Below are 138,357 nucleotides of genomic sequence, written 5' to 3' on the forward strand. Positions count from 1 at the left end.
TATGTGCTTCTTTGGGAGGAATACTTTTTTAGAGGAGGTCAGTGAAAGATAGCGCCTAGCTTTGAAGCCTGGGAGAGTAGCTACCCCCTTCCCTCAAGATTGTAATCATCTAATCTACTGGCATGGGAAAAAAGTCAATGTTCATTGATTCCTTAACAAATTTAAAATCTGATTCAGCTACGAATCGCATCAACTAAATTAGTAACAGTAGGATCAAAATTTGGAATCCATGTAAATGATTCTACAAAAATCACTTACACCTCAAATCTTAACTATTAAAAAATACCTTTAAGCAGACATGGGAAATCTCTTAATCCACTCTATTTCAGTTTAATGCTCTGAACAACTGAAAACATCTAGGGGCATCTTAGAGTTGCCTACTGGGTACAAACATAAAAGTTTGCCTAGAGATGAATGAACTGTCAGCTTAAAAATCAGCAGTATCACTTTTTTAAATAAACCTGAAAATTTTTTCCTCTCATTATCAGGGCTGCAAAAAATTAATTTAATGTGCACTCTAACAATCACGGGATTGCAGCAATGCCTGTAAAAAAGAGCCCAAGAAGCGTATTCCACTTGCCTTTTAAAAATTTGATTGTTCTGCGCCACCTTGTGGCCATAAGGCAACTACCACAAGTGTAAAAGGGCTTTCCGTGTGCTGGTCATGCCTTCAAATAGCCGCATTGCGGGAACCGGCCTCAACCCAAACGTGCCTGAGGTGGTGTCTTTCCTAGTAACCAGATGAGACCCAGACTTGCCCGCTTTCCTACTTACTCCCCTATTTCCTTTATTTCTTAATTCCACATTCTCAGGCCCGACCTCCCACTGTCCTCTGAGAGTTGCTTCTCTGTTTGATCTCCTTTGTCTTCCCCCACCATCTGGTCACGCCCCTTTCACCACCCGCAGACCCCCCCCCCCTCCACGAGTCTCAGCCCTGGTCCCCCTCCTCCTCCTGCAATCCCTGCAGCGAGGACCCGCCCCCTCCTGCTAGCAGCCAATGGAGGCTCGATCCCGCCTCACCCAGCCCCTCCCACCACCTCCACGGTGGGAGGGGGGTCTGGGCCTGCAGTGGCGCTTGGACCCCTGCTTCCTCAGCGGGGCTGCAGTGAGCGCTCTCCCCAGAGGCCAGGCCTGTGGCCCAGTTTCCGGAAAATCATGGACTCGCAGGGATTGAAGGTGAGCGGGCGGAACCTGGACGTGGGTTGCTTTGGGGTTGGTCCGGAGCAAGGGGGCACGGGCGAGTGTGGGCCGACTGCGCGAGGTTGTTCTTGTCCTGCTGAACCTGGCGCCCCAGCCGGGCTGGGCAGCCTAACCTCCATCACCTGGTTGGCCTCTCGTACTCTGGGTGCTGCTTTGGAACCCTGAGGTCGGTTAACCTACCCGGCGTGTTGCTTTCGAATTGCCGTTAGTGTACTTGTCCCGCCGCCCTGCTAGTTGCGTGTAACTTTTACTCTTGTGTCCTGCCTGCTCGAAAAGCTTGGTCAATATATGACACCTACTGTGCCCGCCTGCGTGCGATTTCTAGTAACTTAAGGCCAACAAGCGTCAGCTCCCCCGCTCCCCTGTTGAACAGTAAAAGGAGTGTACAGGAAATTCAAGAGATAGGTTGGAAAATGGAGTAGGAATCTGTATTTTAGGGTGATGTGTTCTTTATCACTGATAATCCATTCAGCAAATATTTAATGACAGTCCACTTAAATGATGATCTAACAGACTGTCAAATAAGTTTCCTTTTAGGATGATGGTCCTTTCCATTTGTTTACTTATTCATTCGTCCAGCAGATAGTGGTGGAGGGCTCACAGTGTGACCACTAGACGCTGGAGATGGTTGTGAGCAAACTGAGCAGGCCCTGCCTTCACACGTCTTACAGGCTAGTGCTGGAGAAAACCTTAATTAAGTTAATGCATTGAATGTTGAATGCCTCTTATGTGACTGGCATTGTTCTAAGCCCTGAAAATAATAAGCCCTGCAATAATAAAATTAAATACACCTCCCCTGCCCCAGTCTTGGAGCTTATGTTTGACTAAGAGTCACCAGATAGTAAGCAAGTAAATAAAATATGTGCCATATTAGTGGTGAAAAGTGGGTGGAGGACATTTTGGCAGTGATAGGGAATGCTGGAATGTCTTTTGATGTTTTGTCTGAATTTTTACATTATCTTCCTGTGAAGCCTTCCACCATCCCCTTAAACTTTGATCATCACCTGAAATTTATCTTGTGTAGTACCATCCAAATGAACCCCTTAATAAAAAACACTTTCATGCTGATAACTGCTATGTGGCTCCTTATCACTTAGCCTGGAGGATCAACTTAATACAAGACACTTCTTGACCCTGCCTGCCTCTCCAGCTTTGTGATCCAGTAACCCCAGTCTTACTGAACGCTGCAGAACAGGGAATGACAAACTGTTTCTAAAAAGGACTGTGACTTTATTTTAAAAAAACCCTTATTTATGGATGCTGAAATTTGAATTTCACATAATTTTCACATGCTATGAAATATTTTTCTTTTTCCTTTCTTCTTTTCAATGGTTTGAAAATGTACAAACCATTCTTAGTTGGCTGGCCAAAGAAAAACAGGCATAGGATAGAAATGGGCATGGGCCATAGTTTGCCAATTCCTGCTATAAAATATAGAATAACTTTTAGTCCTCCACATTCTACCACATCCCTACTACATTCCATTGCCAACTTTTATCTCCGTCCCTCTGCCTGGCTAACTCCTGTACCTTCTTCAAGAATCCTGAAAGGGAAAATAGAGTTGTGTGTGTGTGTGGAGGGGAGTAGGAGCTTGCAAATCAAGAATCAGTCCTGAAGTCCTGCCAAGAATTTGACTTTCTTTTTGCAAAAAGTCAAGAATATTTCTCTTAACTTTATTCTTCACTCTTTCCCACATCCAACACTCATTCTCCTATATTCTCAAAGCAACTTGTAAGCTTTTTTTCTTGCATTTACTACATTGAATGTTCAGTTTTTCTTAGATTCTAGTCTCACGTGAAAAACTTAAGCATTCCTGCACAGGAGCCACCAGGTCTTTTTCATCGTTCTGTTTAGGGGACCTAGTCCGGTGAGAGACACAAGTAAGTGGTCAGTAAATGTTGGGCGGAGCAACCTTACCTGAACCAAGATAGTGGTAGGTGGTATGGAGAGTGGGAAGTAGATTAGAGAAACAGAAGAACCTATTACTGACAACTTACTGTATTTAAGACACACACCCCAATTTGGGAGGAAAGAGGGGTGCATCTTATAGTCTGAATGTAGCTTACCTGGCTTGCTGTGGCAGGGGGACAGGGGTGTGTGGCATACGTTACTTATGTTATTAAATGTTTTACCATGCTTTTTTGCTTCAGTTTTTTTCCTATTTTCCTCTAAAACCCAGGTACATCTTAAGAGTCTGAAAAATTCAGTACTTAGGGGATGGGGCAAACAGGAGGGGAGGATTCTGCAACTCTGTGTCTGGTGTGGGTGGCGGGGCAAATGGAGGGATGAATCTGGAACCCAGATGAGAGGTCATGGCTGGACACGTGGTTTTTTATTTCATCAGCATGTAGGGTTAGAAGGAACGTTTTTTCAGACTAGGAGTTTTATAGTACGATATCCTAATTTATCCTCACAATGACCTGTAAACGACTAACATTTAACAAAGGAGCAAACTCAGGAGCTATAAAATGAACCACAAATTTGGAACCAGGTCTTTTTGCCTGTAAGCCATGTCCTTTTTACAATACCATACCACTGCCTTTCCAGAGAGTAAAAGATTCTTAGTGATCCTAAATGCTGGACAGAAGACAAGTAGAATCATGTTAGAACCGTCCTTCGTGTTGGGAAACTAAGAGGTCATTTGAGACTTTAGGGAGGGGACACTGGAGGGGAACTGCATTTTATTGAGATGTGCTGTGGGGGGTGTTGGAGGTGGAGTAAGGATCGCATTCAAGAAACGGACCTGAAAGGGGGACTAAAGAGCAGGAGGAAAGCAAAGTAAAAGTGAAAAATTGCTTAACAATTTAGGAGAAAAGATTGAAATTATTAGAAAACATAAATGTTTAATTTTGTTCTATATTCTATTTGTTCTATTAGTGCTATGCTCTAACAACTTTTAGATTATTCAAGATTTTAGATAAATATCTACTTAGATATTTCAGCACCAGAATCTCCTTGTAACATTTAATTCTTATTTCCTTTTAGGCTTTGATTAATTACTATTGTCAAGAGAGATATTTCCATCATGTGTTACTTGTTGCCAGTGAAGGAATTAAGAGGTATGGTAATGACCCAGTCTTCAGGTTTTATCATGCCTATGGTACATTAATGGAAGGTATGTGCAAATTATTAACCATGCTGCATAAGTTTTAAATTCTTGCTTTGCACTAAGAATAATTTTTCACCTAATTTTGATTTTCAGGTAACACTCAAGAAGCTCTCCGAGAATTTGAGGCTATTAAAAATAAACCAGATGTATCACTTTGTTCTCTACTGGCACTGATATACACCCATAAAATGAGTCCTAATCCAGGTATAGTATTTAAGTACAATGCCTAGGACAATTTTTCCTGTTCAATTTAATTTTGATTTTTCTTAACTACCGTAGCATTCAGTCTGAGCATAGTATATTACATATTGTCTATAGGCACTTTTGATATTATATATGTTTTATCTTCCTGACTAGGTTGTAAGTTCATCAAGCACAAAGAAATGTGTACGTTATATTACTTTCATATTCCTTATAGCCAATGTCAGGATTTGCATTTGTATATAGAAATTGTCTGGGTTAATGTAGAGGTGAATGTATATTAGCAGTTGTTAAACAACCAAACAAAAAAGAATACACACATAGCCAAAAACAGGTGGTACATAAATTGCTCCACAGCAGCCAACTTTATAACTCATTGCATCCAAATATATACCTACATGCAGTTTCTTTCTTCTACTATATCTTGAGCTTTTCAAAGGGCCTGTACATCCCTCAAGAGGGCTAAGTCGTGGAAGATATTTAGTAAATTTCTGTGAAGTAGTAGTTTGGAAAATACGACTACATTACAGAAAGAGCTTTTTGCAAAACGAGCAATTAAAATTGTGTGAACTGTTCATATATGGTGTGTCTTCATTGCTGTGGCAGGAGAATGTCAGTTATAGGTAGAAGGAAAAACTAGCATTGCATTACATATATATCCAATAACAGTTAATACAGCTATTAATATAGTTCTTATGTCAGTTAATTAGAGAACAACCAATGTCTTAGAATAACTTTTTAAGTATCAGAAAACACATTTTTAAGCAAAGTGTCACATACTGCCTTCACCCCCCCACACACTTGCTCAAATCAGTAGAAAGTTATTTAAGATATTAATATGTTTAGCAATCAGACGCTTACATTCTACAAGGGACCCTGCTAATATAGTTGGAAGATAGAGAAGAATTATAAGAGTAATCCATAACATCGAGCTTGTGATCTAGTTGAAAAAAGAAAATGTAAAAGCCACAGAGATTAAATTCTACTGTTACCATTAAGTAAAATGATAAGAACATCTGAATCTGCCATTAGTTGAAAGTAGCATATACTGTTCATTCATAGGAGTATCCTGGGAAATCTCTGTGAGAGGAACTTAATCTGATCTTTGAAAGACAGGCAGGATCGCGATGTAAAGCTTTTTGTCAGACAGGAGAAATCCCCAGGCAAACACAGGGAAGCGGTTCAGGATTAGGCTCTTCCGGGGCTCCCCTTTCTCTCTCCCCAGTAGGAGTACATTAAGCTGGAGCAGAGAATTTTCAGAGGATAGCGAGAGTCAATAAGCCTTTTAAAAAATAGTATAAAATATGTTTCTAAAGTCAAGTTTTCATTTAATTGGCTATTCTCAACAGTATTGGTTCTGTTGGGGAATGTGATTTCTCAGACACAAAGATGAAGGCACATACATTACCTAGAAACATTTGAGTATTGACTGTATTCCACCACATAGGACACAGAGTAGGCTTGAGCCGAGGTTGAGCCCAGGCGTTTGTCAGTATTGCCTGGAAAAGGCTTAGATTGTCACGCACATTCTTCCTGAATTCTGCATGGGCGCCCTGACTAGGAAAGGGCCCTGATGCCCTGAGAGCTTGAGCTGAGATCTGGCAAGAGCTAACTGTGACACCAGATGGTGTCACAGCTAACTGGTGCCTCCTCAGGGACCTGACAGAAATCTGGGCAGAAAACTGCAGTTCTTGCTCCTGCTCTAATGAGGTTTTTTCTGTCTCTGTATTGTGGTTCCTTAATGAACGTTTCTGAAGGTGTTCAGGTGGGTGTGGGCATTGAGGGACTGGGACCGGGACCGAAGGAGTCTTCTGAAATCCAGGCTGGTTGCAGCCCACCAGAAACAACTTCGTTTCCTAAAGTCAGGAAGTGATGCGTTGGCAATTCCACATTTAAATTTAAGTTTGTATTGTTGCAGTTCAAAGGAAGGGTCACTTATCTCTGCTTGGGCGCCGTTTTCAGAAAGGTAGTCGATTAGTCACCACCCTTGAGCTTGACATGGCTTCTTTCTTTCTTTCTTGACATGGCTTCTTTCTTATTGCAGAATTGATCCATATTCTCATTTGATCCAGGACTTCGATCTAATTGACCTTTGTGACCTAAGCACATATTCATATATAGTGGATTTTATAGTAATGATTAGTTATTAGAAGTAGGCCATCTGTTAAAGGGGGTAGTCAGTATTAAGCTCTGTAAGTAACAGTAATTATACTGCCTTTCACTGGCCTGTGATGGTAGCCTGGCAGGTTGATATATTTTAGAAATGGATTAAGGAGTTGGGTAATTTAAGTACTAGTCCTTGTTTGCCTCTACTAATATCATTTTAGAGCCAGTGCTAATTTTTTCAAATCTTAATTATTTTTAAAAATTCCATATGTAGCCTTTATATCTTGGGAGTGATATACTATAGCACGTTAACCACATGTGGCTATTGAGCATTTAGGTTTAGCTTGAAGAACCAATTTTTAATTGAATTCTAATTAATTTTCAATTTAAAACTGGTATACTTGATTCAGCTCTTAGAAAAGTTACATTTGGAACAGTGAGTAAATGAGTCTTCTTTTTCATACCTTTTAGGAAATCTAAGCACAAATTAAGTATTTCCGAAGAAAATTTAACAACTTAATGAGATGTGGTGTGTATAAATACATACCATGCTTTAAAGATTGAGTTAGAAAAAAAGGCAAAGTATCTCAATGGTTTTCTTATCAAACATTTTGAAATGATAATTTAGATATATTGGACTAAATAAAATATATTATTACAATTAATTTTACGTGTTTTTTTTACCTCTTTAATGTGCCTACTAGAAAATTTTAGTTACATATGTGGCTTGCGTTTTATTTCTATGAAACAGTTCTGCTCTAGAAGAACTGAATTTCCTGCCCTGTTAACCATTAACCTATTATAAATACTTGACCTAGAGTGTAATTTTTATACATCTTCTTTCTCCCCCAGATAGAGAAGCTATGCTGGAGTCGGATACCAAAGTAAAGGAGCTGCGTAAAGCAGCAGAACCGAAAGCTTTGTACCACGCGGGCTTGTTTCTGTGGCACATCGGTCGCCATGATAAGGGCAGAGAATATATTGACAGAATGATCAAAATGACAAATGGTAGTAGAGAGGTAGCTGCTTTTCTTATTTTGAAATGGTAACCTTCAAGGGAAGGTGTTATCTATGTATTCAGTAATATCTGCCGCTTAATTTTTGTCCTATCCCACTGTCTTCTCACTTTATAAATTAATGGCTACATTTTAATATTTTATTATTTTGTCAAATTGTGGTTCTAAAGGGTTGTTTATTTTTATGCTATTTGTTAACACTTGAAAAGATCTGTTCCTGCCTCCCTTTTTCCCCCTTCCTTCTTTCCTTCCCTTTCCTCCCACTCTCCTTATTGAACTGCTCTACACACAAGGCACCATAATTTGCACTGTTAGTAGTAAACAGATAGGAATGCATAAACTTTATTTTGATGAATGGATCACCTAGTAGTGTCATGGAGCGTGTACCCAGCTAAATATTATGGGGAGATGTGATTAAAAGTGCACAGGAAAATCATAGATGACATTTATTGCTTGCTTGCTTTGTGCTACACACTCTTTTAGATACTTAAGGAGAGATCACATCTGTGTTTGGAGGATAAATAATTTCTTGAAGGAAGTAGCATTTGAACTAACACCTGAAAGGTGGATAGTTTCTACAGGCAGAGGTCGTGGAAAAGGGAAATAGGTACTCTCAAGGTGGGAAGTAATAGATGGAAATGGGAAAAACAAGGAGACATTTGGTTGGGGAAGAGTAAGGCTCTTGTTTTGATAGGATATGGGGTGCATAGGTTGAAGAAAGACTTGGAGAGGTGGGTCGGGGCAAACTGAAGAATCTTGACAGTTCGATACAGTATTTGTACCTAATTTGTTAGTCACTGAAAGACCATTGGAGGTTTTTAGTCGTTGCAGTGATGTTACTTGAGTACACATTCAGAAGACTAATTTAACAATGGTTTATGGGATGAACTGACCTGGGGAGAAACTACTGTAGAATGCAGCCAAAAAAAAAAAAAGGTACTGCTTTCTGACAGAATGTTTTAAGGGCCTACACTAAAATATTGTATAGTGGATATAAATTTGAGAATTATTAGATACCCACAAGACTTGTCAACTGATTGTAAGTAATGGGGGAAACGTATTGAGTATGTCTCTCAGAGACCAATTAACATGAATGGAAACTCTTTTGAAGTGAAAAAGCAGTCATAAAGGAGGTGATGTATTCAACGGAAGACGTGTTCTATTTCAGGCTCTGGAGAACAGTGAGATAGAGATAGTAGATGAGCTGTTGGAAAAAGGAGAGAAAAGTCTAGAAGAGGTACTGGACTACAAAAAAAGTTGGGGAATCATCCACACAGAGGTAGCAGTTGAAACAATTTGAATAAGGACGCAGACCGAGGAGCACTGTTTTAGTAGTATAAGCTGTCTTTTCAGGTGAAAGAGGGGGAGGTAAATATAATCTCAGTTAAAGATTTATAAGTTTATGAGTTAACCTATCAATTTTTTGATACAAGAGCAGATTTCATCATTTTTATTTGACATTAAAAAGAAAAATATTCAACCTGTGTCGATTTTGCTAACTCTATAAACCTTGCAACCCATTGGCTCACTAAAGTCTCTGAAGGTAATCGGCTGTGACTTCTTCAGTGTTTAACTTGTTAGACCACTTATTCTTCCATCTGAAACTCACGGGACTAATCATAGAAATTAAGGAGATTGTTTTCCAAATTATCTTAATTTTTAATATAAGTGAAGTAAGGCACTTGTTTTTCCATTTTAATTCACTTAGTCTGTTTGCCCAAAGAGAGGTCACAGATTCTTTTTTTATGTATCAAATTACGTGTTTAAAAATTATTAATAATAATTTATGAGCAAAGTCCCAATAAGAATATTGGTTATTTAGAATTTATGGAATATTGGCCAAGCTTCTTCTTATTAATATTGAAAAGAGCAGTAAGGCTAAAATTCATAATACTTTTCCACACTCTAGGCTGGCAAGAGTTGCAAAGTGATTTTACTGCACGGTTTTGTTCATAATATTATTTGATAGAGTGATTTTTGTTACTAATTACCAAAAAATGACATTAGGCTTACCTTTTGTATCCACTTTCTCCCCAAAGAAGTGGAAGCATGATTAGAATTTTTTGTTTTACAGGGACAGATTCTGAGAGCATGGTTTGACATTGCAAAAGGAAAAGAACCTTATACAAAAAAAGCACTAAGATCATTTGAAGAGGTATTGCAAAATGGAAATGATATTTTTGCTCTGCTGGGGAAGGTGAGTTGGAGTTAAGGTAAATAAATCAAGGTAAATAAATCATGTTTTAAAATTCATTGATAAGAGTTGAAACCCAGCAAAACTAAGTAGCTCAAAAAGATAATTTTTCATGTTACGTGGACCATTTCTCAATTGCAGGAGGGACTTAGATTTGTATGGGACGGTGAACAGAGAACTAGAGAAGTGCATTCCCAACCAAATTCCTCAATCCTGTATCAGTTTTAATTGTTTTTGTTTTTGTTGGCGGTGGTGATGGTTCCTGTGATATTTATTGACCAAACATGAATAGCGTGTCTTATATGTGTGAGGCATCACTCCAGATACTGGGATACCCTGAGCAAAATAAAACCTCTTGCTTTTTAAAAAATATTTTATTAATTTATCTTTAGAGGGGAAGGGAAGGAGAGAGGGAGAGAAATATCAGTGTATGGTTGCCTCCTGTGCATCCCCTGCTGGGAACTAGCCTGCAACCCAGGCATGTGCCCTGACTGGGAATCGAACCCCGATCCTTTGTTTCGTAGGCCCACGCTCAATCCACTGAGCTACAACAGCCAGAGCAAAACCTCTTGCTTTTATGCAGCTTATAATCTCCTGGTGGAGATGAAACAAATGAAATGAGGAAGTAAATGATAGAGTATTTCAAAAGATGATCAGTGCAATGGAAACATAAATAAATCAGGAAAAGGGGGAAAGGTAGAGATGTAGTATGAGCTTGCAATTTTAAATGACGTGGTTAGACACAGTGACATTCGAGCACAGCCTTGTAGGCGGAGAGGGTGAAAACTCTGTGGGCACCTGGGGGAAACATTACAAATAGGGGCGATAATAAGTTCAAATACCTTAAGGCATGTTAATAGGTTTAGTAGGAGGCAGGGAGACTAAAGGGAATGAATGAGGACGAGAGTAGCAGTGAAGGCTACAGGAAAAAAAGATGGGTGTCAGGCCAGGTGGGTATGGGGGAGATGATGAGAGGCCGAGCTGATTCTATAAAGCTCTTGTCATTTACTTTGAACCAGATACACAGCCAGTAAAAAGAGCAGTAATGTCATCTGTGGGGGCAGAGTCATTAGAAGTCATTGGTGGGTAGAAATGTTTAATTTGGACTCATTCTTCAATTCTTTTGTTACTTTCTGAACATCTTAAACATCTTTTTTAGTTTTTGATTCTGTAAAAATTAAGTTCATATATTAGGAAAACAGTTTTTTAGATAAGCAGTAATAATTTAGAGGGATAAAAAGGAGAAAGAGAGGAGGTGATTAGGGTCTTGGCTATTGGTAAAGTCCCCACATCACTCTTTTGGATGGTGTGCTTGTTCAGATAATGGCCGCCAGCACAACTAGCACTCAGGCTAGAGGAAGTGGGGACTCAGCAAATTTTTAAAAAATTTTTTCTTGATTATTTCTCTCTCTATTCTTTAAAAGTTAGTTGATAATCTTCTGGGACAAGGCTGTTATTTTGGTGTTAATTTATAAGCAGTTTAGGAGGGATTGACTTTTTTTTTAAAGATTGTATTTATTTATTTTTAGAGGGGAAGGGAGGGAGAAAGAGGGAAAGAAACATCAATGTGTGGTTGCCTCTCACATAGCCCCTGCTGGGGACCTGGCCCGCAACCCAGGCATGTGCCCTGGCTGGGAATTGAACTGGTGACCCTTAGTTTCGCAGCCCACGCTCAATCCACTGAGTTACACCAGCCAGGGCAGGATTTACTTTTTACCTTCAATAATTATGATTAGTGTAATTATTTTTTCTGATATAACCTATTTCAATTTACTTATTTTGTTGTTGTATGAGTGCAGCAGGAAGGTTGCATTAGTCTGATTCCAGCGAGTAGTAATATTAACCAAATACACAGCAAATTCGGTTTCAATGAATATGGTGCCCTGCATTCATACGGGAGGTGACAGTCTACGGAAGTATTGGATGTCATCTCGCATGATTTTGCAATTTACATTACCAGCTATTTAAGCAAATTCCGAGGGCATATGTAATTTGTAAAAATTATTTACATTAATATTTTTGCTATTATTATCAACTATTGAGAAATTTAAGTAATTTATTTTGACATAATCGGCAGCAGTTTTAGATGGTTTCCATATTTTCCTTTAATTACATGGGAATGTAATCTCAAACTGATTTCAGGGATATATTACATTTGTACTGTATTTCTATGGAGACTGGATACTCATTTTGAACTGAAATACTCCAGGACTGAATTTATTCCTAATGGAGATCTAGGAGCAAATTTTTAAGTCTGTCATGTGATAAATACACCTTGTTATCTGTTCTTAAAGTACTAACTACAGTTGTAGCTTTATTTTTTCTGACTATGAAATCAATTCAGGAGCATTGTAAAAAAATGTTTCAGAATACTGTAATACCTGATAAAAAAATAAATATCACCATTGTAGACAATCAGTTAAACTTTATAAAGGATATCTCCTCATATCAGTAAATACAGATGTACAAATCTACATCATGATTTTTAATTGTCACCTAAAATTTTATTAAGTAGATATACCATAATTTTTTTAAATAATTACTTTTTTTAAAAGATTTTATTTATTTATTTATCTTTAGAGGGGAAGGAGAGAGGGAGAGAAACATCAATGTATGGTTGCCTTTTGTGCGTCCCCTGCTGGTAGTTAGCCTGCAAGGAACCGGCCTGCAACCCAGGCATGTGCCCTGACTGGGAATCGAACCGCAATTGTGTGGTTTGCAGGCCTGCGCTCAATCCACTGAGCTACGCCAGCCAGGGCAGATATACCATAATTAAATCCTTATGAATATTTTGGGCAATTTTTACTTTTTCTATTAGAAATAATTATACCATAATATAATGTATATGCTTCTTTGTGGTCTTATCCAATGATTTCTTTAAGGTAATCCCTAGTAGTGAAAGTGATGAAGTAGAGCGAGTGGTTTGAACTTTATTTTGCTTATTCATTTTTTTAATTTTCATTTTTCAATTAAAGTTACATTCAATGTTATTTTTGTATTAGTTTCTTATATCAGCATAGTGGTTAGACAAACACACACAGTCATGGCTTGGTGCATGCCAGCCTCAGAGCTCATCCAACCCTATACTCTGTTGCATTTTGATGAGAAAAAAATGTTGCAGCACTTGGCTCTTCCTGGGGACCAAGTCACACTTTCCAGAACTTGTATGAATCATGATGCTGCCCCACCAGCTTCATCACTAGTTGCTTCTTTGGTACTCATAGGCTTTGGCACTCGTCATGAGTTCTGGAATGAATTAATGCTAGGTACTGAGGTTCCACTGTACTTTACAAAGTGACCCCCCCAGTAATATTTCAAGTACCCACATGGCAGCATACATAGTTACTATAATACCATTGACTATATTCCCTATTGCTATATTTTGCATCCACAATGACTGTTTTGTAACTGCCAATTTGTACCTCTTAATCCCTTTACCCTTTTGGCCCAGTCCCCTGATCTAGCTCCCCTCTAGCAACCACCAATCTGTTCTCTGTATCTGAGTCTGTTTCAATTTTTGTTTGTTCTTTAGATTCCACATATTAGTGAAATCATAATGGTATCTGTCTTTCTCTGACTGGTTTATTTCACTGACCTATTTCACTTAGCATAATACACTTTAAGGCCATCCATGCCCTTGTAAATAGTAAGATTTTGTTCTTTTTTTATGACTGAGTAATATTCCATTGCGTGTCTATGCCACAACTTTTTTATTGTCTGTTGATGGGCACTTGGGTTGCTTCCATATCTTGACTATGAAAAAATAACACTACACTGAACATGGGGGTGCATGTATTCTTTTGAATTGGTGTTTTGGATTTATTCGGATATATACTCTGAAGTGAAATTATCGGCTTATAAGGCAGTTCCATTTTAATTTTTTGAGGGACTTTCATACAGTTTTCCACAGTGGTTGTACAAGTTTGCATTCCCACCAACAGTGCACAGGGGTTTCCTTTCTCCACATCCTCCCCAACACTCATTTTCTGATTTATTGATGATAACTCTTCTGACAGGTATGAGGTCAGAGTGAGGTGGTATCTCATGGTTTTAATTTGCATTTCTCGGATGATTAGTGGTGTGGCACATCTTTTCATGTCTCTTGGCCATCTGTACTCATCTTTGGAAAAGTGTCTATTCAGATCCTCTGCCCATTTTTGAATAGCATTTTTGTTGGTTTTGAGTGTTACAGATTCTTTATAAATTTTGGATCTTAACCCCTCATGGGATGTTCCATTGGCAAATATGTTTTCCCATCCGATAGATTGTCTTTTCATTTTGTTGATGATTTTCCTTTGTGGGCATTTACTTATTCTTTAGCCTGAGAAGATTAAAAAAATCTCTTAGTTGCTGCTTGTAAATAAATAAGCAATATTTTAGTTTAAAAGAAAACATTATTTCATGGTGTTTTATGAAAGTATTTTGAACAATTTTGTATTGTAATTATATTTCTCAGTTATTTATTTTTTTGCATTTTTTATTGTTGTTCAAGAACAGTTGTCTCCATTTTCCTCCCACCCCAGCCATCCCCATCTCTGACTCTCCATCCTCCCCTGCTTTGGTTTGGTCCATGTGTCCTTTATACATGTTTCTGAAACAAAATCACTTATATAAAATACTATTATCGTTCTGTAATGTTTTAAAATTTTGTTTTGATAAGAGCATTTTTTTCATTATAAAGGTTGTAACTGTTCCTTATGGAAAATTTAGAGAAAACAAAAGAAAAAAATAGAAGAAAAAATGGGTCCTGGCTGATTGAGGCCTGACTCAATCAGTGCATTGAGAGCAGGCCTGAGAACCAGAGGGTTGCCTGTTCAATTCCCAGTCAGGGCACATGCCTGGGTTTTGGGCTAGGTACCCAGTAGGGGGGCATTCAAGAGGCAACCACATACTGATGCTTCTCTCCCTCTCTTTTTCCCTCTCTTCCTCTGTCTAAAAATAAATAAAAAATATTTTTTTAAAAAACATGGAAAATGTTAAACTCTAGTTTACCTACTTCAGGATAACTGATGTGAGAACCTTGGTGTATCCGATCACAGTGTTGATGTCATTTTTTTTCTCCCATTAGGCACAGTGCCTTGAGATGCGCCAGAATTATGTAGTCGCTCTGGAGACTGTGAACCAGATAATTGTGAACTTCCCAAGTTTCCCTCCTGCTTTGGTACAGAAAATGAAGCTACAACTAGCCTTGCAGGACTGGGACCAGATGACTGAGATCGCACAGAGGTGAAGTAAAAACGGGGCGCAAGTGCCTTTGGGTCTGGCCATATATAACATTAAGCAGAAAGAAAATTGGTGATTTTCTTATCCTAAGATTTTTTTAAATTGACTTTTCTAAAAATATAGAATTGAAGAAAAATTTAACATTGCATTGCTTAAAACTGATTTTATGGGTTAATATCAAGATCTGACTAGCTGTTCCAAGACAGGCTTTCTTTTTTATACAGTGTTTAACTTATTTTTTTAGCTTAGTATTTTAAGACTATCCTTTTATACCCATTCATACAATGATACTTAATTATTTACTAAAAATGAATAGCATTTGATGAAATGAACATACAAATAGTTTATTTTTTCTGTTGGTAGGCATATAGGCTGTGTACCTATATGTACAATCTTTATACAGATACAGGATATTTCTGAAGGATGGGTCCTTAAATGAGGGATTACTGAAGGTGTATTGAATTTGTTAAGGTAGGATAAGCTCCCATTAAAAATTGATGAAAACATATAATGGTTTAATACAGTGGAATCTTTGTTGTTGTTAGGTGTAACTTTTGGGTGGGTGTCGCTGTTGGTCAGGCAGCCTTCCTCCACACTGTCAGTCATAGACCTGGGTAGGCACTTTCCATCTTGCAACTCCGCCATTTTCTGAAACCTCATTGCATTGGTATCCAGTTGGTAGACTGGGAGAATGTGGAGGGATTTTTCCACTTCTTGAAAATCCTAGGCCCACAAAGGGCATATATTGCTTCATCAGACATTGGCCACATCTGACTGCCGAGATGGCTGGGAAATGTTGGTTAGCCATATGGCCAAATAAATAAGGGAAGAATAGCTTTGAGGAGAGAGATTGAAGTCTCTGCCTCAGGTATAGACACTTAAACTTTGATAGACACTGCTAAATTGTTCTCCTAAGAAGGTGTACTAATTTATACTCGCATGAATAGTCTATTGAATGCACCCTTCCCCTCTCCTCACCAATTCTGGTATCAGTGCGGTCAGTTGGTTTCTATTTAAACAACCTGGTAGAATAAGAATGGTATCTTTTAAAAAGTTTTTATTTTCTTAATCATGTTGAGATTGAGTATTATTTTATCAAAAAATAGTTAAAAACTATTTTCTCTACATATATACTGGTCTTTCTTTTTAACTGGGTCTATTTTTTCCTAAATTTCCAATGGCTTTTGATATTTTTAGGGTAAGTTCTCCATCATGTTGTTTTCTTTTTGATAGTTTTTTTTTTTTGGCTCTTCTTTTGCAGGTGACTTTCAGAATTAACAAGTTAAAGATAAACTTTTTTAAGATTTTAACTTTAATTGCATTAAGTCTACAGATTATCTGGGGAGAATTTTTTCATCTGCAAATGAGTATTATGAGGCAACTGTCCCTACATAGCAAACAACAACAAGTCTCAGGACATGTGATAATAAGCACTCATTTCTCACTTTTGTGTGGGTCAGCTAGGGTTGGCTGATCTAGACCAGGCTTGGCTGGGGCTCTGCTTCAAAGTTCAGGCCCAGCTGGGTGGCTGTGACACCTCTTTGCACTTTGGGCTCTGGTCAGCTATGAGCATGTTCTCCCATGGCCTCCAGTCATAGACCAGCAGTTACCAGAGGGCGCTGTTCTCATGCTGATAGCAGAGATGCCAGAGGACAAGCAGAAATATGTGATGCTCCTGAAACTTAGGCATGGTGCACTGCCACTCTTGCCCATATCCCATGGCCAATACAAGAAAAATGTGCCAGTCTATAGTAAGGAGCAGTAGAGTGCACTCCCGCTTTTGTAGGAGGGACTGCACGGTTACGTGGCAGAAGGTGCGCAGTCAGGGGGGCGGAGAAACCGGAGCAGGTAATGTAGTGTACTGCACCGTCCGAGATAGGAAACCTCGTGTGTTACCTCAGGGCATCTAGTTCCTTTCTAAATGCCCTAAACTAAAGTTTATATGGATTTTTATAGGTTTTGTAGGCTTTTTATATCTTTTTTATTGAAGGGAGTTGTTCCTATTATTAATAGAATATTTGTCCACTTTATTTTCTAAATATTTTATCACATACAAATCTGTTTTAATGATGTGAATTGCATTGACAGTTTCTTCTTAAAATGTTTAACTCATCCTTGCATTCCTGGAATTCTTGTAATAAATTTGCCTGATCAGGATGAGTTATTCTTTTAATGTACTGTTGTATATAGTTGGCTAATACTTTATTTGGGCTTGCCAAAGGGACTCCATGATATTTCTACATTCTATTCATATCTTTTTTAAACTTATTAAAATTAAGATTCAGATTTTTTTAGTTTAAATAGTGAGGTTGATGATTTTCATACTAGAGATCCCACTTTACTAAGTAAATTTACTTGTTTAAAATGACAGTGGCATAGCCAGACCAGCAAACTAAGTTTGTAAGCCCTCAAATAAAAGAAAGTACACAAGTTTATTTGAACAAAATATTTTTCTGCAGGTTAATGCTTCAAGATAAACAAAACGTGGAAGCACTGAGACTGCTGGCTCTTCACTGTCTGTGTAGGGAAGGGGATACGGAGAAGGCAAGTTGTGTTCTACTTACATTTCCTATGTTAGAAATGCAGGAAGTGATCTTTTAGAATGTACGTCACGGTCGTTTGTTGCTGATTCTTGAAAATACATTTTAAGGAAGAGGTGAGCTTCTTAAATCAACTAGTGAAGTAAAACAGTATGTAGTCAACATTACCCCTAAAAATTCCTTTGATCATTATTACAGTATATGTGGTTTTCTTTATAAAACCCCCATGCAGTGATATTTTTTGATAAATGTAACTAGTGATACTGCCTGTGGAAAAGTATATGTACAAAATATAAGTCCACACTGTGTATTCTTAAAATGTAAGTGAGTTTGCATAAGTTAAGTGGGCTTAGAATGAAATCGCATTGGATCTTACAGTAAGGTACGTGTTTCTCTAGCAGTGAGCACGTTGACTATATACTGGGTCACGGAACACCAAAATCTGCTCTGAAGCGATCAGTATTAGAATATGTAGTAGATTTGTTAAATTAGATAATGTGACAGTACCTAGTGGGTACTTTAGTAAATACTAAAAGAATTTTAGTAGGGACAACTCTTCAGTAAATTTTCCAGGCATTAAAATTACTTATACTAAGTATCTTAATGATTTTTATATTCCATATAATACTTGAAATATAAACCAGATACATAGGTAATCTAAAGGGTGATCTCACATAATATTAATGTTTATAAATATGTTATTATTCAGACCTCATTTGTGTCATGGATTAATTATTGTAGATGGAGCTTGGCATGTACAGTTAATTGAATATCACAGGTATGTTTACCCATCTAAAGTTTTCCATTCAATAATAGATATTAAAAGAACATATTCTACAACTCATTCTTTATTGATAATTATTTAACTTTTGTAAAGAAGTTTTAATACATACAAGACTTCATTGAAAGACAAGGAATTAGTAAAAGCAAATATCTTTTAAAATAATATTTACTCTCTGTATGTCATATATTATGTTCTTTATTTCATAGTTTATTTTAAAATTGCATTGGGCATTTTTGTTTTAGGCTGCAACCATGCTGGAAAACCTAGGAAATGCTTTGGATGCCACGGAACCACAGAATGCTCAACTTTTTTATAAGATCACAATAGCCTTCAGCAGAACTGTAAGAGTGCCCACTGTGTACCAGAGCTCAGCTCTCTACAGCTGAGAATAGAAAATATGTCACAGAGGTTGAGGCTCCAAAGAGCATGTGGCCTGGAGTGAAAACATGATACGTATATAAATTTGTGATACACTTCTGAGAAAGGCAGTCCCGAGATGATATGGTTTCCACCTAGGAGAAGCTATCATGGAGGCTTCATGGAGGAAGTGGCACTTGTTCAATGTTTTAAGGAGAGGGAAGTTCCTTCCAGGCTAAGGGAGTAGAAACTGGTTTATTTTAATAACAGCATAGGGTTTATAAATAGGGTTATTTTTTGTTTTGTTTCTAAAAACTCTTTGAAAAAAGTTCCAATGTGGAGAATAGATTATTTTGGTGGGGGGAGTTGTTGGTATCTTACTTTTTTATAATATTAAAGATTTGCATTACACGTGCCCAATAAAAAGAAGACAATCAGGAATGAAATAGGGAAAAAAACAAGAATGTAGAAATCAATATCTTAAATGAGTGGATTGAAGAGTTATTTGATTAAACTAAGAAAAAGGGTATATGTAAGTAAGTATAATTAGTGAATATAAAGTTGGAAGAAAAATCAAAGATGATGATTGTTAAATGACATGAATAAACTGAATTTTCATATTTAAAAACAAAGATTGTCAGATTGTGTGAAGTTCAGAGAAAAACAAGTTCTGCTATTAGGAAAGTTTGAGTTAAGGAAGGGTTTTATTTACCTGTTGCCAGACACTTGATTAATTTACAAAAAGTCAAACATTTTAGCATTTTACTCTTAAAAGCTGTTGTCTTCAAAAGTTGCATACTTACTCTAGGAGCAATGCCATTTCTTGAAATATTTTTGAAACTTTATAAAAGAAGTTTCTAAGGTATAATTTTTAAAAATACTCTCAATGATAGGACCTGTGTTTTCATATACATATATAACCTTAAAGCAATAACTTTCTTCTTCTTTTTAATCCTAACCCAAGGACATGCTTATTGATTTTAGAGGGAGGGGAAGGAAGGGAGAAAGAGAGGGAGAGAAACACCCACTAGCCGCCTTTGTTACCATGCCCTCACAGGGGCCTGGGAGTCAAACCTGCAACCTTTTGGTTTGCGGAACAACACTCGACCAATTGAGCCACGTCAGCCAGGGCTTGAAGTGATAACTTTCTTGTCTATTTTGTAAAACATTCATAAGACAGTTTGTAAACTGTCTATTTTGTAAAACATTTGTAAGACAGTTCGAAAAGAGTTCTAACAATTGTACTTGTAAAGCGTTGTCATTAGGGGCACATTTGTCAAGATAGGTATTCTTTAAAAGCACTACTCAGGATATGTAAGTTCTGATAACATATAAACTCTTTTTTGCTGAACTGTCTAGATAGTAAGTAGAGAAGTTTTATTTACTACTCATTATTAACTAATTTCATTTTTGCTTGCATGAAGTACAAATAAGTGTCTATTTAGAAAAACAATCCTTTTGACAGAATGGAAGTGTTCTATTCTAACTTACTCTTTTTCTTTTTAGTGTGGACGTAATCAACTCATTCTTCAAAAAATGCAAACATTAGTAGAAAGAGCTTTCAGTTTAAACTCTCAGCAATCAGAATATGCTACAGAACTTGGATACCAAATGCTTCTACAAGAAAAAATTAAGGAAGCATCGAAGTGGTACAAGGTTGCTATAAATCTTGAAGAAACTAATATTGCTGCACTGATTGGTATGACTGCTGTATCTATTAGTATTTGTCATATAGATGCAAGTTGTAATTGCTTGCCATGCTTGTCGTTGAAAGAACTGTATTTTGTGGTTTTCTCAAATTAAACTATTCTCCACTACCCATAATAGAAAAAAAATCGCATCTTTAAAAATAGAATCTTTACCTTAGAAATATTATCTTGAGAGGATGTTTTTATGAGACAGTTCCTATATATTACGAGTTTTACCATAACAGATTTTATATGGGTACAAGCTACCCATTTTCTTTTATTTTCACCCTTTTTTTTTTTTTTAAATCTAAAATTTTCATGTATTATTTAGGGAGGTATCCTGTTTCATCAATGTTATTCGTGTTAGGTTAAAGTTTGCATGCCTAAAAACAAATATGTGGGCATTGACTGTTTTTGTTTTGTTTGATTTTAGGATTTATCCGATGTCAGTTAATAGAAGGACATTTACAGGATGCAGATCAGCAGCTGGAATTCCTTAGTGAAATTCAGCAGTCTTTTGGGAAAAATGCGGTATAGTATTTTATTTTAATAGAGAGTAGATCCCAGCTACTGTTTAGAAAATGTAAAATTTTAAATTGTCTTATTACTTAGTAATAAATTTAGAAGACTGGTGTACACTAATTTTAATATATAATTTCATTTATTAATTTATCTCTATGCAAAATTGGACTTTAAATATTCTTCCATAAGATTCTAGTAGACCATCCAGGCTAATACTTAATTTTGAACAAATATTTTACATAAATAGTACTTTATATACATTTAAAATCTAAGTAGAAATAAAGTGCTTTATAACTGAGTAGAATAATTTATAAAAACAACTAATTTTTCAGGAATTAACCTATTTACATGCAATTCTTGCCATGAAGAAAAATAAACGACAAGAAGAAATTATTAACTTACTGAATGATGTCCTGGACACCCATTTTTCACAGTTACAAGATTTACCTCTTAGCGTACAGTATTTTGAGAAGTTAAATCCTGATTTTTTGCTAGAAATTATTACAGATTATCTGAATTTCTGCCCAATGCAGGTAAGTAATTCTGGGACATTGCAGGGGGAAATTATTGAATTTATTGAGGTTATATTGCTTAATAAAATTATGTGGGTTTCAAGAATACATTTCTAAAATATCATCTGCATATGGTATTTGTGTTCATTACCCAAAGTGAAATCTCCTTCTGTCACTAATTATCCCCCTTTGATTCTCTTCTACCTGGCTAAATTTACCTTGGTTAAATTTATACCTAGGTACCTAATTTCTTTGTTGTTGCCATTATAAATGGGAATGCTTTCTTTGTTTCTCTTTCTGATCATTCATTATTGATGTGTAAAAATGCCACCAATTTTCAAATATTAATCTTATAGCTGATCCCTTTACTGAATTTATTTATCAGATCTAGTAGTTTTTCGGTAGAGTCTTTAGGGATTTCTATATACAATATCATGATATCTGCAAATAATGACAGTTTCTATTCTTCCTTTCCTATTTGGATGCTTTTTATTTCTTCTTTGATTGCTGTGGCTACAACTTTCCATACTTTATTGAACACAAGTAGAGAGAGCAGACATCCCTCTTTGTCTTAAGGGAAATGCTTTTAGATTTTGCCTGTCGAGTATGATGTTGGTTGTAAGTTTGTCATATATGGCCTTTATTACATTTAGAGATGTTCCCTTTGCTGAGAGTTTTCATTATAAATGAGTGCTGGATTGTATCACATGCCTTTTCTCCATGTATTGATATAATCATGTGGTTTTATCCTTCATTTTGTTTATGTGGTATATCACATTTATTTTATTTTATTTATTTATCTTTAGAGAGGAAGGGAAGGAGAGGAGAGAAATATCAATGTATGGTTTCCTCTCGTGCATCCCTGCTGGGAACTGGCCTGCAACCCAGGCATGTGCTCTGACTGGGAATCAAACCGCGATTGTCTGGTTCGCAGGCCTGTGCTCAATCCACTGAGCTACACCAGCCAGGGTGTATATCACATTTATTAACTTGCAGATATCATACCAATGTTGTATCCCCTGAATAATCCACTTGATATGGTGTATGATCTTTCTAATGTGTTGCTTGATTCAGTTTGCTAATATTTTGTTGAGGATTTTAGCATCTATGTTCATCAGGGGTATTGGCCTATAATTTTCTTTGTAAAGTCTCTGATTTTGGAATTTGGGTAACGCTGGCCTCGTAAAATGACTTGGAAGTCTTCCTTCCTCTTGAATTTTTTGGAACAGTTTAAGAAGGATAGATGTTACTTCTTCACTGAATGTTTGGTAAAACTTACCTGTGAAGATATCTGGTCCAGGGCTTTTGTCTGTTGGAAGTTTTTTGATTACTGCTTCAATTTTACTAGGTGTAATCTGTCCATTCAGATTCTCTGATTCTTCCTGATTTCGTTTTGGAAGATTGTATGTTTCTAGGGATTTATCTATTTCTTCTAGATTGTCCAGTTTGTTGACACATAGTCGATTATAATATTTTCTTACGATCTGTTGTATTTCTTTGATGTTGGATGTTATCTCTCCCTTTCATTCCTTTTTTTTTAAAGATTTTATTTATTTATTTATCTTTAGAGGGAAAGGAGAGAGGGAGAGAAACATAAATGTATGGTTGCCTTTCGTGCGTCCCCTGCTGGGAGTTGGCCTTCAGGGAACTGGACTACAACCCAGGCATGTGCCCTGACTGGGAATCGAACCGCGATCCTCTGGTTCGCAGGCCCGCGCTCAATCCACTGAGCTACACCAGCCAGGGCTCTCCCTTTCATTTCTGATTTTGCTTATTCAGGTCTTCTCTATTTTCTTCTTGATGAGTCTGGTTAAAGGTTTGTCAAACTTATTTATCTTTTCTAAGAACTAGCTCTTTAGTTCATTGATTTTTTTTGTATTTTTTAAACTCTATTTTATTTATTTCTGCTCTGCTCTTTACTGTTTCCTTTGGGAAAATTTACATGCAAAAAAAATGGAACTAGACCCCCTCTTATACCACACATAGAATAAACTCAAAATGGATTAAAGAAGTTAATGTTAGATTCAAAACTATAAAAATTATAGAAGAAAAATACAGGCAGTAAAATCCAGGGGTGGAGGGATTGAGCAAAAAAAAAAAAAGAAAGAAAGAGAACTCAGGGAAATGGACAACAGTGTGGTAACTGCGGGGAAGGAGTGTAGATAGAGTTCAAAGAGGGTATATTGGGGATAAATGGTAATGGAAAAGTATAAAATAAAAAGAAATTGAAGTATAAAATAAAAAAATTCTGTGCATCAGTGGTCACCTTTTGAGATTTTTCAGAATCTCAAAAGATTGTGAAAATCTTTTTGAGCACACGTATTTTTGTGTTTTAACATAGTGAGCAGATGTGACACTTTTTTGTCAGTAACAGTGGCTTTGATGGTCAGTAAAGAGGCCATGCTCTAGTTAAGAATATGTATGTGTGCAGTGTAAGGGGGGTGGGGGGTATCGTCCTTCAGGTAAAGGGAACAGCAGTAATAGGGTGTAGGAGGGAGAACGATTGTTCAATATTTAAGTTCTGAGATCACACTCCTAAGTTATGAGTGGATAATTCCTGAGTAAAGATTGGTTTAAAAAAAGAGTAAACAAATGGTCTAGTTCTTTAGTTATATATATATATATATATATATATATATATATATATACACATACATACAATATTCATTATTAATGAAAAGAGAAAAAATGAGGTCCTGTAACGTGCCAAGCAGAAAAGTGGGCATATGAAAATGTGATTCAGTTGGTGCAGTATACATGAGTATGTTCTGCCTTTAGATTCTACTAGGAAAGCAGAGTCTGAATTGTCTAAAACCGACCGTGCATTACCCTGGGGGTAGCGCAGATCATTTGCACGGAGTGAATCCCCAGGCAGGTTTAAAATGAGAACGTCCATTGCCTTGACTCTCAATTTCAACAAGAAACTACCTCTTAGTTATCTTTCCTGTGATCGAATGTCCCTTTCATATCTGATTGAGTAATCATAATAATTTTATAATTACTTTTCAAACAAAGCCGTTATTTATATAGTCTCTTCATAGGTCTCAGAGAAATAAATTAATATTAGTCAAGCAAAGATACTTGACAATAAATAGAATAAGAAAAAATTTTTTAAAATGTGTGGTTTTGGTATTCACATTACAATTAATTGGTGTTTATTTTTACCCAAATGTCATTTTAAGTTTATTTAAATGACCTGCTAAAATAAATAAATAAATAAATAAATGACCTGCTGATTTGTTTTGTGTAGCCTGCAAATCCTGGGCAGCCCCTTTCTCCACTTCTCAGACGTTGCACGTCAGTCCTGGAGACGGTAGTAAGAGCTGTACCAGGTCTTCTGCAAGCTGTCTTCCTGATAGCAAAAGTGAAATATTTGTCGGGTAAGGCATATCTTAAAAGCTTTAAAGAACCTTTATATTATGATATTGATAAAGACAATATAAAGAAACTAAGAATTTCACATATATGGATAATAGTCACATAAAATTCACATTTTACATTTGCACAGATATCTAACTTTTATCTAAAATAAAATTGCATAACTTGCTTAACTACTTAATTCTTTAAAATTTACTATAAACTTTTGTGGTTCAAGTGAATAGTTGGGAACATACAATTCTACCACTTTTTTAAAAGTCCATCACATAGTACCAGGGTCTGCCAGTGATAATTCAGTCGTTAATCTGTAGTTCTTAACTCATCAGCATAACAAAATGTCTCATGTTTACCAGGTTTCAGGTCCTGATGGAATTTCTTAGTTGCTATTTAGTTTCTGTGACTGGTTACATACAGCCATAAATAAAATAGATAAAAGATAGATAGATAGATAGATAGATAGATAGATAGATAGATAACCTCATATTTTTAGGTCACAAACATATGTGTGATATATTCATAAAACAGACTATCATCTGGTACTTACATATGTACCTTTGCTTGCTGAATGTTGTGCTAAATAAATAAGTTTATAAAGTCCTAAGAGACAGGAACCAACTCGAAGGTATTCTCATAAACAGTTCTATCCTATACATAATGGAAAGAGTTAAGAGGTTGACTTCACTAGTTTTTTGGATGGCAGTTTTAACTATCTAAAAAAAAGACCTACATAATCTCAAAAGCTTGTTTCACCTCCAAAGTACTCTGGTGAAGAGAAGTGACTCCATAATACTTTCTGCTAATTAAGTTCTACTATTGAACCACATGATATTTCTATTTTCTTCCCAATTGGAATGAGTAACACCTACTAGTTAATGAAACTAGGACTTTGAATTCAGATTAATTTATTCAACATTTATTATTTACTTTGAAATTTGATATAAATAAGTCTCATTATAGTAATATTTGATTGCCAAATTCTCTAGGGATGAAAGTCTCATGTATTAACCCTTTTTTTTTTCAAAAAGAGAAGCCTGAAATAATTTGAAACTGTGCTGGTGTTGCTGAAATTGTCTAAATTCATCTAGGTTTGTGTATCTTATGTGCAGATCAGCCAAACACTAAGAAGCTGGTGCTTGGAGGTAGAGAAGGGTTTACTGATTTGGCCAAAGCAAGAGGACAGCAGAGTCAAAGTTCTTTATCTTCCCAAAGAAGCAAAAGTAGGGACTTTTGTGCAGCAGGGGAGTAGAGAGGAGGAGTTTTGGGGGAACTGAGAAGCCTGTGTTTCTTCAATCTTAGCACCTATGTAACCAAGTCTTTTGGGCATTAACAGGTGGTCACAACTTTCTTAAGGGCATCCATTCCTTCTTCAAAATAGATTCATGCACTCTCTTTTTGAAGCTAGATTTATCTCCTCCTGCTTGACAAAGAAACAGTGCATCAGCAACTTACTGTTATGTTGTGAGAACAAGGGGTACCAGGCAGGCAGAGCAGGTGGAGTCTGACTACACTGGCGTGCATCTCGGTAGCAGTATTCTTGCTAATTTGCCAACTGCACTAACTACCTGGATCTGGACCAAACTTCACGAGTTAAGGCCGCAATCGTGCATCAGAATGCCCTCACTGTAGACACCAGCACAGTTCAGAGCCACCTGCACTTCTGGCCAGCTGGCTACAAATTTCAGGCTTCCTACAGGGTTTGAGAATTTATAGAATGACTATACTTTCAGTTACAGTTTTATTGTAACAAAGGATATTAATCTGAACCAGCAAAAAGAAGAGATGCACAGGATTAGGTCTGTGTGGGTCCCAAATGTGAAGTTTCCATTGTCCTCTCCCTGTGGGGTCAGGACAGATCAACTTGCCAACACAGCACTGGATGACAATACCTGCAGAACACTAACAGTCACGGAAGCTCACTCAAGGAACGGATTGAATCATGGGCCACTGAGTCAACTCAGTCTCCAGTTTCCCTCCTCCCAGGTCAGGTTGATAGCACTTGGCTCAAAGTGAGGTGGCTGGCCTGAATCCAGAGTTGTCATTATAAACTCAAGGCCCACCTCAAATAACAAAGACATTCCTGTTTGTGAAACTCCGAGATGTAGAGACTCCCTCTTGGGGTCCTTGGAAAAGGGGCAGCTGTGTTCTTCATTGTACGGGACCCTTACAAAAACAGGTCGTCAGAAAGCTATGGCTTTTGTTTTCCTCCAAGAGGAGTTGGACTGCTCTTAGGTAAGAATGTGAGGGTGATGTGGTCCTTGTTTATATGGTGATTTTTCCCAACAGTGATGATCCATTTCCCTATTTTTTATACTTAGTGGCCTTCTAAAGCTAACTCCACATTTTCTGTCCCTTTCTTTAAAAGAAATAAGATTCTGATCTTAATTATTGATACATTCCTCATTTTCTTCTATTTTTCGCAAACCTGGTTCCAATCTGTGTACTTTCCCCCCTGGGTAATAACCTCTTTATTCAGGTTACCCCCTCAACCCTCCTCTCTCCTAAAAGAATATGGGAGTGATAATTCACGTGCAAATTTATTGGCTTAACCTTCCCGTTTCTTTTGTCTGCACAGCTCTGAGTGCTGGATTGCGTCACAATGAAGAATCCAGTATTTGTTATGCTTAATGATTAATGGACAAATTGTGACACTGTATTTCATAATTTCTGTACTACCTCAACCACATTTTTGTCCATTAATCCTGTCTCTAAGGAAAAATGTTTTCTGTTTAAATGCATTTGTACTATAAATAGCTGAGTCTCTGGGAACAGGATGCCCTGACCGTAGCCTTATTTTGTCTGTTGAGGTGGCAGGTAAGTTTAAGGAGAGTAATTGAACAGAAAATTTAGGATCTCTTCTTCCCCAATTCTCCTGGTAAAGTTGAATGTGAAGGTGGCCTGGCTGTTACGTCCCTAAGGCCAACTCATGAGATGGCCAATGCAGGCCCCGTTGTTCAGAGGAAGGGCCTTTCGCACCCTGTCTACCAGCCCAAGGCAGATTCCACACTTCCAGTCACGTTCATCTTGGTCACTTGCTTTTATTTTAAGACTCCCAGATGTATAGTAGGTGTGTTTCCAAAACCTTCACTATTTCAGTTGGTATTTAAAGGCATTTTAAATGTAAAACTCATATTTCTAAATCCCTGGAATATATGCTTATGCTGTTTTGTAATTTTATGGACAGCAATAGCACTTCTAGCCAAGAATGATAACTAAACTAAATTTTCTTTATCTGTTTAAATTTCTGTTTTACAGAACTGACTTTAATGAAATTACAAATAAAAAATTTTGATGAGGAAAATAAATGTACATTTACAGGTCTCTCGTAACAGTGGTGACTGATTCTAATCTCTTACACACTTTCTCTGTTTTGCTCTTCATGACCAAGGTACAGTGACAAGTACACTCTTTTATGCGGACTGAAAAGAAACTAAACCATGGCTTTATGAGCAGAGGACGTTAAGTTCAAACACTGGAACTATCCGTAGACTAACTACTTTCCTTCCTCTTACCTCTCAGATCTCCAGCTCTTAATCACCTCATTTACAATAGTGCCTCGTTTCCCTCATTAGGTGACATTGAAGCAGCTTATAATAACCTGCAGCATTGCCTGGAACACAATTCTTCTTATGCAGATGCTTATCTCCTGATGGCTCAGGTTTATTTGTCTCAGGAAAAATTTAAGTTGTGTTCTCAGTCTCTTGAACTTTGTCTGAGCTATAATTTTAAGGTAAGTATTCCAGACTCAAATGGGTAAGACATATCACCCTCCTCGAATCTTTAGCACATGTTTACAATTATTTTTATTTTAGCCTTTAATATTTTGCTACTTGGAGAGCAAATGGAAGCAACTGTGGTATAGTTTAAAAAAAAACTGTATGGCCCTGGCTGGTGTAGCTCAATGGATTGAGCACGGGCCTGCGAACCACACGATCGCGGTTCGATTCCCAGTCAGGGCACATGCCTGGGTTGCAGGCCAGTTCCCAGCAGGGGACTCATGAGAGGCAACCATACATTGATATTTCTCTCCTTCTCTCCTTCACTTCCTCTCTAAAGATAAATAAATAAAATCTTAAAAAAAAAACTATACCAACTCGGCAGCGAAGACCACCTGTCTCTCTAAACCTCAGTTTTATAAACAACTCATAATACCCTGCAATTATAGTGAGCATTAAGTGCATAGTAAAAGAATGTAAAAATAATTATAAACTATAAAAATGCCAAATATTTTTATGTATAACTTTTCTATTTTATTACCTGTTTTCCTTCTTGGACCTTGGTTTTCAATAACTTTTTTCTAGATTTATCATCAAAGAATGCTTAGGCATTTTGAAACTTAGTATGTGGTCTGAGGATGTAAACACACTACCTTACTATCCAAGATATTTCCTGATGCTTCCCCTATCCCTCAACATTAGGGAAAACCCTGACCTACCTGTAGCCGTGGGGGACTACCTCAAATTTTCACTTGGGTTCACAGGGTCTTGAGCCCTACTGTATGAGAATCAGTCAGTGGATCGGAGAATTCAAGGTCCAAGCAAGTTTTGTACACAATAATACTTGCTTCTTAGGACAGAGGTTCCCAAGACTGGTGGCACAGTTGGACCCCAGGGTAGGTGCTTCACCCTAATCAATCAGAATCTCCAAGAGAAGAGATAAGCAGGAGCAGTTACACAAAGCTCATGGGACTCTAAGGCATAGAACCACTGAGGAGGATTGTAGCTGTTCCAGATGGCGCGTGGCTGCTACTTCGCCTCGTTCTGGATTATCTCCTCTTTGACTCCTTCCTTGCTCATTCTGTTTCTGTGTGCCGTGTCGCTAGCCAGAATAACGACAGAGAAGCTTTGTTCCATGTTACTGAATAGTACCAAAGGGTAAAACCACTGTTTGATGAAAGTATCCTCAAATTTTTAATTTTAAAGTTAAAAAAAGTAAAGGAGGGAACTTTGTTTCTAGAAGTCGAATAACTTTTTATCAGTACCCGAAGTTCCAGATAAAGAAACTCCTTTCCTGAAAACTCAAGTAATTTCTCAGACTGCATTTGCTGGCCTCACAAGTTTTACTTTCGTTTTCTCTTCTGTAGAGGCAGTTAATTAACTGGTTTGTCATCTGGGGAAGCTGGGTAGTGGCAGGTTTCCTGAATTCGGTTTACTGCAATAAAAGATCAGAAAGTTGATAAAAGGACAGAAGTAGACCTTATGTTATGATCACAGGACGTCCTCAAAGATACTGTTGTTGTATTGTTTGATGGGTTCTAGATTATGTGTTGACGTGTAAGCGCTCTATAGAAGTATTTCTGAATATTATTTTTTCAGGTGAGAGAATATCCTTTATATCATTTGATAAAAGCGCAGTCACAAAAGAAAATGGGAGAAATAGCAGAAGCAATTAAAACTCTGCATATGGCAATGAGTTTACCAGGAATGAGGAAAATGGGAGCTTCTTCGAAATCGAAATGCAAAAACACGGAAGTTAATGCAGGCCATCGTTTATCAATCTTCCTTGAGTTGGTAGAGGTTCACCGCTTAAATGGGGAACAGGTAGGTCATGTTGAATTCAATGGCTCAAATCTGAACTTTTTTGTTCAAATTTATACTTATGTTAGTAGGAAATTAAAAAGCTAAATGTATACCCTTAACCAAAGGGTAAAATTTTAAAAATTTAATTCTCATTACTTTTTATAAAATTATGTGCCTTCCACAAATCATGTACGTTTTCCAAACCCCTGAAGTTAAACGTAATTTGCCCTTGGAAGGCATTAAGTATCAGTGTGCATAGGTTGACCACTGTGAAAAGCTATAACATAACATAGCATAACATAACGTAATGTGTAAATAACAATATAATTTAATATGATATCTTAATGAAATGTATTAGTATATACATTATAATATATTTATATAACACTATAATATATGATTACCTTGGCCACCATGAAAGGTAATAATATAATATAGTTATAATTCTGTGAATTCCTAAAAGGATTCACACACACATACACACAAGTATTACCGAAATAAAATGAAAGTACCAACCTGAAATTCTAATAGTTGAGAAAATAAACATTGAATGAATAACAGCTTTGATAAACTCATAGGACAGTCATAAAATCAAATACTTTAAAAAATAATATGAATGGATGGATGGGCAGATGGATAAGCTGATGGATAGACAGTATGTGATTTCAAGAGAATTCAAGAAAATAAATTTAATGTCATTGATACCTGATTTTTTATTAATTTTCATATTTCAGTAGAAGGTTAGAAGGCTCTATATAGATACTTGTCAAATCTCAATTTCTATTTCACTAGTAAGTTAACATAAAATACATTTAAATAAGAACCAGTTCTACCATAAATAGTTGACTTGAAAGTACACTATTTTTTTCACATTTCTGAAATTTGAATGTTTTATAATCTCTAGGGTTGAGATGAATCTTAAATGGCGTTTTAGATTCACTGAGGTATAATTTTGGAACTAAGGTAATATACTCACCTGAGGTATAACAGAAATGATGTCCTAGCAGAGAGGACAAAGTAGTTGGCTGCTGAATGAAGAGCGACTGGGCGCCGTGGGTGACCGGCCCAGGTCCCATCAACGAGGCAGTAGTGGACATGGCTAAGAATTTAGACTTTGGAGGGAGGCTGCCTGAGTTTGAACTCGGGTTCTATAATTTGTTAACTTCTTAACTCTCTAAACCTCAATTTTCTTACTGCAAGATAGGGGTTATAAAAGTAAATACCTTACTGGATGTGGTTTTTTTTTTTTTTTTTTTTGAGAATTAAATAGGTGCAAAATAAATGTTTATCAAATTATCGTAGTGCTGACTCTTGTGTAGCGACTGGTATGTCTCATTTATGAAAACACTTTTCAGCTAACAAATGTTTATATGTCATCTGAATTTGGTTTCTGAGTTTAATTTTAAATTTCTGTGCTTTTCAAATCAGTATTGCATGAATATCATAACCATCCTCCCATTTATTGTTCATTTTTTAGTAGAAAATCCTCATTTCTGGTGTAATTTGTTGAATATTTTGAATGTTATTCTAATTGCATTCTTATAGCATGAGGCCGCAAAAGTGTTACAAGATGCCATCCACGAATTTGCTGGGACGTCTGAAGAATTGCGTGTTACTATTGCTAATACTGACCTAGCTCTGGCCCACGGAGATGTTGAGCGGGCTTTAGGCATGCTTCGGAACATCACAGCCGAACAGACTTATTTCATAGAAGCCAAAGAAAAGATGGCAGATATTTACCTGAAGCATAGAAAAGAGAAAATGTTATATATCACTTGTTATAGGTAAATGACTACTTTAGCCCATTATATTTTGATACATTTACCTTCTACATTAATTCTCAAATTTACGTTTTACTTATAACTACTTTATGGGTACTTGATAGATCCTTGCCTTCAGGTTCTCGCTTCCATGCCCTACGACCAACCACAATCACTCCAACCAAGTTGTTCACTGTCCCAAAGCATAAAACTCAGTCATTGTGATCACTTCAACCTGTGGCTGACTCTGATTTCTGAGCTCTCCTCCTCACTGGATGTTATTTTTAGACACTGAGTCTTCCTGTTCAGAGAGAGAAAAAGCAACAGTTACATATATTTTAATAACTTAAGAAAATTATGTAATATAACAACTGTTTAGGGGCCAGATGGTCATGTTTAATTATTAATGTAATAGTTACAGCAAAAGGAAATTACGGCTTAGTACACACCACACTAAGGTGTGGGTTACAAATTTTCCTTGGTGAAAGGACAGGGGTTTTAAAAGTTACATTCCGAGCCCTTAGGAGTTACTGGGACACACCCCCCCCACACACACAAACAAACATACACACTCAGGTTGCTCTTACTCTTCTCCCTAAACAACAAGATAAACATACAAGCACACGCTGCACATAAGAGAAAAATTAAAGTTTTTATCTCTTGAGAACATAGTAAAAGGCTGATGACGGAAGTCATCAATCCAAGCCAAACGGGTTCATCTATGTTATGTAAATATCAAAGCTCAGAAATCTCACATTCTCTGCAGGTGCTGAGTGATTCAACGAAATTGAGCAGCAGCCCTGTATAGATGGGTGAACTGGAATTCCTCCGTTGTATTTTCTAGGATGTTTCCCAAAAATCAGCATTGTGATCTCCAGTGATGAAAGTATTTTCAAGTAGGGTTGCTTTGTTTGAATGCAGGTTAATGCAGCAGTTAAAAGCATAAGTTTTTTGGGACAGATCTGACATATTAGTTGTAGACCTAAACTCAGCATGATCTATAAATTCAGAATAATAATTACCTTTCTTATAGAATTTTTGACAATGAAATGAGGTATTGTATGTGATTTAGCATCACATTATTACTGTATTAACTTTGGTATTTTGACCTTTGGTAGTTCAATTTTACGGGTAAAAAATAAACAGCAAGTATTGAAGTAGAAGATAGCATATATCTTTTAAGGTAACTCATTTCAGCACCTGATTAAGCCACAAATATCAGTGTTCAAGACACATAAGACAGTAAGTGGTCCCCCGCTGCCAGCCTATCATTGTTTGGTACCTTTATTCCACATCATTTCAAAATTAAACATTGTAGGAAATATATGAGATTTGTCTAAAAAGTATCTCGCTGTGTAATATGGAAAATAGAGACATTTACTGAAGAACATACAAGATTCAAGAAACATTGTAAATAGGACAATGATGCCTAGGTCCCCTTCAAGGTAGAGGTAAGCACCTTAGGACCTCACACAGGTCTCCCAATCTCCATTGGCTGCCCTGTCATATTTTCCTGAATCTCGTCAATGGTCTGAAATCTCTTTCCTTTCAAAGGTGATTTTAGTTTTGAGAAAAGCCAGAAGTCCCAGGTCACCAAATCTGGGTTGTAGCAGGGCTGAGTCACCTGGGTGATTTGACGTTTTACAAAAAGTCTCTGCACAAGATGACATATCAGTCTTTGACATGATGCATAAGTGGGCACATTGTTGTGATGAAGCTGCCCATCACCAGTTGCCCATGGCTGTGGCCTTCTGAATTATCCGAATAGTTTGTGTGGAGGAATATGTCAAGCCTAATGCAAAATTTCATGTACAGTCATTGCTCTGCTCAGTCATTCTGCATGCGGTGACCACACAGTACGCATGCTCACTCAACATCATCTACTGCCCCCACTGACTAGTACAGTGAAGTCATCATTGTTCACACATGCGCATTCCAGTCCACTCTCCTTGGCTGCCAGGTTACATTGATGTCTCACAAACCATTCTCATTATATTAACAATGGTTGGAATTTTTCCTGACAGTGTATTTCTGGATAGAATGTATCCACTTTTGTGTACTGTTTTCTGCATTTCAGAAAATGCAAAGATTTAATGAAAAAAACGAGTGATTTAGCATGAACAGTCTGGGTGTGGGTATGGTTGGGTTTTTCCCCCAATATTACAATGTTGACTATGTTGAAGGCACTCTGAAGGGGGTTGGGTTAATTGAATAAGCAAGTTTACCCCTTATTGTTTAGAGGATATTTGTATTCAATATACTAAATAGAGTTGGTCTGGTTTCCAGAGAAATTGCTGAGAGAATGCCCAGCCCTCGTTCTTTTCTTCTCCTTGGAGACGCGTACATGAATATTCAAGAGGTAAAGTTTCTGATGCTACTGAACTTAGGCCTTAAAAAATTTCTTTGTGGTTAGTATAACATCCTATTAAAAGGAATTTGGTTTTTTTATGAATACTTAATGAAAGGAGACAACCATTACAATAAAAAGTGTTTTTCTTTTCAAATTCAGATCCAATAATTCAACACTGTTGTTATTTAAAATATAGATAATATCAGAAGCAAGCTAAGAGTCTTCTCTAAACAGGAGGGTGAAGAAAACTGTTGACTCTGATGGTGTTTTCTTTAAAGGAAAGCAGTCTTCTGACTACCTGGCTTTTATGAAGGCAGCCAGAAATGAAGAGTCGAGAAGCCGTCTCTTAGTTCTCGCATTATTATTTATGAAGACAGGGAGCAATTAATGGGAGGGAGAGGAAGGGTTGTCCTGATTACTTATATCTGTTCTAGTAACTGTCATTTCTCTGAAATTATTAAGGTTTCTGCACTTAAACATGTGCTTTATTAGTCTAAGTATTCTAAATGAAAACATTACGTAAATGAATGTCACTGTCAGTGGGACCCAGCCAGGCTGGTTGCTCACTGCCTGCTTTTCCATCTGTCAACATCAGCCTGAAGAAGCCATAGTAGCATATGAGCAAGCACTGAATCAAAACCCAAAAGATGGAACACTGGCAAGCAAAATTGGGAAAGCACTTGTGAAAACTCATAACTATTCAAAGGTAAGTACTTTGTACGTTAAAATCTATCTATTGGATCAAGTTTTTCAAACTTTGCTCCGTGAGAGGCCCCTTAGCAAGTGAGGTTTGTATCTTGATGGTAGAAAGTCTCCAAATCATGTCACAGACTATAATTTGTGCTAAGGGCTTTCCATTATGTCACATTCCTGCTCACTGCATTTTGGAAAGACTGTTTGAACCAAAGTTTACTTCAGGATTCATCTCACACGTAAATTCTTATCACTAAATCAGTTACGATAAACCTGCTATTGTTAACATCTCTTGTGTTATATGGAAAAGCATAATAGGTATCCTTCCTGCTGAATGAATTTTGTAAGCCAGGTACTTTGAGGGCTGGGTTTGCTTTTCCCATAGTAGAGATATTTTTGCTCTAGTCCTGTTAACTATTGAAAATATACACAACAGCTAAAAAAATATTTGCATTTGATAAAGTTTATTAGCTTCTGGGCTAAAACCAGAAAAAAAAAATATTGCCAAGCACTGTTTTTCAGCTACTCATTCAACAAATGCTGGTTGTCTTGTATGATGTTTGATCCTCTAAGAAAATGGTATACTTAACTGATAGTGCAGATACATGCCTAGGTGCCTCCTTGGTTATTTTCAATTACATATATATTTTAAATCTGTGTATTAAGAACCTAAGCTTAAATGTCATTCGCTTTGCCCTTTTTTCCTAACTAAAATGGGATTTTGTTTAGGCAATCACTTACTATGAAGCTGCACTGAAAAATGGACAACAGAATTATCTTTGCTATGACCTGGCCGAACTGTTATTAAAATTGAAATGGTATGACAAAGCAGAGAAAGTTCTTCAGCATGCACTAGCTCATGAACCGGGTATGGTAGTCTTCCTGATTTGAAAGAAATCTATAACTGATATATCTGATCATTTTTTAAAATATTATATAAGTGTATTTTTGTGTTCCCAGTATTTTCTAGATGACATTGGTTATATCATTGACCAGAATGTCCCTCTACCAAAATAAGACACTTGAAAAATCTATAACAGATTTATGAAATAGTTAAGTGTGTTATAGAAAGATACTTTACTTTCCAAAATAATGGAAAGGAATGTTCTTTTAACTGCAACTGTGACTGCTGATAAACAAGTAAACACTTTCATAAGGTTTTTTAAAAAGTTCACTATGAAAGAATATAATGTGTAAGGCTCTGGTTTCTCCTGTGAATTCTAACTTGTCCTGTTCTCAAACTGTCTCCCTGGAAGTAACCATTTTTGTGTTTTAATGTATATTTCATCTTTATGTAAATATATAAGTGTAATATACATAATTTTCTTTTTTCAAAATCTGTCATTCTTCTGGTTCTGTAATGTTTTCACATGCAGTATGTCACAGAGATAGTCTGATGTTAGGACATTCACATCACTCTATCTACTGGCAGCATACTATGATATAACCCCATAAATTACTTAATTTTCCCCCGGTTATTGCACATTAAATTTGTTCTCAAATCTTTTGGTAGTATAAACCATGGTACAATGAACGTTCTTGTATCTCATTTGTTGATATACACTTATATTTCTTAAGAGCAAGATGTTAAGTGAAAGGGTATGTACATTTAAAATTTAATTGGATACTATCAAATTACCTTATTACAAGCTTGTACAAACTTACTTTTTCAAGATCTTTATTTTGACTAAAATCTGGTACTTGGTCATTGTCAAAATTTAGAGATTAGAGAAGTGAGTGAAAGTTGTGTCCTCTCCTGCTCTCCAGAGAAAACCACGTGTAACAACTTGGTATCGTCCCCACCCGCCTCCCTGCCCCCATCTCTCCTTATCTCTTTCTCACACACAATTACCTACTACTCATGTGCTACTGAAATGGGATCATAGTACACTGGTAGGTTTGCAGTATACATTTTTCATTTAATAACTTGTATCCTTTTTGGCAAATATAGCTCTTCTTTATTTTTTTAGCGTAGGTATTCTATCATACATTGACATCATAATTTATTTAGTGAATCCACTATTGATAGATATTTAAACTAAAAAAAAATTGGCCCTGGCCGGTGTGGCTCAGTTGGTTGGGCTCCTCCTGCAAACTGAAAGGTCGCAAGTTTGATTCTCAGGGCACATGCCTAGGTTGTGAGTTCTGTCCTCGGTCAGGGCATGTGTGAAAGGCAGCCCATCAATGTTTCTCTCTCTCTCTCTCTTTCCTTCCCTCCCCCTCTTTGTAAAGTCAATAAGCATGTCCTCAAGTGAGGATAAAAAAATAAAAAATAAATAAATTGAAGAAAAGTTGGAAACAATACTGAGACAGAATTCTTGTTTATATACCACTGTGCACTTCCTGGAATTGAATCTCACCACATTGTTTTTTCTTAAGGACGTAATTGTCACAACATAATGTAAAATTAATTATAGAAAAAAACTTCTAATTTGCATTTTTCTTGGCTAAGTTTAGGCATTATTTTATATCAATAGATCATATTTTATTCTAGGAATTGTATGTTCTTTGTCTAGAATTATCTATCCTTTGTCTTTAATTCTTTACCTATCATTTATTGATCTTTTACCTAGTACTCATGTTGCTGATGTTTTCTTCCATGCTGTCCTTTCTTTATCACACTTATCATTTCCTTTGTCAAATAGAACATATAATTTTTATATATAATACCTCCCACTCTTTTCCTTTTCTGACTTCTGAATTTCTTGTCATGGTCAGAAAAGCTTTTCTGATCCCAATGTTATAAAAAAAATCTACTAATATTTTTTGGAATTTTTTGCACATATTTTTAATTTTTATAATGAACTTGAATCCACGTAACAATTCTTACAAGCTATATAGTTTTTCAAATGGATAGCCAGCTACTTCAGTTCAGTTATTGAAATACCATCTTTATCATATAATAAAGTTTTTTTATATATGACTCTGATTCTTGGAACTTTTCTTTGTTGTACTGAGTTATTTTCTTTCTTTTGCCAATACCATGTTCATTGTAGCTTTAAAATTCATTTGGATACATGATAAAGTAATCCTTCTCTAAATGTTCTAACATTTCAAAATTGAAGTTTTAATTTAACTTGGATGAAGTTGGTGCTTAAATTCTACTAATTTTGAATGCATTTACTATATGAAGTGTTATTGATTCCATAAAAGTATTTGCAAGGGTCTGTCAGGCTTTGCTTAAAACACTAAAGATGCCCTTAAATGTGGATTTTTGAAAAGGTTTTGGAGAAGGGGAGATTCAAGTAGCATGTTTTGCCTATACTGGGTGTAAGTGTATTATACTAATGTAATATAATAAATACTTTCAATTTAACAAGTCTTTGCTGAACACGCCCTATGCTGTATTTAAATACCATTGTGTGTGTTTCATTATATATTATTTCATGAATACTCTTACTACTTTTTGAGGCAAATGTAATTTTCCCCATTTTTAAATTAGCAATCAAAACTGAGTATTGTGGATGTGCCCAGGTTCACCTAGCTGATAGATAGCCCTTGGGTTTTAATAAACATCTTAAAGTTAGCATGTCTAAAATCACATTCCTAATCTGCTTCCCCAAATCTGTTGTACATGGAGCCTTGTTCATCTCAATAAGTTCATCCTTCATTGCAGTTGATAAGAGCCAGAATCCTTGCCTTCACCCTGTCCTTGAAATCTTCTTGACTCTACCTTCCAAATATGTTCTGATTCTTACCACGTGTCACTGTTTCTACTGCTTTCACCCTTGTCCAAGCCACCACCGTCCCTTACGGGGGTTAGGACAGTAGCCTCCCAGCTGGTCTCCCTGTTTCACCCACACACCCCACACCCCCTGCCACGGCCTTTCTCAACCAACCAGTGTCATGGAGCCTCTTAAACCGTGTACATCCGATTATGTCTGTTCAAGCCCCCCTGTGTCCCATTTCCCTCAGAGTTAAGCCAAAGACTGCGAAGTGGGTTATGTGGCCCTTCACACATGCTCCGTTGCTCCTCGGACCTCTCCTTCGCCCCTGCTCTCTCCAGGGTTGTTGCCTCCTTCTTCCTTGAGCCACCTGGGGGCTTTCCTTACCTATCAATGAGCAATAGCCAAACCTGCCTCGGGTTGGCATTTCAAAGGAATAATTTATATAAGACCACTTCCAACAGATTGAGGCACAGACCATGTGCTTGATAAATCATGAAACAAACATTTCTGTTAACTATCTAAAGTTTTCTTTACTGCACTTAGATCACAGAGTTATGATATTTAAGTTGTGCTTACCACATACCAGACTCTTCATTGCTTTTCATGTTAATTTATTTCTTACTTAATATATTTAAAGATCTTACAACAACCCTGTGAGATAGCTACTATCATCTTCCCTCTTCTCAGGTGGAAAGGAGACACAGAAACATTAAGTGCCTTGTTTAGCTTAAATAGCTAGGAAATGAAATAGTGAAATTTGAAACCAGACTGGTTGGCATCACATTAGTGTTCTTCGTGACTGACTATGCTTTATTGCTTGTCAAATATTTATTATTTTAAAAACAGCAGTTTCTTCTTCATTGCATGAAGCAACCATATCGTTTTAATGACTTCAGTAAAAGATATTTTTATAAAACTTCAGAATAAAAATTGAAATTATTTTCTGAGTTATTACATTGTTATTTCTAAATATATATCTAAGAAAACCCCCCAGTTGTTATCCAGTTCTCTAGTGTTTCTTCCAGCTGCTTTTTAATCCCATTGTTTTGTAATTTGGCCATTCTTCACTTTTTAGCTGACTGAAAATTTTTAACTTTATTCACTATTTTTCAAAATCCACTAAATACCACTTTTTAAAACTGGTAGAAAATGCAAATGTTTCTTTAAAATTAATATTTTCCCCAATGTTTTCAATTCTTTCATAGTAAGTGAACTGTCAGCTCTCATGGAAGATGGACGTTCTCAAGTTCTTCTAGCAAAAGTTTATAGTAAAATGGAACGACCTGGTGATGCAATCGCTTCATTGCAACAGGTAAATGCATTTGTCGGTGAGTGTGGGTGTGGGGTGGGGGGTAGGTGCAGAAGGAAATGTGCCACATCTGAGAGTAAAGCCATCCATTGACCCATCAGTCACAGGAAATAAGTCAAATCGGAAATAAGGTTTGAATACCTTTGGATTGTACTCTTTAAGTATATCATTGCTAATTATTATAATAAATAGGGAAGTTGGTATTTTTTCCTATTTTACACCTGAGGAAGCTTGTTTTAAAAGCTCACAGGATTGGTGTCATAGGCAGGATTGGAGGTTGGTTTTATTTTTCTTGTATCCTCTTTAATTTCTTTCAATATTTTGTGGTTTTCATGGTAGGGATTTTACACACTTCTAATTTGAGGTATTCCCTAAGTAGCTGATGTTTTTAGATGATTTTTCAACTTCTAGTTTGCTAACGGTCTTTTTAGAAATTAAATTTTATCTTAATTCACTTTCCTCATCCATCAGGATGGTCATGTGACTCCTCCCTTTTTTTTCTGTTAATATGGTGTACTAAATTGACTGATTTTTTAAATGTGAGGTCACCCCTATATTTGTGAAATATATGGGACTTTTTTGTAATTTTTAAGCAATATTGCTTGAATTTAAAGACATTAGCTAATATGTTGTTCAAGATTTATACAACTGTGTTCATGAGGAAAATTGGTCTATAAACTGATGCTATTTTAAAATCTTTGGGAACTCAATGCATCTCTGAAGGAAGATTTTTCTTATGGATCTAACATCCGTAGTAGATCTCAGACTGATCATTTTAAAATTTCTTCTTATGTTAGTTTAGGTAGCTATATTTTTAAAGTAGTTTTTCACTTCACTAAATTGTCAAATTCATTGATGTATTTGTTCATTTTATTTTATCTTTTGAATGTCTGGAAATGCTGTAGAAATGTCCTCTTTGGGGTCCTAATACTGGTAATTTTATTTTCCTTCTATTTTTAATCATTTATGCCAGGGGTTTATTATCATACTGTTTTCAAAGGACCAACTTTTGCCTTTTCTAGCTTCATTAAATGTTTGCTTTTTGCCTCATTTATTATTTTTTTCTACTTTCTTTTGATTTGGTTTGCTGATCTTTTTCTAGAATATCCATGTTATTTAGGTAGTAAATGGGCTGGGTTAGCTTTTATTCTTTTCTTATTCATTAAAGGTGTTAAATTTCTCTCCAAGCACTGCTTTTGCTACATCCCACAAATTTATTACTACCCAGTTTATGATATTTTCTCATTTCTACTTTGATTACTTCTTTGACCCATGGGTTATTTCAAAGTTTAGTGTTTAATTTCCAGGCAATTCCAATCTTCTTGTTACCTTTTGATACTGATTTGTACTTTAATTCCACTGTGGTCAAAGGCATGCTTTGAATGACTTAGTTCTTTGAAATTGTTAAAACTTGCTTTATGCTCTACATTTGAATCAGTTTTGGTAAAGGTTCTGCGTGGGTTTGAATAATGTGTTTCTGGCATTACTGAGTTCAACACATGTCTTGTAGGTCAAGTTTGTTCATTGAATTCCCCCACATCTTTTTTGAGCTTGAAGTAGAACATAGAGCATCTCATTGTTTTTGCTTTCCAGAATACCACACTACTTGCCATCTTTTGACCTCATTTTCATGAACCCAGAAGAGTTTTGTATCCTTCAACTAATTTATTGAGTGTTTTGGTTTTGAACTTTAGCTAACAGAAGTTCCTATATGTATAGTGACCTGTGTTTCCATGGCAATGTTCAATCACATTTTTATTCTAGTTGTTAATGATTCGAACTTGAACCATTTTATTTCTGCGATACCCATTTAGGCTTAAAATTTTATTGAAGTATGTAATCTTCAACAGCGCTAATATCTTAACCTTGATTGTTAGTATGTTTTATTCCTATAATTTAATTACATGAGAGAGAATTGCACCTAACCCTTGATTAGCTCCCATTAGCTACAAGGGAAGGATGATTTTGGTAAATTTACACTTTTAAAACATTTTAGAAGTAAATTTGGCTTATTTTATCCCTTTATAAATAATAGTCCCAGCTGCCCTATTTCCACGAGCCTCTGTGTCATAGCAGCGGACACATCCAGCAGCACGAAGAAAAGAACAAACGGTGTACCGTGGCCAGACCACGCCAACAAAGCAGGTCTACACAGTTAGAAGCTTCTATGTTATGATATGAGGATTGTTCATCTTTAATAAAAGTTGAAGAGCCATCCAATTTTCCCAGCTATAACATTCTGTGTATTCTGAGCTCCAGAAAGACATATCTTGAAATATAATTCTAACAGAAACTTACAAGTATAATCAAAGTTTTGACACTTTAAATTCACTTACTGAACACCTATTTATTGTGCTTAATTTTCCACATTAGCGAATTTAGGAATTCCATCATAGTGTGTTTTTGTACGGCTGCTAAACTTTTCCGCAGTGACAGAATACAGTAAATTTAGGGAAATCCCAGTCTTACTCATTTCGCTTCCACAAAATGTCAGTCTTCTGCAATAACTCCATGTTTCTCCATCCCGCTCTGCCATCTTTCCCACCTTATCTGTCCCTCATGCTTGTGTAGGTTCCTCAGGAGCCTCCTACCGGATCCCCATCCTCTTTTTTTAAAATACTTGTTTTATTTTTTTTAAGATTTTATTTATTTTTCTTTAGAGTGGAAGGGAAGGAGAGAGGGAGGGAAATATCAATGTGTGGTTGCCTGTCGTGCGTCCCCTGCCGGGAACTGGCCTGCAACCCAGGCATGTGCCCTGACTGGGAATCGAACCACGATCCTGTGGTTCGCAGGCCCGCGCTCCATCCACTGAGCTACACCAGCCAGGGCCCCATCCTCTTTCAATGCTGTTTTATTCCAGGCAGTTCTCCACAACNTCTCCATCCCGCTCTGCCATCTTTCCCACCTTATCTGTCCCTCATGCTTGTGTAGGTTCCTCAGGAGCCTCCTACCGGATCCCCATCCTCTTTTTTTTTTTTAATGCTTGTTTTATTTTTTTAAATATTTTATTTATTTATCTTTTAGAGGGGAAGGGAAGGAGAGAGGGAGAGAAATTATCAATGTATGGTTGCCTCTGGTGTGTCCCCTGCTGGGAACTGGCCTGCAACCCAGGCATGTGCCCTGACTGGGAATCGAACCGTGATCATATGGTTCGCAGGCCCGCGCTCCACCCACTGAGCTACACCAGCCAGGGCCCCATCCTCTTTCAATGCTGTTTTATTCCAGGCAGTTCTCCACAACACCACGGCGATCCTTCTGAATGGCAGACTGGATGGCAGACTGTCACTCTTTTGCTCATAAACACATAGTAGTAGCTTCCTGATGCATCTAGGAGAAAACATAAATTATTTAACAGGCTTATTTGTTGTAATCTCTATCTTCCCAGCTATTTTTCCTTCTACTTCTTTGATCAACAACAGTAACCCTTATAACTCCTAATGCCTGTACTGCATCCCGTCTTTCTTTCTCCCAGATTCACTAGAAAGTAAACCAGTCATTCTTCAAATCTCACCTGTCCTCTAAGAATATGTTTTGCTTCCAACCATGGCAACCAGTATTTTTAAGTTATAAAATTCCTCATCATCTGTGATAAATTATTTTATGTCTTTCTACTAAAATTCAAATTTTCAATGAGTGTAGGCAAAGTCCCAGTAAATGCTTGCCTCAAAGTAGTTCCTATTCGTTTTCTATGCTATGTAACAGATTGCCACAAATTTAGTTGATGAGAATAATACACATTTATTTTCTCAGTTTCTGTGCGCCAGGGATCTGGGCATGATTTAGCTAGGTCCTGTACAGATACCAAGATGGTCAGGGTATGGTCTAGACTGGGTTCTCAGCTGGAGACTTTCAAGCCCTCATGGGTTGTTCATAGAGTTCATTTCCTCAAGGTTCTAAGATTTAGGGCTCCGGCTTCCCATTTGCTTCTTGTGGGCTGAAAGCCACCCTTATCTCTGAGAGGTTCCTCAGCTCTTTGCCTGCTGGGCCGGCCAATCTGGCCACTTCTTCAAAGTCCTCAAGGGAGAAAGTCTCTAGAGCGAGTCTGCTGGGAAGGCAGTCTTATATATCGTAATCGTGGGAGTAACGCTCCTTCAGATTTGTCATGTTCTCCTGGTCACAAGCAAGTTACAGGCTCCACCTCACACAAAGAGAAGTGGTTATACAGGGAGGGAACACCAAGAGGGATCCATATGAAAATCGGTCTCCCACATAGGTGCTCGAAATTTTTGTTGAATGACAAGTGAAATAATAGATTATTGTAATATTTTAACTGTAGGAAAAATTACTTTTTAGAAAATTGTCTTTTCTGTGAAAAAAATCTAAATAAATTAGAAATAAAGAGCATATACATCATAAAATATTTAACAATTTTATGACTTTGTAAAGTCTTAATTGATAAGTACAGACTATATTTGTTTTTACTTCTTTCACTTAATATTCCCTTGTGTAGATTTTTCTGGCATGGCTAGGTAGCTCCAGCTTCATCATATAAAAAGTAATGTCCCATTTTGGTTTTAATGGTATATTTTATTTTGATGTGGTCTTCAGTAAGATGTGTATATAATAAGGCTATTCAAATGCAAAGGAAAAATTAAGAAGTCTATCAAACTGTGTATATATAAACTTCATTCTACCCAAGGGCTTTAGGTAATTTATAAGAATATATGTTATAAAATAAGGAGGGGGTAAGTAAATGCATTGGCAATCAAGGTTAATAGAGTTATCTTAACACATAATTAAATTAAATCTCTGATCTTTGTGGAGACCAAGGAAGAGCATAGGGATGGTATCAATTCTTCAAGAACATTTTATTCTGAATGAAAATTGTTTTTAATGATCATTGTGTATATATATATATGTATTTATATATACACTTATAGAAATTATTTTACAAAATGTATTTAAGAGAAAATGCAAAAATCTGTTGCTCAAAAAATTGTTTCTGTTTATTTACCTTTAAGAAATCACAAAGCATCGCTATAAGTAAAAACGTGTTTCTCTAGCAAGTTAAGCTAATGAGGATCATATATTTAACTCTGTAGAGATTTAGTTGATACAGAGATAAAACTCAGACTATTTAAGAAAAGAATTGCTTATCTTTTAGACCTAGGGTGACCATGTAATTTATCATTCAAGCCAGAATACTTTTGAGAGGAAAAGAAAGTAGAATTAGTAATTAAGTTGACACAACAGGTATAAATGGTTATTGCCAGGTGGAGAAGTACAATTATTCTATTTATACCAATTGTTTTAGTTTTTTGACTTTGTGTTCAAGTACATGTGCATACATGCAGAACCATGCACACAGATTGTATATATTGTATATGTGTATATATATGTATTGTATATATTGTATATGTGTGTATATATGTATTGTATACATTGTACATGTGTATATATGTATTATATATATACACACTATGCTTTATGTGCATAGTAACAGAACCAAAGTAAAAACTTCATGAAACAGTATTAACATATACCACATGCTGTGTACACTAACATTTTCTAGTTCTTTCTTTTTCATTTCCAGAAGAGTGCATATTATGATTCCCTAAATTCATATTATGACCTGTGGTTCCAAAAAGTACTCAGCTTTAAACCATCTTCATCGAACACCAGTTGTCAACCAACATTTTGACAGGGTCTCAAAAAGGGCTCCCTGTGTGTAACCTGATGTGTGGCAGATGGTGAATGTTTACTGTTCATTCCATGAATGCGTGAGTGCATTAGTGAATGATTAGCTCAAAGTTAAGTTTTGTTGTGCAGGCTTAAAGCATAGTAGTTCTCTGTCACTTATTAAGGGAAGGCCTCAGCGTGTCAGAAGAGAGACGTGTGGGTGAACAGGCTGATGTTCTAATTTAGCAAACTCCTCTATATTCTTACCTTGGGGAAGGCCCCCTCCTTCTTTCTGGGTATCTGTGCATAACGCAGGACCATATATACACATACCATCGATTAGCCGTTTTCCATGATTAGATATTTGAATTGTTTTCAATTGTTTTGTTGTTTGTTTTACAACATAGAACAGAATGTCTCTCTTTATAACAAATAACATGTTTCTTTTTTTTCTAAGTAATTTCCTCAGTACTTTCCCAAGAGTGCAACAGCATTTTTTCCAAATATTTGTTTTGTGATTGCTTCTTGTCCTTAGTGAGCTTCCTGTGCATATCCTTAGAACAGTGGGGAAGACTCAGTAATTTTCAGTACTTCATTTGGAAAGTATGGGCATGGTGGCTCATTTGCAAACAACTGCATATTTAAGACCTCAATTAAGACTGTCTTTGGATCAGGCTGTTAACTGGAGGGCCAGGAATGCTCAAATAAATCTGTAAAATGTATGCTATGTGCATAAATTAAATTTATTTTTAAATTTATTATTAAACTTATTACTGAGAATTGTTTAATTTCTGTTTCTTTTTTTGAAAGTTTTCTTTTTACCCTTGTTCCAGGCTCGAGAGTTACAAGCTCGGGTACTAAAACGTGTTCAGATGGAACAACCAGATGCAGTTCCTGCTCAGAAACATTTAGCAGCTGAAATTTGTGCAGAGATTGCAAAACATTCTGTTGCTCAGCGAGACTATGAAAAAGCAATTAAGTTTTATAGGGAAGCGCTTGTTCATTGTGAAACAGATAATAAGGTCAGTACCTTCATAAAATTTGAAGCACCTCTTATTCCAGGTGTCAACTAATTTCCCCAAATGTAAAAGTCTTACCAGCTTAGTAATAAAGATATAAAAAGAAATACAATAAAATATGAGTTGTAAATTAATATTGTTTCTATAAATTCTTCTAAATACTTGTATGATGCCTTAAATTAATAATGTTAGAATCTAAAAATTATTATGAAATAAGTGATATAAAGTAAATTTGCAAGCTCTTTTTTTATATTCATTTGTGTTTTAATAATCGCTTTAAAATAATTTCTCAGTTTCAAATAATCTGGTTGTAGATAATCAATTTAGCTTGCTAAACAGCTATTGTAAGCCTCGGTTTTTCAATTGGTATTTGGTGTTGGACCTGCAAAAATGACTAGATTGAATCTCTTACCTCAAATGACACAGTGACAATAAATAACCCGTTATATAAACTAAAATGTTATTTCTCAGATAATTGATGGGTCATTAAAATTTTCCTTAAAGATCTCTAATAAATAGCTAAATACTTAAATAAGTGATATAGAAGAAGAGGCACTCATACTCTAGAATTTAAAGTTTAGGACTGAGCATTTTGAAATTAGTACAACTCTTTCAGATGTAGGGCAAAAATAACCCTTATTAAGGTGTAACCAAACAGATAACCTTGTTCAATGATGGTTAAAGGACCTATAATTCTAGTTTTAAAATAAAGCTTACCTTAGGGATTATCTGCTTGAAGCCTTTTATTTTTACAAATGAGACAACAGGTTTTGAGAGATAGGGGGGACTTGGCCTGGTCGTGGAAAAGCTTGGACTAGAATCTGATCTCCCGGTTTAAGACCAGTGTTGTTTTCATAGTGCTTTGTGTCTCCCTACTTTTCCGGTAAGTTCCCATATGTTTTTCCTTTCTTTCCCTGTATAAAAGAAAATAAAGATGAGCGTGCGTATACTTTTCCTAATGACCACGCTTGGCCTTTTTCTTCCAATGACTTTTGATCATCTAAAGTTTAATCTGTGCCCAGACATTTTCCTCCGTCGCCGTTTATTCCAGTTTCTCACTAATCTGGCCCTTTTTGTCCGTAGATGATGCTGGAGCTGGCACAGTTATACCTGGCACACGATGACCCCGACGCCTGCCTGCGTCACTGTGCTCTTCTTCTTCAGAGTGACCAGGACAATGAAGCTGCCACCACGGTTAGTGCCGGACTTCAGTGCTAACGAGGCAGCTGTGTTTTCCACGTGGGAGTTCCACGTTTGAGCCCACGAAACTAACACTGCGTGAGAGGCCTGGCTCATGCTGGCTTTTGGAAGAAATAATATTTTAAATAACATTTCAGGGCATTTTACCAAAGAAAACAAAGAATCTTTTTATTGTATAGGAATGGTAAACTTATTTTTCTATGTAAGGCCTGAATTGCCATCATGGGCCTAGTTAATTTTTCTTCATGCCTAAGAGATCATCAGGAGAAATTCATATGGTAAAGCCATAATTTGCTAGAGACTAACTTTTTAAATACTTAGACATGCTGGACAGACTAATTTCTAAGTCTTAGCAGGTCTTTTGGAGTTACAGGAAAAAAACTTCTTCACTTATTGTCCTAAGATGTTGTGCTTTAAATAGAATTTAATTTTTCTTTCTCATTTTTACTGAGGTTGTGCTATTTCTTAGCTTTTCCAACAGTTCTATGGCTGACAGTTTGTGAGGTTTATTCAAGGTTATTACTGTAACTAAAAAAAAAGAACACAGAAGTTTTAAAATATATAAAAGAAAATCTCATCCACACGATCGCGGTTCGATTCCCAGTCAGGGCACATGCCTGGGTTGCAGACCAGTTCCCAGCAGGGGAATCACGAGAGGCAACCATACATTGATATTTCTCTCCTTCCCTTCTGCCCTAAAGATAAATAAATAAAATATTTTTAAAAAAGAAAATCTCATTAGGTCTTGCTTATTTGTCATTCCTTTGAAATATTTAGAATTTTAAAGTAGTCTTTTAAATCTTTTTGTCATTTTAGCTAAGCCCAGTAAGGCATCTTTCTATGATAGCACATACAGTGTGCAGTTTCCTCAACTTTCTGTTTTAAAATAACCACTTGAAACATATTTTCTGCTAAAAATACAGTTTGTGAACAGGGCGTTCTATTTCACATGCCTGAGCATCTTCTGTTACCCAGATCTCAGTGCTAATCTGCATGAGGTGAACTTGAATTTTAAGTGGCTCCTTTTTATTAAACTTCCCTCCTCATGTTTTTCAACTGTGTTTTTATGGTGCTAAATCTTGGTAGGAGGTATATGCTTTGTAAAATATATGGCACTATTTTAAGAACCACCTTTTACCTTCATAGATGATGGCAGATATCATGTTCCGGAAACAGAACTATGAACAAGCAGTGTTTCATTTACAACAACTTTTAGAACGCAAACCAGGTAAATATTTATTGATTATATTTTGCTAGTGCAATCAACCCTCTTTCTCCCCTTTTTTGCTGTTAGGCTTCTTGGGAAACCCCTAATCCTCGTTGAATCCACATCTGTACTTACTCTGCACCTGCCCTGGAGCATCTGACATGGCTACAGGGAACACGCCACACCACTGCTTGACCTCACTTTTCATTATGACCACAGACCCCAAATGGACCCTCAGGCGCTACCTGGCAATCCTCTGTGTTTCTCTCCTGAAAACTCACTCCAGCTACTTTTTGCACCTGTCTTCTCTCCTCAAACCTGCAGTATCCTTTCTCCTTTCTTGTCCTCATCTAAAGACCTTGCCTCCTACTTCCCTGAGGAAATGTGGGCCCCTAAAAGAGAACACCTCCATCCTCCCATCACTGTCTGCCCACGCCCCAGCCACTGTCCTCCCCGAGTCTGCAATCTCGTTTGCAGCCAGTTTCTCCCTGGGCGCATTGGACACCACCCCCACCATCACCTCCTGACGGGCTTTCCGCCTGTGCTTCCCTCTCTGCTGTGCCATCATTTTTTCCCCAGTCAGCACACAAACATGCCGAGACAGCTCCCCACTGTAAACACTTAGATAAATAACCGACTCTTAACTCTTCCCTGGATCTTCCCTCCCAGTTACTACTCCATTTCCCAGTTTTCCTTTACAGCAGATTTCCTCCAAAACAGTCTCTGTAAGTGCTGTCTCTGTCTCCTTCACTCTTGAGCCCCAGTGAAGCTGCTTCTGCAGGGTGGCCAGGGGCCTCCATGCTGCGAGACCTGTGGTTTAATTCTCAGCTCTCTGTTTACTTGACCTGTTGTTGTATTTAGCGTGGCCTACGGGCCCCCCACCCCCCTCATGAAAGACTGTCTTCTGAGATGTGAGGGTTTCATGGTTTTTCATCTCCTAGCTGTCCACTCTGTTCTATTGTCTTTTGTTAGGTCTGTCTTTTCTTTATGTACTTTAAGTATCAGAATGTTTTAGGCCTCAGTTTTTGAAGCTTCTATCTTTTTAATACATTCATTCCCCTGGGGGACTTCACGCAAGTCCCTGCCTTTTTGTCCTCTGTATATGCTGAGGTCTCCCAAATGTGTATATCTAGTTCTGACTCAGGGGTGGGCAAGAGTAGGTTTACAGTGGTGAGTACAGAAAACAGAGTTTACTCTTGTATTATTATTTGTTTGTTACATTCTGTTATTATTAACCTGCTTCTGCCCACCCCTGTTCACCACTGCCTGTTTTTATCCCGACTCAGCTGTCAGGGGAGTTGCCAGTGGATCGTGTCTGAAACAGACCACTGATCTTCAGTGTCCCTCCAAGTGCGGTCCTTCTCCAGTGCTCATCTCAGTAAATGGCATCACCATACACCTAGGCACCAGGCCCCAAACCTTAGTTGCCTTTGGCTTACTTGTCTTTCATGCACTGCTCCTCCCCCAAGGCTGCCACACTAGTCTCAGCCCTCATTATCTCTCACATAAGTTACTGCAGCATTCTCGTGTCTGTTTCTAGTTCTTGCCTCCAAATAGTTTAGAAATACTTTCAGCTGAAAGTAGCAGACACCCACCCCTACCCTCCCTCTCAAAATAGTTCTAATGGCCTAAATAACTGCAGCTTTTATTTTTCTCTTATGTAAAAGAACTTTAAAATGAATTATGCAGGGAATAGCATAGTGTCATCGGGAAACCCAAGTTCTTGTTCTCCTTCTACCATCCTGAGCCTGACTTCTGTCCTGTGTATCACATTGTGGTCCAAGACGGCCACCACAGCTCTGGGCCGTGCGGTTCCACAGCCTCGATGGGGTGGGGGGTGGGAGTGAGCTAAAGGTCCAGTGAACCATCTGGTGTTTATTATCTCTAAAAACTCTTTCTAGAAACACCTCCATGGTTGCAAAAGAGGATGGGAAATGCCATCTTTTAGCTAAACACAGTGCCACATGGAAACAATAAGGGCTCTGATAGTGAGGAACAAAAGGATAGCGGGTATCAGGTAGGCAGCAGCCCAAGCAGGTGGTGCCTTGGGATGTTGCCATTGCTGTTTCCTCTTCTTGGAATATGCTGCTTCCAATGGTCACGTAGGAGCTACTCCATTTCATTCAGGACTCTGCTCCTACTGCCTCTTCCTGAGTGTGCCCTTCCCCGTCCATCCTGAATCAGAAATGCCTCTTACTACGTACTCCATCCTTTTGTCCTATTTTTTATATCACTCTTATAAAACAAAACAAATTGTGAATTATAGAACATAACAAATGTTATGTGAATTATAGAACATAACAAGACAGGAACTTTGTCTTCATTGCTATGTTTCCAGGACTTATAACCGTATCTGCCAAGTTGAATACTGGAAGGAAAGAAGAATAGGAGGAGAAGAAGGGAGAGAGGTAGTGAGGGAGGTGAGGGAAAGGGCAAAGAGAAAGGGGGGTTAAAACAATAATGTGTGTTAGTTATGTGAGGAGGTCCCCCCAAAACTGGAATTATCTTCTGGAGGGCAGGCCCCTTGTAGCATAGGCTTCCCCCTCTAGGTGGGTGTTCTAGGAACCCATCTGTATCCATGTACCAGCTGGCATTGTCTTGAGAGGCTGCGTTCGGCTACAGTGGATTCGTTTGAAGACTCTTTCAGTGTGTTTGTCCATTTCATGATGGGTGAGTTACAAGTGCACCTGCCCACTTGCGCTGAGTGCTCAGCAGTTTTTGACCAAAAGTGGCAGGTCCCTCATGCCCCACCCTCCCTATTCACCAGATGGTTCCCCAAGCAACATTTTTTGTCTCCCTGGATGAAAAAACTCCTCAAAGGAAAACATTTTACATATGTGGAAAAGGTGAAACAAAAAATAGCAGAAACACTAAAAGGCATCAAAATCAACAAGCTCAAAAACTGTTCTGAGCAGTGGAAAAATGTCTTGATACATGTATCATATCTAATGGAGAGTACTTGGAAGGTGACCTAAGTTTAAACACGTAAGAATAAATGTACAATTTTTATAAATAAATTCTGAGGGTTTTTTGGGTCCCCACCCCTTTAGTATTAAAAAGTTTGAAATCTCAGAGGAAGTTGTGGAGCAGTTCTAAACTACAGGTGGCAAGCACAAGGCCTGCAGGCCGCATCTGGCCCTCCACCCTGTTTATCCACCCCAGCACTTGTTTCTACCAAGTGACAGTGCCGAGCTCTCACTTAACTGTCAAGCTGTAGTTCCATTTAAACAGTCCTAAAATTACATTCGGCCCTTTGAAGGCAACCATGAGGCTGATGAGCCAACCCTGCTGAAAATGAGTTTGACACCCCCGTTCCAAATCATTGCATTTGGCTCAGAATGACGCCACAGGTAGGCAGAGCTGCCTGGTTGGGGCAGGTGGACACAGAGGTGGCTGTATGTCAAGCTGGGACAACTCAAAGAACTAGATACACACTACATGTTGTATTTACTAATGCTTTTAATCTTAAAAATTTGACTTTATAGAAAATAAACTCAACACTTTCTACTTAGAAATAAAATACCCCAGGGAAAAGATTGGAAGGAAAAAATTTTGTTTTTATGGTAATATCAAAATTTGAATGTCTTTATTATTTGTTATTATCTTTTAAAATTTCATCCCACTCTTGGAGAGCCTCAGGCCACAGTTTTGTTTCTTGCCTCGTCTGTTTCATTTTGTACTCAGGTGTTTTTTAAAATAGTGCTGTTAATTATTTCACCGTCTTTCCCCTGCTGCTCACTCTGAGTCCAAAGTATAGGCCCATCTCCATATCTGTGTTGCCCAAATCTTGCTCTTTCTTTCTTTAGGCATAAGTCATTTGTTTCCTGCCATTTCTACCTCGAGTTTCAGACTCCATTTTTGTCTCTGTCTCCTTATCTGAACTACTGCTTAAGGTGGTCAACATAATATTTCCATTCTATCTCAGGCAATTCTCCTAATGCAGCATTTCCCTTTGAGCAAATAATCCAAGACGGTCTCTTTAAGAAACCATTTTAAGCCACTGATGACAGTATAGCCCTCGCGTGAGAAATTTGAAGATGCTCTCCTCTGTCAGAGGAATATTATCTCCCCAGGTTGTTTGGCACTAGCTTCTTTTCCAGATAATAGCAAAACTGGCTTAGTAGACTGGTGACTTCATACTGTTCATAAACAAATATAAAATGAATTATTTGTAAATTTAATATTTGAACTTTGTTCTCCAGAAATACCAAATGGCACGAAACCATACCTCCAAGTTTCTACATGTTTTTTTCCTTTGCCCATAATGCACTTTACCTTCCTTATTCTTCCACAGTCTTTCCCTACAAATAATCCAAAATATCCACCCTGTTGCCAAAATCAAAAACTGACCCCCACTACCTCATACAATACATCATGTGGTGCCGAGTAGGGCGACCATCTACTTCGGTTTGCCTGGGACTGGACGATCTCCCAGAAGGCAGGGCTTCGGTGCTAAAATGAAGAAAATGTCAGCAAATTGGGACCAATTTCAGCAAATTGGTCACCCTAGTAAAAATAATAAATCACTTCATCCATACCTCTTTGTCACATAATTCTGCCATTTTGCTGAGCATGTATGCACGTATTTGTCATCTTCATTAAACTGGATACTCCTGATGTTTCCAGGGATCACCTCATACTCATCTGTGTACCCACCGTCGCGCACAGTGTTCGAGAAGGGCATACAGATGGTGCAAAGAAAATGTTTATTGGTTGAATGGATTAGTGAATGGCTGTGAAATACTGTCATTTAAAAATACAGAACTTTAAGGGGTATTTTTTCTTTTTTTAAGATTTTATTTATTTATCTTTAGAGGGGAAGGGAAGGAGAGAGGGAGAGAAATATCAATGTATGGTTGCCTCTGGTGTGTCCCCTGCTGGGAACTGGCTTCCAACCCAGGCATGTGCCCTGACTGGGAATCGAACTGTGATTGTGTGGTTCGCAGGCCCACACTCAATCCACTGAGCTACACCGGCCAGGGCTTAAAAATACAGAACTTTAAGTTTTTATTCTCTGTGATACTTCATCTTTTTAATCTTGTTCTGTTTTATTTCCAATAGGACTTTACAAACTTATCCACTGATCTGTTCTGTCAGAATTACTCTAAACCTATGACCCACATTTTTGTGTGTGTGCATTATTGCTCATTCTCAGTACCATATTTTGTATTTTAAATTAAGGCTGTGTTTTACCTTACTTCAGAAATGCACTGTCCAATTTGACTTAACCTAACTGGTTAAAAATTCTCTTTATAGATCGAATTACTGGTCTCCTGACAGATCACACCTTTTCACTTTGAAAATCTCCAAATCCTGCCCTCACACCAACTGGTTAACAAGACCCATGAGTTCTGTCTGTTTAATAGCTAATACCCATGCCCAGTCTATCTTCTCCTAGCCCTTGTCTCTAACTAAGGCCTTTATCACTTCTCACCAGGACTAGTTCGTTCAGCTTCCCTACTAATCTGGCCTCTAGGTTGTTGCAGCTTTAACCATCAGAGGACTGCTATATCAATTCTAAAAATCAGAAGCTATTCTTCTGCTTAAAATTTAGGATGGCTGTCCAGGGTAAGGTCTAATACCCTAGCATTATTTTCATAATAATACGGCCCTAGGTTATCTCTTCATTTGTATTTCTTATCCTTCTTCCATTTTAATATCTTGTACTATCAAACTTACCAACATCCTTCATGCTCTTCTCTGCTCTGTCTTTGCATGCACCACCTAGGAATGCCTCTGCCTAGTACGATCCTAGGTTAACCTTCAGGTTGCACAAAGGTCCAATTCTGGGTGAAGCCTCTCTGTCTTCTCACTCTCTATCAGTAAATATGGACTGTGTTTTTTCTGAATATAGTGTATTTCAGTTTTAGTAGATTCCTTACTTGCAGAAATTTGCTTTCTGTTCTTTTTCATGTCTAACTAAAAAACAAGCTAATGTAATTTAATTGGTCAGTGCTAATTTTAACCTGAACTAATAATGAATATATTTCAGTAATATCGTAAGGTGATAATTATTCAAGAAACTGGCCTCCCAGGATTGACCTTAGATAATATTAGCAATATCACATATCACACATATTAGTAATATGAAAAATTGGGGGCCAGAAATTTTCACGTTAATTCCTGATTAATCCAATACAGCTTCTAGATTCTGTGGCTGTATTGTAGGGTAGTCATCCTAGTTCTTATCAAAACTTGTGGGGGTTGTAAATGTATTTGTAGTTTTCAAGATCTGTCAGGCCTTTATTTTATTTCATTTCCATGGCACTCTGAGGGTAAATACTATAACACTATTTTAAGAAAATAAGTAATTTTAGACCAAGAATTTGAGTAATTTGCTTGAATTCATATAACTAAAAAATTTGAATCCTCTTTTTCTGAAACCACATTTTAAAAAATATTTATTTATTTTTAGAGAGAGGAGAAGGGAGGAAGAGAGGGAGAGAAACATCACTGTGTGGTTGCCTCTTACACTCCCCCTACTTGGGACCTGGTCTGCAACCCAGGTTCCCTGGGTTGGGATCGAACCCAGGTCTGCAGGTGCCCTGACTGGGAATCGAACCAGCAACCCTTGGTTGTCAGTCTGGCACTCAATCCACTGAGCCACACCAGCTAGGGCTTGAAGCCATATTCGTATGCTCTGCTTTTTAGTGATGCCAAAAGGCAGGAGGAAATAAATCTTGAGACCAACATTATGGGTGAAGGAAGGCAAATGATGGTATTATTAATCTGGATTATTTTGTCATCATGTAATAGAGTAGATGCAAAGCCTACAGAGATTTTTGTTTTTTAAAAATAATATTATTTCATTGTGACCAAGCATAACATAAAATTTACCATTTCAGCCATTTCCAAATGTATGGTTCAGTGGCATTAAGTACATTCATATTGTTGTAACCATTGTCATAATCCATCTCCAGACATTTTCATCATTCCAAACTGAAATTCTGCACCAATTAGACACTCACATCCCACTCTTCCTCCCTCCATCCCTTTCTACCACCTTCTACTCTCTATGTATTTGACTAGCCAGAATTCATCTACTTTTCATGTATTTGGCTAGCCAAATTCATAGACAGAAAGTAGAGGTGGTTGCCAGGGGGTGGGGGAGGAAGAGTGGGATGTTCGTGTCTAACAGGTCCCTCATATAAGTGGGACCATGCAGTTTGTCCTTTTGTGTCTGGCTTATTTTGGGTAGTATAATGTCTTCAAGGTCCGTCTATATTCTAACATGTGTCAGAACCTCTTTTCCTTTTCAATATTGAACAATATTCCATAGCATGTAGGTACCATATATTGTTTATATACCCATTTGTTGATGGACATTTGGATTGTTTTCACTTTGGGCTATTGTGAATAATGCTGCCATAAACACAAGTGTACAAATATTTCTTTGAGTCTCTGTTTTCAGTTATTTTGAGTATATACCCCAAAGTGGAATTGCTCTATCATATGGTATCTTCTCTTTTCTTGGAACACACAGTCAAGGATAAATTGTCTTTAAAAGTTTTCATTTATTTTATTTCTAACTCACCCTATGACAATGATCTGCATAGCTTATATAGTAAGGATTTTTACAATCCTCCCCTATGAGTTCTGTGCTAAATGAAACTTGAGACCCCAAACACCTAAAAAAAAACACAACCACACAGAAATAAAATTTGAGTCATCAATAATTATGCACCCATCCTAAAATTGTTTTTGAAAACGATAATGACAATTCATAAATGTTTACTCTCTAATGTTGAATCAAAATCCCAAGTGTTACTTCAACTTTGTATATATGTAAGTGAAGAAACATTAATTTGCCTACATTTAGTATTTATAGATTGATTTATTTTTACTCCTAAATATATGGAAAGAAACCAAAGTGTGGTGATCCCTAGCTTGTAGGAATGAGTGACTTTTGTTCTTTATACTTTTCTGTATTTTTCCAAATTTTCTAAAATGTCCATACCATACATTATTTTTATAGTCTTATAAAAATACTTATTAAATTATTCTCAAAATGTAGTATTTCAGTGTTTAGAAAGAACAGCATAGAATTTGGAGAAGAAACTCTTTGTAAGAATGTGCCAGAAAATTATACCTGAAATCAAAGAACCATATTAATTATTTTTTTCTTAGAAGAAGGTAAAATAGGATTAAAATACCCAGTGGGACGAACATGTTGAGGTTGTAGCATGTTAAGCTAGTGTCTGACATGTCATTTACATCACCTATTAAGGAAAGGCTGGGGTAAAACTTCTAATTGTCCACCCCAAATGTTATCATTGGAGTGTCCTGATCATACCCCCTCGCTTGCTGCAATAGGTGGACAAGGAGGTCTCGTCCATAGATTTGCCCTATTAATTAAATCAGTCCTTCTAAATTTTACATTTAGAGCTTAGGTTATCTACCCAGAAACTGTTTCTAGGAGATTTCGGTCCTAGGAATGATTGAAAAGTAATCACAGAAAATGTACATTTCTACATATTGGCCTATATAGAACCTCTCACTGTGAGCAAACCAGCCCAACCTTTATCATTTGATAGATTATCCAGGTGACTGCGGTCTCTTTGGGGACTTATAACTCCTAAGGCAATCCTTGGTTTATATTTAAATCATATTTCTTTTGAAGTAAACTATAATAAAGTAGAATTATAACCATCAAAACAAAGATATTAAATGTTGTCTATATCCAAAATATTTTTTTTGTTTCTAGATAATTATATCACATTATCTCGTTTAATTGATTTCTTAAGAAGATGTGGAAAACTTGAGGATGTTCCAAGATTTTTCTTAATGGCTGAAAAACGTAACTCCAGAGCAAAATTGGAGCCAGGATATCAATACTGCAAAGGACTATATCTTTGGTAAATCTATTGGCAAATAAACCCTACATAATAGGATTAAAGTATATAATAAGCATTTCTTTGTTTTAAAAAATCTACATTTTAAAATATGTTAATAGTTGTATTTGTGAAACAAATTATAAATGACTTAAAGTTTGCAGTCAGTGATCAAAATATCTGATTTTTTTAAACATCTAACAAGGTACACTGGAGAACCAAATGATGCCCTTCGACATTTTAACAAAGCTCGGAAAGATAATGAATGGGGCCAAAATGCCCTTTATAATATGATAGAAATTTGTTTGAATCCAGATAATGAAACTGTTGGAGGTGAAGTATTTGAAAATCTGGATGGAGACCTGGGGTGAGTAGTGTTTGACAAATTACCCTTTTTTAAAAATATACTTCTTCTTTAAAAAAATAGTAATAAACAAGGATACCTTATAAAAGAGAATTAAACTCTAGGATAGCTCTAGTGAAAGATCGGATTAAAAAATCATAGCTAGAACAACTATTCTGTGTAACAAGCGTGAAATCTTTTTAGCACCGTTCCTACCTCAGAATTAACGTGTTCTGAAGACACTCCCCTTAACTACTCTATAAAAAATAGAATACATTGTAGAATTGGATTATTTTCACAGAACTGTTCACGCAGTAATAGTAATTCTTTTTTTTAACAAATAGTAGTTACACGCTAGATCCTATGTTGTATACTTTTTATGCATTATCTTCTTTGTTCCATACAATAGCATTGTGAAATAAGCTCAGAGTTAGCTTGTCTAAATATGGTGGTGAGTGATAGGGGCCAGATTTGGACTGAGTTTTACCTGACTTCAAAACCACTGTGATGTACTGCTAGTGAGTGGTTAAATTTCTATGAACTTGTGTTTGTTGCTTGTCCTCTCTTCAAACTGGTCAGGGTGCAGTGGGGGGCTTGCATAAGAATGCAAATGTATAAGGTGTAGGGGTAATTTCTGCCTTCAGGAACAATGTAATTTACTGAGGAGACAGGAAAGTATCTGAAACCATTCAGTCTCCGACAGAGCAGATCTTATGTGTTACAGGAATTCATAGACATCAGAGCAGTGCAAAGCAGTTAGGGGAAAGGTATAAAGGAACCAGACAGCTGAGACGTTCCAGTGACAGATTGGGAGGCTTAGATTCTAGAGTCCTTCCAAGTTTTAGAGCAGGGAGACATGTTTGTTTTATGTTTGTTTTACAAAGGCTAAGGTAACGTACTGTTACGTGTCTGTAGGCTACCCCCATGAACTTCATTAGCATGTAGTTGAAAATATAAAACTAAAACTCGGAAGAGGTCCCAGCTGGGGATACAGATGTGGTAGACATGTGCACGGAGTGGATAGTGGAACCCCATGAATGGCCTCTTCGTGAGTCGAATGTAGTAAGAGAAGCCTGAGAACTAAATTTTGGACATGCTAACCTTTAAGGGAACTGGAGGAGAAAGGGAAGTCAGACAAGGACAATCAGTATGGTGAAAAGAGAACCAAAAATATGTAATGTTACAGAAGAGAAATGTGGGGAACTTTGAAGAAAGTACCCAGTAGTGAAAAATGTTTTAAGGAAGATAAAAGCCTAAGGCTTGAGAAGACAACCAGTGACTTTAGTGTTTGGGCTTTGAGAATTTAATTTCCTTTTGTTAGTTTATATATATATATATACATATATATATATATATGTATATGTATATATATATATATATATGTATATATATATATGAAATACATATCTGAGGTTTATCCAGAAAGTATCTAGCCTGGTTCTATGAAAAATAGAGACATTTATTGAGTATTCTAGAAACATTGTACGCAGGACAATATTTTTAATATCTTCAGTCTTCAGTCCCCTCCTCTGTCCCCTTCTAAGTAGGCACATTGGGACCTCACACACTTCTCTTAATCACCATCAGCTGCCCCATCATGTTTACTGAATCTCATCAGCAGTCTGAAATCTCTTCCCTTTCAAAGGTGATTTTGGTTTTGGTAAAACTGTAAGTTGCAGGATACCAAATCTGGGCTGTAGGGGTCCTGAGTCACCTGGTTGATGACTTTTGCCAAAAAATTCTGCACAAGATGTGATTCATGACTGGGAGTGTTGTCATGATGAAGCTGTCAATCACCAGTTGCCCATAGCTATGGCCTTCTGAATCATCCAAATAGTTTTTGTGGATGACTGTTCAAGCCTAACACAAAATTTGATGGAGATTCATTGTTCTACTCTCCCAGTCATTTTGAATGTGACCATCACACAGTACACATAATCACTCAATGGCCCCCACTGACTAGCACAGCAAAGTCATCATTGTTTGTGCATGTGCATTCCAGTCTCCTGTCCTTGGCTACCAGGTTACACAGATGTCACTCAGGCCAGTTTCATTATATTAACAATGGCTGGACTTTTTCTGGACAGACCCCATATATTTAGGTGTGTGTTTAAAAGATTAGAAAATGCTACTTACATATTTAAACTGATACTTTACTTGAAATTTACAACCTTTTGATGTATATATAATTTCTGAGCATCAGATAGGCAACTGGGTGAGGAAAGTAAAGTATACTTTGTATGTCTGACAAATTTAGATTTAAATCCCAGGTTTCTCATTCATTTGCTATGTGACCTTTGTCAAATCGTGTGACCCGTTTGAGCCTTAGTTTTCTCATATATAAAATGGATTCAATATATATTGAATGAAATAGTCCAGTGCTTGGCACATAGTAGGTACAATCAACAATGTTAGTTACTTTTTGCTCATTTTCTTATTTTCTCTTTCATTTTCTGAATAGGAACACCACTGATAATTGGATGATTCTACTTATTCTGAATTCTAGTTTTATATTTACTGAAATGAAAACATCAAATGTAGATATTGTTCAGATTTTGCCTTCACTGTAGAGTGAATAAATGTTAATAGTGTTTTATTGAAGCTATATCAATTTTGTGTGAAAAGCACATTATAACATTGCTTTATACTAGAAGAGAATGAGTGACATTCTTCAGAAGGATTACTCTAAATTGGTGACAAAAAGAAAGAAACCCGTGTACCTTCGAGCTCATTCTAATCTCAATGAATTTGACTTCGTGAGTAATAGAAATGAGATTTTTTTTAATTGAATACAGTAATTCAACTGAGAAGCAAGAGTCTGTGCAATTAGCAGTGCGAACGGCAGAAAAGCTCCTTAAAGAACTGAAACCTCAGACGGCTGAGGGTCACGTACAGCTGCGCGTGCTGGAGAACTACTGCCTGATGGCTGCCAAGCAGAAGTCTGGTGTTGAGCAAGCACTGACTGCCTTCACCGAAATAGCAACGACTGAGGTTCGTGGGTTTTCAGCTTCGTGTGTTATCCTTCTTAGGTAGTATAGAAACAGATATTTTGATTAGTTGTTTGTTTTCTGGAAGTTTACCTAATGACTTACTAGTATTAAAAATTAGGTATATAGTTTGGCATAGTTTTACACAGTGTACCTTCATTTCCAAAGAGGTACTGTTACTGTTTTTGTGTGCTGTTGATATATTGGTCACTCTCAGGATGGTGAATTCTGGAGAAGGGAGATGCTTCAAAAGGGCAAAATTCTTAAGGGAATGGCTTTATCCTCTGGAGAAGTTCTGTGTTGTAGATGTAGCCTAGGTTAACTTACTAAGGAAAAGTAAACTCCGGTTGCCTTTGCTGCTCACCTTTACACTTATGTGAATTGGAAATTTTTCCTACTCTAAGGCTAAGATTAATACTGACAACCTATAATTCAATTATGCGAATAATGATATTGTTCTTTAGCAACACTGAAATAACCCTTTTATTATATTATTATTATTATTATTATTATTACTACTATTATATTAAAGGCTTTCTCTCTGCCCCACTCAAAACCACTTGATATTAAGGAAGGAATTCTAGGCATCCACCCCTTAAGCAGTTGGTAGTAGCTGCTTCTAAGCGTACTCATTAGATTTCATGTTCTTCCACTCAACAATGTTCTAGGCCATGGAGAACTCTTACTTTTGTGTCTCTCAGAAGATTTACAGAGTTTTGCTGTTTTCTTGTGCTTTACAAGTCACAGGGGTAGCAATAAGGTACCTAAAACCCCTACTGTGACCTCTGCCCCCTCCCTCCTAAACCCTAAGGGGTTTGGGGAAAACTACAGCCCCTTTTGCTGTTTGGATACAAGTATTCTAGATGGCGCTTTATTACTGCTCTAAGCTACCCTTGAAACAAAACAGCAGGGGGGCATCAGCTTAGCATAAGAGGCTTTATTTTTTTTATCCTTACCCAAGAATATTGTTATTGATTGTAGAAAGAGAGGAAGGGAGAGAGGGAGGCATCGATCCCATTCACGGTGCTACCGGGGATAGAATTTGCAACCTAAGTATGTGCCCTGACTGGGAATCTAACCTGCAACCTTCTGAGCTACCTAGCCAGGGCTGGAGGGTTTATTTTTCAACATGTAGAAGGGGATATTTTTAATATGTGAAAAAAGCTGAACATTTTTCCTGGACCCTTCTCTTTGTGGGCTGTCCCAAGATCTGACTAATGGCTGGCCTCTGTTTTCTTTTCTCTCTAGCCCCAGTAGAGTGAGGATGGGGCCTAGTAACTGATAATATCCTATGCATGTCTTTGGGATTTATTGCCAATGGGGTGAATTTGACATTCAAAGAAAATCTTTTGGCCATTCCTTAATAAGAGCTAATTATATATTGGAAGTTTATTGATAGAGATGAAATCATAGCCAGGGAAATTTTATATTCCCAAAAGCTGTTTCCATCAAGCTCTAATGAATTGCCTTCTCTAGTCCAGAGTTGTTTCTGACTTCCAACCATGGTCAGGGTTGGACACTGCACACTTTACTGCTCTGCCGTCCTTCTGTTCTTCATTAGTTGCCTGAACTCGCTATTTGCAGTGCATCTTTATTATAGTCATAATAGTATTATTTCTAAATCACAATTTCTCATCTTTCATTTGTATTTTAAACTGAAACCTTTCTCTGTATAAAAACATGACAAGCTCTCTGCTGAAATTTAAGAAGCACCCTAGCTTTACTGAGAACATAGGCATTATTGCTTAGGTGAATTGGTTTTCTGGAGAGAATAGCCTCTACTTTATACCAATCCTTATTAGCTTGTTGGTTTCAGAGTGACATTTTCTGACTGTGAACTCTGTCTAAAAGAACATCACATTTTATAGACTCCATCAAGGAGCTGCAGACTCCAGCTCTAAAAGCATATTTTGAGACATGAGTTCATTGCATGCCTTATTTATAACATTTTATAGGTCTATGTTGGGAGAAGAGGCTGTTAAATAAACTGAATGTGAGAAGGGAGGAAAAAGGGGCAGTAGAGGCAGTATAGATAGGGAATATCATGGCAAGTAAATCATTGTTTTTCCTTTTTACAGACGAACGAATGGAGTCAAAATGCAAATATTCCATTTGGATTACGCTGAAATAGAATTTTGTTTATTTTTTCTGTGTCTGTACAAAACCAAACAGCCAGTCAATTCTCTTAAAGAAGGAGTCACCCTAACTGTTTTGGGTTGTGCGGTCTTGGCATCTACATACTTACCGAATTATCTTGACCACACAGAACCTTAGCAAATGTCTGCATGGTAGCTTGAGTTTCCTTGGTGTGTTAAATAATGACCATAAAGGGCTGTCTGTGGAGCCACAGATGGCATCCACAGGCCAGTCCTCATGTTGCACTCGCTACTTCCCATGTGTTTTCCTTTAAACATAGTAGGGCATTTATTTATGTTTGTGTATCTGAGGGTCTAAAGTTTTGTTTTCTTACAGAAGGATCATATTCCAGCACTTTTGGGAATGGCAACAGCTTATATGATCTTGAAACAGACGCCGAGAGCCAGAAACCAGCTGAAGCGGATTGCAAAAATGACCTGGAATCCTATTGACGCTGAGGACTTTGAGAGGAGTTGGCTGCTACTTGCTGATATTTATATTCAATCAGCCAAATACGACATGGCAGAGGAACTGTTAAAACGCTGCCTGCGTCATAATAGGGTAGGCAATTGAAGAGGGAAAATTCATTGTTGACCTTTATTGCAGAAACTTTCTGTAATAGGTTATCGTAGAATATTGGTCCATTTTGAAGGACTCCTGTATGTGTGTGTTTTGAAAATTAAGTAAGAGGCTCTATTTTTTTATCCTTACCCAGGAATACGTTTATTGATTTTAGAGAGAGAGGCATTGATCCCGTTCATGCTGCTACTGGGGATCGAACTTGCAACCTAAGCATGTGCCCTGACTGGGAATCCAACCTGCAACCTTCTGAGCTACCTAGTCAGGGCTGGAGGGTTTATTTTTCAACATGTAGTGAAAAGTAAACCATATTCAGGAAATAAACATTGATAATAAGAAACCATTTGCCCTTGAAAATTTTAAAAAGTAGAGATTTATACAGTTTCAGTTTTCATCTGTGGTACTTACAGAAAGTGTTTTTGGAATGTCAAGTGTTTGCCTGTGATTACTCATCTCATTTGAGAACTAATGAAAATTGCAGAAGAACATTAATTGTGGACGCCTGTCCCTCCTGTTAAGAAATACTCGATGTCTTTACTGCAGCTGCACGCCATTTCCACAGTTTAGAACCCACTGTGCATTTAATTTGATATGTTTAGTAAGTCCTTATTTTTAAGTGTGAAATTGAAAATCTTAAAGTCTTTAGAATTTAAGGCCCTTTACATAATAGTGTATTTAAGTGTGTAACACACGCAAAAAAGGCTATCTTGTTAAATAAAACATTCTTTAAAGTTAAGAATTTGTTACTATTTGTTGAGACATAATTGTACTCAACTTAGAAAGTTGAGGATATTTATCTTTATAGATTCATATCAGTTACTTCAAATCTTAAATCACAGAAAATCAGTATTTTATTCTCTTCGAGCAAATCAGATTACAGAATGGATCGTTTGTTTTTTAAAGACATCATCTGGTGCTATTAAGTTACTTTCTTAGGAACTTCACAAAACTAGAACATCAAGCCATTTATCAATTTATAGTTTGTACATCTAATTTTAAGTTAAATTGGCCTTGAAAAACAGAGAGTACTCATTAAGAGACTTTGAAAAATCAAAAGTGCCAACTAGTTGACTCTCTCATGCCAAGTCTAGGATTAAGCAAGATCACATGAAATGACAGTTCTGGTACAGACAGAACTCAGTCTGCCATCACGTCAACAGCCGTACACTGTGTGTTTGACCTCCATGGCTGTGTTGGAGATGTCAGCCCCCGCTGATTAGGCTTGTCAGTGTTGGAAGCATAGGATTCAGGAAGTAGAGCTTAGAAATCTTGAATTAGGTAATTGAAAAAATGGAGGTCATTCTGATCTGGGACAGGAAATATACAAAACAGCACTGGACCGTGTTGTCATACCAGACGGCAAGGAGGCCAACAGAGACGGTCAGAGCCACGCAGGAGCCCACGTGAGGAAACTCCCCCCAGTGAAGTGAGACACTTCAAACATCAGTCAGAATAAAAAAGTGCAGTGAATTGAAACACCCTAAGTAAGTTAAATGACATCTAAAAGAGAAAAAAAACTAATTGGTCACTACTGAAATATGTTGATGAACTACTTCTAAAGCTAGTAAGTAAAGGTAAAGAATTAAGCATTTTTCCCACCTTTTCTGTATAAACTACACTACTGGGTAATGAAGTAGTAGCAAAGGAGACATTTCTCATCATAGGTGTGTTTCAGCTAATAAAAGAAGGAAGTATGTGGAATATTTTTTAAACCTGATGAATTAATTAACAAATGTATATACATAGCATTACAAAAAGACAATCAGGCGCATGTGCCTCCTAATGGAAAATCACATCATCTGCAACAGAGCCGCACTGGCGGGAAACAAGCGAACCACTGAACTTTGGGTCCAAACTGTGAAGGGCTGTCAAGGTCTCGGTAATCGTCAGTCAGCTGATGCTGCTGTAACAGAGTACCACGGCGTGGGTGGCTTATAAACGACCGAAATGTGCTATTCATAGTTCTGGAAGCCGCAAGTCCAAGATCACAGTGCCGTCAGGGTTGGATTTGGTGAGGGCCCTCTTTCAGGTTGCAGACGGCCAGCTGCTGCTTGCATCTTCACATGGTGGAAAGAGAGGGCATGAGGGCTATCTAGGGTCCCTTTTATAAAGGCAATAATCTCACTCAGGAGAGCTACACCCTCATGACCTAATTACCTCCCAGAGACTCACCTCCTAATGCCATCACATGAGAGGTTAAGATTTCAACATGTGAATTTGGAGTGCAATGTTATTTTTAAAAATGCCAAAATGTTAAATAGATAGGATCTGACAGTTCTATGCTGAGCTACAATGAAGCCTGAAGCAAAAGAGATAGTACACGTCCCGTATTGTATGTATTTTTAAAGGGTAATGGTTTTAATGAAAATATTACTGATCTATGTTCTAGCCTTAAGGTCAAGAAAGCATAATTTTAGCCCTGGCTGGTGTAGCTCAGTGGATTGAGCGCAGGCCTGCAAACCACACGATCGCGGTTCGATTCTCAGTCAGAGCACATGCCTGGGTTGCAGGCCAGTTCCCAGCAGGGGACACATGAGAGGCAACCATACATTTATATTTCTCTCTCCTTCCCTTTCTCTCTAAAGATAAATAAATAAAATAAAATAAAGAAAGTATAATTTTAATAAATATTGTTTGCATTCAATTAAAACATTCAAACTTAAAATAATGTGAGCTTTAGTATATCTAATGATCATTTTTTTTAATTTTTAAAAGTTAAACATTCTATTAAAATAGCAATCATAAAATACAAAAAAACATATACTGGGTTATGCATTTTCCCTTTTGCCTCAGGCTACAGAATGGCTTGACCGGATAATGTTCTGTTAGAAATTTTCACTTCTCCCCCCCAAATCAAAATCAAATCCAAACCTCGGGGCATAATTACAATGTCCAGAAGATACCAATGACACAGGGATGTGTGGCATAAACACCACAAAGATGACCTCAGCTCAGTGTGGGCTGTGAGAAACTCTAGGACAGACATTCTTGTTTCTGCCATAGTTCACTACGAGAAAAGAGACAGAAAGGGGAAACCTCCAGATGAAAAAAAAAAAAAAGTTGAGACATTTCAGTGAGTCACAATGAAGAAGCCTTAATTTGATTCTTCTTTGGAAACAAAAAAAATTATATTGAGACCTTTTGAAATTTCCAAAGTGACTGGATATTTGGTAATGTCAAAGAACTGTTACGTTTGGATGTGACAAGTAGTGGCTTGTGGTTTTGTTTAAAGAAGGCTCTTATTTTTAAAGAAGCATAATAAAATATTTATGGGTAAAATGACAGTATGTGAGTGTTTTTGTCTGATAATACAGAAGGACAAGTCGGGGGGTAGAGGCAGAACAGTATTAGCTATGAGTTATATGGTTCACAGAGTTCATTACACTGTCATTTCTTTATTTGTGAGTGTCGAAATTATTCGTAATAAAATGTACTTATGTAAATGTGTAAAACATAAGTTTCCTTTCTTCTCACCCAAAGATCTGATTCTATAGGCTTGGTGTGGGAGTTTGGCCTCAGAGTATTTTGAGTCTTTTAGATGAGTCGATTGCATACCCAAAGTTGAAAACCATTGTTTTATGTGCCATTTGAATTAGTTCATATGGTTGACCAAGGCACCCCATAAAATCTTAGTGCAATGGAGTTTAATCTATTGATACGTCTTCCATTTTTCTTCAGTCTTGCTGCAAAGCTTATGAATATATGGGCTACATTATGGAAAAAGAACAAACGTATTCAGACGCTGCCTTAAACTATGAGATGGCGTGGAAACACGGCAATCGGACCAACCCAGCAGTGGGTGAGTTTAACAAATGAGACACCAGGGTTTCACAGGAATCTTGGGTTTCATTGGCAAGTCCTCATTTAAGGGCATTTCACGTTTTTTAAGAACAAAATACACATTAAGAGGCCACTTCCTTTTAGTCCTTCTGCAAAATAAATTTTATATTCATAATAAATTATATGCTGGTAATAGTTATTAAGTATCATTTCCTGAGATGCAGACTTGTCCACAGTCACCTTAGAGGACTCTATTCTAGTTCTGTGCTTCCTCCCCGTGCCCTCTGCTGTTTCCACAGTGGTAATCCCGTGTGCAGAGCGCTCCCTTGTCAAGGAGGTTAGGAAAACATTGCATTAAGTCAGCTTCCACAGATCTCTTTACTGTGGAACTTCTCAAAGCCTTTACACCCAAATGCATATTGTGATAGCACTCACAAAGGAGACGTATTTCCCACATTAATTTGAACATGAAATGTATATTTTCCCCCCGAGCATCTAGAAACATGACCTTGTTCCAGTGGCATACTATTAATTTGAGGACAGCTGGTCTCCAACTGCCCGAACAACAGATGAGTGGCGTCTGACACAATGGGGGGTGACTGCCGTCTCCCCATACTGGGAGCCAGCTCATCCCCATGCTGCTTCTCAACCTGTGCTCCGGAGCAAGCCTCGAGGGTCCTTTTTCTCTACACACAATGGCCCTCTAGTTGCCAGCTTCTGTCATGTCCCTCCTAGGGTTTCTCTTCAAACCATTCTCACTTAACCTATCCATTCCTCCTGAAACTTGCTTCCGAGTCCCTCGCCCTCCTTGTTGCTGTCTCCTGGAATCTCTAAAATAGTGTTTTCCCACCTGTGCTTTGAAGTACTTGGTGAGATATTTACAGCTATTAAGAGACAGAGAGAGATGAGTGTGAGAAGATTAGATTCCATGGCCCAGTGAGTTTGGTAAAGTGTTTTCTTTGCCCATGCCCCTCCTGACCTGCTGTGCCAGCAATGAACCAGGCCTGAAGTATGACTTAAGGTCAAGCTGCATTTATAATGAAGCTATTTTTAAATTAGGCATAGTCGTTGTTCATTCAGCCCAAGATGGCATCTGTCTTTTGCAGCAGCCCCTTCACGGTATGGATCCATTTCGTTGGCAGTCAGACTGGTCATCTTCACACCACGGCCGTCAGTGCAGGACTCTCCCTGCCTTGCATTTCCCTGCGGTCTGCTATTGTACGAAACCAGAGATTTTCAATCTTTTTCATGTCCTGCCACACAGACACTAATCACTCAAATTCTGTGGAACACCAAAAATATATATTGTTGCTGATCTGAGAAAATATATAGGTATAACTTTGATTCATTCACACCAGACAGCTGTTGTTGTGTTCACTGTTGTCATTTTTGTATTTGACAATTGAAGAAAAAGGAGGTCAGTGGCCCTGACTAAAAACAGTCAGGTATTGCGTGTTTTAAACATTCTCACTGTTGAAATTCGCTGCATTGGATTCACACAGAGCAAAGAAACTAACATTTGCTGGTAGTGTCTTTCCTTTTTAGGAACTCCACATCTTACAGAGTAAAAGTATCTTGTAAAATGAAAATTCCATAAAGTCTTTAAAATATATGCCATTTTGACTTTATTCCAGAAAAAGGGTACATTTAGAAGCTCAGTTATTTCAATGTTCTGTTTCTTGGGAGACTTCTGCAAACATAGAAATTCCAACTCAGTAGTTCTTTCGTTGTGTCATCTTCCTATTTTACAGATGATGTTATCAGTTCTTTTGACTTCTCGAGTCAGCATTTCTCTGAGGCTGTCAATTAATTCTTTCTTTTCTTCCTTAACAATGTCATTGCATCCAACATCCCCAGAGCCTGCCTGGCCATGTTAATAGTGTGCTCCGCGTTTTCACTTGTCAGAATGTCCTTAATATGGTCGTGTTCTCGCCATGGGCTCCAGGCTTCAGTACTGTCACCAAGAAGGGCACTAGGAACTGAGATCCAATGAGGGAAGAACGCATTCGTGTTTTTCCCTTCCCACTGGTTCTCAGGTTAGGCGACCAGTCACTGACTGCACTGTTCACACTGTTCAGGTTCCCCTCCCTCCTTCCCTCTGCCCCTCCCTCCTTTTCTCCATTCCTCCCTCTCTCTTCCATTTTTTCCAATTACATAATGCTGAATTATAAGCTTAGCAGGTCTAATGCAGCTGCCATTGTTTTTTGCCATTTCTAGCCCTTTATTTCCTTTCTCAAATTGTTTTAACAAGATGACCTATCAAGTTTCTATCACCATTAAAACTTCATATTTCTGATTTAGTATTTTCACAGAAAAAAAACTTGTTATTATTTATATGGTGCTCTAAAAATTTTTAAAGCTTCTCACAAATATTTTATTTGATATTTAAAATTATACTAAGAGAGAGTAGAGTTATTCTCCCCATTTTTTAGACAAACAAGCTTGAAATTGATGACTCATAACTTGCCAAAGTTCTCAAAGCTAGTCAGGAAGTCAGAAGTAGAACATAAATCTAGTGTTTTGGGCTCAAGTTTCCATAAAAAGTATATTAGGAATGACACCTTAAATCGTTTTCCTTTTTAGGTAGGTGTCACAAACTCTATTTATTAGTCCACTTTAGAACTTCTTTGTCATGATATCAAGTTTACCTCTCGGAAAATGCTCTTTTCATATAGGACAGTTCTGCGTGTGCAGGTGTGTGTTTCCATATGACTACGTTAACCAGTAATTCTTTTCAAACGTTTGTTTGAAATTCTAAGAATTTGTTTTGGTACTTTGGTGGGAGCCCAGGAGCAGCATGTAGATTTCCCATCTTCCTGTGGCTAAGCGGTGAAGAGGAGTGTTTATTAGTTACCTCTTCCTCTACATCACGCTGTGTCATGTCTTACTTATTGCTCACACAGCCACTGTTTCTCTTTTGTCTTCCCCTTAGTTTGCTCACTTTCGTATCATTCTTCCAGAACAAGTCCTTTAAGAATGTCTTTTAAATAGAGAGTGTCTTAACACTTTTTTCTAAGTTGTCGCCATTTGAAACGTGACATTTCAATATCAGTAATTGTGATAAGTATTACTCATCACTGATGCGGATTATCTGGTGACTAATCCCCTCTATTCCGGGCCATTCTCCCACCTGCCCTGCACTCTCATCACGTCCTCTACGTCCGTTTGTTCTTCTGTTTCCTCTGCCTGAAAGTGTTCTTGCTTCACACCCTCATGGCTTACTTTGGGCCTCCTTCAGATTTCAGATGTCGCCTGGCACCTCCTCCCCTACCAAGTTTTTTTATCTTAGCCCATTTGGCCTGTGCTGTTATTTCATGGCATGTATCTCACTTTTGAAATTATTCATTTACTTACATAATTATTTAAATAGTGTTCTTTCTTTCTGAATAGGATGTAAGCCTCATGACTGTAGGAACCAGTTTGCCTGGTATGTAAGTGCTGAGTATATGATCAGCTGTGTTATCCATCACATCCCTAGGATGAGCTTTTGGGGTAATTCACAAGTTTCAGAACCACAGGATGGCAGTCTTCTAACCCAACAGTGTACTCACTGTGGTTCTTTCTTCCAACTCCGTTTTCTTTCCTATCTGTTCCCCTCTCATGTCACTCGCCTTCTGTAACCTCACCACTTCTATCACAGTACAGTCACCAGCCTGTGTTTAGAAGTCTCTGATAAGCAAATGAAGGAGGAGGCCAAAAAAAAAAGTAATAATATGGTGGGCTCAGTAAACAGTGCTGTATCATCTTGGGTCTGTTTGTGTTTTTGTGTCTTAACAGGGTACAAACTTGCATTTAATTACTTAAAAGCAAAACGATATGTGGATGCAATTGACGTATGTCATCAGGTAACACTTAAATTTAATTTCTTAAAGTTTTTCATATGCACAGTTTCCTACCTCTAGTTAATTTCTTTTTTAAAAAAAAGATTTTATTTATTTATTTATCTCTAGAGGGGAAGGAGAGAGGGAGAGAAACATCAATGTATGGTTGCCTTTCGTGTGTCCCCTGCTGGGAGTTGGCCTGCAGGGAACCGGCCTGCAACCCAGGCATATGCCCTGACTGGGAATCAAACTGCGATCCTCTGGTTCACAGGCCCCTGCTCAATCCACTGAGCTACACCAGCCAGGGCTAATTTCAAGACATACATGAAGAAAGGTAGAGGATGTAGTATTTTAGTTAAATACTCATCAAATACATTCAGGAGAGACTATCGGCTTTCGAAGTTTCAAAAACAATGAAGTTTACTTATATTAAATGTTTTTAGTTAGACCTCAAAAGATAAGATGCTTATGTCCACTTAAAGAGAGGCTAGAGGAGAAGTAAGTGAAATAAAACAGTCTTTAAGTCAGAAGATACGTGAACGTTGTTAATAGATTCTCTGGGTCATTCAGCGTTTGAATAGATCTGTACCTGTGTCTAAGTCTCCTTACTAGAGAATTTAGACTTGCAAAACAGACGTAAAAGGGTATGTCTGTAATGTAGAAGTCAATTCATTTCTGCAATGAATGCCCTACTACATGATCCCTTACCAAAAAGACAAAAAAGTTTCAGTTTTAGAATTTGCCATGTCTTTATATTGTATACATTGTCCCACTGATATTCCATATAAAGCGTTCTCTTAAGCATTTGTTAGAAGCTCCAAGGAAAACTCCTTACAGAAGAGTTGCTCAATGTCCCTCCCGCCAGATAGCTGTGCTGGCACCCCTGTAGTGAGCCCTTGGTCTCAGTGGTTGCTGCTGGTCATTGAGTCTCTCTGCAGATCTGCATTTCACATTACGATTAAGGTTGTACATTAGTGTAAGGTTATACATTAGAATCATTTGTGGAGTTTTGCCTTTTTTAATGAATATATCACCACTTACAGACTCAATAGTTCTGGAAATTTGTATGTTTCAAAATGACTCCAGGAAAATCTGTATCCTCTTAGTTAAAAAGAACGCTCTAAAGGTTCAGTAAACATCATGTGTAAGTAGCTAGATTTTAAAAAGTTTAATTTATTGATACATAATTGTTTCCTGCAATTGACCCATTAAGGAAGTAATGTACTTGTTACATGTTCCACATGCGGTGTTCATACACTGCTGTTTGCATCTGATGAGTAGTCACCTGAATGAGTCATTGTGTCACCTCTCAGATGTCACTTTTAAAAATTGTGGTTATGTTTGGGGTATCGATACCATAGATCTCAACTGTAATGTTCATTATATGTAAGTTTTGTAGTTTTCCAGTTCTTAATAATTACAAGTTCTTGTGTTTCTTGTTTTCATTGTTTGCTCTCTGTTTTTGCAGGTTCTTGAAACATATCCAACTTATCCAAAAATCAGGAAGGATATACTTGATAAGGCTCGCACATCTTTACGACCTTGAAAGTTATTTTAACTGAGTTTGTTGGTTTAAGCAGGAACTGAATCTGAGTTCTTCCAGTTCAAAACAGGCTTTGTTCAAAACACTATTTTGTAAAAGAAGCATCCTTTTCTTTCTCCAGCAGAGGCCGCTGTTGTATATAAAGAGAAATGTATCCAGTGGATGTTTTCTGATCAAAAAGGTGAATGAGAGGTGGTTTACTTGATTAGATGCAGATTTGGTGTCTCTGTGGTAAAGGATATAGCCCATTATATAAAGAATATTTTTGTTAAAATCTAGGTAATTAATTATCCTATGTCTTTTCTTAGGAATATGAGTTCTTTATTTTAGGAAATATATTTAAAACACAATGGTTCTCTTAAAATTTTTTGTAACATTGTTTTAAAAGTCTGAACAAAGTTCCTTTAAATAATCTATGAAATAGAAAATAGATATTTTAATAAAGATTTTAGAAATATATAGTTTGTATTCCTCTTGGAACTCAAAAGACATGATAAGTTTTGCAAAGTCAGGGTGGGCTTCTTGTGCAATCTGGAATGTTAATGAGTAATATTGCAGAAAATGTGATTTTCCTAGGAAAAAATCTTTTTGGAAAAAATATAAGGAGTGTGACTTGTCCTTCCCTTTATTGAACTCATTCTTTCTGCTCTCACTTCCAATGTGACGTTAATAATCTGTACCTGGAATCAGTGTACATAGGTGAGCCTTCATAGCAATATTTAACCTTTGTCCAAAGACTAGGCCCTTTGGTGTAATTCCAGACACTGGGGGAGAAGGGGGACAAAGTATGTTTGGTCAGCAGGGGCACGCAAAGTGCACTGTGTAAAGCAGCAGCTTGCCCTGCTGTCCTGACACCTCTCAGAGCCGTTCGCCCCCTTTTCAGATAAATTTAACCTAAAGCTTCATAAACTCACTTCTTAGCACTTTTAAAAATTTGTTTCCTACATCTTTTTTATGTGTCTTGAAAAATGCAATAGCCTTCAACCTCATTAGCAGGTTTAGTGAACACAGCGCATTTTAACAGCCACTTGCTGCTTCTCTTTAACTGCCCTGGTTATTCGTTTTGCCGCATTCTCTCGTTTCTTACCTCCTTTCCAGTGTTCCAAAGTCCTTTTAGTTCCAGCTATATCTTACAAAGTTGTAATCATTCTCTTTCCACCTACCTTTTGTGCAAGACATTTTGTGAAAATGTTTAATAATAACATGTACAAAGCATTTCGTACCTGTTAAAACACTTTCACATGTCTTGTTACATGGGATCCTCACAGCCCTGGAGTGCAGCATTGTTAGCCCCGTCTGCAGGTCTAGGACTGTGGCGGAATCTCTCTCTGTAATTCAGGGAGGGGAGAAATGATCTTTCTGCCGAAGTAGACACCGTTAAGGACATCATGCAATAGAATCGTTCTAGTGGTTCCAGTAAACTTGCATCATGGAATACTAGAATCATGGAAATTGGATAGAGAAAGTAGAACATCTGTTCTCCCAGCAAGATATTTCCAAATCAGTTTCCTATCTGTAAAATGAAGAGTTTGTTTCTGTTTCTTAAGCAACCACTTATTTTGCACCTGCCATTTCTTACATACTATTCTAGGAACTTTGCTTACATCATGTATTTTAATTCTCCCTCAACTCTCCAGAGAAATAATACTGTTAGTTTTCAGATGAGGAAGGTGAGGCTCAAACTAAATGATTTGCCCGAGGTCACAGAGTGTCAGAACCTGGATTCCATACTGGCACAGACAGCTTCAAAGCCCATGCTCTATTTCCTATAGTAAGATAGTTTTCGTAACTAGGAGAGACTGTCTGTAAGAGAAAAAAAAAAACTTGTCTACATCTGGCTAGCAGATGAAACGGAGTGTTCTTTTACAAGGACAGCTAAGAAACGAGGAGTAAGATGAACTGAATGGAACGAACAGTTCTTACAAATGAAGAAAGTATCAAAGAGAAGCATAAGAGCAGAGCGGTGTGTTATAGCTGTTAAGAACATGTTAAGTCAGACAAGCCTAGGTTTGAATATTGGCTCCACCACTGCTAAGGGTGTCACCTTAAGTTACACAGCTTCTCTGGGCCTTGGTTTTCTCATCCATAAAAGAGCATGTAAGGATGATGACCTGCCTTGGGTTGTTGTAAGGATTAAATGCGAGAACATACATTAAACCTCTAATGAATCTGACTCATTTAAGCTCTTAATAAATAGTAGCTCTACTGATTTTTTAAAAGTAGGAGAGGACCGAGTATGTAGTAATTGCAATTGAGAAGAACCTTCAGGAAGAAAAAAGAAGATACAGTCCAAGGTGAGATGAAGAGGACAAGTTCCCCTAGAGAGCACAGACTGCCTACAAAGATTCAGGATTGTCATTCGTCCTCCCCCTCTTTCCCCACGCCCTTCTTTCTTTCCTCTCTACAAGCCTCCCTCACACTCTCCCTCTCTCCCTCTCTCCCTTCCCTGCTCTCTCCTCCTTTCCACCAAACACGATGCTGCACCTGTTAGATGCATAATCTCATTTCAACCATCTTAAACGGACTTCTGGCCTGCGCTCTATTTGGACTTCTCTGCTCCCCTCCCTTCCTGTCTCCAATCTTCTCTCTCTGGGCGTATTCATTCTTCCATTCAGGTATGTTTATCACCTCCTCAGAGGCCACATTCATATCTAAGCCCACAATCTAAAGTGGCCATCCTATCATTGTGTATCATATCACCCCCTTTAAACATTATCTTCAGCACTTATTAATCTCTGATATTTTTCTTGTTTGCTAAGACTCGGTTTATGACCGACCATGCCTTATGTGATGTGCCCAAGATTGCACATCCACGAAAGCTGGAAGTGAAATTACGTGAACTGCTACTGGAAAGAATCAAGGTAATTGAGACTTTGGGACCTATGCTTATGATGGACTGAGGAGGGGCACAGCATGAATGAAAGAATTGTCCATATATGTAGGATCTGACTACCATCCTGCTCATGCTAAAGAAGCAGTTACAGCCCTGGCTGGTGTGGCTTAGTGGGTTGAGTGCCAGCCTGTGAACCAAAGGGTTGCCAGTTCGATTCCCAATCAGGGCACATGCCTGGGTTGCAGGCCAGGTCCCCAGTGGGGTGCGCACTAGAGTCAAGCACACATTAATGTTTCACTCCCTCTTTCTCTCCCTTTCCTCTCTCTAAAAATAAAATCTTTAAAAGAAAAAGCAGTTACAAGTTTAGTGTACTTTGGACCTTAGTGTGGGTGAACAGAATCTTAAAAATAAATAGCTTTCTCCCCCAGAAGTCAAAAACCTAGAGGAACTCTGGAAGTGTTTTATGCATGGAGAGCTGAAGAAACTAGGTTGAACAAGTAAATAATGGAATCACTATGGAAACCAAAAGGCCAATTAAGACTGATAAGAACTATATCCTAGTTTGAGACTGGAAACCACAGGCAAATGGCCTTAAAACAGGATTAGATAGCAGTGCTTGTGCTGATTGTGAACCCTAAAAAAAGAGAGAAACATAATAAAAGGGCTCTTGGTAGCTAAGGGGGCACACACACACAAGAAGGCCTAGGAGCCATTTCTTCACAGGGGCCTCTCGCACAAACTGCCTGCTTCTGCACTGAACTACCTGCCTGCACTGTGCTTCTGCCATCTGAACCAGCCCTTATAAGATGAGTTCCTGAGTCCTATTTCCACCAAAAGATTGAAGTGTTGCCCACCCAAATGGAGCTGCACAGCTCCAAGGAGAGCAATTCTATGCTGACCAATCAGGACAATGTCTTTGGACCAATCAAAATGAAGATTCAGAGCCTTCATTTGCATGAGGATGGGCCCATCAAGGACCAGATGTGGGGACTTCTGTCCTCCTAAGCCAGCTCCTCTCTGACTGGAAGCACATTTTCTAGGAAGGCTGGAGGCTATTTCTCTGAATGAGGCCTGAAACATTGGTCCTCTCCCTGGAGCAAATTAGAGTAGACCATCGGAGTGGAGAAAAGCAGAGTCGCCTTGCTGGAGAGGTGTCTGGCCCCAAGACTGCCCCCTGAGCTGTTCCAGGGGCATGCTGTTTTCACAGCCGTGCTGTGGCACTGTTAAGCTGTTTGCACCGAGTAAAATTTCCTTCACTGCATCCAAAACTAGGGATCTGTTGGCACTGAACTGGTGCCAGCAACCTTTGACCATCAGCTGATGTGATAAAGTGGCAATTTGTGTGTGTGTGTGTCTGTGTGTGTGTTTTAATGATGAATTGGCAATGGTGCAAAGAAAACACCACATTCCCACACGGCTGGTGCAGTGTGGTGCAGGCTTTCTGAGGGGCAGTCTGGCAGTGTGAATTCAGAGCTTGTCCTTTCATTAAGTAATCCCACTTCACGAAATGTACCGTATGAGATACTCAGCTATTTTCTCAGAGTGTTTTAACTTAAAAACAAATGAACAGCAAAAAGCTTGATTTCTTGGCTATTACCAAAATATTTAACATGAACGAAGTAGCCAGAGATATGAAAATTTATCCAATGGAGTACTATGTAGTCATGAAAACTGAAGTTTTGAAAAACTTTTCAAAGATGTTTAGCTGCTAAAATTCTCACAACATAAGTGAAAAAGCAGGAAACATTGCTTCATATATTTGTAAAATAAATGCATATAGACAAAAACTGCATGAAATTAACTCACATTTTAATAGTTATATCTGAGTGATGAAATAGCAGAGAATTATTGTTTCTTTGCCATTTTGCAAGTTAACTGCAATGAAAATATACACTAAAAATGTTTTTCTCCTCTTTACAGAGTAGGCTTCTCTAACTTGCTTTTTGCTGATTTTAAATGTTTTGATGAGCAAAATGAGTAGAAAAATTAAGCAGAGGGTAACATTCTTTCAACTCTTAACACCCACGCTTTAGTAACTATTTAAACAAAATGTAATCTTATTAATTTCAACTGCCATAGAAAAAGATTCCAAAAGTAAAGATAGACTGCCAGGAAATGGCAATAGGAGTGGTAGTAGCAGTGGTAAGGTTAGAAGATAAGATTGCTAAGGAGCAATGCTGGTACCTCTCGTCAAAAGGAGTGGAAGGTGCGGTCCTGCAACCACAAAAATTAAAAGGCCCAAACCAGTTCCCTCCACTTTGAGTCCATTATTCTAGCACCAGTTTCAATGATGATCCTATCAAATTTAATCAATAAGAGCCCAGCGGAAATAACTGAGATCACACAGGGTTGCAGTGTGTGCTTGTGTGGGATGCATCTTGAACAGAGTGACCCGATGAGGAGGATGAAATCCAATGCTCCGACTCTTGCACCCTGCAACTTCCCCCCGGGAGGAAGAGGACCCCCTTTTCTAATTTGCATGGTTTGTTTGCAAATTAGTGAGAGCTCTATGAATGAGAGGTGAGAACCAGAGACAGTGTAGAAAAATGTTCAGTTAGACCCAGGGCTGCGGGTAAGGGAACTATAGAGTGATGGCTACGGAGGGATTTAGGAAGTTTCTTTGTTCTGTTTGTTAAGATGGAGGCTAGAGCATCCATCAAGAGGCTAGATGCATCAAGACTTGAGCATCTTGAAATATTTCTGGGGAAAGCCAATAGAAACTGAAGGCACAAGAAATAGAAAAGGGGAAAAACCTGGATAGGAGAGGGGTGGGATCCAGATGATATTTAAAAGAATTACCAGAGGGGAGAGGGGAGGGAATTTCAGGGGAAATGGGAGGGATTTAGAGGAACAAATATAAAGCATACATGGACAATAACTAAGAAGGGTGGGAATGGGAGGGAGTGGGGGAGCATGGGGGATGGGATGGGATGGGAGTAATAGACAGGAAACTGTACTTGAAAAATAATTAAATAAAAAAAAGAATTAGAGTTCGGAGGGATGTGTGTTTTATGTCAAGAGAGTCAAGGAACAAAACTGCAGAAAGAGTATTACATATAAAGGTAGCCTCAGGAGCCCTTATGCTAATAGGCTCCAATAGTTTTACAATAAATAAAACGGACTTTGACCTGAGGGAAGCACCGCTCCTTCATATGCATGGAATTTCGTGGCCTGTATTTGCCTTGGTCTCTGCAGTATTTTTCACTTACCTTCCAGGTTCCTCGTTGTGGTTGCTGGAAGTCTGCCTGCCAGATTAGAAGGGGGTTACTGTAACATAATAAATCATAGTTATGAGCAAAAAAAAAAGTGCTACTCACCTTTTAATACTCTTCTTAAGAACCAGATGTTTTCTAGACAAATGCTTCAGTCTACAATCTGCCTTACAGTGCACATAAATGAATCTGGCACAATGCCCAAAAAAGCAATTTGATCCCATAAATGAGGAAAGCTGAGTAATGAGCAGGTTCTAAATGTCTTCCTTCCGAGTGGTATAACCTTAGACTCTATGGCAACCTTTAAACCAGGCTGTTTTCAAATAGTGTGTATGTTATTTTTATCTTTCTTTAAACAAATTCTTTTGGCAATGTAAAAGAAACTCTGTTTTAAACCAACAGAAGGGTATTTTAAGAAGGTAATTACTATTTCAGCTTCTACCAAAGGCAGGCTAGTTTTATTTTTAATGAGTAAATGATGTAAGGACCTTAAAAATAATATGAGAAACAGGAAGAGCACAGCTGTGAGGGACTCCGTAGTATCCTCACTTGTAATGGGTTGGGGGTAATAGGTCTTGTTTCACAGATAGACTGAAAGGAAAAAATATGTATGCTAAGGTGCTGGCAGTTATAAAAATGCTCTTTTCAAACAGTGTAAGTTAAATATTTGAAGTGGCTCTAGTCAATGAATGAAAACTTCTCCCGGATACCTAATTTCCTGGAAAATTTCTGGCCAGTTTTTCACGTCGCCTTGAGTTGCAAACCAGGGGATGTTCTCAGGAGGACCTGAGGATACAGGACATGCAGGCTACTGAGAGCACCGGAGTGCAAAGTTGAAATGATTGAAAACATGCCGCATGGCGAGGCAAAGGAAAGAAATGGGACTGAGCTGTGTCTACACCCTGGTGTCGGTTGTCTCTGCTAAACACATGCTTCTGCTGCTGTCCCTTCTGAAGTGCTCCGCTTGTTCATACATGTTGGCCATTGTTGTCTGCATCAATTTGTTAAAATGTAAATATTCGTTATTCTAGTTCTGCTTAAAAAACTTTTTCCTACAAAAATAAATTTCTCTTTTGGTTGATTTTTGCTTAAAGTTTCATTTGGAAATCCTTTCACACTTAACAGCAGTTGCATGAGTAGGAAAAGCACAATGAGCACCTGCTCGCATTTATCCAGATACACACTAAAGTATTGCTGATACTTCACCTCATTTGCTTTATCACTGTGCCTTCTCTGTGTGCATATATATGTATAAATTTTGGTATGTTCTCTTATGTACACATTTGTGTGTACAAGTATATACACAAACACCCATGTGTGAGATATTTTTGAACATTTTGAAAGTTGCATACATCCTACATGTCTCTGTATTCCCGAGTACTTCCTTGTGTATTTCCTAACAATAGGGTGTTCTCCACTATAGTCACGGTACAGTTATGAACTTAATTAAATTTACCATAGATACGATATTTGTAATCTCTCCCTCTTTACTTTCAAGTGATCCGGTAATGTCCTTTATAGCAACTTTTCCTCCAGTCAGGTTCCACCCTGGGACCAGCTATGACATTTACTTGTCCTGTCTCTTTCCTCTTGTTTAACGGGAGCATTTCCACAGCCTGTCTCTGCCTTTTCTAACATGGTTCTTTTAAAAGAATACATTTTCCACCCCCACGTTCTTTTAAGTAGAGCTTTTCTGTTTCCGGTTTGTCAGACGTTTTCTCAGGATTTGACTGGAGTTGAGCATTCCTGGTCATAACACTATACAAGGGGTGTTGTGCCCCCAGGGCGACCCATCTGGAAGCACACGCTGTCCATCTGCCCTCACTGGTGGTATTAATTTTAATTACTCTGTCAACTTTCCCACTATACAGTTGTTATTTTCCCCTTGTGAGTAATAACCAGTCTGTGAGGAGACACTTTTAGATCATATGAATATTCTGCTCCTCTTCAAAAACTGCCACTGGGCTACATGATTCTTGCCTGATCTAATCTATACCATCTTGGTTGTAAAGGATGATATTCTAACATCAACATGTTCTCCCCGTGTACCAACTAGCCAGCCCCTCAGCATTTTACTGTGAGAAAGAGCCCTTTCATCACTTGTTATTTTTTACTTTTTATATTTCATTTATTTATTCTTTAATATCATAGAGGTTCATGAATTTCTATTTTTGCAATGGCTCATAATTCACTAACATCCTTAGTTATTTCAGTGCTCAAATGATTGCAGGTTTGGCCAACAGGAGATGCTTCACACTGGCTCCCGGTGTCCTTATGGCTGCCTGCACAATTTTTTTAATCATTTTTCTACTTTCTAGCATAACAAGATGTCCCAGGTTCAACTTCTAAGTAGCCTGAAATCCTCCAGCCCTGGAATCCTCCTCCAAAGAGCCCCGGTTCCTTTGTGGAGGAATGGTATTCGAGATCAAGAACTTAGTGTGAAGTATGCTCATTGCCACTAGGGTTAATTGCTTCTAAACCCTTTGAACAAATAGAAAACATGTATGTACATATAGACTCACATACATATATAAGTATGTGAGCATAGATGCATGATACACCCATATAAATGCACAGATACTGATACATTTTAGAAATCAAAAACTCAGTGCCTATTTCAATTTATCACCATAGTGCTCTTTCTTGCTTCCCCCTACTTTTCATTTGTCCCCTTTTCCAGAGTCCCAACCGCCTCAACATATTTGTTCAACTCATCAGTCCTGGAATCCATCTACAGTGGTTTCAGAATTGCTTCATGCAAACACCCATAACCAAAAACAAAGGTACTGAAGACAGCCCAGGATTTGTTTGCGGTCCACCTGCCCTGGCCCCACCAATTTTGATTTTAACGTTGATCAATTTAACAACCTGTCTTAAAATGTTACTATAAGCATTTTCCAGTGGTGTGGGGTATTTTAAAAACCAAACTGAATAACTTCTTGCTGACAGGAGTGTATGCTGTGCTTCACAGGCCAGCTTTGCAGCTTCCTCCCAAATGTTCATCTACTTGCAAAATAGATGCCGGCCCTTCCCGTATCAACTGGTGAGGTCAGCGATGCAGTGGCAGGCAAGAGAATCGGAGACTGAAACTGAGGGAAGACATCATGTGCTGAGGATTCACACTTGACCTTGTTAAAAATACATGGGAGAGCTGTATTATCAGGAACAGATTTATTTTTTGTTTGCCCTTAAGTATTTTCAGACCCTTGCTGGGACAGCTTACCTGGCAGTTATAAGCATTTCTAAAAACACACGGACATTTTCTTTCTTCCTTGGATTACTTAAAATACAAGTTTCTGGTTTATAGTGACTAACCATTTTTCTCTTAACCTGCTTTTTCAAACTGCTGCCTTTTTTATTGAGTGAATACTGGTCTTTGCTTGAAAAAAGTTAGATTTATTTCCCTCATCCTTTATATTTGTGTTTATACTTTGTATCTATTTTCTTGAGTCCTACGGCCTTACAAAATGGTGTTGAATAGTAGAGCTGCAGAGATGATGGGGAGGTCAGCTATGTTAATTTCAAAGCACCCCAGTCTTCGTGTGAGGTTGCCTAGCAACCCATCTCTCAGGCTTCCTTTGTGGATGAGAGAAGAGGAGACAATTCTTCTATATGTTCTCAAGCTGAGATGGTTTATAAAGTGAAAAACCCTTTCCAAAGGGTCCAGCATAACCCTGTGTCTCCTTTTCTGCCCACTTTGTGCCCTTCACACATGATGAGAGAAATAGTTCACCCTTTGATGCCTAAGATCTGACACAGATATAAAATGGAACTACACACAGTCTGGTCAAACAGTAGAAGTGACCTGTATCCATGAGTTAAATTGAGACACGTTAATTAAAGTATTCGTATTTCTCTTTTCCTACATGAAAGCACACTTTCTCCTCAAGGTTTTATTGGATTTATTGGGGTGACATTGGTTAATAAAAGCATATAAGGTATAACTCTATAACACATCATCCGCACACTGTGTTGTGCAGAGACCACCCAAAATCAAGTCTCTTTCCATCATGATTTAACCCCCTTTGATCTCTTCCACCTCCCCCACCTTTTTTCCCTCTAGCTATCATCATAATATTGTCTTTGTCTGTTTTTTTTTTTTTTTGCTTAATCCCTTCACCTTTTTCACCCAGCCCTGAAACCCTCTCCCCTCTGACAGCTGTCAGTCTGCTTTATATATCTATGAGTCTATTTCTGTTTTGTTTGTTAGTTTATTTTGTTCATTAGAGTCCACATGTAAGTGAAATCATATGGTCTTTCTCTCACTGGCTTATCTCACTTAGCATAATACTCTCCAGGTCCATCCATGCTGTTGCAAAGGGTAATATTTTCTTCCTTTTTATGGTTGCATGGTATTCCATTGTGTAAATGTACCTACCATAGCTTTTTTATCCACTCACCAACTAGTAGACACTTGGGCTGCTTCCAAATCTTGGCTACGGTAGATAACACTGAAATGAACATAGGGATGCACATATACATCAGAATTAGGTTTTCGGGTTTCTTCTGATATATATACTCTTATTCTCAGAAGTGGAATCTCTGGGTCATAAGGCACTTATGATACTCTGAAGACCTAAAAGCCAGTTACATTAAATGAAACTGCAACTGCCTGCTGAATACCAGTTACCATAGCAATGCGATGCAGGACAGGTGTTTTCCTCAATAGACACAGGATGGCTGAAATGTGTTCAACCAGGGACTCGAGTAGCATACTGACTAGAAATCAGGCATCTGGGCAGGACCTGCTCTATTTCCTTTTCTCTAGACTAACCTGAAAAAATAACTAAATCCTATTCTATTCCACCAAAGCAATTAGCTTCTTAGTAGTGAACTCCAGTGGGTGGTAGAAGTTCCCTACCTTAGTGCATATGGGAGCAGGGAGAACAATGGTACAAGCCAGTGAAGCCCACGTGAACACCTGAGAAGTGGAGAGGAAATGCCGTAAAAGATATGCTGCCCTTTCAGACATTCTGAAAATACAGAGTGAGAGTAACAGCTAGAAATCCATGTATTACCACACTGTAAAATTCCTTATGGACTGCCGGTCCAGATGGTGGCATAGCTAAACATGGCTCACCTCCCCACACAACCGCATCAAAATTACGACTAAAACATAGAACGACCATCACTCAGAATTGTCAGAAATTGAGTTGAATGGAAGTTTGATGTCTTTAGAATAAAAGGAACTATATCCATCTATACTGGTAGGAGTGGTGGAAACATGGAATAGGCTGGTCCCACATCCATGTGTGGTGGGTAAAAATTTAGGAGGGGTAACCCAGGAGCAAGGAGACCCAACCCCACACAAAGCCCCTCAGCCCAGGATTCCAGTGACGGGAAGATAAGTCCCCATAGCTTCTGGCTGCAAAAACCAGCAGGGATTGGGGTGGTGGAAGAAACTTCTGGAGTCCCAAGCTATTCCCTTTAAAGAACTCACACATGGACTTGCAAAGACTCACTCCCTGTGAGCTCCACACTGGAGTATCAGCTTAAAAGGCACCAGAGGCATACAGGGAGAAACTGAAGTGTCTGGCATCCAAGCAAGAACTAGGTGACAGCTTTCTCCCAGAAAGAAAGGCAGGAGAGGCCATCTGAACCCTCCACCCACAGAGCCACAGTGGTTCCATATCCATCAACACGGTTAACACTGTTTACCCTGTCCTGGAGATCCCCAGAGACTCCACTTTACCCAATGTATGGGCCCACCCAAGCTGCTTTTTTATCTGAATGGCTGGTCTTGGCTCATGTTCACAACTTCCTAAATCTTCTCAAACAAGCAATAGCTGGCCTCAGCAAGCTCCCAAACACTGTACCTCTTGCTAAATGACCACAGGCCTGGAACTACCAGCAACCAGCCTAGATTCACAGCTTGGCATTGGCTGGGAATGTCCAAGCCCAGCACAAGTAGTAGCCATCTCAGATTGCTTTATAGCTCAGGTAGGGTGGCCCCAAGCAAAATACATGTGGGGGTTGACCTTGGCCTGTACCATCCAAGAAACCACAGAGCTTTCAGACCCAGTAGACAGCTGTGGGCAATGTCAGGGCACCACTATCCTGCCCCAGCAAAGCTGATCCTCCATGGAGGGCAGAGGCTTGTGGTCAGTGATCGGAGCCAATCCTTGCAGCTGACTGGCCTGGGTAAATCCCTCCCATGGACTGGCCAACAGCAACGAAGGCTTAACTACAAGAGGAGGGTGTCTTCAGCCTACATGAAGGGTGGACCTTGAGTACCCAGCTTGGGTGATAGGGGAGCCTGTGCCACTGGACCTTACAGGACACATATTAGGCCACTCTACCAAGACAGGGAGTCATAGAAGTTCTACCTAATACATGGTAACAAACACAGGGAAGCTTCCAAAATGAGGAGACAAGAAAGATGACCCAAAGGAAAGAACAGATCAAAATTCCAGAAAGAGAACTAAACAAAAGGAAGATAAGCAATCTATCAAGTGTAGAGTTCAAAACACTGGTTATAAGGATGCTCAAGGAACTAGAGAGGATTCAATGACATAGAAAAGATCCAGTCAGAAATGAAGAATACACTAATTGAAATATAGAATAATTTACAGAGAAATAATAGTAGAGGTGATAAAGTCAAGAAACAGGTCAATGATTTGGAACATAAGGAAGAAAAAACAACCAATCAGAACAACAAGAAGAAAAAATAACCCCAACATTGAGGAATTGAAGATAGTGTAAGCAACCTCTGGGACAACTTGAAAAAGTCCAACATTTGCCTCACAGAGGTACCAGAAGAAGAAGAGAAAGAATAAGAAATTGGAAATCTATTTGAAAAAATAATAAAGGAAAGCTTCCCTAATTTGGTGAAGGAAATAGATACAAAAGTCCAGGAAGCACAGAGAGTCCCAAACAAGATGGTTACAAAGAGGCCCACTCCAACACATTATAATTAAAATGCTAATGCTTAAAGATATAGAGAGACTCTTACAAGCAGCAAGAGAAAAGCAACTAACTATAGAGGAGTTCCCCTAAGACTATCAGCTGATTTCTCAAAAGAAACTTTGCAGGCTATAAGGGACCAGCAAGAAATATTCAAAGTCATGAAAAGCAAGGACCTATAGCCAAGGTTGCTCTACCCAGCAAAAAATATCATCTAGAATCAAAGGGCAAATAGGTAAAACACTTCCCAAACAAAAAAAAAAAACTAAAGTTCATCATCACCAAACCATTATTATATAAAATATTGAAGGAACTTACTTAAGAAAAAGAAGCTCAGAACTATGAACAATAAAATGACAAAAATATGTATCTATCAACAAGTGAATCTAAAAAACAAACTAAGTAAACAAGAAGAGAGAATCGTGGATAGGGGGAGCATTTTTATGGTTGCCAGATGGGAGGGTTATGGGGACATGGGTGAGGAGGTGAGGTGATTAAGAAATACAAATAGGTAGTTACAGAATAGCCATGGTGTTGTAAAGTACTATGTAGGAAATGGAGTAGCCAGAGAACTTACACCTATGACCCATGGACATAAACAATGGTGGAGGGAATTGCCTGAATGAATGGATGGTGCTAGGTGGAGGGGGGTAAATGGGGGAAAATATTTGGGCTACTATAATAGCATAATCAATAAAGTATAATTTAAAAATAAGAAAAAAATTTTTTCACATACAAGAAATTACTTATGTATATTTTTTGAACCATTTATGATCCCTTAACCTCATTTTCTAGGCAGCCAATGCTCTTCAGGAGAACATTATGATTCAGATCAGCATTTTTATGAAGAACTGGTAGTGACACCAGTTAGGGGGCCGAATTGTCTGTGCCATTGACACTGGCCTCTGTTTGTGGTTGAGAGGAGGGAGGCAGTACAGTGTGGTGGGCTTTGGGGTCAGACAGTGTGTCTTTGCAACCTCTGCCACTTATTCGCGATGTAATTTAGGGGAAGTTCCTTAACCTCTCTAAGTCCCAGTTTCTTAAATTTATTTTTTAAATATATTTTATTGATTATACCATTATAGTTGTTCTATTCCCCCCTTCATTCCCCTCCACCCTGCACACTCCTCCCCCCTTTAGTTTATGACCATGTGTCACAAGTTCTTTAGATTCTGTATTTCCCCTACTATTCTTGCCCTCCCCCCTATCTATTTTCTACCTACCACCTATGCTACTTCTTTTTTTTTTCCAGTTTCTTAAATTTAAAATGGAACTGAAAAGAGGAGTGTTGACAGTGAAAAATACATGTCAAGCACCTGGCACCTACAAGGGTTCAAACACTGAAGCTGTCACTAGGAATTTGGTTTAATCAGTCACCCAGTGCTCCTTGAATACCTGGGCCACGCCGGCACTGTGCTCACTGTGGGAGGGATACTGAGGTCCCATCCACAGAGAGGGCAGCCAAGTTCGGTGATGCCTACAGCTGGTCATTCACCTTTTACACACTTCAATTCCGTGTGGTCTTCTCACCAATATTCCATCCATACTGACACAGCACACATGTGGGTCTGCCTCCAGGGCCAATTCATGGGTAAAAGTCTCTCTGCTATTTTACAGGTAAGTTTTGCTTTTCTTTCTAAGTTTGTAGCACCCTTAGTCACCCTATTTCTCAGGCGATTTACTAACAAATCATCAGCATAATGCCTAGACAGCATTACCTCTTAAATACTCAAGTCATTTTGTCTAACTCCTTCCTTTTAGGTACAGTATAAAGAAAGGAGTTCAGGGATATAATTTAATTCATCCAGTTCATTTGATTATATTCACTTATATACCCATGATCCTATATATATATATATATATATATATATATATATATTCACATGCATGCATATGTATATATGCATAAATATACACATATTAAAAAGATACATTTTATAGATTTTTTTCTGTGTTTGTCTCAATGAAGACTCCAGGTTTCCCATTATTATTAGTGGTTATGATTTTCAAGCAACACAAACCAACATAGGATGGCCTCGGGTTTTATGTCAGGTTCCAAAGACCTTGTGGAGCCTGCTAAAGCCAGCAGCACTAGAGATAAGAGGCAGGGAGCAACTGGATCCAGGGACTGGGATGTAGACAGGGCTCTGTGGTGCTTCCTGCTACTTTCCTCTGCTGCTTTCTGCATGTCTGTAGTCATCTCTTCACCCATTCACTAGTTCAAGTCATTCAACGCATACTCACCGAAGACCTATTCTATGCCAGGCGAAGGGAGACCCCGCACACTGGGTGGACATGCTCACCTACAGTTCTCACAGACACTTCACAGCTCCCCTGTTGCAGGTTTAGCCACATGCAAAGACCTGCATGCATTCCCTTAGTTCCGACTCCCTGCTGCAACTCTGACGTGGAGGGAGGCCACCCAGGGAAACAGGTCACCCAGGTCTACGTCTGTGGGTCAGAGGCTTGCTGAGCAGACAGCCCCAGCCTCCTCTACAAGCATGCGATCTGATCTTTCTGTGCCTCCTTCTCCTCAGTACTTAATCCAGTAGCGTTTAAAAAAAAAGGGCACTCAGGTACTAGCATAGCTGACCAACTGCATTAAATAAAAAGCACAAATTTTACTTAAATAATGAAGAAAGTTACTCTACTTTCACTGATAAAATAATTTGCAACACAGTGAATTATTTGTTCAAAATCATAATTTTCTGCTGTCTTTCTACCTGGTTTCTAAAAAACCCAAACCAGGACATACCGAGGACTACACTAATTTAGTGTTAATTAGGAGTTCAGTGGAGCCTGTATTGATCACAGTCTCAACAACCTGACAGCTGCCCAGGCCTGCGCTCCTCCAAATCAGGAGAGAGGCCACCATAGGGACCAGTGCTTCTCCATGTTGATTAGCAGGCTATTCCAAAGGGCATGTTGATAGGTGACAAGACCTTTGACCTTCATAGTCCTTCCTCTGTGCGAGTCAGCTTTTGTATTTACATTACTTTATTGACATGTCAAAGAAGCCATTCACCATGATCCCAGCTCATGTGAAAGACTGGGAGGTCCTGGAAGGAGAACAAATCAGGCTGGTTCCCTCTAGCTCCAAAGGACTCTTTGTTATGCATCCCCAGTAAGTGTGTGGAACTCCACCCCCCTTTCCTGAGCTCACATAGGTCACTGTAAAGTGAGAGTAAGTCAGACAGGAATCAAGCAATAAAGTAAATACATAAGCATTATTTCTTCAGGGAGGCCCCAAACAAGATGCTAGCTGATGGAGTGGAATCTTGAGAAGAATCAGAAGCACTTAGCGCTAACTGAGGCCCTGGGGGCAGGAGATGCTCACTCAGATAAAAGCTAAGGCTTCCCAAAGATAAAGCCACTCCTATGAGGACACTGGAAGCAGAATCATATCTTTCTGATACACATTTCAGGCCAGAATAGCATTGCAAGGTTGCTCAAGGTTTCATCTGTTTAACTATAATCACCTACTCTAGTCTCTTTTCCCTCACCCACCTACTCTCTGCACATGATACTGTATAGAGCAAGATCAGAGCTGACATTTTAGATACCTTTGGCAATCCAACATGGAGTCACTTTCAGCCATGACAGGTCAAGTACTATGTTAAGACTGAGGTAATGGGTGTAATGGGAATATCCTCGGGAGAGGCCCAGAACACCTAAAACCATAAGTCTGGACACTTGGATAAGCGTTCCCTCTGGACACTGATATGAGTAGGACCTCCACCCCTAGGGGACTATAGCAACTCAGAGTCCAGTCACCCAGTATTCAAGTTAGGTTGTACCAGGAGTCACACTTCAAGCCCTGCTGGACTCCATTCCACTGGACACTTGCTGCCACTATAGCCACCTGGCTTGAGACTTACTCCTGCTTCTCCACCTGCGGACGCTGCCAGTGATGAGGATGTCACGCCAGGCACTCTTTTCCCTTCTATCGTGTAAGCTCCTGGCTCTGTGTGTAACCTGCGTGTAACTCTGTTGGCTTATTGGCTTAATTTCTTGTCATTGTGGAAAGACACAAACACATGTGTCTCCTTCTGGGGATGCTCTCTTGGTTATGACAGGTACTTTCCTCTCTCTTCTTATTGTCTGTCCCCCTGTCAGAAACCCTTTCTCTCCTGGAGTGAAGCTTACTCCTTTCTGTTTCTACTCAAGGTATTTACTCGATGCCCCCAATTCTCTTGTTCTGGTTTCTATCTCGAAATATCTTGTTCTCTTTCTTCTAACTAATCTTTAAAAAACTCAAACATTTATTTTTTTATACTAAACCCTGATGCCCCACCAGAGTCAAATATTTAGTCAACAATAAGAACAGCAATGAAAAGTCTATTTTTGCTAAAATGCAGGAGAAGCTTAAGCTCCAAACTCTCCAAGCGCAGCAAGGAAAGAGAAGAAAAACAGAACAGTTGGTTTCTTATTAGTGGGAATGTAATATCTGTAATTCAAAGGATATCACTAAAGAATCAGCAAAGTGGAAAGTAGGCTTTGAAGAGTTACTGGATCTTGCTGGCCTTTCTATATCAATTATTTCTCTCCTTTTTCATGTAGATGGGCCCACCTATCCTGGACTTCCATCTGTCATCAGGAGAACACAACCATCTGGAGTCAGAACAGATCATCAATCCTTCCACATATCTAAGATCTTTTAAATTAAAAAAACATATACTGCAACTGAGAAGTCATTGTTAAATTCCTCTGACAGTTCTTTCTGATTTCCATTAGGGGTGCGTCCCAACTCACAGTGACGCGGACGGTGCCACGAGGTCGGGCACAAGCTCTGCCGGTGGGTCTGCTGCCCGGACAACCAATGACCCCAAATGGAGTGTCTTAAAACAACACAAATGTGTGCATTTATTTCTTTTCCACCACAATGTACATTTAGTGTCATTTCACACCAGTTTCAGATGTACAACACAGTGCCTGGGAGACCATGCACCGGCAGAGCGGTCCCCCCACTGCTTCAGGCCCCCACCTGAACCCACACCTTGTTATCTCGACATTATTGACTATACTCTCCAAATTTCTTTTCTTGATCTTCTGGAGGTCAGAAGTCCTAAACAGGTCCCATAGGGCAAAATCAAGGTGGCAGCAGAGCTGCATTCCTCCTGGAGGCCTTAGGGCAAATCTGGCCCTTCACTTTTCCACTTTCCAGAGGCTGCCTGCACTCTGGCTCCTGGGCACAAGACTCCAACTTCTGCTTCCATCCTCACATCTTCTCGGGCTTTCTGTCTCCCTCTTTCCTGATATAAGGGCCCCTGCAGTTATATTGTTCTCACCTGGAAATGCAATATAATCTCCCCATCTCAAGGTTCATCTCGGAACTTAATTACATCTGTTAAGTCCTTTTCTTGCCATTAAAGTAACAACTCATGGGTTCTGGGGATTAGGACGTACACAGCTTTGGGGGGCCATTATTCTTGCCTGCCACGGGGTCTGGTGTAATCAGAGACTTGCTTCCCAGAAATCAGAGAGCCTGATTTCCAGTCAACAATTAGGAATTTTGATCCGGAAAGTGCATAGGGGTCCTTGGAATGTCGGTTTGACCTTTGGCTTCCCTGGCTGTAGTCCTGAATTCTGGCTCTACTCTGTAGGGCTCTAGGATGAGGAGCACCAGCTTTAATTAGACTAACCTGGGTTCTCATCTTTGCCACTTAGGAACTATGAGAACTTGGGCAAGTTACTCAGCCTCTCTGAGCTTCAATTCTCACCTCTCTTCTACAGGGGTGCAGGGCTGCCCAACCTGCAGCCTGTGGGCTGCATGCAGCCCAGGACGGCCATGAATGGGGCCCAACACAAAATTGTGAATTTACTTAAAACATTATGAGATTTTTTTGTGATTATGTGTCACAGCGTATTTAATGTGTGGCCCAAGACAGCTCTTCTTCCAGTGTGGCCCAGAGACAGAAAAATGTTGGACAGCCCTGGAGGAAATGACTCAGAGATGGAGATTTGACTGCATGAGTGCTCATAGGAGTAACCGTGGTAAGGGAGTGAGGGAGGTAGGATTGAACTGTGATGAAGTCACAAGAAAGGCTTTGGGTACCTTACAGGGACTCTGTTGCTGTGATGACTCTTCAGTATTGTCACCAGGTAGGGTGAACGAGACAGGCATGGGTACCACCTAGCCGAGGTGGGACTAGGATTAGCATTCACCTCAAGGACAAAATTTCAAGGCCCCTATAAACTCAGTAACCAAAGTAAATATTTTAATACGCTATCTTTAAAAATCTAAATCAGTGCAAAGATCTACAATGAACAAAATCTGAATGTTCTAAATAAAGATGGGATTAGTATGAGAGCTGTGAGGAGCTATATTGGAGCTTCAGGAAAAGGAAGAATCGGTAATTACTGATGCGTTCTTTATTTAAAACTGTGATGTGTTGATCATCATGGATGCTTTGCATTTTTTATTTTTTAAAAGATCCATAAAACATTGATCTTGATTATTGAGTTTTTGGTACCCCTTTAAATTTAGAGTCACTGCCAATTTTGCACTTACCTCTCCCATGTCCTGGCCCTGTGCTGTGTGTGGGCCGCCCCTTCACTCTCCACAGAAAGGGATATAATCATAAACCAAGGATAATTCTTGGAGAGGGCTTAGCTGTGAGCCATCGGCAGTCAGCACTCCTGGCATTGTGGGAAAGGAACGCCTTGATCTTGAATAGGGGGCAGGACTGACCACACATCCACTGGTGAAAAGACGATTTTGCCATATCGTTTTTTCCTCCCTGGGCTAACAAGATGGTCATGAAACACTTCAAGACTTGTGTGGCTACGACAGTTAATTGTTTCAGGTGCTAGTTAATGTAATCACAGCTGAGCTGTGGCCTGACCTCGTCCTTTATTTAGTCTTCCTGACAGCCACACATCTGACCCGACCCAAAGGCCCAGATAATTTACTTAGACCTGAGGCTGCCATCAATACTACTGTCAACATATGGCTTTGATCTTTGGTTTATTAGCTTTATATAGAACTGCTGGGCAAATAAGCCGAAGGGAAACTTCATTCTTATGAAGTTTCCATTCTATCCCATGGCTTATTTAGACGCTTACCCCCAAACTTTTTATGCTAATGATCACAACCAAGTAGGTCAGTGTAAATCTTGAACAGCTACAGGAAAATTATATATGTATAAATACATACATATAAATTATATATATATATACCAAAGTGCAAGCCCTATCAATTGTGGGTTAATGAATGCCCTTGGTGAATCTAGAGATGATAATATACTGTTTTCTAAAACCTGGCATAGAGAAATATATACAAATTCTTTGTCTTCATTCAAAGACCAGTGATTCTCAAAAATGGACAGAGTTTATAACCACTAGGACAATTAGTGATTCTCAAATGGAAAGACTTACAAGCTCTGGGGGTCATGGCAAAACCAACTGAGAAAGGTGTTAAACTCTGCAGTCCCTCCCAGGTGCCCACTGGAGCGAGGTTCTGGCATTTGACATAGATTCCCCGTGATTGTTGTAAGAATGTAGGGAATCACGTTACTGATGGGAGAATAACACATCAGTTGTGGCCAGACATGAAGGGACAATAACCATTGTCCCTGAAACTGTGGACACACATACGCATGAAAGAACACATTGGCAAGGCATCCACAACTAACTAAAATGGATAGTGGCATTTTTGCCACATGAAAAATATAACTAATATTTACGTGACTCAAATTTCAACAACAGCTATTGAATGGCATTTAACAAGTGCATCATTTATAGAAACAATTCTTCTTTCAGGAATGTTGAATATTTTTGACTTTAAATATTAGCTGAAGGAAAAGGAAGGTATTTTATTATATTTCAAGAAACCTCTCCACTTTGGGAAATGAACATTGTTGATATTCCCCTTTGCTTCTCAGTTCGATAGCAGTTCTATAGCTTCCCCATCCCCCCACCTCCCTTTTTTAAAAATTGCTTCATCGTGCTTACTAATGCAAACCTCACATTGATTCTGATGAAAGAAGCACCAGAATTTCTGGACACTGTGTGCTCTTCCATAATGCACCTCTGCAATGAATCAGTTTTTTTTCCAATTTTGCAGATCCTTTAGCAAAGTGTATATCCTGAAATGAATTGTGTAAATGCTTTTCCTTATTGTGCTTATTATTATATTTTCTTTGGAAANGATATTCCCCTTTGCTTCTCAGTTCGATAGCAGTTCTATAGCTTCCCCATCCCCCCACCTCCCTTTTTTAAAAATTGCTTCATCATGCTTACTAATGCAAACCTCACATTGATTCTGATGAAAGAAGCACCAGAATTTCTGGACACTGTGTGCTCTTCCATAATGCACCTCTGCAATGAATCAGTTCTTTTTTCCAATTTTGCAGATCCTTTAGCAAAGTGTATGTCCTGAAACGAATTGTGTAAATGCTTTTCCTTAGTGCGCTTATTATTATATTTTCTTTGGAAATGTTTCTTTGTGATTTTAATATTTTCTGGAGTAAGGTGATAATATGCTATATTTACTCGTTTTATTTTTCTCTGATTGCCTTTTAGATCCACCAGTCACTTCTCTTTCCTCTTGACAATCATTGGTTTTCTGATCTGAAAGCACTTGGTGTTTTTTTTCTCTTGCTGTAATCCTAGGTGATTACACAGTATCTTCACTGTTTTTGAGTGGGTAAGTCCCTGAGCTTTCAGCTGTGTGGTCCAAATCATGATGCGCCCCAGTCACGGCTGCTCGGGCTTTTCAGCTGGTCTTGGAACGATCTTGTTTTCAGCCCTTATTATAACATTGTCAACAGTTCTTCATCTAGACGATCTCATGGAGGTTAGCCTTCAGAATCACACCCTTGGAACACCAAAGATTTATTTTCCTCATGTTCATGAAGGAGAAAAAAAGGAAAAAATATATATGTAATTAACTAACTGAACAATTGCCTTTTTTAAATATTTTACCCTTCATTCCATCCCAGTTTAAACCAAGATAGTGTATAACTGAATGCCCAATCACATTGTACATGTATTTATTTTAGAAAGCAATTCCTCTGATACTAGTTTTGATACAAGCATTTCCTTTCTCTCAAGGGAGAGAAAATACCAACATTTTCAGAAACCTGGGGAGAATTTTGAATTCTAGACTATCAAAGGAAAGTTGTAGACAGGTTAATCTTGAAATTGAGATAAACTATAAAACAAATTATGATAATATAGATTCATTGTGGACATTAAAGTTGGAAAATGTAAGAGTGATCTTGAATTTAATGAACCACAGATGTTTTAATTATTGTCGTATTATGCTTGAAAATTGGTTTTCTACTGGACACTGAAATCAATTTTAAAAATTACATTATATTTAAATTGCCACTATATTTCTCATAATTTATATGTACATATATATCAGAAGAAAAATGTACTTATACAAATACATTTCTTTTTGCATTTTACATGTTGCAAAGTTTTTATGACATCATAGAATGCATCGAGCATAGATTATTTTATTTCTGCCACACATGGACTGATTAGCACATGTTTGCTAGTTTTCTTCATTGAAGATTTTCACCTGTCGTCTCTTGGTGATCCTGGTCTGACTGTTACTCTCAGAGGATGCTTAAGTGCTTTGGCACTTTTTAAGGAAAGGGGCTCCTTCTTTGGGGGCCGCCCACTACATGTAAATTTGTAATGTAATTGTATTTGTGGCTTGAGACTATAATTGTGATGTTAAATTTACACAGGAATATCGTCTCAGCATAACCTTAGAGTTGACTTGCATTACTATTTAATGCTATTAAAGAAATTTAGATAGAAATTAGAAGACAATCTAGTATTTTTCATTCTTTTCAGAAAAATAACCTGTGAACCCTTGAAAAAGGATCTTCCATTAATACTGGTTTAAGACATTACTGGACTAGAGCGTGATTGCCAGAGCCCAGCAGACTGCAGTTTATGCCTTTGCAAACTTGTAAGTATTTCTCTTTTTGTGGGCCCTCTGACAGTATTTGTATATTGAGAATTTCTCAGGTAGGCATTCAGTTGTCCTCATGCTGCTTTGACAGTCATTTGATTAAACTGGAAGTCCATGACATAGAACAAACCTCAGACCATGGCACCATCCTCAGCTTGAGCACTCACACATCTGCAAAGAGGGATGGTGGCTGATGCTTCAGGGAGCCCCTCGGTCGGGAGAACACGGACCAACCTGGTTGTGGTCCCACCACTGAGCTTCTGCGACCAGCCCGGGCAGTCAGACATGCCTTTCACAGTGATCAAGTAGGGCCAGGTGGTTATTAGTATTAGTTTTCTTTCATTCTTAAAAATGAAGTAAAATTGTTCACTAATTAAGACTGGTTTGAAGATCAAGGGAAGGGAAATAATGCCCTACTATTTACAAAGTATTTATTATGAATCAGGCAATGTAATTGGTTTGTATCCAGAGTAGAGAATCCTTTTTGTTCAAAATTATCACCAGTTCAGGGCTATCACCAGTCCCCAAAAGTACAGGTAAATGAAGTGATTTCTTATTCACTTTATTTTCACTTTTCCTCCATCTATCCACTGCTTATCAAAATAGGCAAAAATCACTTTCAGCCAAATGTCAACATGTATCCAAATGTGTATGTGAGGGTGAGAAGTAGGCTTATGTTTGCAGGTCAAAGTTCAGCTACCGCTGGCCATGCGAATAGCTCTACTTCTGAAGACTCACAGTGGAAAGTCAGTCACCATAATTTTGTTATAATTCTGCAGCTAAGTGTGTAGACATAGCCTTGTTTGTGAGATTTACTTTGTGCCTGGAGAGTAGCACCCTAACACGATAAAACCCTGGGAGGTTTGACTCATATCCCCTTGGATTAAGTAATATTCTCACCTTCCAGTGCTAAATGTTGCTGTTGGTGTAAGTTGGCCCAAATACAATTCAGCTTCGACTGGCCTCTGAAAAATTTAGCGTTATTAGAAGAGAGAAAAGATAACTTACTCTGGACTCACTAGTAAAATGCAGGGACTACATGATAGAATGGGTACTATTAGAATCCTATCTTGTGTTGTGGTAGACCGCCTTGTAGAATGAAATGAACGATGAACTCCAACTAGCATACAGTTACCTGTTGGTAGACAGGAATATCTTAATAAAAATCATGAAAGTTCGATTTAAAATATTTCTGAACAGAAAGGATTCCTATTCTGGATACCACTAAGCTTTTAGAATTTCCCTTGGGTATTTGAGTTTGATACCGGCACCCACAATGAAAAATTAATTTCTCTATGTGGTTTTGTCAAAGCCCATGGGTTCCCCACCCCCCTCGAGAAAATGATGTGATTGTGGTAGGCATGGCAATGGTCAAGGAGAGGTGGAACAAATTAAAAAATAATCAAGGCAGAAATAAATGACAGAAGACTGAGAAAGAAACCATAAAAGGCAGACTGAGTTTGTGAATGCATTGAAATTTAGGGCCATCTCCAGTTTCCAAAAGTAGAGGGGAATGAAGTAATTTCTTATTTGCTTTACTTTTTTTTCATCCACCTATCTGCCACTTATCAAAATAGGCAAAAATAATTTTCAACCCAATATAATATTTATTGTGGGACATACTTGCTAAAATTTTAGTTAAGGGTGATGATTATATTTAAGGCAGGGACATCTATCCTGTATTTTCTGCTTTGTTTGACTTCATTTATTCATTCGTTCATTTCAAATCTCTAACTTCCTAAGTACTTCCTTGTGAGATCAGATTGGTTGGGAAAAAGGATAAATCTTTCTCCCACTGGTGTGCCTGCCTGTTGAATTGGTATCCACATGGACCTTGGATGGAGGACATGAGGTGGATGGGCCATGAAATCCAGACTGAAAGCCTCTTTGGGCTGTTTATACAGAGAAACAATCAACCACAAGATTGCTCTCCTCGGATGGAATAATTTCACCAAACAGGTTCTTTTCCATTAAGACAAGACTGATGCACAAGTTGCCAAGACACTTGTCATCATGTTTTCTCCAAGCACAAATCTAAGAAATTACTCATTCTGTTTGTAGAAAAATTTCCTCTATTCCCCTTAGCACTTGAGAGTGCAAAGTCCGGATGTGGCTCCCTTCCCAATGAAAAGTTGGCTACCCAGATTTTCTCATTCAAATATCTCCAGTCAGCACAGCTCTTCAGCCAATAACAATAGAGCTCTATTCCACAGCAAGTTTAGTAGTTTTTTGGGTCAACTCAAGTGCTGAGAGATGAGTTAGTCATGTCTTTCAGTTCATAATGAACAATCATCAGTCTGGTCAAGGCACCTTTCTTGTTTTCCTTCCTATGTTTTTTTTTCTCTCTCTCAATTTGTTTCTGATCATTCCTCCCACTCCCAATCCACTTTTCCTTTCCCCTAGAGGCAGCCATTTTGACTAGTTTGATCTATGTTGTTGAATATAAATTTCTTTGAAATGTACATAAACTCATTCTGTGTATGCATGTTTTAATTTACATAATTGGTATTGTACACTAGATCTCATCCTCTGCCACACATTTTTATTCATTCAATGCTATATCTAAGATGGTATTATATGTACTAATTCCTTCTAGCCACTACATGTGTTTCCACAGTCTGCATCTGACACATTTTACTTGTCCATTCTCCTAATAATAGATCTAAGTGGATACCAGCTCCCAGTTTCTACAAACTAGGTAGCTGACTCTAGTGCTCGGTCTTCAAATATTGCAAACTGATTTCGTCAGTTCTAAATGGCTACTGACTAAGTTCCTAAGTCTCACTGACACTTGGTATTGTTAAAGGTTCTAATTTTTACCAACCTGGTGAGTGTAAAGGAGTAACTGATTTTGATCTGTGATTCTCTGATTACTAGTGAGGGTGTCGTTCTACCATCCACCTGTTAGCCATTTGGAGTTCTTTTCTATAAATTGCCTTTTCACATCTTTCCCCAATAATTAAATTTGTTTCACTCTATAGCATATTTACTGTTTTTCTAATAATAAAATGATTGCAGTGAATCAGAATTCTTGACTTAAAATATGTCCTGATAATTGGAAATCAGGTTGTCTCAGGTAATTTACAGATAGTGAGAACTGTTAATATGGGTTTGAATTAGTTTCACAACTTAATTGCTGGCTGACTTGGGCAAGGGACCTTCTCTCCATGTGTCTCCATTGCTTGCGTGTGCATGGTGCATGAGTACAGTGGGGAAAGTAGATATTTATGGCTTGTTGTGAGGGTTTATTGTTATTTAATGTGAGATTATTTATATACTTTGCAGTATGATATTATGGATAATTGTGGGTTCTCCATAGAAATCAGTTTCCTCCTATTGTGTCTGACATATAGTAGACACTTAATAAACAAATAAAATATTCAGGTCATCATCACCATTGCTGGTTTATATTTGGGAGGGTTGGAAAAAGCCTTGCTTGTCCTAACCAGTGCAGCTTCGTTGGTAGGCCATCATCCCACAAAGTGAAAGGTTGCTGGTTTCATTCCCCATCAGGGCACATGCCTGGGTTGTGGGTTCATCCCCAGTTGAGGTGCATATGAGAGGCAACCAGTCGATGTTTCTCTTTCACATAGATGCTTTTCTTCCTCTTTTTCTCCCTGTCTTCCTTTCTCTCTAAAAATAAATAAATAATTTAAAAAAAAAATAAAAAGCCTTGCTTGAAGATGAATATAGTTCACCTAACCTCTTAAGAACTTTTTCTGTCTTAAGTGTGCATAAAATTTACCCAAAGAAATTTGACTAAATTTCTTATATTTTCTCCTAGATTAGATAAATATTTGATATTTGCTTTTTAAAATTTTATAACTCTTTGGGTGTTTTCTACACTGATTTTAAAATCACCAAATTAAGCCTAAAGATAAAATCGAGAAACTTTAACTGAGGCTGTATTCTTCCTTTCCTCTCTTCCTTTCTTCCTTCCTTCCTTCCAGTGGGAGACAATTTACTTACATAGCTTCATTACAACCAAATACCTTATATAAATGATCTCTTGCTATATAATGAATTGCCATAAACTTTGTGTCTTAAAACAACATATGTTTATTTTTTCACAGTTTCTGTGAGTCCAGATTCTGGGCATGACTCAGTTGGGACCTTTGCTTAGGGTCTCACAAAGCTGCAGTCAAGGTGTCAGCTGAGCTGTGTTCTCATTTGAAGGCTGAACTAAGGAAGAATCTGCTTTGGAGCCCATTCATGTTGTTGGCAGAATTCACTGCCTTTCAGCCATAGGACTAAGGGCCCTGGTTTCTCATTTGAGGCCAGTTGGCCATTACCCTCAGCTCCCAGTGGCCACTCCTAGTTCCTAAAGGGAACCTGTGGCTCCTCGACACATGGCATTTCCCTGGGCTACTTCACCAAGCCAGCAAGGGGATGCTGTAGAATGGTATACTAACAAGACAGAGCTTTATGTAAAGGCAAACACAGAGAGTGCTGTTGACTATGGCAGGCTCTGTTCCACCTACATACTTAGAAATCTTAAAACTTTGTAACTCGGGAAACTATTTGATTCTTTACATTCATTTCTACCTGTAATCTGTATTTCTTAACATATTTTTAAATTTTATTTGTCATCCATATTTCTACATGAGTCCCTTTCTCTGTTTCTATTTTCTTCTGCAAATGTTTATTTACCCACTTTTATAGTTTCAAACACGATTTTAAGTACTGGGGATACAGTGGTGTAAAGAAATGACCAGTAAGTTTTCATTTTCATACAGCTTACTTGTGACAGGGAACAAGAATTATAAATGACAACTACAATACAGTGTCACAAATGTGATCAGAGCTGAAGCCCACGGTGACGGACAGGCACATGGGAAGGCTACCCAACCCGTTCTGGAGAAGGAAGGAAAGATTTCTCAGAGGAAGCGACCACCACACCTTCATTATAAACCCAGAAAAGTAGTAAAATACTAGGATGTGAAAGTCTGTGCTGAGGGCCAAATATTTTTCATGATCTAAACATTGAGCAGAATTGCTTTTATTTTCTCCTGTCTGCTTGAAATTATAGCTTAAACCTCAATAAGTATATAATAAAGTTTTAGGGCTGCATTAGTAAAAACAGTCTATGAACAAACTCATAAAAATTATATCATAATATCATTGAATAAACATCATCATTAGCTATGTAAACTTGGGCAAAACGATTTCTCTAGGGTTCAGTTCTCTCATCTATAAAATGGGTTGAAGTTGGTAATTTTTGAGGTATTTAACTGGTCCTAAATTCCATGATTCTATGAGTCTATAGCATTGAGAATGTCAACAGGAATGATGGCCCGAAAAGCCTACATCTGAGATTCAAACCTAGCCAAGGCCAGACTTCCACCAGCCAAGCCTTTGTGTGAATTATCCAAAGGCTCTCCCTTCTGGTGGACACATTGTAGAAAGGCATCCCTTCTTTAAGGCACAGAGCTTTTCAAGTTATTAAGGGGTGGATTTCAGAGTCTCGGACTCCTTTGTACAGAGCAAAAACGTATGTGATGGTACAAGTCCAGTGTCATTTCCTATCCAGTTATGACCACTTAGGGCTCCAGTTTCACAAGAAGTTGGAAATGTTTAGGAAGCGGTGATTTGTCCACTGTTACTACTGACCTCAGTCACAAGTAAATTCCTGAACACTCCAGTTTAGGGAACGAGGTGCTCTTGGATTTGTTTTTTTAACATTATTTACCTGGGCACCAAATATTTTGAAGGCAGAATTATGTGTGTGGCTATTTTATTTAAAAAGTCTTTTTCATTTTTCCCTTACACAGTCTTTATCAGGCTCTGGTATAATTACACTTAAGACATTTGGGGAACGGCAAAATTATCAGATTTACAAGGTGAAGGCCACACCATCTATCAAGGTTGGTTTCGCATTTGCCCCTTTGTGGTGACACCTCCTGTCACAGCCCTTCCTTGACCCAGAACCATCCGTCAGCATCAGTCACTCCCCTTCCGGGTGCCTCTGACAACCCCCGCCCCGCCCCCACTCCTCCCGGGACTGGCTGCGGGGCGATTCAATTCCCCAGGGCAGGCTGCCTCACAGGTCGCCTGGCAGCCATCCAGAAGTCTTGAGGTTAATTTAAATGCTTACTTCTCTCAAAGGCCAGTGAGCTCCATCCAGCTAGTTCTCTCCTTCCAACAAGGGTTCATTTAGGTCCCCAAATGCCCTAGAAGCTAAATGCCTTCTTTGCCATGTCACTAGCTGGCAGATGGATAAACCGTATTTTTGGTTCAGTTTTGGCCCTGAGCTGGGAAGGCACATGTGGGGCAGAACCTAAAGAGAACTAACCTGATTCTGACAGTCCTCCCGGAACGTGGTGCCCACCTCCGCCGTGGAGCGGAGCCCAAGCAAGGTCCCTAAACTGAAAGTACAAGATGAGCTAAGCACTCCCCTTGATTATCTAATGAAATCCTTACAATGTTAAGAAGTTGATAACTACTGTTGTTTAAGGGCGGTCTCCTTTGTTTTATAACTTTAAACAATTAATTAGTAAAAATGTTTAAATGACTTCCTAAGTGTTTTAAAAATGGAACATATGGACGTGTGTTGACGTGGAAAGATTCTCAAGAGATATTTTAAATTGGCAAACAAAACCAAACCAACACTTGTTGCAAAAATTTCTTTGCTGTAATTTTGAATTTGCAAAAATTATTTCATATTTTTGTAAAGAGAAAATGTGTATGTATATCATTGAACAAAAATAGATATTTACTCACAAGGCATTGTTAATTAAATGGTTAATTAAATGGTAGTTGATTCTAAAGGATAAGATGGGGAAGAGAAAGGAAAGGGATGGACTCTCTTTTATTTAAGTCTCTAACGTGGTAATTTATTTTAACTGATTTTTGTAATAGAAAACTTTTCAAAGGTAAAAGTAAATTAATAAAGGATGTCATTGTCTAAATAGACTCTAAGCATTTTTGTTATACTACCCAAAGGAGTATTTCATTTAAGTATTAAAGCATCAATACAATGACAAGCCTATACACATTCACAATTGACTCATGCTAAGTAAACCTGACAAAGTAAAGAAGTCTGTATCTCCTGTTCAACGGCTTAAATAGATTGATGCAAGTGGAGTTTGCTGCATGCAGTTTGGTCGTTTCTTGTAACAATTTAATAATGATGATGATAATTATGCCCATCATTTATACAGTGATTTTTACATTTACAGATTACAATGCATTTTAAATGGTCGTTTATTTTTCACTTGACCCTTAGCTTGATTTTTTTAAGGTTTGACTTATTTGTAAAGAGAGGGGAAGAGAGGGAGAAAGATAGGGAAACATCAGTCCGTTGCCTCCCAAATGTTCCCACCTGGGTACTTGGCCCTTAACCCAGGCATTTGCCCAGACCCAGAACCAAAGAGGCAACCTCTTGGTTCGCAGGCTGGAGCTCAACCCTGTGAACCACACCAGTGAGAGAAGGCTTAACTCTTTTATGGACCTATTTTATCCTAATAATAATAGCAGTCAAGTACTGAGTATTGCTAGTGTTCAGCAACAAATTATAGGAAACACGTAAGGACAATCACTCTATCAAAAGAAAAATGCCTTTCTATCTTCTCTAAGAGCCTGGAGAAATGACCTAGGGCTTTCGTGGAGATTCCATGATCATAAGGTACTGAGGCTCCTGCCTTTGCTCAGCCATCCTCAATACACAGCTTATAACTCATGGTTCCAGACGACTGCTCCGACTCCACTCATCAGGTCTGAATTCCAGCCTGCAGGAAAGGAAAAGAGGGAAAGGGGCATCCTTCCTCTTCTGTTAAGGAAACCTCCTGAACTTACCACTCCTTTGGCCAGAAATTAATCACATAAGTGCACTTAGTTGCAAGGGAGGCTGGAAACATGGACTTTATTTTGGGCATCCTGGTGTCTGGCTAACTTTAGGAGGGTCATAAATGATAAAGAAGAGAAGAATGGATACTGAGGTAAAACAGTTCAGTCATAGTATGTTATCATTGTCATTCTACAAGTGAGGAAACGGAGGTGCAGAGAAATTAATAAAGATGTCCAATGTTTTACAGCTAGTAAGCAATAGTCAAATTGGATTCTGATGCCCACACTCTTTCTGGCATGGTGCACTGTCTGCTGTACTCAGTTAATAGATTTTTCAAGATGGAACGCAACTAATCAGATAAAAACACATTTTCCCATGTATTTTATTGTATATTTTCCATTACCATTTATCCTCCTTATGTCCTCTTCACCTCCACCAACTACCCAACCCCACCCCCCCCAATCACCACACTGTTGTCCATATCCATGAGTCTTTTTTCCTTTAAAAGACCAACTAGCACCTGGCTGGCGTGGCTCAGTGGATTTGAGTGCTGGCCTGAAGACCAAAGGGTCGTTAGTACAATTCCCAGTCAGAGCACAAGCCTGGGTTGTGGTCCAGGTCCACAGTAGAGGGCATATGAGAGGCAAAAGAGAACGGCCTCTCTATACCTATCAAGAAAATGAGCTTGCACCTCCATATTATACACCTGACATCTAAAAGATCGCATTCATCAGTCAAAGGGATGGAGTGACAGGAGTTTAGTGATGAGTGTAACAACCAGGTAATGCAGTCACCCAACCAAATGTATCCATGTCTACATGGGGGTGGGCAAAACAGGTTTTCAGTTGTGAGTACCCAAAACACAGAGTTAATAAAACTATTGCAATAGTCTTAACCTGCGTGTCTTTTTCCATACAAGCAACTGTAAACCCACTTTTTTCCAGCCCTGTACGCCTTACACTGTAACAAAAGTAAAGGAGGTTTGTTTGCAGCTATAACCACAGTGTCTATTGGGCATTTGCAATATGGCTAGTCCAAATTAGGAAGTGCTGTAAGTGTAAAATACACACAGAATTTTGAAGGCTTTGTACAAATATAAGAATATAAAATAACTTGTTAAGAATTGTATATATGTTAGGTATTTGGATTAAATAAAATACATTGCCAATTTAATTTTGCCTTTTTTTTTTTACATTTAAAAATGTGGTTACTATAAAATTTCACTGCTTACATTTGAGGCTTATGTTGTAATTCTTTAAGGCCATGATGGTTTCTACAAACAGAAGCAAAGAAGACAAGGGCAGACGATCTCGTCCACTGCGCAGGAGGGACAAAAAACCTTCCTCCACAGGGCAATGAATTTCCTAACGACAAGACAGGGGCACTGTTTCTGGGTAGCAACAGTTCAACAGGATTTCTAGAGACAGTTAAAATCCTCCCAACAACTACCCCCCAGCTATCAGATTCCCTTTGAAAGAACTCCACCCCTGGGGAGAAGAGAGAAAAAGAGAAGCAGAGAGAGAAGGAGATTAGCATCTGACACCTAATTTGGCTTTCTAGACCTCCTAACATGGGAAGGAGTGTCTGTGTAGTAGGAGATAAATACACTTCTGCTTATTGGAAAAATATGCGTCCGTGAAAGGAAATGCATTGATGTTGAATCAATATGATGCTTTTAACTGTGAGTAATAGAAAAACTGGTTTGAGCAATAAGGAATTATTGTTTTAACACTAAGGCCAGGGTATAATGCAGGCTCCTGGTGATCAGCCTTCTGCTCCATTTCACTGAAGCTTTCTCAGACTCCACCTTCCTATGTGTGTTGGCTTTATCTTCAAATAATTGAATAATATTAAACTAGTGACTGTGTTTCTTCTTATTATTCTGTTTAATTCTTACCATATTCCTCATCATTAAAAAAATTCCAAATATAATAAATAACATAACTCTTTTCACAGGTTTTTGCTGACATTCATTTATTCACTTATTCTTACTCTCACGGAAATTGCTGTCTCTCTACTGTTAGATTAAACAGACAAATGCACACAAATCATATCCTGAGTTTCGTCAAACTGATAGGTCTTTCCATTATGTTTAGTATTAAAGCTAAACACGACCTAAAACACCTCCAAAAGTTGACACCTTTGACAGCTGGTGGCCAGACTGGGTAGCAGAGCCAGCCTGGTCAGTCCAAGTCATCCTGATGAGAGACTGGTATCAACAGGTTTTCCTGTTCTTCTGTGATTTAGATTCCTCAGTGACTCATGCTTGTGAAACTATATAGTGATATATTCTTGCCAAATATCTTTTTTAAACAAGGAGAGTAAGGCTTTAATTTTCCATGAACTTCTGTTTTTTCTTTCTGCCCAGCAAACACACATAAAGGGCTTCTCCAGGTCATGACTCGAGGAAGAAGGCAAAGCCAGGCCCAAAGCCATCAGATATTCCTTCCACAACACCATTTCTCAAATAATGTCCCCTAGCTCCTGAGTTGTGGGAGACTCCAGGGAGAAGCAAATCATCTCCCCCTTTGATCTGGTGAAGCATTTTTTTTCTGACACTCTCAATGGCACTTTAGATCCCTTACAAATTGAATTGGACAGTCCTTGGTTCAGGTTCCTGACGGTGATTCTGAAGGTGTTATCTCACAGGTGATGACCAGGTTCTTTGTGAAAGTTATCTCTAATTCTTTGTCAAGTGGGCTTTGTTTTGTTTTAATGCTCAACTGGAACCTAACCTGAGAAAACAAGCTCAGAGAGTGAATGACTCCCTAACTTTTCAGTTCAAGCTTTTTACCACACAACCAGCGCGACCACCATGACCCTTCTAAATGACGTCCCAGGACTCAGGAATTCTCTGGTCATTGCACTATAAACTTTCTGTACCTTCATTAGTGACAGGGGCTTCTGAAAACATGAGGAGAAAACAAACCAAGCTCCGTCTTCCTTTCAGCTGTCTCATTTCTCAGTGTTGGGCGTTGGATCAGTAGAGTTAGGCTCCCATTTTCTGCTTTAACACCCAACAGGAAGACGTATGAAAGTTCTAGGTCAGTAAATACTTGTTAAAGAGTGAATGAATGAATGAGCACAGAGCTACTCATCCCGGAAACTGCATTAAAGTTTTTTCTTCAAGGATTGATTTAATGTCTGGTCAGTCTCAGAAAGAAGAAACAGCTGGCGTGGTACAGGGTGCTCCAACAGCTTCGCATGTTGGGTTCCACTCTAAAGTCCTTTCTAAATGTCACTACCATTCCTCCATGGCAGATAGTTTTAACCTGAGCCGAGGAGAAACAATGTCTTCCGTGCTTCTGGAATTTCCCCACTACTTTTGACCAGGAAATAAGAGAGAAAACAAAATGCAGTAAGGATGACTGGCTCACTCTTAGCCAACTCCTTGGCAGGCTGGAAACAAAGGTGTCTTTTGAGTTAGAGCAGCTTGTGGGCTCTGTGCAGGTGCAGGAACTATAGTGGCTTTCTTCTCAGCATTCTAAGTGGAACCGACCCCCAGAGCGGCTCGGTTGTGGATGGCACACTTGAAGGCTTTGACCTTTAGGTTAAATGTGATTGTGTGACGGGAAGTGACTCAGCTTAAGGTCCTTCGTCAATCATGAGAGTCCCCACATTCTCTTATGTCATGGCACCACCCCACTCCAGTTCCCGGGGCTCCAGCCACGTTGCCTTCACAGACCCGTCTTCCCAAGTGATACGGGTAACTGTCTCCACCCATGCTTAATGATTTTGTGGTGAATTTGTCACACACACACAATGTTGCTGATGGTGAATTTATAACACACACATATATATGTGGTAGATGCATAAAGACTAAGGTTAATAACTTTGTATTTCATCGCTAACAAAAATCCACACTCATTAATAATTTTTTCACAATATTCTTGACCCAGAAGCAGAGTCATTACAAATAAAGTGAGGGGCTTATGGCAAAAGTGGATTTTCATTCCTCCAGGCCACTCTCTCCCACACATCTGCTATCCTATCCATAGTTCCTTTCCCTGCTATAAAAAGGAGAAAAACAAAAGTTGTTCTAAAGATGCTTGTCAATGATCAAAATTCCACCATCAGAAGCATATATTCATTTGATATGATGTATTATCTCTTAATGACAAATAGATTTCTCTGGAGAGAAGTTGAAGATTTGACCTTATCTTCTTCGCCTTTATATTGATAGGGAAGAATGCAAAGATTATGAAGATGCTAAATAAATCTTCATGTGGATTTGGTGGTAGTAAGGCTGTAACAGGCAACTTGGAGTATGGAAGAAAACCTTTGTCTATTAAACATTGTGATAAGGATTGGCACTAAGACTTTATTTTTGCCTTTTGCATATGGCTAGTGAAGAATATAAGGTGTTACATAATCATGAAAATCACTTGAAATAGCACCTGGTGCTATCAAATTTTGATGAATTTTTTAGCAATTTGAATTATGTGAATTATAGTCTGTTTAAACATCCATTATCAGAAAGCATTTCACAGAGTTTCAGAATCAGAAACATTAAGGTTCATATACCAACTCTGCCACTTGTTAGCTGTATAAACCTCAACTCTCAGAACCTTATTTTCAGTTAAAATGGATTTAAGTGTACCTACTTTATAGCATTGCATATTAAGTATGTTAATGCATGCTAATTACTCAGCACAATGCATATTCATTTAAATAATATAGAGGTGATAATGACTGTGATGACAATGATTATGATAATATTTTCTATTTGAGAAATATCAGTCAAGACTTTACCCTTTTCAGTCACTCTATTTGGTATTAAAAGAAAACCTTTTGATCCCTCAGTAAACATCTATGATACCCAAAATTTAATTTCTTTTCACTTGATTTGATAAGTCCAAATCTCTCCACAGTTGTAAGGCCTAGCCTGGATGTAATATTACTGATGGTGTTCGTACATGTTTTGAGCTCTTTTCAATACAAGCAAGTCATAGAGTACACACCATCTTATTTATCATTGCCTTAGCAAGTTTGTGAGCCCCTTGAGTTCCACCCTGGGCAGCAGTCTAGTATGAGCTTTTTTCTTGATATTGACCATTTCCATAAGATCAGCTAAATGTGATTTCTTGTCCTGGGTCTATGAACCTACTGATCATCTGAATGTCTCTCTCCACCTCCCCCTTACCTTCTCAGAACCTTTAGAATTCAGTTTAGGCATCACTCCTTCCTGAAACCCTCTCTTTAACATCTGGTTTAAGAGCTCCTCTTGTAAGTGCTTACCTCATTATACTGTACACTTTGCATGGCATGACTATTTAGTATCTCATACAACTCATGGAAATTTAGTTTATGATAAATAGTTAGGGTCACCCAGTTTCTCCATCCCTTTCTATCTATACCCACACACATACAAGCTCTGTTCAGACAGTGCCCAGCCATGTACTATGACAAATAGAGACATTTATTGAAGAAGATACAAGATAGAAGAAACATCGTACATAGGACAATGATGTCTTAGTTCATTTAAAAGTAGCTACCTTGGGACCTCACACATTTCCTTCAATTGCCATCAGCTACCCCGTCATATTTTCTAAATCTCATCGACAGTCTGAAATCTCTTCCATTTCAAAGATGCGTCTAGTTTTAGGAAAAGCCAGAAATCACAGGGTGCCAAATCTGGGCTGTAGCGGGGCTGTGAAACCTGGGTGATTTGGTGTTTTGCCAAAAAGCTCTGCACAAGATGTGATGGATGCATGGATAGGCAAGTTGTTGTGATGAAGCTGCCAATCACCAGTTGCCCATAGCTGCAGCCTTCTCAATTATCTGAATAGTTTTCACAAAGGAATGTTCAGGCTTAATACAAAATTCGATGCAGATTCGTTGCTCTACTTACTCAGTCATTTTGAATGGGACAGCTACACAGTACATGTGCTCACTCTATGACATCTACCACCCCCACTGACTAGTACAGTGAAGTCAGCGTTGTTCATGCATGCACATTCCAGTCCACTCTCCTTGGCTGCCAGGTTACATTGGTGTCATGCAAACCATTCTTGTTATAATAACAATGGCTGGACTTTTTCTGGACAGACCTCATATACGTTCTACTTACTTAAATTGAACATGTCTCACAGGTTACTATTTACTTAATCTATGCTTAACAAATCTTCTGAGTTTTACCTATCCCCTTGTGTTCTTGTCTCCCATAGCCTAATTGACTCTTATGAAACAAGATAGCAAACATACATTACAGACTGAATTTTTTTCATTTAATACCATCAATATTAAATATTATTTCTTTCTTCTCTAAAGAGAACTGTAATCTTATATTCTTGACAGTTTACTCTTTGAACCTAGTTCCCGTAGTAAGGATTGCTATAAGATAAACAATCTATTCCTTTTCCTTTCTAGGTGATTTATAGAAGTCAAGTTAAATGGCACCTTGGTCAAGCAACCCTCCTGGCTTACCAGGGAGTCTCATGGTGTTAGCTGTGAATGTCCCACAAGCTGGGCACTCTGAGACAAACCAGGAGAAGTGGTCATCCTATTTCCCAATTAATCTCTTTAAGCATCAGTTTTCTCATATGTAAAAGGAGGGATGTACACACATTCATTGTAATGCTGTTGTAAGGTCTAAAGTTGGGAATGTGAGTAGAATGCTTAACAAAAGTGACTTCGCTATGAAGGTGATTATTATCAAGACCACCAATCTAGTTTTTGCATTATCTCTAGGTGAGCTTGCACTTTTACTTTCTTTTATGTTAATTTTCACAGGAACATGTAGACTACCAAGGAATACAAGTGGTTCCTCCTAAAACTGCTGGTTTTGCTGTGTACGTGTGTTTGTATATTTGTGTGTGCCATGTATGTGATAATACACAAATACATATAATTTAGGGCTCCGCATCACAGTGGTTCTGATCTTTCTGTTTCAATGGTTTTCCCACTGTGGTCCATGGATTAGCAGCATCAGCATCACCTGGGAACTTGTTTGAAACGTAAACTCTCAGACTCCACGCCAGAGTTACTGGATCAAAAGCCGTGGGAATGGGGCCTGGAAACCTGTGGCTCATCCAGCCCTGCAAGTGATCCTAATGCATGTTCAAGTTTGAAGTCACTGCTCTGTGCCATTGTTGACAACTGCCTAGACCACGTGGCCCACTTCACAAAGAGGTACTCTATTAAAACATTGACTGAATTACTTCTGAGGCTGGTAAGATTTTGAAAGATATCCATCTTTTCTTCTTTGAACATAAATCACTTGTAGGATAGATTTTCATCCTCAGCATGTTCTTATATACACCACTTAATTGCTGAGGGTTAAGGTTCAACCATGAATGGTGATGACAGTAGTTTCAGTAAATATCTTCCAGGCAGCTTACACTAGCTCTTCCTATTTCACCCCAATTGAGTAAAATTAGAATAGGTAAAATTTTCAGTGCTAACTTAATATGATATTCATCTTGAAGTTTCAAAATATTTCAAATAAACTCAGAGTAAACTTTTCAGTAAGTGTGGCTGAGTTTGAGTTACATTTTAAATGGCCAATTTCATGGTTTACAGCTGTTTCAATTTAAGCATTTCAATTTGGATGCGTAGTTACCTTCTCCCCTGTGAGATCTCCTTGACTACTTTCTGCTTTAAAGAAGCAATGACTTCTTGAAGGGAAGTCTAATCTCATTCGCAGTGGTGGAAATAAAATTAGCAGTGAAATGTAAGCAATGTGTGTTCACATGAAATAGATGTTTTCGACTCAAGGTCTCCCGTCAAGATGTTCAAAGCCCCAAATCCCTCTTCCCAGTGTAATAGCTGCTCCACAGTTTAAACAAACACACTCCTTGCAATTATGTTGCAAATCATTTAATGCTGAGTTATCTGCTTCAAGAGTCAAGTCTCAATGTTTGTGGGCACTTTTTTTCAAAAGATTGTTTGAACTTCTGAGAAGGTTCCTCTGGCACTCCCATTTGCCTTTCTTTTCTCTTAATTTGAAGAACTCTTCTGAGTTTGTAGAGGAATTTCTTTCCTGAAATTTTGTTTCTCATATAGGAATGAATTTAGATGAACTTAGATGAGTGAGGGAACCGATGAGAGTCAAAGAGGAAAAACAGTGTTATTAGTCCAGGTAACAATTAATACTTTGAAAACAAGTGATTGCTGTGCCTTCGAGGGGCATCTCCTCTTTATACCTCCCAGCTATGATTCTATGACGTATTTTGAATTGAAAAGAAACATTTTTTAATGTCCCTAGAGAATCACACAGGGCATTGTCTAGTAGACTCTAAAGAACTAGAGATTGGGAGAGTTTCTGAACATATCATTGATACCTGCCAATCACCAGATCTTATGGTAGGTGGGACCTTTGCTTATTCTGGAGCCTGTTCTCCTGTGCATTATTTATACATTGTTGCATACCTTAGTGGCATAACTCAACAGCAGCCATTTATTACTTTCATGGCTTTTGCTGGTTTGGGAGGTTGACTGGAGGTAATTGGGAGGTGGTTGTCACCTGGGGCGCCTCACGTGGTTGCAAGGGAAGCCAACAGCATTTCCCAAGCCCTGCTCTCTACCCTTGTGTGGTCTCTCCAGCACAACTGCTTAGGGAGTTAGCTTCCCATCGTGGCTGGCAGTTCAGGGGTCCAAAGGCACACCAAACACTTCCAATCAGCTATTTAGTTCCTCATTCTTAAATATGAACACACAGTCAAGGATCACTAGGCACTAAGAAGTGTCTAACACAACAGATTAAGGCTAAAGCAAAATGAAACAGAAAAAAAGGGGTCCAGAGGACACTTACATTTTAAGTGTTTGGTACATATTAATGTACCAGTAATGTACTAATGTACATAGTAATGATACAGTCACTTGTATCTCCCAACAGTTGTATGCATGGATACTCTTCCTATTTCTGTTTTACTGAGAAAACTGATAAACACGAGTCAGAGAGTTTGCCCAAGGTCATTTGTCTTATTCAATGGCAGCATTGGCATTCAAACTGATGGCAGAGTCTAAACTATTATACCTTATATTAGGAGCCATTCATGGAGCTAAGGGAATATTTTCAAAGATAAAAGTATATTCTGCACCCATAAATTGAAAGAAGAATGCCATTTTAAAGAAATTCAAAAAATAGAGTTCTTCAAAATTAAAAAGAATATATAACAATATGAGTAAAAAACAGAGACATTGAAACAAAATTTGTTTTAATTGTTCAGAAACAAAAGAACAGAGAGAAAATAGGATAGAAAAGACAAGAAAAGCAGAGGGTTCATATCCAATTAATGAGTTCCAGAAACAAGGAAGAGGAAAAAGTAGAGGTGACAACATTATCAAAGAAATAACAGAATAAAAATATCTGCAGCTGAAGGACATATTTCCTGGTTAAAGTGACTTAGCAAGGGTCCAGCACAATGAGGGGAGAAAGTCTGACATCAAGGCTCATCTTCAGAAAGCCAGAAAACGAGAAAGGACCTTGAAAGTTCTCCTGAGAGAAAAATCGTTTCTTGTGACAAGGATTTAGAACCAAGAGCAGATTTCATTGAACTTCTTAAAAGCCAGGATGGGCCCAGTTCCAGCTGGAGCACTGCCTTCAACATTCTGAGGGAAAATGACTTCCAACCTTGAATTCTGTACTGTGCCAAACCACAGTCAAACCCGAGGATGCAATAAAGATACTTCTGACTTGTGGTACCTCAATACGTTTACTCCCCATTTTATTTTTATATTTTGTGGAAGATGCTTTATTATTTTTTAAAAATCTACTTTCCAATTATAGCTGGCATGTAATATTATATTAATTTCAGCTGTCCAACATAGTGACTAGACATTTATATACCTTACAAAGTGATCCTGCCAATAAATCTAGTACCCAGCTGACACCATACATAGTTACTACAGTATTATTGTTTTCCTTCCGCTATATTTTGTAAACATTCCATGACTATTTTTAGAACTGACAATTTGTACTTCTCAATCCCTTTCACCTTTTTCACCCACCCACTCCTCTCAATTCCCCTCCACAGTCCTCTTTCTTAATAGCCCACTGAATCATTTGCTTCTTCAAAATCACAGAGTAAATAAAAACGAGAAAGAGAAAAGCAGGAAATACTAACCACAACGGGATAAATTTCCAATGAGAAAGAATGAGAATATCCAAGATAAAGACAAAGGAGTTTCCCAGGGCCACGGCGGCGCAGCAGGCCTGGAGTGTGAAAGGACAAAGAGCCCAGGGAAGACTGTCGCCACTAAAAAATAGCAGGAGAGCTCACCTAATGTGTCTTAGTTACTAAGAGTTTCACAGCCACGTCAGGAAATTTGAGGGTGTGCGAATGATAGGTACCTAGGAGAAAAAAGAAGCAAAATAGCACCTGGCTATTGTAAAGTCCAGAAAACACAAAATTAACCCGAGAGAAAATGTGGAAGCCACCCAAACACAGTATGGTTCAGTTATGAGTATAACTATGAAACACTGACTTAACCCCGCAGTATGCTATACATACAGTGGGGATACAGGTAGAAAGGCTTATATTTTCGTGGTAGGAAGTAAACATCAGACCTCTTAATTTGCACTTTGCATACAGAGGAATCAATCAATAATGATATCTCATATTGAAAATTCAATATGAGTGAGCAGGTACTTGGGAAGTTTGGGGATACAAATTATAAGCAATTCTTTGAAAGTCTAGAGTTGAAAGTCTTGCTCTTGAGATAAGACAATGGAGCAGGAACAAGCTGTTTTTATTAAAAGCTTTAAAGTGCCACTTTATTTCTTTATAGTATGCATAGATGTACTACTTTGATGAAATTACAAATTAAAATTAAAGTGCCACTGAAATACTACTTGTCAGTATCCCTACCATATCTATAACTGACTACAAACCAAGAGCTCTTGCCATACTTGCTGTGATTGTGGGTTTACCTAAAACAACCTGTTATAAGAAGCCTAAATTCCATTTATATATTAAAAAACAGATTTCTTTAAACGGAGGCACTAAAAGCCACTTTTAAATGCTTTTTTACCTGGAGTAGTAACACACTGAACTACCATTAGCCATTAATTTTTGAAGGAGCTCATCATATAAGTGAGCTCTGTTTAGGAGTGCCCTGAGGAAATAAATGAAGTCAAAGGCTGAAGTGTTCAGAGCTGGACTGGAGAAGGAAAGGCTTGCAGGTGGGAAGCGGAGTCAGCTGGTGAGGCCAGGCACCTGAGAAAATGCAGCATATTTAACAATAGAATCCAAGAGGATACATTTTCCTACGTAAAAGGTTTGCCAAAGCTTGCTTTGCAATGCTAATAACCTCTGTAGTTTTAACCTTTTAATAAACACAGGATACAGTAAATATTTGTAGAAGTGTGAGAAGTATCTTCATTCACTTTGGAACATTCCCAAAATAATAGCTTCTATTTCTAAATGTATGTTGTCCCAGAGGATGTTTGCCAACTAGATCTAACCCAGTAGGTCCTGGTCCAAACTGAAGATGTGTGAGGGAAAAGAAGACTGTTCATTTTTTTTTTCAACAGTGAAGAAAGGGGGTCTTGTTTTTAACAACCCATTGACAATTAGGAATCTTATGTTTGAAACTAGATTTAGGAAAAAATCTTGTGCTGCCTTTGTCTCCTGGGCAGAAGAGGAACATTCCAGCTCATTCAAGCTAAAACTTTTGGGTTACTCATTGGCTCACAAGAGTGTCTCTCAGCAACGTTGTTGAATTGGTTCCTGACTTCATGTAACACATACCTTTTTAATTATTGTTATTTTTTAAGTCTCTGAGCTGTATTCATTGCTCTACCTGCTCACAGATGATTTATCTCACTTTAAGAACTACCTCTAGTTCCATCTTCATCTCTTAGTCCTTCAAACCTGCTCACCACTTCCTTTCACCCAAAGGCTCTTTCCAAATACCTTTCCTGTGACGTAGAAAACTACGCTTTACAGATATTAAAACGGTACTGTGGAGAGTAAGATAAGAATACCTTTCAAACATTGTAAATATCTGTAGTCAGCACTTTTAGGAATAAAACCAGAAGAGATAATCAAACAATCCTACATGGATACTTGCATTCTTTAAAATTAAATTGGAGTTGCTTAAATGTTCATTAAGAGTAGACTGATGAAATACATACAATAGACATTCCACAGCATTATAACCAGTGAGGTGGAGATTGGTCTGTCTATTTGTCTGCATACCTATCTACTTATCTATCTTTATATATTTTAAAGGGCTCAAGGGTATATGGTTAATTGAAAGAGTATGGTATAACTCCAGTTTCATCCAAAAAATGTGTGTGTGTACCTCAAGTCTATCCATATAAGTGTTTGACAAGATAGACATGAAAATGTTAACATAGTGGTTTTCTTTTTAGTGCTTAAGAATGTGGATGGATTTCCCTTTTCCTTCCTTCCTTCCTTCCTTCCTTCCTTCCTTCCTTCCTTCCTTCCTTCCTTCCTTCCTTCCTTTTAATGTTTGTCTGATTTTGCTTTTCCACAAATGGGAATTACTTTTAATCACAGACAATAAGTGATTTTCATTTAAAAATATATACTATAAAAAATTATTCTTTAAGTTCTTACCAAATCTTTCCTTTTTTCAGTAAAGAGTTTATTTCATTCTCAGTAAATATCCAAATTAACTTTTGGAAAAAATAGCTAAGTTACTTTTGAACCCTAAAACAATAGCCACTGAAGCAGCTCCAAGACATTGTCCCTATCTTTGAACAAGATAATAATTAAGTTAAATACTTTTATCTCTTTCCATAGGAATGTATTAAGAGGCAATGTTGGGTGTATAATTAAAAGGCTAACTGTGAATCTTAAATGAGGACCACAGTGCCCTTTGAACAGAAGCATGGACTGCTTTCATAAACTGAGTGAAGATTACTGATAAAAACATTTATTACATGTGTATAATGAGAGTCAAAATTTCATTGCCTCATTAATGAATTGTGAAATAAAAAATGCTAACTTGTCAGGAACCCTAGAAATACAATTGTGAGTTGTTAAGGTTTCCAGAGATAAACAGATTTATGCAAAACTTTTCATGATACCACACAAATATTGTGTTCATAGACATAAAGCAGAAAAACTGGATTAGGATAAGTGAGCAGAGAGAAACTGAAGCCTCTAGAACATAGAGAAAGGTTCCATTGACCTGCAAACTCCAGAGCAACAGACACGGAAATGAAGCAGGTCCCAGAGCTTTCAGAGCCCCCCATGTCAGTTCCTAGTTTCCCCCAGATTTCCTTTCCCAGAAGTAAATAAGTATTACTTTTGTAAACATTTTTACTTTTATACGTGGGTTCATTATTGCTCTTATTACTAACGAGGACAAGGAGCTTGGTGTAGGTCCAATTTAAGGTCTGTGAAAGTTAGTTTGGTTTCCTTCCAGACCAAACCAATGAAAATAACTGGTTCCATTCATTTATTAGTCCAGATAAACAAAGCCAGTTTTATTCTGGGCATAATGCTTATCTGTGTGACTGACCTTCAGTGACGCCCAGGGGAAGACAAAAACCATGAAAAGCAGAAACTGAAAAGTTGGACTTGTCCCCTAGGAGCTAACTCTGTTCCAGAGCAAAGAGAAGCATTACTCAAATGAGCTCAAGTTAAGAGCAGTCGGCTCTCTCATGCTTTTGACAGTTGAATACAGGAAAATCAAAGCAGTTTTCCCGTGTAGTATATCAGAACAACTTTCCTTAGGTTGTGCTCAGTTTTTAAAACACACAGGAATGCAATGGATCGTTCATCAGGGCACTGCTTCCTTTTTGAAAACAATTCCTCTCTCTTTCCTACAGTGTATAAAATATGTTTCTTTTTAAAATTAAAGTGAGTTGCCATTTTTTTAGATCTTTAAAACAATCCTATACAAACTTGAAAATACCCTTGTAATAAAATCAAGACTGGGAACTATCAGTTTATTAATATGATCATTTATGTCCAGACTGTATATTACTTAGTCTGGAACAAGCCACTATAGAATTGACCAAAAATGGCTTCTCTCCATTAGGTTTCTTTCTTTAATTAAAAAATTTGTAATAAAAATACCTTAGCATAATAAAAAACACAGATTACAAAAAATATGCAATGTAAGGTATGCCTAACCCATTCAAATGTAATCACTATAATACTTTCTTGCTTATCTTTTCAGATTTTTTGTGTATTATATAGTGTAGGGAAGGAAAATTTTTACTTGTACCCTTCTAGGTTCTTGTACCCTTCTAGGTGTAATAATCAATAAAACATAAGACAGATAAACAAGAGAAAACCACATTTAATTGCATATATAGGAGGCCCCACAGAGACAATAAAACCCAAGGACAAGTTGGCAGCTGAGGCTCACAAGCTATCCTGAGCTAAGGCGTGGGATGGGGGCCTGAGGCTTCAAAAAAGAGGAGGGTAGTTTGCAGGACAATAAGAAGAGCAGATGTTTGGAAATTAGATGTTTGTCCTGCCATTTAGACAGGTTGTTCAGACAAAAATTTATGTGGGCTATGCTTGTTGACTAAATTCTTTTAGGTAATTAAGGGAGAGGTAAAGTTTTTCTTGAGTCTGCAGAGTCTTGGTTGCTTTAAGCTCAAAATAATCCACAGGCCAAAGCAGCACATTTTGGGGAGGCCTGTTCTGAACCCCTTTAACAGTATTCATATGTAATGAATAAATACATAAATGCACACACGGGTAATCTCATTGATAGGAATTTCTTATACCTATAATGTGGTTTTCTTTTCTTTTCTTTCTTTTTTTTTTAATTTAAAAATATGTCCTGGAAGTGATTTAAAGTAAACCCATATATATCTACATTATTGGGGGTTTTTGTTTATTTAATTATTTTTCAAGTACAGTTTTCTGTCTATTACTTCCATCCCACCCCACATGCTCCCCCCTCCCTCCCATTTCTCCCCTTCTCAGTTGTTGTCCATGTATCCTTTATATATGTTCCTCTAAATCCCTCCCCTATTTCCCCTGAAATTCCCTCCCCTCTTCCCTCTGGTCACTACATAATATTTAATTATATGTATATACCATAATTTATTTAATCAATTCTTTATTGAAGGAGAGCCAGGTTGTTACTTGCCTCTTTTTTTTACAAACAATGCTTCTGTAAACAATAAACATTCATATATCTATATCTCTATCTATCTATCTATCTATATATCTTTGAAGACATGTGTATGTATGTGTAAGTGGGATAAAGTTCTAGAAGTAGAATTGCGAGGTCAAAGTTTCTACCTCATTTTAAAATCTCCCTGATTAATAGATTTGACAAAATGTTATCTTTTCACTTGAATAATTCCACAGTGAAAATATGAAAAACCAGGGAATTCACTATACAAAACATAAACAGTAATGGACATTGATTTAAGGTAAAAAAAAGCCCACTCATTTTTTAATGTTCAGTGACTAAAAAAATTACCATGGAGATGCTGTTAAACCAGAGAACAGGGATCTTCACAAGCTTATTTATACACTCTTAAAAACAAAAAACACCCAACCTTCAGTTTCTGAAAGAATTTGCCACCCAGTTGTGAAGAGGATTTCTTCTAGAGCACTTAAGGTCTCAGAGCCATTCAGTTCAATCATGCAATTATTTATAGACTACCTACTTTTCACCAAGGCCACATGGACTCTGAAAAGAATTCTATATTGTCCATGCCCTTCAGGGACACAGGAGTGAGGGAAAACAGCTGCACAAACAAGGTACTTAATGAAAGAATCTTATTTGGGGCCTCATTACAACTTGGAAAAATCTTTATATCAAGTTATGTCATGAGGGGAGTGATTTGATGGGAGGAAGGCAAATAAAAATGAACAAAAACAACCTCCAGCATCATCATCCGAAAAGATTTTTTACATACCTTATTCACCTTTGTATCTCCATCAGTCATGTGATAGGCCCAAGTTCACACCTTGTGACCCATGTACCTTGAATAATTTGTTTTCTTCTGCAACACATGTAGCCTTCTCAAGTTTCTGTGTCTTTGAACACATCACATTGTTGGTTTTGCCAGGAGTGTCTTGTATTGGTCCACCCAGCAACAGCCTACTTATCTTTGCATTGCTGACTCAAGGATCATTATTTTTCCTTCCACTCAGAAGGATACACCCACTCCTTCCCCTAGACTCCCATGCCTGAAAAGTATGTCTTCATTATAGTTTTATTTTCTTCTTCCTGACCTCTTATTCTCCTGAACTATCAATAGGACATATCTGTTCTTTCTTGCTCTTTTTTATGATTGCTTCTAAATATTACTTATGACTAGGCTATAATTTCTTTCATTTTTCTCCTTAAAAATACAGGTTTACATTTCTCACTGTGTTTAGCACAGTGCACTATATTTAATTAAAAAAAAACTTACTGGGCATCTGCTATCCAGTCAGTACGCTAATTTGATGACATATTATTGCATCATGCGACACTTGGTAATAATAACAATAATTATAGGGCTTACCAGGTGTAGGCGTTCTTTTAACTACCTTTCATAATTTATTGAATTCTCACAACCATGTGAGGTAGATTTGCTCTTATTATCCTTTCCATTTTCAGATGTAGAACCTGAGGCACCAATAGGTTCAGTAACGTGCCAGAGTTAAACAGCTGAATGTTGACATCAGACCCTGGTGAGACTCATTATGTCAGACTGACAAGAGGCATAAGCAGACATTTACATTACTACTTAGATACAGGCACCTGTCTAAGTGTAAATAGAGGTTTACACTTTCTATTTAGAGACAGGGCTCAGAGCAACAAAATAACATGTTCAAGGTCACACAGCTCATTGGAAAAGACAGGTTCAAAACTATGTATAACCCAAAGCCCCTATATTTCCCACTGCCTATGCTTCAATGCAAATAAAAATCCTACCTCTCCCGAGGGCATGGCTCAAGTCTCTGTTTGTATTTTCCAGCAGTAATTTTTGTCCGCTCAGAATCCATTTCCCTAACAGTATGCTGTTATTTCTTAAGGATCTACTCCCTCGGTCTCTCAGTCAATGGAAGCAACCTATGAATTCTATTGCCATTATGTTTACATGTCTTCTCCCCAAGAAAATTGAAAGTTCCTTGGGAGCAGAATTAGTTTCTTCTCCCCCCTCTTTCTCCTCCTCTTCTTTTTCTTGTAATGCATCTCTCATGCATGCTGCATAGTAGAAGCTGAAAATATTGGTTGAATGAATATCTCATACATGGTGCTTGCTCACTCAATATAAGTGAAATTGAACTGTTGTTGCATGAGAACCAATAAATTGGGCCTCACCAAAGTGTTAAACTCTCAGTTGGCAGAATACAGTCAAGTATATGACCCATGTGTATTCTACTTCCTTGTATTATTCAAAGACAGGGTATTTGAGCCACTGAAGTTTTCTGAGGCAGTTTTCATGGGAAGGCCTGCGTAGAAAACTTCGGCATAATCCACCCTGTTAGATATAAAGGATCGCTGACGCTAACAAATTCTACATCTTCGAGGAGGAAAACCCAATGTTCTCCAGATGGGTGTGACACCTATCTCAATGGCAAAAAGCGAATAATTCCCAGGCAGTATTACTCTAATTTTGATGAAGACATTTAGAGTTTCTAAAAAAGAAAGTAAAAAGGTTATAATATCCACCTATCTTCTAGCTGTCCAAAACTATAGTTAAAAAACCCCCACAAACTCTAACCCCCAAATACAGAAGTAACAAAGTTGTAAAATCCCTTTTTTCACACTGATGATCACATTTAGACTTTTGAAAAGGATCAAATATAAATTTTTTGAGAATATTTTGGAGGCACTGGCTCTACTAGGCCCCAAGCAAGTCCTTGGTTTTTCTTTTGAAGGGCTGTGTGCTGCCTCTGAGGAGAAAGGCAAGAGTTGTATAAGTGCTGACCCAGTCGTGACAAGAGAACTTCTCTGCTTACATCTCCTCCCACACCATACAGTATCCCTAACTTGGTCTAGACCACTTTTCTTTTTCTTTTTCAATATTTTAATATTCATTTTCCTTGTGAAAAAAAAAACACTATTCATTTCTCATTACCCACAGCATTGTTGCCCTGAGTATCTTCTGGAGAAAATACCAGTAGAAACAATGCAAACAAGTACTTGGAGGTCCCCATGCCTTCACTGGGAACATCAAAATATTACACTGCCTAGTATCACCTAAAGATCCCAATGGGAAAAGAGCATAAACATAGATAATATTGTGGCTCTAAACAGTTTTCTTTTGGATACCATAATTACTATGGAGCCAAATATAAAAAAGGAATTTAGAAAAAATTCAAAAAATTAAAATTAATCTTCCCAGTATTCCACTTTCTACTTTTGACTAAAGACCCTATCAGGGGTGTCCAAACTTTTGGCATCTCTGGGCCACACTGGAAGAAGAAGAGTTGTCTTGGGCCACACATTAAATACAAAAACACACTAAATACATTTTTAAAAAACACACGATGTTTTAAATAAATTTACAATTTTGTGTTCAGCCATATTCATAGCCATCCTGGGCCTCATATGGCCCATGGGCCATGGGTTGGACACCCCCACCTAGTATTTCAATCAGTGACTCTCCAGACTGCTGAGTCTAGTTCAGAGGGCAAATGTTTCACTGTGCACAGTTGTGAAATCGTGGGAATTCAGGGCGGGGGGAAGTATGAAAGCGGAAGTGTGCTGTAGATCATCATCACCTCCTGGCTTAGCCCTCGGCACTTCTCTTTTTGCTAGTTTTGTATCTGAATTTCTCGTTCTCTGTCTGTATTTGCCAAAAGATAACACTGAGAAGAGTGGAGACTGGAGAGGATATAGCCCAAAGGATAGTTCTAAGAATGGCTAATATTTCCTAAATGCTTTCAACATGTAGTCACTGTGCTTAGACTGGGTCAGCTTATTAATTAATTCCAGTGCTTCAGAATGTAGGTACTACTGTTAACTTATGTTTACAAATGAGGAAATGAAGGCTTATAGAAGTTAAAAAAACTACTTGCTGAAGGTCACACAACTGTGCTTTAATCACTGTCCTAAAATGGCAACTGAACAATGTTTAAGTGTAGTAACCTGAGATGAGGAAATAGCAATAGCAATAGCTACATGAAAAGGGTCTTGGTCTCAAAATAAAACCCTGCAGACCTGTGCCTCAGCGTCCTTAAATCTTCTGAGGTGCAGTATTTCATCTGTCTAGGCAATAGGCTCATTGTGAATATCAACTAAGTAAATGATTACTCTAAGGACTCTATAAGTGCATACAAACCATGCACACACTATGTATTATCATATTGCCCATACAAAAGAACAGGCCTTGACTGGTGTGGTCCAGTGGGATTCCAAAAACTGAAGGGTCACAGGTTTGATTCTCAGTCAGGGCATGTGCCTGGGTTGCAGGCCAGGTCCCCAGTTGGGAGTGTGTCATAGGCAACCCATTGATGCTTCTCTCACACATCAATGTTTTTCTCCCTCTCTTTCTTCCTCCCTTCCTTTCTCTCTGAAAATAAATAAATACAATCTTTTTAAAGAGAGAGACACTAGGTTATAAGTTTGGGAGTTTCCATCAAAGGACTGACATTGAAGAAAATCAGCCTGAATATCAGAAGAAAAATGGCTATAGGGTGAAGTATTCTGATACTCAGGAAGTTGGTCAGAGGAAGATGCACCCAAGATGCCTTGTGGGAGAGCAGAAGAGACAGTGACAAATGGAATGTGAGTGGATGATGGCCAGCAACATGAGGATGTCAGATGAGAGTGAGGGAGAAGGAGAGAGAAGGAAAGAGAGAGGGAGAGGGAGAGAAAGACAGAAGGAGAGAGAGAATCCTAAAGCCCAGCTCCAAACTACATGCAGAATAGTATGAGAAATAGGATAGGATGTGCATTCCTTTCTGGCTGCTGGATTGCCTATTTTTGCTATTTAGCTGCTAACAAAAGCTCATCTATTCTGAAGAAGAGAAAATTGTACACTTTCTCTTCTCCATATTTGTTTTGGGGTCTTGTGGGATATCTAGTTTATTTCTGTGGGCTTCATTTTTTTTCCTCTGGGAAAATGCACAAAGTTGAATTTGAATTTTTGCCAAATCTCTTAAACCAGTAATTCTCAGGTTTATTAAGCATCAGAATACTTGGAAGAGATGTACCAGATTTAGCTATTAAAAATATAGGACATGCAGTTAGTTTTAAATTTCAGAAAAATAATACATTTTAGTATAAGTATGCCTAAATATTGCACAGAACATACTTATACTAAATTTTTTATTTGTTGTTTACCTAACATTCAAATTTATTTGGACAACCTGTATTTTATTTAGCATCCTTACCTGGATCTTGTTAAAATGCAGACTCACCAGTTCCACATTCTAACTGCCAGTAGGTCTGACATAGTGCAGCTTGTTTTTATACAAACTTTGAGAGATACTGGTTAATCTTGGATAATGCCAACCTAGGGATGAAGGATTTGGGGAGGCCAGGAGAACATCCAGGAGAGAAGAGGGCGTGGGTAACTAGAGTGAGCCTTGAAGATGATGACAGCATCCTGGTCCTCAACTGAGAGCAGGCACTATTAGTTTGAGTGCTGGGAGCCGATATGGTGACCAAAGAAGACATTCATGGAGCCTCATTATGGTGCCATTCAATCCTCTCCACAACCACAAGAAGATAATTGTTATTATCTCTATCTCGTTAGATGAGGAAGTAAAAGGTCAGGGTTAAATACCTTGCCCAAGGTCACATAATATTTAGTGGAGTCAGGTTTGATCTGAGACCAGTTGTCTCCAGTGTCCACATTCTGAACCAGTACTGTGCAATAATCCGAGGTTTGGGCAATACAAGTTTTTCCCGCTATTCATAGCCTTCTTCAAATAGCTGAGTTTAACTGAAGTACAGTCAGGGATGTGACATCTGTTGTCTGGAAATGCTCAAAGATCGTCCTGTTCTGAGGTCTAACAGCCAAAGGAAAGTTTGACTGAAGTTTTCACCAATGAAAGTTTGCGTAAAGTTTAAGAGTCTGAGCTGAACTATTAGAGACAGTATTGCTTAAAAGAGCTTGCTTTTTTAAATTTTTTGTCTAGAATGCCAGCCAAAACCCATCATCCCAAAGAGGAGTGTGTCAGGGGATACTGCCGTTTGGAGGATAAATCAACAATTTTCTTACTAGATAACCAAAGACAGCTGGATAAGCTCTGAAGAGCTGTTAGGTGAGAGCATTAAATAAATATAGAGAACAGGTGAATGACGACATTGGAGCCAATTTCACTAGAAAGGAGTCAACTCTAAGAAATTGTGGCTGCAGTGTTCTAACATTTGTAGACGTGGTAGAAATAAAAGGCAACGAATAAAGACCACAGGTTAGATGTTACTTAGAAAAGGATCTAAACTCAAGAAATATGGGACAGATTGTGCTATTATTCAAGACACTTGCTGCCTATCTCTGGGATGTCTCTCTGCCTGTGGGAGGATTCCATGTGACTGGTATTGCTTATAAAAAGTACAAACTGGACGGGACAGTGTATCATCTACCACCCTCTCTTTTCCTCTTCCACGAGACCTGCCATGACCCAGAGAGGGGCTTCTACATCAGCCAGGGTCCCAGAGGGGAACCTGTGTGAGGAAGAGCCAAGATGACTTGTGTGATAGGCACATTATGCCGGGAAGAATGAAAGCTTTTTGTTACTGCGGAGTACACTGACTGGCAAAATAAGAGCTCTCTTTAATAGTGCAGTGGTGTCCAAAGATGGAAAGGACCACCTGGAGAAGTGGTGAGTTTCCTGGTTTGGAAGTACTTGAATGTAGCTAAAACACCACTTTGGAGATGGTAAAAAAAAAAAAAAATCGGCGGTGGATAGGGAGAGGGGGCAGGGACTGAGATATCGGCTGAGTGGTTAGGACCTTAAACTCCTTTTCATGGCTAAGATTCCGTGACACATTACTAACGAAGCAGAAGTAGGTGTGAATGGGCAAGACCTTCTGTACATCCACGCCTTAAACTCAGTTGAAGAGAAGGAACATAGTGACATTAGGGTAGATTAATCTCAGTCTGTGGTTACTGAAATTGAGAGCATTAACTTATGCTTATTTGAGAACAGGCTTCTGGAATGTAACTAAAAGGAGAGTTAAATATTTATGTGGTTTGAGATTAACCATAAAAGACCTTCAGGGGAGGATTAGAACACAAGAATAGCTAGAGAAAGAGTAATTCAGCCACTACCATGAGCCTCTCCCAGAGCCCTGCTAACTGGTAGATGCACCATGCCAAACCACACGCTGGCCAGAGATGAGAGAAAGCGGGGCATGGAGTGGGATGCTGCCATTCCCTCAGTCCACAGCCCAGAGAAATACCCAGGCAGTGTTCACCCCTTTCCACTTTCCTCCTTGCAGGTCCCAAAGTTCTCTCTTTGCTCTTTTCCCACTCTTTCATTTACCTCTTACTCTCACTACTGTCTCCTAGTACTCTGATCTCTCATCATGTTATCATCTCTTAAGTCTGGTCTTGTTTCTGTCTACCCATTTTTCTAAGTCACCAGTGAGAGAGGTAGGAACAAAGAAGAGTAAAACAAGGCAACATTTTAAAACGAGGGAAGCTTTCATTCACAACATGAAGTCAGCAATATATGGTGGTATGTGCACCACGTGGGAGCATTGTTTACTTAGACTCTATCTAAGTCTTCTTTACACAGAACCTGTCATAACCCAACCAGGTTGAAATAGAACAGGCTATGCCTATAACACGGTTTCCACTTTTGGCTACAAGACACGCTTAGTTCAAAATCCTGACTTTTCAGTTCACCCCTTCCCCAAAGATTCATATTACCTGCTTTCCAAAGACTCTTCTTATCCCCTAGCCAACAGGATTGCTTCCCTTTGTGCATTGCCATAGTGTATTTCACATATGGCACTTACCATACTTTGCTTTTGATTATATGAATTTGTGTTCATGTTTAAGCTGCATCCCCAGCTACACTGTAAGCTCTGTGGGAAAAGAGGGATAGTGAGATAGTGAATACGCTTTTGTGTTACTCTCCACGGCATAGTGCACACAGGAGGCATTTTGTTCAGACAGAAGTATGTACATACCTAGTGTTTGGACCATCAGTGTTCTTAGATATGAGATGGGAAGTACTTATGGGAAATACATATTATTATGGTATTTAGCGTTGCACAGTGTTATTAAGAACACAAGCCTCTGCATTGGCCCATACCGACTGAGTCCTGACTTTGATGCTCAATAGCTTTGTAATCTTGGGTAACTTACATAATCTTCTAAGCCTCAGTTTCCTCTTCTGTAACATGGCAATCCTATTATCTACCTCATAGGTCTTTGTGCAAAGCAGAGGAATTAAGGTATGTAAATATTTAGTACACATAATAAGCATTTATTAATATTCACCCAGTATCATTATTATTTCACCTTAAGATGCATGATTTTTTTAATGGCTAATGTGCTTGCTTTGCAATATTGGATTGTAGGTTTGAAAGCCTCTTTGTATTGACGAGCCCTCCATCAACAAAGCAGTGACAATGACCGAGTAACTTAGAGTTCATATAATTCTGTACAGAATTCTCAGAAAATTTCTGAAATTCCCTATTTAATTTTTAGTAAAGGCCTATGATCTATGTTTCTTATCATAGTATTTCGCGTTCAATAATTCCTACTAGGTTAGTGGTAAGGATTTCTTACAAATAACTGGTTACTCATTTAGTATTTATAAAGCACACCAGTGAATGCATCACCCCTCTGAAATGAACACTGTGACATATCTAAGTCACAGTACCTTAAATGCAAGGTAGGGCTTTGTAGCTTTCTGGTCCTAGTGATCCTAGGGGCACACGGAACTAATCAATGGACATAAGAGCTGAGAGGGTAGCACCCAAGGAATTTCAAAGATATCATTTGCTTTATCCTAATTTAAATAATTGGCAGCTCCCATAACATCAGGAAGCTTTGAAAAGTAGGGTGTTTATACAAAGGGAATAAAAGAGAAACCTTTATTTTGGCATTTTACAAAATGTTCCTTCTAAAGAACAACATGTTTTTATAGGCTTGCACTGATTAGAGAAACCTTATTAGATATAAATGAGAAGCATGTGCTTCTGGTGGTATTGTACCCAGAGGACTTGAGTTAAGTATAAAGCCTGTTTGAAATATACCCAATTGGACAGTTAATGAACCCTCTTCAACCTAAAGTGGAGAATTGTTACAGGAGAAAAAATAATGTCCAAAATAGTTATGGAGACAAAAATATATTGAAATCTTTTCCAGTATTCCCATTGTGCTGATATTTAGGAGTTATAGCTAGAGAAATACAGCTTTCCCTCCATCCCTGAAATTGATTTCTTGCATAATACATTATTTTGAATGTCAGCAATCAGCCCTTGGACTTCTTTAGAAGACCAGAGACCAAGATTGAGCACACAGTCAATGGCTATTTCAGTCCTAGAAACCACGGCATCGGTGGTGTAGTAGAAGGCGAGTGAGAAATAAATACATTTGTTTTTTCATCTGTGAAGACATAACTAAAACATTCTTCTCATTTTTTCCTTAATATTTTGCTTCCTGGCAACAAATAACAAAAAATTCTCAATCAACCACATCTTTCATAATTCTTGGGTCTTTGGAAAAGCAGTACTGTTATTTAAATTTTTAACATAAAAATATTTTCAGAAAAGCAATACAATTATAGGCAGATAGATGGATACAACATATATATTATAATTCAGGAAAATGATGACATTATATTATAATGTCATCAAACCATAGGATGTTTGGAAAATAATTGCTCATTATCTGGTAAATTTGTCGTAGCCCAGCAATTTCACTCTAGATATCCAGAGAAGCTCTTTCACATGTACCAGAAGGCAAGTAAAAGAATGTTCTTAGCAGCACCGTTTGTAATCTCTTCCTTTCATTCATGTATCTGGAGAATTTTCAAATATTCATCAAGTGTAGAATGGATAAATCCAATACCGCATGAGAATTAATTATAGCTTCATGCAAAAACGTGTATAAATCTGTGTACATAGAGAGCAAAAAACTCAAGGAGCAGACTATCGCACATACATTTCCATAATATACAATATTCCAAAAAGTACAGAATCAACCAGTATTTTGTTTAGGCATGCAAATATATGTGACAAAACTCTAAAGGAAAGCAAGACAAATTCAAATACAAAATTCAAAGTTGGGAAGTGGTAGGATTTGAGAAAGTGCCACAGAGGATATCAGAATAGTATGTTTGACTCTTTAAGTAAGTGGAGGATAAACAATTGTTATGATTACTTGTATACTGCATGCCTTTATTAAGTGTCCTTTGAAACTGCTATTTGTAGAAACAATAAAAAGCAAACACAGCTGCACATTCGTTGCCATTATTGTATCTAGGCAGCATATTTAAAAGTAACATAATCATTTTGTCCTTCACAGATCATCTACTTAGGTCCAGTTCATTATTGTCTGTGATGCTACAAATCTCACAAAGCAAACTGACAGGACTGTCCCAGGTCTTTTATGTTTGACAATCTTTAGAAATGAAAAGTTATTTTGAAAACTCTCTCACTAAGATATTGTAAAACATATCCATATATGAGTATTCTTATGTTGGTCTACTTTTCAATGAATAGTTTTATATTACACACTTCTACAATGAATTCTTAAATACAACCCAAACACTGCAATTCCATACACCTACTATGTGTATATGTGCTCCAACACAATGAAATGACAAAACTCACAATTCCATTTTTGATGTTCATGAAATTGTATCTTCTCAATTTACATTCTTACTTGTCTGGAGACTAATTTTAGAAATCATTGGTCCAAAAGTCTTTATAAGCATTTCATTTTCAACTAAAGTTATGTATTACTTGAAAATAAGAGGTTTTATTTTTATGTCAAAATATCCATTTGGAGGTATTTTATTTATAATTAAATAAATAAGATTTATTAGTTATAATTAAATGGACACATTATGCTATTAAATATTACAGAGCATTACTTTGGAAAATTTTGTTTTGTTTTTAAATATCACAGACCCAGTCACTATTTAATTATACCAACATTTTTAACAATCAATTTTTTCTCATTATACTTTAAGTTATACTTAAAATCCCAAGTGAACAGCTTATAGTCATTGTTGTGAGACGGAGCACTGTGTTGAAATGTTTTTGTGCCTTATGTTATCCTCCTGGGTTACCTAGCAGTTCCTGTGAACCTCAACGTTTTGATTGTATAAATCAGTGTGTTTAGTTTTTGCTATGACATTGTTTCATAGCATCTTATATTTAAAGAAATCTTTATATAAAACAAATTAACAATTTTGGTTTTAATATATTTGAAGATATTACAAAATGTGTATGTGAATAAAACCTTGTGTTGCTTAACTTTTCCATGTATTATCATTATATGAATGGATTGAGACTGTGAGAATAAAAACTGTCAATGAATGCCTAAAGACAAGTGAAACATGCCAAATAACTTACTTTTGGATTCAAGGCAAATGATTTTATAATTTCTACGATACGCTGTAGTTCGCAGAGCACAGGTGTTTGGGTTAGACAGACCTGCTTTCACATTCTAGCTCTATTCGCTGTGAATCACTGAGCTTTTCTCTGAGGTCCTCACCTGAAGACTACACAGGGGTCTTGTGGAGACTGAATGAGCTATGTAGGAATAACTTCTGGTACCAAGTTAGTGCTTAGTAAATGTTCTCTCTGCCCTGCATTCCAACTCAAAGTAGGAAGTACAGATTTCTCAGTACAAGAACATCGCTCACTGCCATTGATTATAAGCAACCGCCTTATCATCCAAAGCATTTACCCATGGTTTTGTGACATAATCGACAGACTTCAAGACCCAGTGTCATGCCCTCTCCTCTCACTCACTTCATTGATGTTTTCTGATCCATCATTCTCTTTTATTTTGGGTGTTTGGCTCAAGAGAGAGAATGGTTTACTCAAAGAATGGAAAAGCTTACAATGGAGGGAGGAGATGGATGTAAGGAATGTGCATTATCATCATCATCATCATCATCAGAGAAAAGTTATACAGACCAAGTTGTCCATAACATAACTTTCTCTATGAGATGACAATGCTTTTGTCAGATGAGAGACCAAAGGAAAAGCCACTGAGGCTGAACACTCAATGTAGATTTTGTTTGCATCAATTTTGTGCTTGTCACAATGGAAGGCCATATAGGATGCTAGTTTCTGAAGACAGAATCAGATGTATAAGAAACTTAGAATAAAATTATTTTTCTGTGTCTATAAGGTTAAATTGTCTGTCAAATTCTTTTACACCAGGTGGTAGTAACTAAGTCTCAGTAAAGTCAGGGATGTGCCCTGTTTCAGGAGGAACTCGGCCTTGTTTCCCCAGTGCAAGATATGGGGTAGGAGTGGGGGTCAATCAGTGTCATGTTCTGATACTATATCTTGGCCCCGATCTGTCTTTTGGTCATGGTCTACACAGTTTATTCTTGTGCCGTGTTATATAGGTTTAGATTTTTTGCAATGATCTGTGCTCCATCCAAGGATTAGCAAGCTTTTTCTATAAAGGGCTAGGAAGTAAATATCTTAGGTTTTACAGACCATACAGTTTCTGTCATTACTCAACTCCATCTTTGGTAGTATGAATAAATAAAGGAATGAGCATGCCTATCTTTTGATAAAATTTAATTTACAAAAACATGCAGATGTTCATCATTGTCACCTACATCACTGGACAAAATTTGGGGGGTTCTCTGAATCTTTCTGGGGCACAAAAGGGCTGTGGGGCCACCCAAGTCCTGACTGACTCAAGACCCCATTTGGAAGTGTGTCCTGTTATCACCCAACATTGGGCAAAGAATAACCATGGGGTCTCACTTCTGTCCAGGGTGGGGCCTATGAGCCCAGCTCCTCCTTTGCATGCAGAGTTCCCTCACCAGTCTGTTTTCTAGGGTCCCTGTTGCATTACTGCACATCCAATTTGGTGTGCCTGGTGTCCTCTGTAGTTGTGCAGTGTGGCACTCCTGCATGCTGAGGCCATTAGGCCTCGGCTCAGCTGCTGCCAGGGCTCATACGCACACTCTGCCTCCACTCTGATTCTCTCCTCTCTCTCTCTATTCTGCAGAAATTCTATCAAAATTTTGGGTGGAAACAGAAAACCAACTCAGACTGAGCACATATTCTTTAACATATATGGTTATGTCATATGTTTTGTTTAGAGCCATTCAAGGTTTAGACTTTAAAAACTCCAGAAGCTTTCTCTGTATTAATAGGGAGAGTAAAAAGGGTGCCCAAATGTAAAAGATACATATGTTCTTATTGAGAGACAACATTTGGATAAAATAGTTAAAAAGAAAACCCTCGATACCTTGCAAGACTTCACATAATTTTCTTGCGTAGGCCACCAACCAACATGCCATCCAGACTGAGGAAGACCCAGAAACTTTGGGGGCCAGGTGAGCCATGGCCTTGGCCACGACCATATTGGCACACACAGGAAGCATCTGGAAGGCTGAGGTAATGCTGGTGGCTTGCATCATCACAGGATCAGCTTTGACTAATACCACGCAGGTTACTTTGGGAAAGCTGGTATGAGGCATGACCACTTAAAGAGGAACCAGATCTTGTGCCCCACTGTCGACCTTGATAAACAAGGACAGTGAGCAGATACAGGCAAATGCTGCCAGAAACAAGACTGGAGCCACTCCCGTCATTGATGCGGTGCAATCCAGCTACCGCCAAGTTCTGGGGAATGGGAAGCTCCCAAAGCAGCCTGTCATTGTGAAGTCCAAATTCTTCCGCAGGAGAGCTAGGGAGATGATTAAGAGTGTTGTGGAGGCTCGTGTGCTGGTAGCTTGAAGTCACATGGAGGGGAATTCATCGAATTCTCACAAGTGCTTTTGTCTTCTGGTCTGAGTGCAGGTTCTTTGGTACCTCTACCTGTGTGTCAGAAAGCTGCACGTTCTAGGAGTTCAGGGTGTAAGGATCTGGGCTCTTCTGCCAACCCCCCTGAATAAGTGTGCAAGAGTTAGCACTAACACTTAGAGGCCTTAGTCTGTCACCAGACTCGAACTTCTCATTTATAAAGTGAAAATGACAGCTAAAATAATAAATAAATAATTTTAAAAACCTCTACCCAAACTTAGTAGCTTAAAACAACAAACCAATAATTTATCAAAATTTTGTGGGTTCACCAGTTGGTTCTTCAGCTGGTATCTGCCTAGGCTCCAAAACAACTTTGCATTTAGCTAGTGGGTTGGCTAGGGTCTGAGCTCAGCTGGAACATCTGGGGTAGCTGGGCCCCTCTCTCCCTTGGTCCTTCATTCCAGTCTCCTTCATGGCATGGTAGCATTCCAAGAGAGTAAAAGCAGAAGGTGGAAAACCCCTTAAGGCCCAGCCTTGGAAGTCTCAATATCACTGGCACTGTATTATATTGGTTGCACGGCCACTCTAGATTCAAAGGGTGAGGAGTCAGATTTCACCTGATGTGACACCGTGCTGTGTTATGTTGTGCCTGCCTAAATTTATCCTGCCGGAGGGTAAGGATGGCTGAAGTGCATCCTGGTTGCACTCAGCCAGCTGGATGCCCTAGAGTAGATTTACATCCAGTATGAGGAAGGGGTCACACACTTGCTAAGTCATGTGTTGTAGACGCGCTCTGCCCAGTGGTGAAATTTTCTAATTCATACAAAGCTCTGCTTAGGCTGTTTGAGGTCCTGCTGGATGCCATCTTACTGTGAATCAAGTACACGCTAGATCTTGATGTAGGGAACCTACTTGATCTACATCTTACTGTAGATCAAGTACACACTAGATCTTGTGTAGTACACACTAAGATCTTTACCACAGAATATAGATAGGCATTCCCAAGTTGTACAGGGTTTGCAGTAGGGAAAAGGAGAGAGGGAAAGAAACTGGATCTTGTTCTTGGTTGACCTCAACTTCTTTGTATTCACTCCCAGGAGTGAAGCTGCATTCCCAGGAGTTGGGGTGAGGGTGTCTGTCTCCAAAGATTCTTCTTAAGCCTTCAGAGGATGTTCCACATGAATGATTCTCTCATACTTTATTCTTCTCATTTATCATTTCCTAAGCCCTTTAAACCCCTTTCTACAATAGCTTCATTCTCACTCCCTCTTTTCTCTGTTATTCACCAACCATTTCAATAGAAATAAACAAATTTCCTTTCCCAGCAGTGACTCGTGTGTAGCCCCAAACACCAGCGGCATGTCCTGTCCCTGAAGCTTGGTGGAACAGAAGAGTGGGCTGTGGTCTTAGAGGCTGCAAACTCCCTCAGGAGGAGAAAACAAGTGCATTTTGATTCTGTGATTAGATGTCAAGGAGGAGGTATGAGCTGAGATTCTATCCTGGGCAACAAATGATTATTCTGTTAATAAAATAAAAATCAAAGATGCCGGACAAGTGTCATTTTCTTCAAAATTCCCCTTCTAGTATGCATGAAGTATAATCAATATTTCTCTCTTCAGCTTAACGACAGTGATGCTATTCTCTTAGTCCAATACCTTAGGCTTCTTTTGGTGGAAGAGCATCCCTATCTTCTATGACTTTATTTTAAAAATTATTGTAACTTATCTGGCAATACATGATAACTGCATTCAGTAGAGCTTCACCAAGATTCTCTCTTTATGGCATTGGAGTAAGGGGGTGGAGAGTGGGAAGTAAGGACAAGGGAGAGGGCCAGTTTCTGCCACTGAATGGAAATTAAGAAATATCAAGGTTATTTGTCTTGATGATATGATGCCTCTAGTGATACCACCATTGTTCAGGATCTTGGGGGACTAATACAAATTAGTTTATAAAAATATGAATAAAATCATCATAAATGTTTCAACAGATGAAACAGTGATCAGTAGTTGAAGAATGTGATCATTCTAGCACTGTTTTTGATAGCACAACTTGGCAACAACCTTTTTGTTCAATAAGTAATTTTTCAATCTGAATTTCCATACAAAAAGAAACCATGCATAATTAAAAATAATGATGTTGCCCTGGCTGGTGTAGCTCAGCGGATTGAGCGTGGGCTGTGAACCAAAGGGCTGCCTGTTCGATTCCTAGTCAGGACACATGCCTGGGTTGCGGCCAGGCCCCCAATAGGGGGTGTGCCAGAGGCAATCACATATTGATGTTTCTCTCCTTCTCTTTCTCCTCTTTCCCCACTCTTTAAAAGTAAATAATTAAAATCTTAAAAAAATAATGCTGTTAAAATGAATTTATTGGCATGGAAAGATATGTTAAGTAGAAAACTCTGGCTATGAAGCAAGACATAGGGACTTCTGGCCAAGACGGGAACATAGGTAGAGATGCTTCACCTTGTTGCAGAACCACAAGAAGAATTACAACTAAATTTCAAAATAAGTAATACCCAGAACTGTCAGATAATCAAACTGTATGGAAGTATGACAACCAAAAATTTAAAGAAGCCACATTCATCCACATGGGTAGGAGGGATGAAGATGCCAAAACTGGACAGAGAGGTGAGGAGACGTGGTCGTGGAAAGGGCGTAAGCAGTCCCACATTCACGTGAAGAGGATAAAAGCCAGGAGGGATACCTTGGAAATGAGTGATCTTAGCCCCAGGACAGATTGCACAGTCCAAGGTTCCAGCACCAGGATGATAAATCACCATAACTTTTAGCTGTAAAAACCAGTGGGGGTAGGCGAGGCAGAAGAAACTGCTGGACTTTAAGGAAACTTTGCTTAAAGAACCCACACATTTTTAAAACATGTGCAAACCCATCCACTCTGGGATTCAACACCAGAACAACACCTGGAGGGGCACCTGTTGCATACAGGGCGTGGATGAAGTGACTGGAGAAGGGGCAAGTGCCAGAAAAACTCCAGAAGCCAGGCAGTGGCATAGAACCCTCTCCTAGCCCCCTAATACGCATATAAAGCCAAAAAGCGATGAAGCAGATTGCTCCAACCTGGCGATTACCTAAGGCTCTGCCCCACACAATTTACAGATGCCTTTTAAAGGGAGTCAAAGCATCTCTACCTAATACACAGAAACAAACACAGGGAGACTGCCAGATTGAGGAGATAAGGAAATATAACCCAAGTGAAAGAATAGAACAAAACCCCAGGAAAAGAACAAAATGAAATGTAGATAACCAACCAATCACATGCAGAATAAAAAACACTGGTGATTAAGATGTTCAAAGAACTCATTGAGTATGGCCACAGCATAAAAAAGACCCAGGCAGAAATGAAGGTTACACTAAGTGAAATTTTAAAAATCTACAGGAAACCAACAGTGGACAGGATGAAGCCAAGTTTCAAATCAATGATTTGGAACATAAGGAAGAAAAAAGCATCCCATCAAAACAGCAAGAAGAAAAAATAATAAAAAAAACACAAAAAAACAAATGAGGGTAGTCTAAGGAGCCTCTGGGACATCTCCAAATGTACCAACATCCAAACCATAGGGGTGCCAGAATAGAAAAGAAAGAGCAAAAAATTAAAAAATTAGTTGAAAAAATAATTAAAGAAAATGTCCCTAATTTGGTGTAGGAAATAGACATACAAGTCCAAGAAGCACAGACAGTCTTGAACCCAAAGAGGACCACACCAATACACATTGCAATTAAAGTGCTAATGGATAAAGTGAGAATCTTAAAAGCAGCAAGAGAAAAGCAGAGAGTTACCTACAAAGGAGTTCCCATAAGACTGCTAGCTGATTTCTCAGAAGAAACTGTGTGGGCAAGAAGGGACTGGTAAGAAGTATTCAAAGTGATAAAAGCAAGGATCTACAACCTAAATTACTCTATCCAGCAAAGCTGTCATTTAGAATGGAAGGACAGATAAAGTAAGGTAAAGTCAAAGGAGTTCATCATCATCACCAACCCCTTATTATATGAAATGTTAAAGGGAGTTATTTAAGAAAAAGAATATCAAAACTACAAATATTAATATGGCAACAGCCCTACAAATATTAATATGGCAAAGCTGTCATTTAGAATGGAAGGACAGATAAAGTAAGGTAAAGTCAAAGGAGTTCATCATCACCAACCCCTTATTATATGAAATGTTAAAGGGAGTTATTTAAGAAAAAGAATATCAAAACTACAAATATTAATATGGCAACAGCCCTGGCTGGTATAGCTCAGTGGATTGAGTGTGAGCCTACAAACCAAAGGATCACGGTTCGATTCCTAGTCAGAGCACATGCCTGGGTTGTAGGCCTGTTCCCAGCAGGGGATGCAGGAGAGGCAACCATACATTGATATTTCTCTCCCTTTCTCCTTCCCTTCCCCTTTAAAGATAAATAAATAAATAAAATTTTAAAAGGGCAACAAACTCACAACTATCAACAATCTAAAAAATAACCCCACAAACTAAGCAAACAAATGGAACAGGAACAAAAATCATAGATATGGAGATCATTTGGAGACTTATCAGTTGGAAAGGGGAAGGTGAAGAATGGGGAAAAGGTGCAGGGATTAAGAAACATAATTGGTAGATACGAAATAGACTGGGAGGTTAAGAATAGTATGAGAAATGGGGGAGTTAAGAACTTACATGCATGACCCATGGACTAAGGGCGGGGTGGAGGGAGGGGAGTAGCAGGTGGAGGGGGAACGGGGGAAAAATTGGGACAACTGTAATAACATAATCAATAAAATATACTTCAAAAGACAAGACCTAAGTATGATCTGTTTTTTTATTTTAAAACATGTCTCTGTCTCCCCCATAACTGACCATTCTACCCCCCAACTTCTTCAGTGTAAATGTATCTGAAAAGATACACAATAGGAAAGGGTCTGGTAGTTAGCACTGATTCATCTTCATACAAGGAATTTTGAATATTTCAGAAATGATTTTTTTAGCCTATCTGTATTTCCCGATTTTCTTGCAATGAACATGAATTGCTTTATAATTTAAAACATCATTTTACAGAAACCCAGAGCTCAATTTAGAAAACAGTGAGTCGAGGAGACCTGGAGTACATCTCTGAGGTCAACATCACGTGGGGCTGTCACCCTTCCCCACAAAATATCCTTTGGTGCCACTGTCAGAATTTAGAGCCAGCTAGATTGCATATTAGCCTGACTCAGCATGGCATTTCTTTTTGCTCTCCTACTAATGCTTAAAAGCTTGCAACTCTGCACTCTGTTCAATCCATTTCATCAAATATTTATTAAGCACCTACTACATGCCAAAGCATGTAGGATGCAAGATGAACAAGACATGGTTCTGTTGTGATTTAGGTCACTGAGTGCACTCACAGAAGTTTGTACTTCCTTGAAAGTTCCAGATGGCTGTCCTGATATGTTTTAGAGAAAACAACAACAGAAACCTAAGCAGTCCTAATACAAAACAGAGGCCAAGACAGTTCATCCTAAAAATAATAATCTATTATTGTAATCTGTTCATGTTTTCACTTTTGGAGTATTTTAAACTAAATGTACAATTATGCTGAATCATAATAAAAAAATATCGACATATTTGTGGCTCTTCACTATGATACCAACACTATTTTCCTTTTGAATCAATGGCCTTCCAACTCTTTTAGTAGAAATTATTTCAATCTGTTTATTCTTGAAGCCAAATCTCTCAATTTGACTTTGAGATCCTGACTGGAGACTTCAGTTCCCACATGAAG

At 38.3% G+C, this 138,357-nt stretch overlaps 1 protein-coding gene and 1 pseudogene across 1 annotated transcript; both read left to right on the forward strand.

Annotated features, from left to right (window-relative positions):
• Positions 1–1,037: 1,037 nt before the first annotated feature.
• Positions 1,038–73,652, forward strand: TTC21B (tetratricopeptide repeat domain 21B). The gene is made up of 29 exons (XM_037044556.1): positions 1,038–1,176; positions 4,186–4,315; positions 4,403–4,513; positions 7,469–7,635; positions 9,707–9,829; positions 14,895–15,052; positions 17,509–17,593; positions 18,616–18,714; positions 20,237–20,429; positions 20,852–20,949; positions 21,273–21,473; positions 24,703–24,832; positions 28,400–28,557; positions 30,143–30,367; positions 31,892–32,130; positions 34,393–34,465; positions 35,052–35,162; positions 35,879–36,017; positions 40,023–40,129; positions 46,579–46,767; positions 47,848–47,958; positions 49,111–49,192; positions 57,876–58,026; positions 58,208–58,369; positions 61,141–61,336; positions 63,805–64,029; positions 67,726–67,846; positions 71,605–71,672; positions 73,117–73,652. Exons 1-29 carry the CDS (start codon positions 1,156–1,158, stop codon positions 73,192–73,194), a joined length of 3,951 nt encoding a protein of 1,316 aa, XP_036900451.1. The 5' UTR covers positions 1,038–1,155; the 3' UTR covers positions 73,195–73,652.
• A 58,451-nt stretch (positions 73,653–132,103) lies between these two features.
• Positions 132,104–132,676, forward strand: LOC118985757 (60S ribosomal protein L27a-like; annotated as a pseudogene).
• The last annotated feature ends 5,681 nt before the right edge of the window (positions 132,677–138,357 follow it).

The sequence above is a fragment of the Sturnira hondurensis genome, unplaced genomic scaffold (assembly GCF_014824575.4).
Source record: "Sturnira hondurensis isolate 20B ecotype Veracruz unplaced genomic scaffold, ASM1482457v3 Scaffold0004136, whole genome shotgun sequence".
Lineage (NCBI taxonomy): Eukaryota > Metazoa > Chordata > Mammalia > Chiroptera > Phyllostomidae > Sturnira > Sturnira hondurensis.

Coding starts and splice junctions, on each gene's coding strand:
- TTC21B (XM_037044556.1), top strand. CDS start 1,156: ATGGACTCGCAGGGATTGAAG. Junction 17,594..18,615: donor GGGAAGGGGATACGGAGAAG/GCAAGTTGTGTT, acceptor TTTTTGTTTTAG/GCTGCAACCATGCTGGAAAA. Junction 18,715..20,236: donor CAATAGCCTTCAGCAGAACT/GTAAGAGTGCCC, acceptor TTTTCTTTTTAG/TGTGGACGTAATCAACTCAT.